This window comes from Solanum dulcamara, chromosome 6 (genome assembly GCF_947179165.1).
Source record: "Solanum dulcamara chromosome 6, daSolDulc1.2, whole genome shotgun sequence".
Taxonomy (NCBI): Eukaryota; Viridiplantae; Streptophyta; class Magnoliopsida; order Solanales; family Solanaceae; genus Solanum; species Solanum dulcamara.
The window spans coordinates 5,740,256-5,884,434 of NC_077242.1; the positions used below are offsets into that span (position 1 = coordinate 5,740,256).

Here is a 144,179-nt window from a genome sequence, read left to right on the forward strand (position 1 = left end):
GTGCTTTTAACTTAACAATAATGCTGCTTTAGTAGAAAAATGGCAACAAAACAAAGAGGATCAGCTCAAAGATAGATAATGACAAGGGAAAACCCTCCAAAAGAGTACTCAAAGGAATGGACAAATGTAATTTTATATTCAAGTTATATATATTGACACTATAAACATTGTTTAATATTATTAATAAATTTTTAATTTTGGATAGCAAGTTACTTATTATTTTTATCTGATTATCAATTAATATTGATCAAAATTTTTATCTATAGCTATTTAATAAATGACTTAATTGTTCATATAAATATTTTTATTCCTGTGATTTAATAATAACATATTCAATATGATTTTACAAATAAATTTTGAGAGTGGAGGAACACAAACCTAATCCTACCTACTTCGTTACTGATTGACTCCTCGACTCAAAAGAAGTAAAAACAAAATAGAATTAAAAATAAAATGACGACAACAAAATAACAAAATGAATAGTTATTGAGTTGAGAATCATGAAAACACGCTCATGCATGTTTAATCCCCAATAGAGGAGGTGATTTTTCACATCAATCAAAATTTGATGCTTGGTGGATCTAAGTTAACTTCCACACAGTTATTTAAAAAATGAAGATAATCATATGACATTTGAGTTGAAGGGTCTCAATGTAAAAGAGTTAAAAAATGAAGTAGGTAAGTGAGTGATTGGCTCTTTAGCAAAGTGATGAAGTGAGCTGGTTATTAGTCACCCATAAAGTGGCCCCTCACCCAACTGCCTTTGTCTGATGGCCTAACTTGACCATACACACAGAGTCTATATTGCATTTTCATGACTTTGGTAAACAAATTTAATTTCCACCAAACATTTTGTCAAAAATATCATCTTATTATATAGTAAGACACAAGAGGTTAAGACAGTATTCAAAAAGGTGCAGTACTAAAGAATAGTGAGTTTATAATGGAAGTTCCTTTGGGGCAAAAATTCTTTTTGAGCTAAGGAACAATTATAAACTTGCTTTTTATTTTTGATTAATAATCTGTTTGGTCAATTTTTTGAAAAGGCCAAAAATATTTATTCTTTCTACTATTTCTCCTTTTTGACAACAAGAAAAATTGTTTCGTTCGGGTTGGTTCAGAGTGCGATGGTCAAATTAACTACTAATATTTGATGTGAATTTGAATATAAAACTTTTTAAAAATAAAATTTACACAAAATCATAATAATAGATAGCAACTCAAACTATTTAGAAGAAATCTGAAAAATATTTATAACACAAATATTTTTTACATGTTGAAATAGTAATCGAGACAAACACATTGATTGGAGAGACATTATTTTAGTGTGTAAACGACAAATAATATGAGAAAAAAGAGGACCCCTTTAATTTACTCCATAAAGGACAAAAAAGATTTGAATTGAAGCAACTCTGAAGGTTCACTAGCACATTCCTTTCACATTAACACTTTTCCTACTTTTTTCCTTTTTATCTCAGTATATGGAAAATAATTTAAATTTTATACCCATTAAAAGAAAATTTTACATTATAAAGTTAAAAAAGAATTTATATTACTATTTGAATGTGAGATTTAAAATCTTAAAAATAAAATATGTTATTTATTATTCTGCTATAACAAGTAAAAAGTATCTCCTTATAACAATGTTATTTGTTCGGATATATTTTAACTATAATATTATTATAGAAAATATATACCATAATGTACGTTATATCTTACTGAGAATATGACCTTAGATATGAGTTTATCGAGCACACAAATTAAATCAGAAGGTTAGTAGGTAGTAGTGAATTGTATTGGTTATCGGTCCATACTAGTAATTGTAGCGGAGTTTCTTCTGTATTTATATCTTTTATCATCTATTTATAAGAGCAATTATTGCTCTTGTAATTTCTTGTGCTTCCAAAATATATTATTATTTGTTTTTTTTTGTACTTGTCCTATTGGTTTGTGATTTTGTCACTATATTTTATTTTTTGTATTTTTTAAAGATTATTTTAGATTATTTTTTGGGAAAATTACCTAACTATACACCTTATATTACTATATTTACTATTATTCCCTACCATTTATAAAAATCTCAAAAATCCCTCTTTTTTTAATTCTCTCTCCAACTCACTGATACATCCCATTCCTTCTCCCCAACTACCCTAAATTCACGCCTAATTTGAAGCCCCATATACAGTGGTTTCTTTTTGAATTTCAATTCATATTTTTCTGAAATTCAAATTTCTAAATAAGGTAATTCAATTTCTTCCTTCTCTAGAATCTCACTTCAATTCCATCTCCTTCGATTTTCCATTGATTTCAACTGTATGTTTTTGTTGATTTTAATCTTCTATTCACTGATACATATGGAATCATATCCATCATTTAGTGTTGGTCTCACATAATTAAATCAAAATAAAAAAATTCTTATTTTATCGGAGTCTGATTCTTCTGGTGAAGGGTATAAAGAGATTAGATCCAAGCATCTCAACGATCCATTAATTATGGATACTTTACATGCAAAATCGAAATCTCAAATTGCAAAATCGAAATTTATAGTTCAGCAATCACCTCAAAAAGCAGAGGAGAAAGTCGAAGGTGTTACAACACGACCTAATCTTCCAAAGGTATGAATTATTCAAATATATCAGACCTTAATGCAGCGAATAAATGCATCAGACTATATGTATCAGATATCTTTTAACCATATTTGATATAGTCTATATGTATCAAATTTCTTTTCTTGTATTTTTAAGTGTTGATAAACATTTCATATGTTGATACATAAGGTTCTAATAAGGTTTTTGCTATTATGTACATGACACATAAGGTCTTTAGTTTTTTACGATTTTTCTGATACATAAGGTTTAATGCTTGATACATAAATTTTTCTGATACATAAGGTTTAATGCTTGATACATAATTTTTTCTGATACATAAGGTTTAATGCTTGATACATAAATTTTTCTGATACATAAGGTTTAATGCTTGATACATAATTTTTTCTGATACATAAGGTTTAATGCTTAATACATAAATTTTTCTTATACATAAGGTTTAATGCTTGATACATAAATTTTTTTGATACATAAGATTTAATGCTTGATACATAAATTTTTCTGATACATAAGATTTAATGCTTGATACATAAATTTTTTTGATACATAAGGTTTAATACTTGATACATAAATTTTTAGATACATAAGGTCACTTTTGTATCATATATTTTAATGTATCAGATCAGATGTACAATGTATCAAGTTCAAGTTGTATTTAATCATTTTTTATGTCAATGCAGGGACTGAAGTATGGCCAAGGATGGTTATGTTAGCGAAAATGACGATCCAAAAAAACTTTAGAGAGATTTCATCTCTCCTAGTCAAGGAGAACCGATTGACGTCGAGTAGTTTTTTTTTTTGAATTTTGTAGTAGTAGAATGTACAATTTTATTTTTGCACCAATAGTAAACATTTTTTTTGGTTATTCAACAATTTAGCAGACTTTTATCAGATTTTCATGTATCAAACTCGAATTTAAGATAAAAATTTATTTATCAGATTCTCATGTATCAAACTTTACTGCTTCTGATACATCTACAACCTATATCAATACAAGATGTTATGTATCAACCACAATTCAATTGAAAACTAACACAACAATCTTCAATGTATCAGTCCTTAATCTGTCGAATATGTCGAATGGTTATGTATCAGTTATTCTCATGTATCAAACTCAAATATAAGATGAAAGTTTATGTATCAGATTTTCATGTATCAAGTTTTACTGCTTCTAATATAGTCTATATGTATCAGATTTCTTTTCTTGTATTTTTAAGTGTTGATAGACATTTCATATGTTGATACATAAGGTTCTAATAAGGTTTTTGCTATTATGTACATGACACATAAGGTCTTCAGCTTTTTACGATTTTTCTGATACATAAGGTTTAATGATTGATACATAGATTTTTCTAATACATAAGGTTTAATGCTTGATACATAAATTTTTCTGATACATAAGGTTTAATGCTTGATACATAATTTTTTCTGATACATAAGGTTTAATGCTTGATACATAAATTTTTCTGATACATAAGGTTTAACGTTTGATACATAAATTTTTCTGATACATAAGGTTTAACGCTTGATACATAAATTTTTCTGATACATAATGTTTAATGCTTGATACATAAATTTTTTTGATACATAAGATTTAATGCTTGATACATAAATTTTTCTGATACATAAGATTTAATGCTTGATACATAAATTTTTCTGATACATAAGCTTTAATGCTTGATACATAAATTTTTCTTATACATAAGGTCACTTTTGTATCATATATTCTAATGTATCAAACTCCTATGCTCTGTTTTTTGAATTTCAGGAAACGTGACCCAACACTCATTAAATGTGAAGCTGCAGCAGAGATAAACATTAAGCAGGAGCTTTTGTTCTCCATTCAGTTATATATCCAAGCATCAGAAGGGGAAATTAAATAGGATTCCTCTTCATTGTCTTCCATCGGCGAGACAGTCACCTCCGCCGCCATTCCGCCAATAATCCTATGCTCTGTTTTTTAATTTTTTCAAGTCCCTCATAACTGTTACGCTTTGTATGGGTTAATTCCCTTATTTAGCTAAGTAATTGATTGAAAGAAGGAAACTTAACTTGATTTAAGTTACCTTTCCATAAATAAATCAACAACATTAATTATTATGTACACAAAACGTGATGTATCAGAAACACCACTAATGTATCAGAAATTTGAGAAAAATCAGGGAAATCGGGTAATTTAAGAAAAAGTAGGGATAAGTTGTAATTGGACTTTTTCACTATGAGATTTAGGTAAAGTACCCTTATTTTTTACTTGAGTTGAGAGTCCAACGAAAACAAGCTCTCTAATTTATAAGATGTGATATAGAGTCCGTTTGGATATGTTTTGAGACCCCATTATTGAATATGTTTACCCAAATGATATAAAAGAAAACATGTCAATATTTGCAGCAGGAACAGACAGTTCCTGTTTCTAAGATTTTAAAATTTGTTACATACATATTTTTTACTATATGATTTGGTAGTCATTGCTGTCCCTCTTACCCCTTTTTTATATTAGTGTTGAGGAAACTAATGTTAGGGTTTAAATAGAGCTCTCCACTAATTTCCAAAACAACAACAATAGTACAGAGTGACTGTCTTATCAACTACTAAGTGTCTATCACTGTTCTTGTCTACCCTTTCTCTTTGAGGGACCCTTCAAAATCTTCTTGTTTATCTTCCAATTTGGACTTTGGGGCTTATCACAAAGCCCCTAATAATGTTTCAATTCAAGAAGATATTGTATGTCACTAACAAGAAACTTTGCCAATAACAAGAAGTTAGCTCTGCTTTAGTGATGGAAGTACCTATTGGAATTGAAAAAATAAGCAAACCCAGTCCAAGAATCTCTGTTTGGTCATCACCCACTACCCGTCCTCCTGGTTTTCTTCTGTAATTTGTTTTCTTGCTGCAAAAAAGATGGAATTTTTCAATTCTTTTAATGGGTTGAATGAGGTTTATGGGGGGTTTCAGGGTATAATAGGAAATGGGTTGTCATCATCTTCATCATTGATTTTGGATAATGAGAGTGGAGAGCTTGTGAAGGCAATGGTGAAACCAGGGGGAAAAGGGGTTAATCCAGAAAAAGCTTTGATTGCATTGAAGAATCATAGTGAAGCTGAAAGACGGCGGAGGGAGAGGATTAATGGTCATTTGGGTACTCTTAGGAACCTTATACCCGGCACTAATAAGGTAATCTTCACTTTATTTTGGTTGGTTTTGTTTCAAGAATCAAACTTTGTCAACTGTTTCTTGCTTTTGATAGCTGTTACCCATAGCCGTATTTTTTTTTCCATAACTACTTTGATTTGATTTGCTGCACTTGAGTCTTTCAAGAAAACAACTTTTTTACCTCCGCCAGGTGGAGTAGGATCTGTGTACACTCTATCCTCTTCAGAAGTGTAATTATACTAGTTATGTTGTTGTTGTAAACTTTGTCAACTGTTTTATAACTTCAAGATGTATAGTGAAACTTGTGAAGACATTGGCAAGCTCATAATTAGTTTGAGCAGAATTACAAGCAGCCCTAACGTTGTCCTTTTGGGGAAATTAATTCCATAACGAGTTCTGTTTTACCCACTCCAGCTCCCTGATTTTTCTTCCACGAAGTGTGGTTGGTAAACAAAGATTGGTTTTTCAGCGTGGTACAAAATGTATCGTCAAATATTTAATATGATTCCATAAGATCTAGTTACGTTCAAGTAACGGATTCTAGCTAACTGAAAAGATCTTCTAATCAATCTAGAGATCATATTTGGATAAGTAGAAGAGGAGTTATTTACTATGTTTTAGATATGAAGTGATTTCTTTGAATGATAGAATTATATTTTCTTAATTGGATTGAATGATTGGATTGTTAATATTGCTTTAGCAGCTTTGGCTTCAATAATTTACCCAATTAATAGTAGAAGTATTTTGAAACGGGCATGACACCTGGTTTGTGGGGGTGGGTGGGAGTGGGGGGCATGAAAATCTGATTTCATCAGGTAATAACTCTCGAGCTTCACTATAATATCTAAACATCCTAACCTCTCTGTAACTTGTCGCCATAGGGATATAGGGCTTCTCAATTCTTGGAAGAATGAATGCCACTTAATCTTTTGAATATCAATATTGCTTCTCAAAATCTGGTTTTAGAATTTGATTTTGCATGAAACACATGTCTAATGTATGCCAGACTACTATGAAGCAGCTATAGTTAGAAGAAGAGGACTAGTTTCATATGTTTGTTATAAGTGCACGAACTGTTAAGTAGGAAGGAGAATTCTTTCCTCTTGTCAGCTTAATCCAGTGTTAGATGCCTTTCTTTACATTTTAGAGGGGCAAAGGTAAGATACTTCACTTTTTGATGATGGTGAAGTTGATTTTGGTGACATCGCTATTTCATGTGTCCTTTGAAGTGTTTTGAGTTTAATTCTAGCTAAATTGTGCATTTCTATTACAGATGGACAAGGCCGCTTTACTTGCCAAAGTCATCGGCCACATAAAAGAATTGAGAGTGAATGCAGCTGAAGCTACCAAAGGTGTTCTAGTTCCAACAGACATTGATGAAGTAAAAGTTGAACAACAAGCAGCGGGATCTGATGGAGCCACTTATTCTGTCAAGGCGTCTTTGTGTTGTGACTATAAGCATGAGCTTATTTCTGATCTGCGACAAGCTCTGGATACTCTCCCCCTAAAAACTCTAAGGGCAGAGATTGCTACATTAGGGAGCAGAATGGTTAGCGTTTTCGTGATTACTGAGGGCAATGAACGGAATATTGAGGATACTGAAAGGTGCCAGCTTCTTGTAACTTCTGTTCGTCAGGCTTTGAGGTCAGTGCTTGATAAATTTTATGCATCCGAGGAGTTTTCTTCGAGAAGTACACTATCAAGCAAGAGGCGAAGAGTTTCACTCAATTCTTCGAGCTCATCTTCTTTAGGGGATTTCTGGTGAATAATGGGGTCTTATTTACTGCTTTTTATTTATCAACTATATAATGTATAACGTAGTGATCACAGGTTAATGGCATATGTCTTAGCATGCATATCCTCCGATAAAATGGATGTGCATGCTACTACATATGCGTGCCTTGTAAATGGAGAATGTGTTGCACTAAGTTGCAACCATTAAAAAAATAAGAAAATTATTCTGATGTAACCATTATTGCAGTTTCTTTCCTGATGTTGCTGGCCAGAAAATTTATATACATATGTTACAGATTCCTTTATAGACACCAGTTGTGCTGTGTATTGCTATGGGACATTTTCTATATTTTCATTTTAAAAGAAATAGATCATGATTGTTCCAGAATTGGAGTCAATCTAACAGTATATTAGCATCATACTATTTGGAAGGTAGTAATATCATTTGTCTTGCTAATACTAACCATGAATATGGAAACTTGCTCGAAGGTTTTGAATCCTAGTCGGAGGAATGCCTTCATGCAGAACAGCTATCATATTATCTACTGTGTCCGATTGATATTCCAACGCAAGTACTATAATGTATTAATGTTGGATGGCTGTTACTCCAACGTCAAAGGTAAGGTGCAGGGCCCATGTGACTTACATAAAACATGAGAATAATTAAACGTATTAGAGAGCATTAAAGTCACACTTACCTTTTTTCCAACTCTTCTAACAAAATGGATAATGTATCTAACATATAAACCAGGAAAATCTTTGAAGTATTCAACTGGTAATTTCTTTTGCGGAAATGGAGGATGCAACATTTCGTTGGCCAATTCTAACTAGAAAAATCGCAAATTTGGCATTCCCGTTTTCTTTTTTTGAATATGATTGTTTTTCTTTCTTATAATTGAAAACTTCAGTTTCAAAAATGGGGATTGAGGCATTAGAACTGTTGTCTTCTCCAAGCCAAATGCCAAAGTTCGATAAGCCAATATCACATTTTTATTTTCTCTTACTTTACCAATATGACTATATGAACAATGAAGAGTAAAAAAGAACTAGCTTTTAATTTAATATATCAACCTGCAGTACCAGCTATGTTACTACACTCATATTTTATGTAAGTCGCAAGGGTCCCTGCGCCTTGTAAGTCGCATGGACCAGGTCCTGTGCCTTGTCTTTGACGTTGTTGTAACAGCCGTTAAGGGACAAAGGGCAAGACGCAAGGACCCATGCACCTTTGCCCTTTTGGTTTCATCCTGAGTTCCTTTGCCCTTTTGGAATTTTTGCAAAAAAATGTTGCCCTTTTGGCTTCAGACTCGGACTGTGGCATGCCTTGTGGGTTCAGGGGACTCTTTCTTTTCTTATTTTTTTTTCCGATATAATCATCCAGTAGTTGAAGTCCACTAGCCTGTCTAATCTGGATTTGCGGCAGATTGGCCTACTAAGTGTGTGTGTATAAGGAATAGGAGCTACCGTGGCCTCACAAGGTTAGGGTGTTGAATAATGTAGATATGACACATTGTTGAAATGTAAAAATAGGCATGTATTAAAGATTTTGTTTATTTTTGTCCCACTAGCCTGCTCCATCGAGAAAAAGTGTGAAATAGTAGAAACAAACTTTGAGGCTTAAAAGGCTTGAAGTATATTGGTTGTGTCATGTGTGCCTTGCAAGTGATGTTTTTCCATCGAAGACTTTGATGAAGGATTAAAAGTTAGAGCAGATCCTGGTGCTCTACAACATTTAAAATCTTTATAACAATACGCCAAGCAATTACTAGGCCTCAGTCCGGCCTAAATAATTTGGAAGTCCGTTATATAAATCCTCAATGATCATGTCACTCTATTTAAACTCATCTTAGGCCCAAGTGGTACAACATTTTATAATTAGATTATTGGGTACTTTACCTAAATCTCATAGTGAAAAAGTCCAATTACAACTTATCCCTACTTTTTCTTAAATTACCCGATTTCCCTGATTTTTCTCAAATTTCTGATACATTAGTGGTGTTTCTGATACATCACGTTTTGTGTACATAATAATTAATGTTGTTGATTTATTTATGGAAAGGTAACTTAAATCAAGTTAAGTTTCCTTCTTTCAATCAATTACTTAGCTAAATAAGGGAATTAACCCATACAAAGCGTAACAGTTATGAGGGACTTGAAAAAATTAAAAAACAGAGCATAGGATTATTGGCGGAATGGCGGCGGAGGTGACTGTCTCGCCGATGGAAGACAATGAAGAGGAATCCTATTTAATTTCCCCTTCTGATGCTTGGATATATAACTGAATGGAGAACAAAAGCTCCTGCTTAATGTTTATCTCTGCTGCAGCTTCACATTTAATGAGTGTTGGGTCACGTTTCCTGAAATTCAAAAAACAGAGCATAGGAGTTTGATACATTAGAATATATGATACAAAAGTGACCTTATGTATAAGAAAAATTTATGTATCAAGCATTAAAGCTTATGTATCAGAAAAATTTATGTATCAAGCATTAAATCTTATGTATCAGAAAAATTTATGTATCAAGCATTAAATCTTATGTATCAAAAAAATTTATGTATCAAGCATTAAACATTATGTATCAGAAAAATTTATGTATCAAGCGTTAAACCTTATGTATCAGAAAAATTTATGTATCAAACGTTAAACCTTATGTATCAGAAAAATTTATGTATCAAGCATTAAACCTTATGTATCAGAAAAAATTATGTATCAAGCATTAAACCTTATGTATCAGAAAAATTTATGTATCAAGCATTAAACCTTATGTATTAGAAAAATCTATGTATCAATCATTAAACCTTATGTATCAGAAAAATCGTAAAAAGCTGAAGACCTTATGTGTCATGTACATAATAGCAAAAACCTTATTAGAACCTTATGTATCAACATATGAAATGTCTATCAACACTTAAAAATACAAGAAAAGAAATCTGATACATATAGACTATATTAGAAGCAGTAAAACTTGATACATGAAAATCTGATACATAAACTTTCATCTTATATTTGAGTTTGATACATGAGAATAACTGATACATAACCATTCGACATATTCGACAGATTAAGGACTGATACATTGAAGATTGTTGTGTTAGTTTTCAATTGAATTGTGGTTGATACATAACATCTTGTATTGATATAGGTTGTAGATGTATCAGAAGCAGTAAAGTTTGATACATGAGAATCTGATAAATAAATTTTTATCTTAAATTCGAGTTTGATACATGAAAATCTGATAAAAGTCTGCTAAATTGTTGAATAACCAAAAAAAATGTTTACTATTGGTGCAAAAATAAAATTGTACATTCTACTACTACAAAATTCAAAAAAAAAAACTACTCGACGTCAATCGGTTCTCCTTGACTAGGAGAGATGAAATCTCTCTAAAGTTTTTTTGGATCGTCATTTTCGCTAACATAACCATCCTTGGCCATACTTCAGTCCCTGCATTGACATAAAAAATGATTAAATACAACTTGAACTTGATACATTGTACATCTGATCTGATACATTAAAATATATGATACAAAAGTGACCTTATGTATCTAAAAATTTATGTATCAAGTATTAAACCTTATGTATCAAAAAAATTTATGTATCAAGCATTAAATCTTATGTATCAGAAAAATTTATGTATCAAGCATTAAATCTTATGTATCAAAAAAATTTATGTATCAAGCATTAAACCTTATGTATAAGAAAAATTTATGTATTAAGCATTAAACCTTATGTATCAGAAAAAATTATGTATCAAGCATTAAACCTTATGTATCAGAAAAATTTATGTATCAAGCATTAAACCTTATGTATCAGAAAAAATTATGTATCAAGCATTAAACCTTATGTATCAGAAAAATTTATGTATCAAGCATTAAACCTTATGTATCAGAAAAATCGTAAAAAACTAAAGACCTTATGTGTCATGTACATAATAGCAAAAACCTTATTAGAACCTTATGTATCAACATATGAAATGTTTATCAACACTTAAAAATACAAGAAAAGAAATTTGATACATATAGACTATATCAAATATGGTTAAAAGATATCTGATACATATAGTCTGATGCATTTATTCGCTGCATTAAGGTCTGATATATTTGAATAATTCATACCTTTGGAAGATTAGGTCGTGTTGTAACACCTTCGACTTTCTCCTCTGCTTTTTGAGGTGATTGCTGAACTATAAATTTCGATTTTGCAATTTGAGATTTCGATTTTGCATGTAAAGTATCCATAATTAATGGATCGTTGAGATGCTTGGATCTAATCTCTTTATACCCTTCACCAGAAGAATCAGACTCCGATAAAATAAGAATTTTTTTATTTTGATTTAATTATGTGAGACCAACACTAAATGATGGATATGATTCCATATGTATCAGTGAATAGAAGATTAAAATCAACAAAAACATACAGTTGAAATCAATGGAAAATCGAAGGAGATGGAATTGAAGTGAGATTCTAGAGAAGGAAGAAATTGAATTACCTTATTTAGAAATTTGAATTTCAGAAAAATATGAATTGAAATTCAAAAAGAAACCACTGTATATGGGGCTTCAAATTAGGCGTGAATTTAGGGTAGTTGGGGAGAAGGAATGGGATGTATCAGTGAGTTGGAGAGAGAATTAAAAAAAGAGGGATTTTTGAGATTTTTATAAATGGTAGGGAATAATAGTAAATATAGTAATATAAGGTGTATAGTTAGGTAATTTTCCCTAGATTATTCTGTGCATAGTTTCTTCAAATTATGTAATGTAACAAATTTTACACTATCACATTATAATTAAAGCGAAGAGTACATATCACTTTACAACAATTAAGTGATAAATTTTATATAACGGATATATGTCTAACATTTATTGATTTGACGTAAATATTAGATTTGGATTATCTTTCTCCTATCAATCCTATTTTACATTATCACATGCTAGCAAACTAGAGAATTTGTAGTTCTTAAGTTACATACATTTACAATGTAATGTAACAAATTTTACACTATCACTATACTTTAAACAGTAAGTAAGATACTACTCAGCCTCTGTTTTTGTGTTGCCAACTGACTTTATTTTACCAAACTACTCATAATTGACTTTTAAATAACCTCACAGTGCAACATTTTTCACATTGGTCAGGACATAAAGATAAAACCCTTCCTAATATTACTAGGTCATTTCATTATTCTTCATGTTAAGGTGTGAGGTAGAGTTGTATTTTACCCTAAAGTTGGCCTCTGGAAGCTTGTCAGGCCAATTAAATTCGATATTTGAACAAAAAAGCCGACTTGCTGAGCTGACTGATTAGTGATGGAAGCATTTCCCACGAATTGAGAACAAAAGGATCATTTAAGCTAAGAATATAAAATCCAACAACCTAAATGATAACCAGGGTAAATAGTGTCAAATTAAAGTTTGTAAAATTGAGGATTGACGAATGACAAACAAAAAAGAGGGTTGACAAGTAACAAGTTGAGTATAAAAAATACTTCTAAGTATGAGAAGATCATTCTCTGGGGGCCAATAAAGGCTATAGTTTAGTAAAATTGTTCCATGAATTATTGGACCAAGTACACTGCTTCTCAGAATGTCGTCACCTAATTATATGTGAAACGTCAACAGGTCAGACAACTTTAAGGTTTTTTATATTCGGTGAAAAACAGGCTGAAATTCTGCTTTTGAGGACTTTGTCAAGTCTTTCACTGCAATAAAATACCAAAAAAAAAAATGAATTGTTCTGTTCCTCTCAATATAAAATGGTAAATGCTGCAATGTGTTATGCTTACCTTGCAACTGCTGTATATATGACTTCATTTTCCCCCATATTTTAACTCAAATGATGATTTCTGTGCTCTCTTTTTTGCGGCTAATAAGCAAGTTGGAGTTGAAAAAGTAAAGGGATAGGGAAGGCTTCACTTGGAACAACAATTTTTGACTATTTTGCATGGGAAAACATCTAAAAATGTAGCAAGAATAATATGGAAAACTCTAAAGAAAATAAATTAATGTACTTAGATTTTCATAGATGAAATTAAAGGAATTTTGTTAGTCATTCTTTTCAACATTTGTTTCTGATAGATCTATACCAGAGAATCAGAAAACATAAAAACCTGTAACAAAAGATGAAACTCAACATAATAGCTATGTTAAACCACTTCTGTGATTCCTCCAAACCGTATCGCGCCAACAACTGTTCTCCATACATTAGGCACACTCCATCAACTTTCTGTATGCATTTCAGTTTCCCACTCTCTCCTCCATATTCATTAATCAAGAAACATTCAAACGGATACTTAAACAGACTCAGATAATGCACAAATAGCCAGAACATGGGGATTGACTCCTTCGATATAAAGTACCCTGAGAAAAGGAAAAATGCACCTATTAGGCAACCGATAAATGACATTCCAAGGAGGAAATTTGGCACTAGTGCAGAACAGGCTGCCACGAATGAATTCCCCATCGCGAAAATCATCCATGACACCAGAGTATAGTACGCGAATGAACTGAATTCATACTTCAATCCGACTAGCCAGTATACTGGTATAGCATAGAGAAGAGCCACTATGAAAAGGAAAGGAAGGAACACTATAGTGTTAGCTATATTGTAGGAGTAAATCCTGTAGGCTCCTCTAGATGTTTCCCTCATTAGGATTCTCCTTTCTTCTAAGAAAATTGGTAGAGCTTCCGTGTTGGATGACAACAAGAATGTGAGACTAAAAGCAAAGAATCCAACTTGAGATTGCAGCTCCAAATTCTTGGTGGTGTTGTTATAAGCATTGAAAAATATTGATCCTAAAATTAGCCCCACAAGTAATGCTTGGATTACCTTAGCCAAGAAAAGTTGTTTTGTCCTGAAAATGTTCCTGCAGAATCTCTGGCTTAGAATTAGTACTTCCTTCAGTGGAGAATTGGAGTATAGAACTTCCTTATTAGTGTTTTTATTAGGCACATTATCACTTTCTTGTTCTGTTTCACATTTTTCAATGTCACTTTGATCTCCAGAATGTAGGCATTCTGCAAGGCTATCTGTTATATCCATAGCGAATTCAAGAACATTGACATGATGAGGAATGAAATGGCCAGTGGACTTAAGTTTCTCTTCAAGAAGATGCAAAGATCCATTGTGAAGGACAAAGCCATTTGACAGCAACACAGCTCTATTGAAAAGTTCAAGAATTCGAAAACCAGGCTGATGGATGGTTAGTACAATTGTCTTACCTTGATTCTTAGCCATTGATTTTAACAGATTCATAACATGGAAAGCTGAAGCAGAATCAAGACCTGAAGTTGGTTCGTCGAGCAGAACAACAGAAGGATCATGGACTAATTCAACTCCAATCGCCACTCTACGCTTCTCACCACCTGAAATAGTCCTGCTTGATTCACTCCCAACTTTTAAACCAGCAACATGGTCCAAACCAAGCTCATTCAACAGCTTTGAAGCTCTGTCTTTGGCCTTATCGTCCCCTGCACGTAGCCTGAATTGTGCACTATACATCAGAGTCTCTTCAACAGTGAGTAGAGAGAATAAAGCCTCATCTTGTGTCACATAGCCTGATATTCTCCTGAAATTTGAAGGCTTCATAGGCTGATCATTAACAAGAACATGACCAGAAACACTTGATGGACCAACATTTCCTGCTAGAATGTCCAACAACGTCGTTTTTCCCGCACCACTTGGACCAACAACTGCTGTAATTTCCCCTGGTTTGGCTTCACAATTCACATTCCTTAGTATATAAGTACTAGTCTTGTTGTTGGTAACCAACTTTTTGCCTAACCATTTAAACTCATTATATTTTGGAGGTAATTTGTAGGAAAGATTTCTTGCTTCAATTTTATATCTATCAGAATTTGATGTCTTCACAGGTAAAATTTCCATTGGCAAAAAGATAGAAAAATAGCTTTGAAAGTTGAAAATGAATAAGAAAGTAGATGAGCTAACTCAAGAAAATGGGCTCTTTTTTATACTACTTGTTAGATAGTAAGCTAATGTGAAACTATTTGCATGCATGTACTAAGTATGACATAAAAGTGGCTATAATATACACATGAATTGTGTAGGGCATGGCAATGCAAGTCATGAAGTTGGCTAAGTAGGCTCATTTTGACAGTTTCAAAAAATATTTGCAACTGATCATGTCTGTTTTGGCATGAGAACTTTTCACTTTTTTTTCCGGATTTTTTGTCATTTTATCCGAAAATCAGCGTTTGACCATGAAAATTCGAAATACAATTTGAAGTTATATTTGGAATTTGGAAAACACCCAAAACCTTGTTTTACTTTTTTCACTTTCACCCTATTTTCTTTATTTATAAAAATGATCCCGTTTGAATTATATTTCATGTGTTTTTACGAAGAGTACATTCAGACAACCAAATATTATTTGCAAAAACTACGACTAAACTCAACTCCATCTTCAACTCCAACTTTAAAAATTCCAAATAAATTGAAAATATTTGTAATAGTATGTAGTAGCTCGTACATGTTATTTAATCTATGACATTATGTGACTATCTATTTTGAGATATTACTCTTTTAAAGCAGATTTGATTGTAAGTTGGGTGATTTCGTTAGTCTTTGGAATTTGGAGGATATAAACCATATTTAGTAAAAGTACATTCAAATTCTAAATATTCTTTGCAAAAATATGGCCAGACACAGCTCCAACTTTGAGAATTCCAAATAAATGAATAATATATATTTAGTTTTAATAGTCAAATGCCCACTTAGTAGCTTAATTGGTTGATTACTTCAACTTTTACATTATTGATAAAGGTTCGATTCTCACCTACTCGCCATTTATATATATATTTTTTTTAAAAAAGGAGTTTGGTAATTTTGTCTGGTTCACTATTATTATTTGGCAATTTTCAGGACTGACAAAATGAATAGTGTTGCATAAATGAATATCCCTTAAAATAGAGGAGTTGGTGTTACCAATGACATAAGATAAGGTAAGAATACCATTAATATCCTCATTTATTTTGGTTGGGGCCATATTTACCATTGTGCTAAAGTCAGCACATGAGAAAATTTCTACTTCCAGTTACAAAAATATTTTACTGAGCAAACATGTATCATGTACCAAGATTTTACATACATATATAATGTGACTTGTTCTCTTTTAGATTTGGTGTTTTATTGTGTACGTACTACTACATTTGTAACTGTTTGGTTGAGTTGTTGTAATGGGCTTTGCATGTGAATAGTTAGGAAAAAGATAGTCCTTTGGACACGAAATTTATTCTGGATTCACTCATCGCAGAATTCATTTTTGGAAACGACGTTTTCAATAAAAAAAATTATTTCCACGATAGTACATTGTTACTACTAAATGCTTTTAACATACGTGGTTTATACAATTGTACTTTTTTCCTCCTAACCATAGAGTATTGAAATACCTTCTATTAATCCAGAGTCGCATATTACCGGACCCATTTCTAAAGGTGAAGCTTCCAACAGGAGTTTTTTCATTGCTATGACAATTCATTGTTACTGCTATAATGCTTCTTAACATGCACGATTTATACAATTACACTCTTTTTTCCTTAACCATGCATAGAATATTGGAATCAGGGTTAGCAGCCTGCATGCGAATTCGGTCGAATTAAATAGATGTTGCTCAAACAATATATTTGTGTTAAGAAATTCATCAAACATGTACAAATATTAAATTTAGAACTCAATTATTATCACTTGAAATCGTCATTAAAAAATTCAGAACCTATAAAATGACATCTTAGTTTCGCCTCTGAATTTGGAATACCTCCCCCCACCCCCACCCCCACCCCCACCCCAAACCTACCTTTTGACTTCTGGAGTAACCAAATTGCATTACGATTACGATTTCAACTTGCATGCATTTGGCTGCTTAATTTGACTGTTAAACTTATTTTTAACAAGTTTAATCACACAATCACTATATAAAATTAGCGTTTTCAAACTCTTTTGACATAGGATGTTACGACTTAACCACCAACCCTCCTTTCCAACTAGTAATAAATTTAAAATTTTGAGTTTATGAATTATAATTTTTTTTAAAATAACTTATTAGAGTTTGAATAAATTAATTATATATATTAAATAAAGTTCTTAATACAAATACAAAATATTGATCAGAATTACCAATTTATGAAATCTATAATTAAAACTCTAGCTTCACCACGCTGTAAAGCCAACCCCCACCGCTAGTAACAAAAAAAAATCCACATTAAAAGTTGAATAGTTCAGCGTTTGCACAAATACTAGATAAGAATAAAACTTGTTTTTTTTTCCCTACATTAATAATAATAATAATTAAAGTACTAATTTTATTCTCCTAAGATTCACTGCTGCATTTTGGGAGTAGCTCTTCTTGATTATTCTTATGTATAATTATTATAAATATACATTAAGGTAATATTTATGGATTTTAATATCTTGGAAATTGATTTCTTTTCTTTTATGTATCATTTTCAATTTTCAGCTGCCAACGCTCCCGTTTGCTTAAAATATAGGAGAGAGAGAGATCTTAGTGTATTTGGTTAATTTTCTTGTTAGACTGAAGTAAAAAAAAAAATTGTGAATTTTTTTGAAATGTCATTATTAAGTTATAACAGGATTCTATAAGTTTCAGATTATAGTAGTAAAAATCTATCAAGTTATAACAAATTTTAAAATATTATGCAGTAATTAATATATTAATAAACGAATTAAAGAAAAAAGTAATAAATTAAAGAAAAAAGGAAATAAATGTGTTAATGGTAATTACCATTCAATCAGGACTCTAGTAACTAATCTAATGGTAATTAACATTCAATCAGGACTCTAATAACTGATTTTATAATTAAATTCTTTTATTTTCTCAATCAGTTCAATCTGGTAAGATATCTTCTAAATTGAATTTTTTTTTTTGGTCTCCAACGTCTTCTCTTTCTCCTCTGTGCAACAACTTTTCATCACTTTTTGAAAAAAAAATTGATTGATATTATCATGGAAAGTGGAAGATTCTTATCAATACTTATTCAACACAGTGGTAGATGGATTGTGAAGGTTTATTATACAATAATTTTGTTTCCGTTTTTTTTTAAAATTTTGTTTTTGTAAATTTTTTTTATTTGTTTTTGTTTAAGTTATTCTTTTGATTGTTCGTTATTTCTAATGATCAACTCATTTAAACGTGGCATGAATTTCGTGATAATTCAGTGTAATTCAGAATTAAAAATGAAGAACCTTTTCAAAATGGATAATGCGTCAAAGAATTTTATGTCTAGTTAAATTTTGTATGAAACATTGGATTTTGAGTATATTCGGCATTTTTACCATGATATGAAACTGGCATGATTTTAGAACTAACTTGGTATACTTTTATATTGACAACGATTTTTTTTGTGGCATGAAAATGGTATATAATTGGTATAAAGTATGTATTATATTCATATAAAACTATTAAAAAGTGTATCTATTTGGCATGAATATGATATATATTTGGTATGATTTTGGTATAGTCATAGAACATGTTAGTTTTTTCGATATATAATTTATAGTTATATGTGGCATTAAAATGGTATGAAAATTTGATATAATGTGTCAACATATAGATATTTGTCACAGTTTGTATGAATTTTGGTATGACTTTGTTATAAAATGTATACGCATTTGCATGAATCTGGTATAAAATGCGTATAAAAGTTATTTCTACTTTGGTATTATAATTCCATGACATTAAATTTATGATGGAACAGGAAAGTATGTTCATTTCCAAATTAAAGAAATTATATATTACGTGCAGCGCATGTCGTCAGAAGGGACACAACAGAAAGACATGTTCAAATTATCCTGATGAAAATTAGTCATAATTTGATTTTATTTTAATTTAGTTATTATTGTGACAAACACATATTTTGATGTTTATGGTCTTTTAACAAAATGAATTTTGATTTCAGAATATTTATTATGTATAATAGTTAATCCTTTGTGTATGCATTGTTTTTCATATGTAGACTCTAAAACGAAAACTGGTTAATGTTGGTAATCATTTGATATCCACATGGTATCTAATTAGTGTTCATGTGAAAAATTAAGTCTACCAATGTATGTAATTGGTATCCAACTGAAAATTCAACATATAATTAAGATTTCAACCGAGTAAGCCAAGCTAAAACTAGTTAATATTGTATCCAATAATATCTATCTGGAAAGCTTAAGTGTAACAATATATGCAATTGGTATCTAAATAGAATTTCAAAATATTTAATTTTTACTACTTTGTGTATGCGGTGTTTTTCAAAATTAAAATCCTAATTTATATAAAAAATAAAAAATTTAAAATCATGAATGAAAACATAACATTTGTATAGAAGATAAATAGGGAAGAAATAGGGAAAAATGTGCATGAAAAAGTTAAAGAAAAATAATGTGGGCGTATTAAGAGAGAAAATTGTGTGAGAATATCCAGGAGAGATTTAAAAGATAAAACAGATTTAAGAATAGAAATACTAAATTTTTTTAAAAAATGATATCAATTTTTCAAAACAATAAAAAAAATAGTAGAAAGAAGGATGAAAGAGAAACTAAAACAGGAGATTGATACTATTAATTAGGATATTAATTAAAAGATTGATAACAACTAAAATAGTGTCCAACTAAATGGAGTCAAAGATTTATTGTGAAATAGTTTGTGGGTTTGTGGTTGTCCATTATCACTTTCCCCTACCCACTAATGTTTCTTCTACTTTTTCCCTACACAATGATGTTGCCACTTAATGGCCATCATTGTGTTTCTATTATTATAGCTTTCTCCTTAACACATTTGGCTATAAATAGCCTTATGTGTTATGAAATTAATACACGAATTCTATCAACTCTCGCTTTCTCTTATTATATCTTTTTTTTTATTAATTTGTTAAGTTAGTTTATTTTATAAAACGTTATCAGCACGAAGTCTCCTATAAGTTTTCATCATGTCAAACTTATCAAAATTGGAGTTCGTGGCACTTGATATTCTAGAAAAAATTATTTGTCATGGGTACTTGTTGCTGAAATTCACCTTACCGCTAAGGGTCTTGGTGATGTTATAATCGAAGGAAATAAAACATCAAGTCAGGATAAAGCGAAGACTATGATTTTCCTTCGTCATCAACTGGATGAAAGCTTGATGGTTGAATACTTGATAGTGAAAGATCCACTTGAATTGTGAAAAAGGTTTAAAAGAAAGGTATCACCACCTTAGGGCAACAGTATTGCCAAGGGCTCATTATGAGTGGATGTACTTATGATTTCAAGATTTTAAAACTCTAATTGAGTATAATTCTGATGTATTTAGAATAACTTCCAATTGAAATTATGTGGGAAAACTATAAATGATGAGGACATGTTGGAAAAGACATTAACTACTTTTCATGCCTTTAATGTGATATTACAGAAGCAATACCATGAGAAAGGTTTTTCAAAAATATTTTGAATTGATCTCATGCCTTCTAGTGGCTGAGCAACATAATGCTCTTTTAATGAAAAATGATGAAGCCCGTCCCTTTGAAACTGCCCCGTTACCGGAAGCAAATTTGGTAGAAGCACATGGCCAGTTTGAAAGAAGACAAAATAAAAATCAAGGCCACAATAATGTGCGCGGACGTGACAATGGGAAAAGACGATATAATAATCATCGTGGTGGTGGTCAACATAAAAGGGAGAACAATATGAGTTCTCAAAGTGGTCCTTCAAGTAGTAACTGTCATCGTTGTGGCATGAAAGACCACTGGAAAAATGAATGTCGGATGCCTGAGTATTTTGTTAGGCTTTATCAAAATTCCTTCAAAAGAAAGACAAATAAAGGTGGTGTCTCTTCTTCTAATCTTCGAGTAGAGTCACACTTGACATTTAAAAATAATGTTAAGACAAGACCTTCGTAAGTATACAATGATAATATTGAAGTAAATTTGGCTTTGAAGGATGACGATTTTAATGACCTCAATGATATTACTCATTTGGAGGTTGAAGACTTCTTTGGGGATCATAATTGATGTATAATTTTATTATATGATTTACAATATGTTGTCGTTTTTATGTACTTTTGATTATCATATTTTTACTTTTATCTATTTAAAAAAAAAGAAAAAAAAAGAGGACTTATGTTTTCTAGTAATATTGCTACTGATTTTATCTCTTATAATGTATTTTTATCTTATGAAGATAAATAATTTTCTCTGTCTTCAATTGGATCCAAGATCAGTAATGGAGATATGTGCCTGTTGGATAGTGTTACAACGCACACTATATTAAGAGAAAAGAAATATTTCTCTCATTTGGTTATGAAAGGGGTCAATGTTAATACAATATCCGATAGTACAAAAATAATTGAGGGCTCTGAAAGAGCAGCCTTATCACTACCTCGGGAAACAATATTTGCTATTAATAATGCTTTGTATTATAGTAAGTCTCAAAGAGACTTATTAAGTTTCATGGTTATTCGCCAAAATGACTATTATATTGAGACTGTTAATAAAGGAAATGTTGAGTACCTTTATATTACTACAATAAAATTGGAAAAAAGATTTGTGCATGAAAAATTACCCGCACTTTCTTCTAGGTTATACCACACAAGTGTTGATGTGGTTGAATCACATGCCATGGTAAATAAAAAATTATTGACCATAATGATTTTATCATTTGGCATGATTGATTGGGTCATCCCGATTTTAATATAATGCACAGAATTATTGAGAATTCACATTGGAACACTTTGAAGAATCAAAAAATTCTTCAATCTAAAGAATTCTTTTATGTTGCTTGTTCTCAAGAAAAATTATTTATTAAACTATCAACAACTAAGGATGAGATTGAATCTCTTGCATTTTTGGAACATATACAGGGTGATATATGTGGGCCAATTCGCCCTTCATGCGGGCCATTTAAATATTTTATGATTTTGGTAGATGTATCTTAGATGGTCACATGCATGCTTATTACCAACTCGCAAAATGGCTTTTGTGAGATTGTTAGCTCAAATTATAAGGTTAAGGAAATAATTTTCAGATTATGCAATAAAGATAATTTATCGTGATAAAGCTGGTGAATTTACATCTCAGTCCTTTAATGATTATTGTATGTCGATTGGAATAAAATTTGAGCATTCGGTCGCTCATGTTCATACTTAAAATGGTCTAGCGAAATCATTGATTAAACTCCAGTTGATAGCTAGACCATTACTAATGAGGACAAAACTTCCTCTTTCAGTATGGGGTCATGCTATTTTGAATGCGGCAGCACTTGTGGGCATAAAGTCAAACAATTTTCATGAATTCTCCCCATTATAATTGGCTTTTGGGAAGGAGCCAAATATTTTCCATCTTAAAATTTTTGAGTGTGCGGTATATGTTCCAATTGCTCCACCACACCACACAAAGATGGGTCCCTAAAGAAGGTTGGGAATATATGTTGGGCATGAATCTCCTTCTATTATAAAATATTTGAAACCTATGACTTCAGATTTATTTACGGCAAGATTCACTAATTGTTATTTTAATGAATCAGTATATCCAACATTAGGGGGAAAACATAAGCAATTGAAAAATGAGATAGATTGAAATTCATTGTCACTATCTCATTTAGATCCTCAAACAAATCAATGTGAGTAAAAAGTTTAAAAATTAATTTATTTGCAAAATATTGCAAATCAACTGTCGGATGTATTTACTTACCTTCCACGAGTTACTAAATCGCATATCACAGCTGCTAATGCTCAAGTTCGAGTTGATGTCCCAGTAGGACAACTAGTTCAAGCAAATGAGTCTATGGCACGCTTAAAGCGTGGAAGATCAATTGGTTCTAATGATAAAAATCCTCTAAAAAGGAAAGGAATAAATGATCAAGATGATCCTAATTTGGAGGAAATTGCTCAAGAAGATCCCAGAGACATAACTAATGGTGATACCACCGAGAAGGTCCAAATACATGAAAATAATGATAATGAAGAAATTTCAATAAGTTATGTCTCGATAGGAAAAAGGTGAAATTGAAATGGTATTGTGGTCGATAATATTTTTGCTTATAATATTGTCATTGAAATAATGCAACAAGATGAGGATCTTGAACTTAAATCTGTCGACGAATATAGACAGAGAAATGATTGGTCAAAATAGAAGGATGCAATTCAAGCAAAGTTAACTTCACTAGAAAAACGTGAAGTTTTCGGATCAATAATCTGAACACCCAAAGGTGTCAAGCCAGTAGGGTACAAATGGGTTTTGATGCGTAAACAAAAATGAAAAAGGTGAAGTCGTAAGATATAAAGCACGACTTGTAGCCCAAGAATTTTTGTAATGGCATGGCATTGACTATATGAAAACATATTTCCCTGTGGTGGATGCAATTACCTTCAGGTATCTAATGAATTTGACAGTTCATGAAGCTTGAAATGCACCTAATGCAGCTTGAAATACAATATGGCTTATTGGACCACGATATTTTTATGAAAATTTCTGAAGGGTTCAAAGTGCTTGAAGCATATAAGGATTCTCGAGAAACTTGATCAATAAAGCTTCAGAATCCTTATATGAGTTGAAACAATCAGGGCGAATGTGGTACAATTGTCTTAGAGAATATTTGTTACAAGAATGATTCAGAAATGATTCAATTTGCCCTTGTGTCTTTATGGAAAGGTCTGGATCTGAATTTGTCATAATAGCAGTATATGTTGATGATTTGAATATTATTGGAACTTCTGAAGAACTTTCAAAGGTAGTAAAATGTCTAAAAAAAGAGTTTGAAATGAAAAACTTCGAAAAGATAAAATTTTATTTTAATCTGCAAATTGAACATTTTGCAAATAGAATATTTGTCCATCAGTCAACATATACTGAAAATATTTTAAAGAGGTTTTGTATGGATAAAACACATCCATTGAGTACCTCAATAGTTGTGAGATCTCTTAATATTAATAAAGATCCGTTTCAACCTCATGAAAATGATGAAGAACTTGTTGGTGCTGAAATACCATATCTTAATGCAATTGGAGCATTAATGTATCTTGCCAATAATTCTAGACCAGATGTAGTTTTCTCTATAAGCTTGCTAGCAAGATTTAGTTCTTCTCCAACACGAAGACACTGGATTAGAATTAAGCATATATTCAAATACCTTTGAGGGAATATTGATATGAGATTATTTTACTCAAATAAATTCATATCACAATTGATTGGTTACGCAGATTCAGGATATTTTTCTGATCTATATAGGACGATCGCAGACGGGCTATTTATTTATATGTGGTGGTACAACTATATCATGGCGTTCAACAAAGTAAACTATGGTTGTCACTTCGTCAAATCATGTAGAGATAGCCATTCATGAAGCAAGTCGAGACTACATTTGGTTAAGATCAATAACTCAACACATTCAAGAAACATGTGACCTTCTTTGAAAAGAGACGTTTCAACAATATTGTATGAAGACAATGATGCATGTATAGCTCAACTGAAGGGAGGATACATCAAAGGAGACAAAAAACATATTTTATTAAAATTCTTTTTTCTCATGATCTTCAAAAGAAGGGTGAAATAGATGTCCAACAATTTCGTTCAAGTGACAATTTAGCAAATATGTTACCAAGGCATTGCCGACTTCAACCTTTGAGAAAATGAGATACAAAATTGGAATGCTTCGTCTTCGAGATATTAAGTGATGTTCTTATCAAGGGGAGTAAAATACGCGCTGTACTCTTTTTCCTTAACCAATGTTTTATCCCACTGGATTTTCCTCATAAGGTTTTTAATAAGGCAGCTATAAAGACATAAGTTTTCCTAGTAATGTTTTAACGAGGCACAACATCTATGGGTGTTCAGGATAACTATGTATATTGTTTCTTGTAAAGGTTTTAACGAGGTACATTATATTAAGATATCTAAGGGGGAGTGTTGTGAAATAATTTGTGGGTTTGTGGCTGTCCATTATCACTTTTCCCTACCCACTAATGTTTTTTCTACTTTTTTCCTACACAATAATATTGTCACTTAATGGTCATTATTGTGTTTCTATTATTATAGCTTTCTCTTTAATACATTTGGCTATAAATAGCCTTATGTGTTATGGAATTAATACACAGATTCTATCAACTCTCTCTTTCTCTTATTGTCTCTCTTTCTTATTAAGTTGTTAAGTTGAAAAGTATATTATTATTTAATTACTTAATAAAATATAATCAATTAATTTATAAATTAAAACTGATAAGTTAATACTTGTAATTAAAACTTTGTAAGTAGTAATTAAATAAAAGTAGATATATAGATTGTAATATTAACACTTAAATAGATGAGTGGGGTGATTTTTCTATTTTTTAATGGTGGAATCACGAATTCTAATAAGAAAATTCAAAACAAAAATTCATCGACGTGGGACCCCAAGATATTGTACCGGACCATCTCAAATATTGTAAAGCACATAGGGGAGATTCACACTTAGAGTGAATGGTTAAAAAAGCACATAATATATTTTGAATTTTTGTGTTTTCTATCCAAACTATCAACTGTATTACGGTTTCTATCTGAACCATCACCAAACACTAACTATTTATCGAAACACACATAAGAAAAGAAAACAATTGATATATAATTGCGATGCATTTTTGTAAATAGTTGATGATAATTCAGATAAAAAATTCATCCATTTAATTTTTAAGTGTGTTTTGACCCTCACTATAAATACATATAACATATCTTTTTTACAAAAAAAGGCATAATACATAAATAAGACCCTTAACTTGACTTTAAATTATAACTTTGACCTTTAACTTTGACACTGCACAAGTAGACACTTTAACTATCCAACACTTAAAACCAAAAATCATTCAAATATTGCAGCCCAAACGCGTGATATGCAGACGTTTCAACGTGAATTAATGAGCTACTTAGTGGCTGCCAACTAATTAAAATAAATACACATGAATTTTAAAAATAATGAAAATAAATTATAATATAAAATAGGGTGAAAGTGAAAACAAATTTTTTTTTACTACTCCTTTTTCTTTCCAAGGAACCCATCTCTAAATTCCTAAAATTCATGCCCATTATCTTTGAATCAAAGGAAAAATTGTTCAAGATATGTGCTCAAATTTCATATATTTGAATCTACCCATTCTTCTTCCTCAATTTAGTTAAGGTGCTAAAAATTGTTAAGTAAAATGGTGCACTTAAAACTATTTGATAACATGTTTGAATGATTTTTACGAATTTTTTTGTCAAGCATGAGTTGCAATCCCATACCTAAAGAAAATGTAAGCAGTCCCTTAAGTGTTGGGTCGTTGTTTGAGAGTCTCCGGACTTGAATTGCATTCGTTTTTGACAAGCGTATACTTACCAACCTTGCTTACGACTTATGTTATTTACAGTTCAAGAAATCTCCATTATAGCTTTTTTTTATAAGGACAAAAAAATAATGAAATGCCACTCGCATTTAGCAATGAGCAACAAATAGTGCCAAAAAAAAGGAAAAAGCTGTTACAGAAATTAGAAAGAGAATAAAGTGGAAATTTAATTTAAAAACTGAAGATATTGTCACGACCCAGCCCCGTGGGCCGCGATTGGTGCCCTATTAGGACATCCAAACGAACTTACATACCAAATCATCATATTACAAAATAATTCCAATTTAATTTTTGTTTCAATTAGAATAGCAGGCTATCCTTAATTTCAGTAGCCGCGCTTGCAGAAAATAACATATCAAACCAAAAAGGGGCAACAGAGGGCGCGTCACCGGATACGTGCATATATACAAACATATGGGCCATTTTGGCCGTTATAACAAAAGGGACCGCATTAAGACACAAGTCATAAACGAACGAACATATACGACCCATGACCCACACCTATGTCTACAGGTCTCTACAGAACATAACGGAAGTATATGATGGGACAGGGCCCCGTCGTACCCAAAAAGTCAAATATACAAAAGCATGTACACAAGAAAGCCATATACCGAAATGCAGGCTCCGAGTTAAAGGAGCACTCTGTGGTAGCAGAAGGTGTATAGCCTACGCTGAGGGATCCTGAACGTCTGTACCTGTGGGCATAAATGCAGCCCCCCGAAGAAAGGGGGTCAGTACGAACTTTGTACTAAGTATGTAAAGCACAAACATAAAGAGTATAGATCGTAACTGAAAGGAAAGGTACCAGGAGCACATACCAAACCAGGACATCAAAATATGTACTGAAAAAAAATGTGCATAATGCAAATAAAAATTATGCACAAGGCTCGGGAACGTGGTAACCACCCTGACGCTGCTACCACAACACATCATACTCCGGAAGGTTTCAAATCTCCGTACAAACTCCGAACACATCATATCATCACAACATGTCATATCATCAGAATATATCATATGCCATATCACATCATAACACCGTAAATAGTACCTGGCCCTATGGCGAGGTCTCGGGACCTGTAACACATCGTACTGCCGAATACATTATAGGACACAGGATTGTAAAGCCGGTCCGAGTTTCGACGAACGAAGTCATAGTAGTATGCACGAGCGGAGTAGTGAGAAACTAATGCAACATATATATATCAAGCATTTCTAAAATTATATTTACAGTCTCAAAATGGGTATTAGAACATAAGGGGATGATGATGACATTATTCTTTAATAGGAAAAATCACAGGCAAAAGTTATCCCTATATTATACCAGAATAAACTAAGTAGGACAAACTAGACGAGTTTTAAAGGTAGTGGGCCCACCTCCGGCCAAGCCGAGGTGGCTTACGGGAATTTCAAATATTTAGCTTTACGAAGTCATCTATCAAGGTTGTAGGATGATCCGATCTCATAAGTAGAGGCTATAGATATTTGCATGTTTTTTTTCCAACATATAAGAGTTTTTGAATTCAATTTCACTGAATGGATTTATAGGAAATCCAAGCTCGGATTCTTATGAGCAGAATTTTTTCCGAGACTCAAATTACAACTTACTACACTTAGAATATGCCAAAAGAAGAAAAGAAAGAGCTTTACATACCTTATCCGCTTCTTACGCTCACTCCAACTCAACTCATGTTTTCTCCAAACTCTACAAATGGTCACAATTGCCAATTGTAAGTTATAAGCCTTTAAGAGTTTAATTTCTAGTCCTTACTAGTCTACAAAAATTTGGGCAGCACCTCCTCTATAAATTCAACATCCCCGAGAATCTAACTCGGCCGAAATATCAACAACAACAACCACAACAATACCGACAACGTCAACAATCATTACAAAAATACATTAATAGTCTTTCTTCTTCTTCTTCTTCTTCTTTCTTTTTGTTACATAAGGCCACAATTTCCACTCCAACTTCACACCTTCAAACTAATATCAACATTTCATATTCATTTACTAGCTCAAGACCATTTAAACATAATTCGAAAGAAATTAACATTATTCCATACAATATACCAAAAATTCCACCAAAACCATAATCCACCCAAAACTTCTACGAACACAACGAAACTACCAAATTGCATTGTCTTCTTCAAAATTCATTAAGAATAACAATAATTCCCATATTAAAATTCCACTTTCATGATTTCATAAAACTATACTAAAATCACATAATTTCCTATAACAACTTGTAACCAATTTCAAGGCCGTCTCAAATCGTTCAACTTTTAATTACACCATAACCGCCATAACGACACAACTAACAAGCTAAATAAAGTTAAATTCCTCTTCTCCCAACCATCACATCACATGGCCACACACACACACATGGTCACACACCCACATACATCACAATTACATGATTTCCACTTAATTTCACTAGCTACAACACATAGACTTCTTCCATAACATAAAAAGATAGAATTCTTACCTTTTCTTCAATTTTCGACTTGCCACAATCGTAGTTTTCTCGCTTACCCAATTATACCACGTTGAAGAGGAGCTTGAACTTAGCAAGAATTCGAAAAAAATGAGATTTTTGGACCAAAGTTGAAAAATTTAGATTTTTTTTTCCTAGTTTCGGTTCGACCTTTTTTTTTTGCTCTCACTCTCTCTTTTTGATGATTCCTTAAGTCTTGAAGCTTCTAATAGATTACATATAAATATCTATATAGATGATGGGCAATTAATTTCCATGGGCTTGGCTAGCCATCGATTGATTTGGGCCTCACTTTCTCTTATTATCATAATTATTCTTTTGGAGCCCAAAACTATAAGCCCCATTTAGTAGTTCACAAACTAGTTTCCATAATTTCCAATTTCACCCTCGGCCTTCCTCCGTATTTCCACATCAATTTTTTTTCCATGAACATCACACCGGTACTAATTAAAATAAATAAAATAATTCACAACCTCATTCCTTACAAGCCAAAAATACATTTTTTCTCTTTCCGAATGTGCAAAAGTGCGGGGTATAACATATATATATATAAAGGATTGATTAAGGAGATAATTGTTTTTTAACCACTTTTTTTTTTACTGTCGGGGCCCTCGAATTTTACCTCTGACGCTCGTTACTTGGGTGTATTTCACGCATTTTGCCAGGTAGGATTCAAGTTTTTTTTGTTTAAGTGTTGGATAGTTGAAGTGTCTACTTGTGCATTGTCAAAATTAAATGTCAAACTTATCATTTGAAGTCAAGTTAAGGGTTCAATTTATGCATTATGACAAAAAAAAAAGACCATAAAAGAGGTCGGGGCAAATTTAGGACAAACAAATAAGGAAAAATTATCAAACTAGTCAAAATTAACAACTTATTTATGAAAAATAGCTATAGTTTCAAAATATTATCAAAAAGAGTAATATGTTGTTATTATAGCAAACACTTTCGTTCTCTCCCTAACCTCTCCCCCCTCTCTATTGCCATCTTCTCTCTTTCTCGCACTCTCTCTCTTTGTCCCCTCTCTTTCTTGCCCTCTCCTTTCTCCTGCCCTCTCCTCTCTTGCCCTCTTTTCTTCTCCCCTGCTAATAAGAAGAAATACATTCAAGTTTATTATGTATCAATTGTATTCAATAAATATAGGTGAGAATTTTATATTTTATTTCAATTGTATTCGAAAAACTGTGTTTTATATTTTTTGTATCAATTGTCTTTGTATTCATACGAATACAATATGCATTCATCCTCTTTGCCAAATGTATTTATATCCAATCAAAGAGAGGATGGATACAATTGTATTTGTTGTACTTCGAATACAATTGATACAAAATAAATATAGAATACAATGCAAAATAAATTAAATACAATTCTATTTCTTCCCTCTCTCGATCTCACTTGTCTCTCTCCTACCTCTTTCGTTCTCACTCGCCTCTCTCCTCTTAATATGTATTTGTTCTTTTTCTCCCAAATCAGTGAAAAAATCCACTCTCTCTTCTCTCTTTCATATCTCGCTTGCCTCTCTCCTCTCTCTCCCTTAATATTTTGCTATTCTCCAAATTAAGTAAACTATTGTTATAGAGTCTTATTTAATACTAAAATATTATTGTTTCGATAAATTTCCCAATAAATAATGCGAGGGCTTTTTTATGAGCTTAATATATTAACTAAAGATATTCATAAACAAATCAAATATGGTAGGCACATTTTGAACCTTTTCCTTTAATTATATTATCTGAGTTTTGGTACTAAACTAATCCTAATCTGTTATAAAAATAAATTAAACTTAGCAAATTAATAAGAAGGAGATAGTAAGAAAAAGAAAAAAAAGAGAGAATTCTTGTCGTCACTGTTTGCATTTTACATTGCCTTATTTATAGGGAGAAAGGTAATAATTAGGGGGGAACAAAACTTAGTGGAATAAAAGAGGAGAAGGAAAAATGAGAAGAAAAGGAAGAAAAAGCAAAAGAGAAGGAGACGTCCACAAAGTGGAACATCCACTTTCTTAACACTCTTCCTTGGATATCCACGTGTAGTGTGCCTCATTAAATTTTTTACAAGAAACAATATACATATTTTTCTATGAACACCAATAGATGTTGTACCTCATTAAAACGTAACTAGGAAAAACCTAGTGGAAAAAATCCTAATGAAGGAAAAATAGTACACATAACTGATAATACGCGTTGAGTGCTGCCTCATTAAAAATCTAACAGAAAAAACCCAGTGGGACAAAACCTTGGTTAAGGGAAAAAGAATACAACGCGTATTTTACTCCCCTGATGAAAACTTCATTTGATATTTTAGAGACGAAGCATTCCAATCTTATATCTTAGCTTCTCAAAAGTTGATATTGGTAATGCTTTTGTGAATAAATCTGCAAGATTATCATTCGAATGAGCTTATTGTACATTAATATCATCAGTCTTTTGGACATCATGTGTGATGAATAATTTTGGTGAAATATCTTTCGTTCCGTCTCCTTTTATGAAGCCACCTTTCAATTGAGCAATGCACGCAGCATTTTCTTCGAATATAACTGTAGGTACTTTGACATCATTTTTTTCCAGGCCACATCTCTGTTTGATGAACTGTATCATCGATCTCAACCACACATATTATCTACTTGCTTCATGAATTACTATTATTTCAACATGATTTGAAGAAGTAACAACAATAGACTGCTTTGTAGATCGTCATGATATAGCAATTCCTTCGTGTGTAAATAGATAGCCTGTCTGAGATTGAGCTTTATGTGGGTCTGAGAAATAACCTGCATCTGCATAACTAATAAGGTCTGCACAACCTTTGTTAGTATAAAACAAACTCATATCAATGGTATCCTTTAGGTATCACAAAATATGTTAGATACCGTTCCAATGTCTCCATGTTGGGAATGAACTATACCTTGCCAGCAAGTTAACAAAAAATGTTATATCAGGTCTGGTTGCATTAGCAAGATACATAAGTGCACCAATAGCACTGAGATATGATACTTCAGGACCAAGAAGTTCTTCATCCTCTTCTGAAGGTCGAAATTGATCTTTTTCCACTTCAAGTGATTGAACAACCATTGGAGTACTTAATGGGTGTGCTTTGTCCATGTAAAATCATTTTAAGATTTTTTCGGAGTAGACAGATTGGTGGAAAAAAACCCCATCTGCTAAATGTTCAATTTGCAGACCCAAATAAAATTTTGTCTTTCCAAGGTCTTTCATCTCGAATTCTTTATTTAGCTATTCAATCACCTTTTGGACCTCTTCAGGGGTTCCAATTAAATTTATGTCATCAACATAAACGACGAGTATAATAAATTCTAATTCCGTTATCTTAATAAAAACACATAGACAAATGAAATCACTTATATAACCTTTATTTATCACGTACTCACTTAGGCGATTATACCACATACGACCTGATTGTTTCAGACCATATAATAATCTTTGCAATTTGATTGAGTACATCTCTCGAGACTTAGTACATGCTTCAGGCAATTTTAATTCTTTTGCGATTTTCATGTAAATTTCATTATCAAGTGATCCATAAAGGTAAGCTGTAACTACATCCATTAGATGTATTTCAAGATTTTTATATATAGCTAAACTGATGAGATATCGAAAAGTTATTCCATCCATAACAGATGAATATGTTTCTTCATAGTTGACCCGGTGTCTTTGAGAGAATTCTTATGCAACAAGGCGTGTCTTGTATCTTACAATTTTATTTCTCTCATTTCGTTTTTGCACAAAACCCATTTATAGCCAACTGGTTTTACACCTTCAGAAGCTATGATACTAGTAAATGATCCTTTTGGGACATCAATCCGGATAAGCACATTCACTGTGGGGATATGTGACTTAGTTATCCATTTTAAATTAGTTAATGCATCTGGCATTTGATTTGCTATGTTTTGTAAGTGGATGATCTTCTGGACCTCCTACTAACATGTGCGGATACGTGGATCAAAATAAGATAGTGATAAAACTTTCCACGTAATTTTTCTTTCGAGTTCCTTTTTCTCTCCCCCTAATTGCGGGAAAGCTGTTTTCATCAAAATGATAATTTGCAAATCGAGCAGTAAATAAGTTTCCTGTCAATGGTTCAAGATAGTGAATTATGGAGGGTGAGTCAAACCCAACATATATGCCCAACTTTCATTGATGACCCATCTTTGTACGTTGTGGTGGTGTTACATGCACGTACAAATGCTGCTGCATGTAAGATAGTATGACCCTAAACAGTAATCGACAATTTTGTTTTCTTTAGTAGAGGTCTTGCTATCAATTGTAGGCGCTTAATAAATGACTCTGCAAGGTTATTTTGAGTATGAACATGAGCAACATGATGTTCAATTTTTATCCCAATTAATAAGCAATAATCATCAAAAGCTTGGGATATAAATTCTCCAACATTTTCAAGGCGAATAGCCTTAATTGGATAATCTGGGAATTGCGCCCTTAATCTTATTATTTGTGCTAACAACTTCGCAAACACAAGGTTGCGAGATGATAAGAGGCACACATGAGACCATCTAAATGATTGCATCTATTAGGATCATAAAATATTTAAATAATCCACTAGGTGGATGAATTGGTCCACATATATCTCCATGTATATGCTCTAAAAATCTAGGAGATGGATGTCAACCTTCAGGGTTGATGGTCTGACAATTAATTTGCATTGATAACAAGTAGCACATGAAAATTCATCATTCGTAAGAATCTTCAGGTTCTTTAATGGATGTCTAGTCGAATTTTTAAGAATTCGTTTCATCATTATTGATCGAGGATGACCCATTCGATCATGCCATAGCACAAATGTATTTAGATCAGTAAATTTCTGATTTACGATCAAATGTGCTTTAATTGCACTAATTTTTTAAACATAATAATATAATACAATTACTTACAACAAATTAATAGCGAAAGAAGGATTATAGTAAAAACGAAGAAGTTGCGATGAAAAAAAAAACTAAAAGTAATCTATCAAGAGGTTTTACATTAAATGTAATATATATATGAATTGATATACTTACTTTAGATTTAATCACTTTAGAATTAGGATTCCTTTAACCAACTAAAAATATTAATTACGTGCAATAACTTTTTTTTATTGGAAAACCCCAAAACTACTATTTAAATTCATTTTATACGGATTTTATTTATTTAGCCTTAGAATCACTTTAGAATTATTTAGCCTTAGAAATCACTTTAAAATTAGGATTTTTAAATATTATAAAAATAACTAATTAATAATTAAAGAAAAATAATGAAAAAATAATTTTATCTAAAATAGAGTCTTTTTAATGAAGGAAAAAAATTTCAATCAACATTTTATGGATCTTCATGCTTTTTAATATAGTATAGATAGATAATATTTTTGACTTCATATATAATGTAATTTTTGGAAAGAAAATTTAGGTGACCCCTTTGGGTATCCCAGTTCCTCCCATCTGTCCAACTGTTAACGTGTTTCTTACAGTAAAATAATAAGGTTTCGTTAATGAGTAATCACACAGATAGCCAAAATTAACGCATTTTTAAGAATTAAATTTAAATTTATTAAAACCATATAATATTTAAATTGTCTACATGATGGGTGAATGAACCCACATATATCACCCTGTATACGTTGTAGAAATATTGGGGATCAATGCCCATTTTGATTATTGATGGTCTAGTAATCAATTTGCCTTGAGAACATGCAGCAAAAGAGAATTCTTTAAATTGAAGAATCTTTTGGCTCTTCAAAAAGTGTACATGTGAACTCTCAATTATTTTGCGCATCATATTAGAATCGGAATGGCCCAATCGGTCATGCCAAATAATAAAATTATTTGAGTTAGTAAACTTTTGGTTTACTATGGCATGTATTTCAACCATGCTAATACTTGTGAAGTATAAGCCGGATGAAAGAGCGGGTAACTTTTCAAGTATAAACTTTTTGCCCGACATCATTGTAGTAATGTAAAGATATTCATTATTTTCATCATTTGTAGTTTAAATATGATAATCATTTTGAAGAATGTCTTTGAAACTTAATAAGTTTCTTTGAGACTTACTACAATATAATGCTTCATTAATTGTTAAATTTGTTTCCCCGACAAGTACAATTTTAGCTTTTCCGGATCCTTCAATTAATTTTGTACTATCAGATATTGTATTAATATTAGCTTTTTTCATAATTAAATAAGAGAAATATTTCTTATCTCTTAAAATAGCGTGTGTTGTGGCACTAACAATAAGACACATATCATCATAATTGATTTTGAATCCAACTGATGACTGGAGAATTTCCATATTCTTCATAAATAAAAAGATATATTATAAGAACTTGAAAAACTAACAACATAAAAACTTTAAGAAATTGCATTGCCTTTCAAACATAATAAGAAAACAGTAATTATTTTTTAAAATATTTATCCCCAGTAGATGATCAATTCCTCAGTCAATATTCATAAAGTCTTCAGCTTCCAAATGAGTAATATTTGGTAAATCTTCGAAAGCATCATCTTTATATTCAAGATTCGCCTCAATATCTTCATATTTATTTGAAGGAGTTGCTTCATTATCATTATTTCAAAAATTCAAGTTCACCTCAACATTATTATCTCTTCTTTTGAGAGAGACTTGATAAAGTTTCACAAAATGATCGGGCGTACGACATTCACGTGCCCAATGACCTTTCATACCACATCAGTGATAAATATTAAATTTACCTCTGGAAGAATTATTTGGAGAAACTTTATTGTTCTCATGTTTATTTTCAACATGATGACGATAATTGTTTCGTCTTCTACCACGTCTTCGCCCACGTTCACGATCGCGGCCGTGATAATTATTTTATCTTGATTCAGACTGATTATGCGCTGCTACAACATTTCCTTTAGGGAATGGAGCAGATCTAGTGGGACGGGCTTTATGATTTTTCATCAGCAAAGTATTATTTTGCTCAACCATAAGTAGGCATGTTATTAATTCAGAATACTTCTTAAATGCTTTTTCACGATATTGTTGTTGTAACAACACATTTGAAGCGTGAAAAGTGGAAAGAGTTTTCTCAAGTAAGTCATCATCAGTGATAGAATCTCTACATAATTTTAACATGAAACTTATCTTGTGGATAACAGAATTATACTCTGTCACAGTTTTAAAATCTTAAAATTGAAGGTGAATCCAGTCATATCGGGCTTTTGATAACACCGTAAGTTTTAGGTGATGATACCGATTCTTCAAATTAGTCCATAGTTCAAGAGGGTCTTTCACAGTTAAATATTCAGTTTTTAATCTTTCATGAATATGATGAAGGAGAAAAATCATGGCTTTTGCTTTATCTTGGTTTGATGCATTATTATCTTGTTTAATAGTATCGCCAATACCTTTAGTGTCAAGGTGAATTTCAGCATCCAGGATCCATGATAAATAATTTTTTTTAGAAATGTCAAGTGCCACAAATTCAAGTTTTGATAAATTTGACATGATAAAACTGAGATAGAAATTAATTTTAGAAATAGAAAAGACAACTAAAATAAAATTTCTTCAGTAGATATACCTGATATAGAAGTTAATTTATCTGGAGAAAATTAGAGCTTTGTGCTGATAACATATTATAAAATAAATTAAATTTAGCAAAATGAGGCGGAGAGAATAATGAAGAAGAAAGGAGGAACAAAAGAGAAAATGTAGTATTTGTGCATGTATGTCATTCACCCATCATGTGGACCATTTAAATATTATATGATTTTAATAGATGCATCTACAAGATGGTCATATGTGTACTTATTATCAACTCATAATATGACATTTGCGAGATTACTTGCTCAAATTATCAAGTTAAGAGCACAGTTTCCAGATTATGCAATAAAGACAATTCGTCTTGATAATACTGGTGAGTTCACATCTCAGGCATTTAATGATTATTATTTGTCCACTGAAATAACAATTGAGCATCCGGTTGCTCATGTTCATACTCAAAATGGTCTAGCAGAATCATTGATTAAACGTCTCCAATTAATTGCTAGACCAATGCTTATGAGAACAAAACTTCTCATTTCATTATGGGGTCATGCTATTTTGCATGCAGCAAGTCTTGTGCGGATCAGACCCACAAGTTATCATAAAGTCTCCCCATTACAATTGACTTTTGGTCAGGAGCCGAACATTTTCCATCTTAGAATATTTGAATGTGCAGTATATGTTCCAGTTGCTCTACCACAACGCACAAAGATGAGACCCCAAAGAAGATTGGAGATATATGTTGGATATGAATCTCCTTCTATCATAAAATATTTGGAATCTATTATTGGAGACTTATTCACCGCAAGATTTTCTGATGGTCATTTTGATGAATCAGTATACCCAGCATTAGAGGGAGAAAATAAGAAGCTGAAAATGGAAATAGATTGAAATGCATTATCACTATCTCATTTAGATCCTTGTACAAATAAATATGAACTGGTAGTTCAAAAGATAATTCATTTGTAAAATATTGCAAATCAACTGCCAGATGCATTCACTAACCTATCAAGAGTTACGAAATCTCATATCCCAACTGCTAATGCTCTAATTCGAGTTGATGTCCCAGTAGGACAATTAAATAATGCAAATGAGTCTAAACCATATTTAAAATATGGTAGACCGATCGGTTTCAAAGATAAAAATTCTGGAAAAAGAAAAGGAGCAAATAACCAAGATGGTCATGATATGAAAGAACCTGCTCAAGAAGGGCAAGAAGATAACAATTGATAAAACCTTAGAAGAGGTTAAGACGCTTGTAAATAATAAAGAAATTTTAATAAATTATGTCTCATCAGGAAAAATATGGAACCGAAATAATGTAATTATCGACAATAGTTTTACTTATAATGTTGCTATGGAAATAGTGCAACAAAATGAGGATCTTGAACCAAAATCCGTCGATGAATGTAGACAGAGAAATGATTGGCCAAAATAGAAAGATGCAATTCAAGTTGAATTAGCTTCGCTTGAAAAACGCAAAGTTTTCGGTCCGATAGTCCGAACACCTAAAGGTATAAAACCAGTGGGGTACAAATGGGTCTTTGTGCGAAAAAAAAATAAAAAAAATAAAGTCGTAAGATACAAAGCACGACTTGTGGCACAAGAATTTTCGCAAAGACCCGACATTGATTATATGAAAATATATACTCCTGTGGTGGATGCAATCACTTTCAGGTATCTTATAAATCTGGCACTTCATGAAAAACTTGGCATACGTCTGATGGATGTCGTTACAGCCTATTTATGTGGTTCTCTGGATAACAATATCTTTATGAAAATTCCTGAAGGATTTAAAATGCCTGAAAAATTTAAAGATTCCTGGGAAACTTATTCAATAAAACTTCAAAATTTTTTATATGGGCTGAAACAATCATGACGAATGTGGTACAATCGTCTTAGCGAATATTTTCTAAAAGAAGGATATAAAAATGATCCAATTTGCCCTTGTGTCTTTATGAAAAGGTTTGGATCTAAATTTGTCATAATAGCAGTATATGTTGATGATTTGAATATTATTAGAACTCTAGAAGAACTTTCAAAGGCATTAAAATATCTGAAAAGGGAGTTCGAAATGAAAGACCTCGGAAAGATAAAAAAAATTCTTGGTCTACAAATTGAACATTTTGCAAATGAGATATTTATCCATCAATCAACATATATAGAAAATATTTTAAGGAGATTTTACATGGATAAAACACATCCACTGAGTGCCCCAATGATTGTGAGATCTCTTGATATTAATAAAGATCCATTTCGAGCTCATGAAAATAATGATGAGCTTATTGGGGCTGAAATACTATATCTTAGTGCAATTGGTGCATTAATGTATCTTGCCAACAATTCTAGACCATATATAGCTTTCGCAGTAAACTTGTTAGCAAGATTTAGTTCTTCCCCAACGCGAAGACACTGGAATGGAATTAAGCATATATTCAGATACCTCCGAGGGACCATTGATATGGGATTGTTTTACTCGAATGAATCCTCGTCACAATTGAATGGTTACGCAGATGCGGGATATTTGTCTGATCTCCATAAAGGTCGATCGCAGACAGACTATTTATTTACATGTGGCGGTACAACTATATCATGACGTTCAACAAATCAAACTATGGTTGCCACTTCTTCAAATCATACAGAGATAATAGCAATTCATGAAGCAAATCGAGAATGTGTTTGGTTAAGATCAATAACTCAACACATTCAAGAAACATGTGGCCTTTCTTTGAAAAGAGACATTCCAACAATATTGTATGAAGACAATGGTGCCTGTATAACTCAATTGAAGGAAAGATACATCAAAGGAGACAGAACAAAACATATTTCACCAAAATTCTTCCTTACCCATGATCTTCAAAAGAAAGGTGAAATAGATGTTTAACAAGTTCGTTCAAGTGATAATTTAGCAGACATATTCACAAAGGCATTACCAACATCAACTTTTGAGAAACTAAGATATAAGATTGGAATGCGTTGTCTCCAAAATATCAAATGAAGTTTTCATCAGGGGAGTACAATATGCGTTGCACTCTTTTTCCCTTAACCAAGGTTTTGTCCCACTGGATTTTCCTGATAAGTTTTTTAATGAGGCAGTACTCAAGGCGTATTACCAGATGTGTGTACTCTTTTTCCTTCATTAGGTTTTTTCCCACTAGGTTTTTTGTAATAAGGTTTTAACGAGGCACAACATCTATGTATATTAGTTCTTGTAAAGTTTTTAATGAGGTATATTTCACATGGACATCTAAGGGGAAGTGTTAAAGAGCAAATGGATTAGTGGATGTCCATTTCATGGATCCACTCAAGCAAATTGGCAAGTTGATTAACTTGTCTACTTTCCCTATATAAATGGTCATTCTTGATATATGAAAAAAAAGAACGCACAGACAGAAAATATATACACGCACAAATACTACATTTTCTCTTCTGATCCTCCTTTCTTCTTCATTATTCTCCCCGCCTCATTTTGCTAAATTTAATTTATTTTATAACAAAATTATGGATCTTTTTATTGTAGAGGAAAAACTATTCTACCCACCTTATCACATTACCAGCAACTGCAAAGTTGCGTTTAAAAATAAATTTGATGCGATTATATTTAGCATATTGTATAAGTAAATAATACTTCCTCGATCTCTAAATAAATATCGCTTGAACAAAAAAATTATCTTAAAATGTTTATCACTATAGAAAGACAAAAAAAAAAGAAATTATTTTTAATTATACCCTTGTATTAAAGAGTCATTTCTTTTAATAGAAATAACTTTGTAAACAATACCTTTTTTTTTTTTAATAAACATAAAATAAATTAAACTACACTTATTTTGGAACAGGAGTAATGCTACTGCTTAATAAAATGAATAAAAGAAAAAGAAAACAAAATGGGGTAATTAATCAAAAAATCCCAAACAGGCCCTTAAATTTCATCAAAATTTTGATACTGTGAGTTTCCTCCTTTACTCTGATCTTGAACTTTCAATTGAATTAAGGTTAGGTGGAGAATCAACTGTGTAAACAGAGATTTAGATCAATGGAGAAAGAAAAGAAATTAACAGAAGCGACCCCAGAAATCGAAGAACCCATTGAAGTTCCTTTATTTCAAGTCCCTGAATGTTATGTTTACTTGGTAATTTTCACTTCTCTCACCCTTTTTTCTTGTAATTTTTCACTCTTTCTTGCAAATGTCCTCATGGGGTTTTGGAAATTTAGGTTCTTTTGTCGTTTTGATTCCAATTTAGTGATACCCATTTGAATTGGACTTTGATCAATCATGGGTATTACAGTGGAGGGTATATTTATACCTCACTCACAGCTAGTCTTGGTTTGAGGGGTAGTTGATTGATTGATTGAATCTTTCATTATCTGACATGGTTCTTGTGAAATATAGGATTTTTTTTGCAATTTTCATAGCTTTCAAGGTGTCATTTGTATTATTACTTCTGGCTCAGTGTTATTAATTGTTTTTAGATTAGGATAAACTGGGGTTGTAATGTGGCTTCTCTTTTGATTGAAAAGTTGTGTGATTTTGTATTCAAAATTGGATGTATGATATTTTGGACAACTTATTGGATTACCGGAAAAAGAACGAAATTTTCAGACTGTTTGGCAGGCCTTATATTAGCCGGGGGTCTATCCGAAACAATTTCTCTGTCTTATGAGGTCGGGGTAAGGTTTGCGACCGTACATGTGGGATTACACTAGGTATGTTGTTGTTGTTGTATATTGATGCCTACCACAGTGAACTTGTAGTGGTGGCATTGATTTTCATCCCGTCTTGTTGTTGAAGTGTGTGACCATCTCATTTAAAAGTTAGCTGTTAGAGAGAACACACTTTTATTATTTAATTATATTCTTAACAATGTTCAATGATGATTGCATACCTTTTTCTTGTGTGGCAAAAAATGGTGTCTTGTGATATTATTAGCTCTAGCAACTTCATGAAGCCGTGATTTTTTTAGTTTCTAGCCCTGGAATTATAGTTTATATGACTTTTACCTGGGGGTCAATGTGTCTCTAACCTTTTTGCTTGTTACTATCTTTTAAAGTGTCTCTTATGGGTCTTAATGAGTCTCAAAATTTGCACCTAATAACTGAAGTTCTTTATTTGCATTGCAAAATATTCCCTTGATCTGTCTGATAACCCTCTTCTATCATTTTATCCTTTTCTATTGATTTTATAGTTTTCAACTTTCATTGTACCTATGAGAATGGAGTCTGTATGCATTTTTGTCCTTTTTGACCTGTGACATTTTATGCCAAATCTTGAGCTTACTGCATCTATGGGAATTTCAGGGCCCCTGGAGGATCCGTTTCCTTCATCCATTATTTTTCTGTTGGTTGATGGGAAATGCTCACATTAGTTGCAGTTGTGACATTGATAGGATAGAAATGATGTACCACTCAAACTTGTAGTTTTTGCATTTTCTTGGTGCCATCAATGATATTACTTATTTCATAAAAAGATGAAGTACCACTCAAAGTCTCAAACTAACATTTGTATGTTTGCTCATATGCAGATCCCTCCAAGGAAAAGTGCAGCTTCATACAGGTTCAACCAATTCATTTCATCTAAAAAATTTGTCTCCTGCACTTAACTTTTCATTCATCAGTGAGAAAACTTTGTTAGTTCATTATCTTTTTTAATGTTGGTCCATTTTTCTGATAGTTCCATCTAATTATTTGAGTTTATATTTTGCTGTGATTTGTTCCTCCAATATTTAGGAGATTCTTGTGAATAAATTAGGCAAAAGCCATTCAAAGACAAATAAAAGGTGCATCGATGAACTTATCAAAAACAAATAAATAGACAAATAACTGAATAATAGAAGGAAAAGTCAATGAGACACAATCAGAATTTACTAAAAAGATGTGTCAGTTATATCACGATAAATGACATATAGTAAATTTCTGTGTAGCTTTTCCGTAGTTTTATGTAATAACTTGTGATGTAGCTCTTTCCTGTTTCTTTATAACATTTCAGTTTGTATGACACCTTAAGTATTCAGCCTATATTCGGTTGAAGAAAAGATATCTCAATATACATGTGAAACTTGCTTGTCTGATGGTTAAACAAATGGAACAAACATTGGACAGGGTTAAGCCTGTGTAAGTGATGTTTGCCCTGTTGTTTTGAAGTCTTCCAGGCACAAGGTATGATAACCATTAGGTAGTCACATACTTCATAATGTCAACAATATTATATTTAAGGAGATTATGATATTTTTTGTTTGTTAACCTTTAGTAATTTCCCGCAAAATTTCCTGTTTTTCTGTTTGGTAGGAATATGATTTTATTGATCTGAAAGAACCAAAAAGGAGCTATATACTGTGAGTTTGATGTTATTGCATTCTTCAAGAGCTCCTGATCAAATTCCTACTTTGGTTTTGTTGGCAATTGGCATTGCTCCTTTATGTTTAGCTGCATGTGCATAACATATAGATCTTGATTGAGAGACACAATGGTAGTGCTTGATGCTGGAAGCTTATCTATTTGATAGTTGAGGCCAATTATTTTCATTAACTTTTAGTTCTTCACTTTGTGGTAGGGCTGATGAATGGAATGTTAATAAATGGGCATGGGAGGGTACATTAAAGGTTTTAAGCAAGGGCGAAGAGTGCATCATCAAACTGGAAGACAAGGAAACAGGTTAGTTAACTTGAGGATTAGCTTAACTTTCCGAACGAACAATCAATGAGAATTTTTGATCTCTTATTATTCTCTGTTCAATGCTATAAATTCCTGTCCCTTTGAGTACATTGAATGAAAAAAATGGCTATAACAGAGTTTCTCTTATTCTTATTAATAGCTACTCTAGGAAGAATTCACTTATGAGGTGCTAACGATTTAATAATCTTTATAGCCCCATAACATTTCAGTTTATTCTCCTACTAATTTTTTTGGTAATCAAGCATTTTATTACCAAAGAGAAGTTTACAGCTCAAAAAAGAAAAGGCAAAAAAAGCAATTGTTCAACTATTAATTTCTATTGCTGAAGATGAGATAATTAAGATTTTCATATGTTGACTTGCGATCTCCTTTATCACTTGTTCATTCAATGCAGGTGAATTGTATGCGCGTGCATTTCTCAGAGATGGAGAACCACATCCAGTGGAGCCTGTAATTGATAGTAGCAGGTTTTTATAGTTTGTAATCAAAATGATTCTCCTCCTTTTGATGCTGTTTTTCTGCTTTATAAGTACTCTAACGGCATCGTAGACATCTCTACCAGATTTTAGCAGTTTATTACAGTGTGTTGACTTACAAATTCAAACTAATATTAGCTTCTCTAGTACTAACTGTTTATATTCTTCTCTTGCAGATACTTTGTTCTTCGGATTGAAGAGAACATTGGTATCTACTTTACCACCATTTACTTCAGTTTTATGTTTAGTTTGAAATCTAATTTGTTCTAGTAGAACAGGAAATCCATCATATAATTCTACCTTTGGTCGATATAGAAATAATGTATTGTAAAAGATCTAACAAAGTTTCAGATTGTTTTAGTGTAGGCTTCTAGTTAGTATTTATTATTAGCTTAATAGACTAAAGATACAAGATCTTTATGAGTCCCAAAACAGTTTCTCTTTTGTGTCACCTTATATATGCTTATCAGGTTATGCCTGTTTCGTTCGAGGTTAGACATATCTCAAGTGTAAACCTAGGAGCAGTTTGAGGTTAATACTAAGAAGTTGCTTGTTCTGATTTTCTAACCATAGCATCTATTACATACTATAACTTGTCTCATAGTCCATTATAGAACCTCAAACTTCTTTTGTTTTTTCTTTGTTAGACTTCCATGTAGTTCTGGCTGATATTTTTCCTCTTTCATCTGCTTTTGTACCTTCTAATGTATTAAGATTCTATCCTGTCTAAACTTGGAACTGCTTCAATGCTCGCTTCATTACTGCAGTAACACTATTAAGTCAATCACTAAACCTTACATGTTAGGATATGTTTATGTATAGCCATTTGGAATTGCATCCCTGGGTTTTCAACCATGCTGTCAAACTGTTAGCCATGATGCTTGCAACTCTACTATTAGTTTTCCTTGAGACCAGCTAACTGAAAATCAACATTCTTCTTGAACTTTTAGATTCTAACGGTGTACTTCATTTGTGTAACTTTGTACAGGTGGACGCCTCAGACATGCTTTTGTTGGCATTGGATTTCGAGAAAGACCTGAAGCCTATGACTTCCAAGCTGCTCTTCACGACCATCAGAAGTATCTTGCTTTCTTGCCTCACTATACATGTTCAATTTTGCCTTTATCTTTCCAATCTCTTATCTTCTTTTATAGCTGTATGCTTGTCTTTTTTTGTCGCTCGGGCAGTGACCTAGCAGAAATTTCACTTTGAAGGTAGTCAAAATATAAAGTAAAACACAAGAAGAAGCCAAAGAGATTCAACATATAGTATATACATAAAAAATATCTATTTTACCTATCTACAGCGTAATTTTCCAGCAAAGGAGTGTCAATTAGATGGGCCGGGGTTGATTTCCCGTAGGTCGAAATGTTAGGATTGGCAGGAAGGGGTGTTAAATTCATTTGAGATGCTCCTTTATGTTTTATGTTCAATTGTTTGCCTTTATTGATCTGATTCAAAATATGCTTAACAGATACCTGAATAAGAAGAAAACTGCAGAAGAGATGGAGAAGCAATACCAGAAATCCTCATCAGTTGACTACAGTTTGAAAGAGGGGGAAACCCTGAAACTTCAGATAAAGAATGTTGGTCTCCATGAATCCTGTCTTAATCTATTGACCTGTAGTAATGTTTCTCTGTCATCCAGTAACCGTGTTTTTTTTCTTTTTCGGGCAACAGAAAACTGGTGGCACCACAAGGTCCAAGTTCTTTGAGCAGGGTCTAAATAATCTATCATTGGAGGAAAAGGCCAATCGAAAGGATTCAGCAATATTACTCAAGCCACCACCACCTCCTCCAGCGCCACTTTCACCTGTTGATAGTGCTGCAAGGTCTCCCCCAGTATCGCCGTCTAAATTGAGTCTGGAGCAATCTGCTGAAACTAAGGACTCAGAGACAGCGAAAGAGGAGCCAAATAAATCAGAATCAGTTAAAGAGCAAGGTCCACAAGATGTTGCAGATGATGATTTTGGGGATTTTCAAGCAGCTGGGTGATGTTTTGTTGGAAACTCAGTACAATTGGAAAGCTGAAGTTCAAAGTTCACACTAGATACTGTTGTTGAATGTCTTTGGTACATATGCTGTGTATTATAGTTTTTACTCCATATCTTTATTGTCTTACCTTTACACCTACTTGCCTAAAGAGTTTCATTTACTTCAAAGCAATTTTATCTGGTGGGATATATAAGTTTGATTGTTAGCCTATGAACTCTTTTTTTTTTTTATAATTAAAGTGGTGTCTGAAACTTGACCTGATTAATTCAAATTTACATCGTAAAACGCTAGTGCAGGAGTTTTAATGCTTCTTATTAAAGCAAACTTCATTTCCGAGGCTTGAATTAAAAAGCTAAAAATTTAGGTATTCAAAAACTATGCTAAAACTACTTATAAATTGTAACTTTTTTTATATCAATATAATAAAAAAATACGCCTTAAAATGTTAGTCGAAATTTATATCATTTGACTTTCAAAAACAAAATCGTCACAACTAAAAAAGAAACTGTGGGAGTACTAGGTTTCACCAACAATCCTATCTAACGGTGCTGTTTATTTAAATTCATTTTATCAAGACATTTTTTTCCTTATTAAATGTTATTTGAATAAAAGAACTGTTACAAAAATATTTTATTTTGGGGTCCAGTTGACTTTGGAGCAAGTGGATCTTCTAATTTACTCCGTTGATTTCCAAGTGCTCTTTTTAGACTAATTTATTGCACACCAATATCAAATATTTATTTTTTCAGGAAAGGAATAATTACTTTAAGAAAGAAAATACGTTTGATATCATTTTCAAGGAAAAGAAAATTATTTTTCTCCTCTCAATTTCATGATTGCTTCAATGCTTGTATTCTTATCCTTAGAATACTTATCACCCTTCTTAGCTCATGATGATAAGGGTGATATGGCCACAAATAGAAAAGGCACAAACTTTGTTTATAGTTTTTCTATTTGAAAATACTTCTGCTTCGATAATTTAATTTTCTTGAGTCAAACATCTATTAAAAATAAATTTTTATGAATAAGATTTATGTATATCATACTCTTTCTAAATTGAGTATGGAAGAAAACATAAAAATTAAATTGGATTAACTCAACTTTTCTGTTTCAATTAAATAAAGATAGATAAAGGAGTTTTTTTCCTCCTTCCACTATTTCTATTTAATAATAAAATAATAATAATGTCTCAAAATGTTTGACAGTATTAACAAATTCTATGCATTTCTTCTTTCAACTTTTAAACTATTTGAATTTTGATTATGATGTGATAATCTTCTGTCAGATTTACTTAAATATTTCTTTTCTAGAACATTTCTTTAATTTAATATAATGTAATTAGAAATTTGGGTTTGAGATTTTGGTGTAAGAAAAAATCATTGATAAGGAGTGTTTTTTTTTGAATTGGAGCTCTACGTGATGCGAATTCAAATTAGTTGAGGTATCGAATGCCGAATGAAAATAAGAAAAAGTTTGTATCGAACATGGATGGAAACAAAATTTTTAATATAATGTAAGATATATATAGTACTATCCCCATCCCATATTAGATGTACATCTTACTAAAAATGTTTATCCATATTACTTGATCACCTACTAAATCAAGATAGAATTAATTAATTTTTTTTTATTTTACCCCTACAATTAATATGACTTTTTGTGTTTTAAATAATTTCCAATACTAGCTATTTTTATATTATATATATATATATATATTATATTGATATAAATAATAAGCAAAATGATAAAGTCTTCCAATGTATTTATGATTTCTTAAATAATATTAAAAATGTCCATCTAATATGGGACGGATGTAGTATTAATATTTAACTCAATTTTCTTGCAGACGTGTCAAGAATCTATATTGAGGAAAACTAGGTGAACTCCGTCTATACTCTTCTATACGTTTCAGAAATTTTCCTATACAAGAAACTATCTTACCCACTCCATTTCTCTGTATCCCACTTGTATTTTCTACTTTTTCTTCAGAATCCCTCTTATAAAGCTTGATTCTTTTGTATTTTGCTGAAATATTTTTGGTGGGCTTGCCTTTTCTACTTCTTGCTGCTTAGTAAGTTCCTCTACTTGGCTCTAAAAATCATTTTCTTTGTTTAACACAACCCCTTTTGTCTTTCTAGGAGTATTTTTTTTTTTACTTTTTGTGGATAAAGACTCCACCTTTTTTGTATCTCTGTTGTATAGATAGTAAAGTTTTCACCTTTGTTGTGCTGTGCTTCTTGATCAAGGTAATAATTATCTTTTCTTGTGTTTCTGTGAATATTTTCTGGGAAAGAAATAGTTTTTTTTTTTGCCTTTGCTGTGATTTTTTGCTTATGATATGAAATTGTGGGGTTTAGGTAAAGTAGCTTGCTTTTTTTTCTTTTGTATGATTGTTTTCTTAGGTTGGGAATGCTTTTCTTGGAAACTTGGTATGAGCCTAGTTTAGCTAATAAGGAAGCTCTTAAACCCTCTTGACTTTGGATGACCAAAATGGCTTTGGAATCTAGAGAACTACAGATATTCTATTGCCAACAAGGTTCATCTAATTACTTGAAAAACGTATTCGGTTGATTTTGCCTATACTAGTCTGTTTGAGCAGTTTTGAGTTTTATATGCTGAAGGCATTGAAAAGGCACTTTGATAAGGAACCCGTTGGATGCAATTGGCTGCACCATTATACCATACTAAAAGCTCCTGCCATTCCCTGCTCTTTTTCTATAAGGAGTCTGGTCTCTGGTCCTCTGTGGCCTCTGGGATTGTGAAACAATGGACATAAGTTTTTGAATGTCGAAACGTGGGAATGCTTAACATGTGATCTGATCAAATCGCTATTAGATGGTTAGTCCTTTCAGATAAATTCATACACACCTTAGATGTCTCGATTGGCGTAACTGGTAAAGTTATTGCTGTGTGACTAGGAGATCATGGGTTGGAGCTGTGGTAATAGCCTCTTGTAGAAATGCTGGGTAACCTGTGGTACAAAAGACCCTTGTGGTCCGGTCCTCTCCGGACCCCGCGCATAGCGGGAGCTTGGTGCATTGGGGTGTACTTTTTTTCTTTTTTGACCTTAGATATCTCAATGTGCGCTGATTTGTTAAGTTGTCAATCATCCTACTCTAGATACTGCTCTCAACATGTCTCTATTATCAGATAAATAAAAAGAATAAAATTAATGAAGGGGCTTATGCTATTTAAATGATATAATATAGTTTAATTTTTATTAATATAATTTCTACTTGTTGGGCGATTATGTATGTTATTTTGCTAATATTGAATAGGTGACCTTATGAGTGCATGGAAAATTTGAACTTTGTGGTGGAGACTGGAAACTGATATCCAGTTGTATTCTTGTTTATAGCTGGGATTTGATTTTGTGCTGCCAGTGATTTAGGGGGTGGTGGCTCGTTGATATTTTTAATTTCGAGTGTCTAAACAATCAATTGTGGGAGTTAATTTCTGGTTTTATTAGTCTTCTTACCTAATTCTAATGTTGCATGCTTGATATGTTGAGAAAGATTAGTGGAGAGAAAGGGCGTGATTTTCGTTGGAAGAAAGAGCTAATAGAAATCTGTGTCTTTAAGAGAAAAAAATTGTAGGCCTTGTCATGCATTTTATGTGAAGTCAATAGCAAGTTAGGTTGATACTAAAATGAATATATCTCTATCGGAAAGCTTTTTTGTGTGCCTTAAATCTTATTTTCTCCTAATATCAAGGAGGCTTGACATATTAAAAAGGAGTACTAGATTTCACCATGACCTTTCCTCTTAAAAGTTCAGCTCTCTCTTGAGTGTATAAATTAAGGTGAGATTAGAGGGGTTGTGAGGACACTCCAGCATAAGTTTTGCAAATGCTTTGATACAAATTCATGAAGCACTAGCAGGGTTTTCGGAAACCAATTTCATCTCCACTTTGAACAGCTAGCTTAGTCTCTCAGGCAGCACACAGGATATACAAGACGCAAACCCTCCCGTTAGTCCCTAGTTTCTGATTGGGATATTTGAGTTAGATCAAATTATATCTTATTCTACTATTTAATCTAATACTTGGGCTATCTAAATTTAGCCCAATCCACTTTACTCATAATGTTTGTTTGGTGGAAATTGGTATGTATAGAATCGATTTATTGGGATTTATATTTTAGATAATTTGAAGGACAATATCTAATTCATGTGGAAACATTTAAAACTACAACACTTCATTGTCCACCATCTCCAGATGGAATCTGGCTGACATGACATTTGGTATCTTGTCTCGTTAAGAAAGAGGGCCTTTGAGTCAGCTTTAATTAGTCATGAATTATTAACAAATTCATTGTTTTTGAAACAGATTGAAGTTGGTCTGACTTAGCTCGAGAGTTTTATAATTCTGTGCAACTCATAAAAAAATCCATCATAACAGTGCAACGGCTGTCTGAAATTTCTGCAGCTGGAAAGCTATAACACCTTGCGGAACTAAATTGATAGAATCCCTGTAAAGTTAAGTACCTATTCCCAATGGACTTGAAAGCTATATCATGGGTTGGAAATATATACCAAAAATTCGAAACTATGTGTTTGGAGATGGAAGAGGCTATGTACCAGGTGAACGTCATTATTTCAAATATAGTTCTCTATTCCCTATATAATTATTGCATATATTTGATATTACTTGTTTTCTGGTATCCTTGAGTTAATTTGCTTATAGCTGAAATTCTTCCCACTACTCAATTAATCCTCCCAGCCATGTGACTATTCTGCATCCAGTGTGAGTTCGGCCCCAGATCTCTAGGTATGGTACCAAGTAGATTGCATCCTGCATGTTTCTAGGCTCTTCCTTGGCTCTTCTTTTTCTCCGGGATACCCAATGTGTAATCAGTGACTTGGATACTCAATGAATTGGCTGGTCGGCGCCTTTTTGCTGCAACAGATAGATGTGGAGTTTGATTGGAGGAAGAGCGAAAAAGACTATTTGATACCTTCGTTGCTCTTACCTTCCTCTATGTTGTTACACTTTCTGTAACAGTTTGGACATATTACATGTTGGACCTTCTTCAAGGGTGATGGGAACAAAATACTGATGTCTTGATGGACCATACCATCAAAAACCATTCTTACTAATACTCACTGATGCATAATAGCTTTGTACGTTAGCTCTACCTCGACTGGGAACAACGTGCTTTTCCAGTGTAGGAGTACTGCTATTACAATTTTATCGTTCATTAAATGGATGCTCTCTTTTCCTAAATGAAAAGTTGTATTTGTGTTCACCCAGAGTAAGTAAATTATGATTGCAAGGAAGGATGATGGGAATCCTTATCATGGTATTGAAACAAATGACTGCATATCACATACATCATTAACTATTATATGTCAATTTTGATCAATAACATCTCTGGATATGTTCAAAGGTTCTGACATTGTACTGCCTATTATTCACCCTGCTAATTTCGACCAAATGGGTTATAATCAGTATAACTGAGACTGTGACCATTTACAGGACACTGTTAAATATGTTGAAAATCAGGTGAACACTGTTGGTACAAATGTCAAGAGATTCTGTTCTGAGGTGATGCAAGATGTTCACCCTCAATGTAATATTGATCCTGTGAAAGTCGCAGCTGCTGACTTGTCTCTGAACCCATATGCTCACTATGAAATTGACAAAAAGTTGAAAGCAAATCATAAAGGAAGTGCCACAGATTTTAGTAACAAATTAAATGATGACACTCAAGTGATCAAGGGTACAAAATACAAATGCTGATTATTCATCATCTACTATTTAATCTCTTTGTCAGACAGATCTACTAATATTATTTTTTCCTTAAATCTCAGGGAAAAGCAAAAGTGGAGGAGTCTATAAACGTCAAAATGTCGGACTCAAAGAAATTGTTAGAGATAGCCATCTAGCTAGGAAGCCTGATGCTATCTGTCTTGCATCAGGGGATGCACTAAAATTATCTTCAAGTGCTGAGTTTAGGAATGGTTTTGAATTGGCATCTGACCATGTGACCCCGACTTCAGCCCTGGCCTCAGTTAAAGGATCTGACTCTGGAGAAGCAGCAAGTAAAGTTCGCAATCTCATTATACAAACTAATGTGCCTGCAGCTGATACTTCAATTACTTCTGAGGCTTCTGTCATGACGTCAGTTGAATCTGTTGGGAAGAAGCAAACAGGTTCCGGCTCTATCTTAGTTGGTGGCTTTTTCACCAGACTCTTGTGGTATACTGTCTGCAGTTCTCTTCTCTTAGTTGCTCTCTGTGATAACTTCTATATTGGCAACAGATACATGTACAAGGGAGTTATCTTGTAATACAAGATCCGAAAATAGCAGTAATGTTCGGAATAATTTAGCTAATGAGGAGATCAATGAGTCTCATGAAGGTACTGACAGATTCTAGTTACTCTATTAATTTAAACTGAAGAAAGATCTCTATTCTCTCTCTGTTGGCATTTTGCTGTGTAACACTGATTCAAGACTGACTGCTGTGCGTTACTTCTAGGAAAACTATATACCTAGTGGTAAATCGTCAGATGTTATAGTTAATGACCCAAAATCATGTTATTATAGTGGAAAATGTACAGTGGATCGCGACGATGAGTCATGGTGGACCTTATGTTGTGTTATATTGGATGAAGTGTCTAATTGAACTAAATTGGCACAACTGTAAGAGTTAAATCAGCTATCAAAAGTTGGTTCATCTCAGTAAGGCCTCACACTGATTATACCTCTGCAGTGCATAGTCATGGGAACCTGCAGGAGGTCAGATGCTCATGCGTGTGCTGGAGAGCTGGGAGTCAGTATGTCTATAATTCATTTATGTTTTATCAGCCAATATAGGTTATACAGTTGCACTTTCACCTCTTTTTTTTCCCTTTGGAATTTAGAGAAAACTACAGTCTTTGCATCGCTCTTTCTCCATCCCAGCAAATAAATGTACTCCACGTCCACGTGTCTCGCTCTGTCAAGGAAAAATTAGAAGATCTTGAGGTTGTCTTCCTTCTCCTATCCTTCACTTAAGATAAAATGAATTGAAGGGATGTTTGTGAAACTTACCATGTGTCTGCCTTTTTAGATTATTTCATTGTCTCTGGGATTATCATTTTCTTAATTCTATCTCTATGACACCGTTGTTATCTTTTACAGAAAAATCAGATAATTTGTCTTCTGCTATGTCGAAGTATGACAGCATTGAGTCAGAATTAGAAATTGTTGAGAAATTTGATGAATCCCAGTTGGAGGAAACATGTGTCCTGGTTGAAGATGACAGGATTCATATTCCACATGGTCCTGTCAAACAGAAGTCCTATAAGGTTGGTCCTCTGTCTTTCTCTCTCATATATTTCTTTCTTGTATTTATTGCTTTAATTCACTTTTTAGGAGGAGCAGAGGCGGGGCTCTGGTTATTTTCTTAAATGCATCTTTTAGATCTTTGTTGACTGATTCTGTCAATATTTTTCTCAGAAGAAGCTTCGGGAAGCTTTCTCCACGAAAAAGAGGTTGACAAGGAAAGAGTATGAACAACTTGGAGCACTATATGGAGATCAACAATTCAACCTCGAGGCTGAGGACAAGGTGATGCCTGTTCTTGCCATGAATTCAAACACAAAAATGTTGTCTGCTAATGATCATCCTGAATCTGAGTGGGAGATTTTATAGTTCTGATGATGCTGTAAATAGTATTGTTGCTTTTCCAATCAATCCATGGCGTCCTAGAGAGTTATATTAATATGCATTATCCGCTTATAAAATTGCATAAAGTATCAGCAATCCGTTCCTCTAGTAGTGCTAGCCAGTAAATAATACGTAGTGGTACCTTGAAGAAACCAACCCATATATGAGGTATGGCCATCTTGTAGCCAATCTTGGCAATCTCATGAATTAACATATATATGAAAACTTTTTACATTGTTTAAGCCTATCTTGAATTAACTTATTTTACATCATTAATTGGTTTTTGGTATGCCCACGTACTGTAGTTCTTCTACTATCTGACTCGATTTGTTTTGCATTTTATATTTAATGTTTGTGCATACATCAGTAGAAATAACTGCTTAATTGCTGGAGGGTGTTGTTGCACCCTGTAAAGTGCAACTTTTACAATAGCTCATGTGGTATTCACTTGAGCACTCCAAATATTACCTAGCTAAAGCAGTTGTTGCAAGAAATGATTTCCATGAATTTGGTTAATCCGGAAATCACTGTTGGAAATCATGCAGATTTGGCCAAGTAATTGCAGTGCACATGCATAACTAATGGATACAAAGAATAAACATTTTCATAATACTACTTCCATTTCAATTTGGTTTTGACTTGGGAATTAAAGAAAGTAAAGAAGACTTTTGAATCTTGTAGTGTTAAACTAAAGACGTGTAGAATATACCAAAATATCCATCAATCTTGTGGTCTTAAACATGCCACATGAGAAATTGAAATTAAAGAGTTGCCAAAAGGAAATTGGCATTCATTTTGAAACGGTCTAAAAAAGAAAGTAAAACAAATTAAAATGGAGAGAGTATTATTAATATCATTAGAAGTTGTTTTCAGAAAAAATATGACCTATGTAAAATATTATGGAATTTATTGGAACAACATAAACTCTATAAAATTGTTATACCAGAGGGCAGAGATAATGCTGAAATGATAGAAACATAAATGACCCAGACTTTGCTTTCTGAGGTCAATGAGAAAAGAAAGGAAACAATCAGCATACACAATTAAACACTCATATGAGTGTTCAAAAGTTCCCTCAGTACATGATATCTCGCTTAGGCCAGAGATAGGAATCCAATAGAAATATGAAATTACATTTGACCCATGTTTTTGCAGATTGAAACCGGGGTAACCCAAATTCATCCATACTTGAAATAGGCGGGTTGAAAATGGGTATATTATGGGCGTTTTAAGAAAATATGGGTTGGAATTGCCACCACTACCCACACTAATACAACAACTAATATAGCCTACTGATGGTAAATCTCTGAATTCAAGAAACCAAATGTGATAGACTAGGGGAATCAATAGGGTGATCCAAAAGCAGAGATGCATATAGCAACCTATTCCATGTATCAGGCAGTCCAGGCAGGCACCAATGGCTGCAATCTGCAAAACTCTCCGGTGGCTTTAGTTTCCTCTTTATCAGTTCTTCTCCTTTCTTTTTGGCATAGGCTGATGGATGTGCATCTAAGCGGTGCTCTGAGAGCTTGGTAATGTTTAAGTATCTTACAGGGACTCTCATTTTTGACAATGTTCTACCAACAATCTCCATCAGGGACCCAGAAAAATGTTTTACATGTGATGCATCTGTGATCGGTTGTGTTTTGTTGTAACATCCGTTTTGACCTTTGTGTTCCGGGGAAATGCTCCTGAAGAAAACTGTTGTTTTTGTCAAGTTAACATTCTCATCTATCCAATTTGCCCAGGTTCTCATTGCCACCTCAAATGCTGATTCTAGCTTCAGCTCATCAACTAATCGTCCCTTGTACTCAAATAAATCCCATCTGCATGCAAAGTCTGTTTATTTTAACATGTTTGTAGCAGGTAACCTGTCCTGAAAACTCACTTTTTACAGATAGTTGCCTGTATTGATTTGATAGTGTGAAAATTCTTTATCAACGTAGAGATGTTAAAACTTGTAAACTTTCAAGAAAATTCATTGGAAACTTACGCCTTGAACTTCCCACGTTGCACCCACCAATGTCCTGTGTTGAATACCATAATATCAGCTCCTTGCCAGTCCAGAGACGATAAATCAAGTGTCTCCAGCCTCAAAATTTTAAGAGAATTTTTTGAGTTGAACTGGACAAGGAACGGGTTCCAGTAGAACTCTACAGAAACATTGTAGTCCTAGAAAGCCAGAAAATTGACTTTATAGTATGAACATTGAAACAAAGAGAGACTTAAAGTCACATGTATTATAACATCAGACATGTCTGGAAGTGTGCCAAACATAAAATACATGGTATTCAAGGTGCAGCAGACGTGTGCATGTGACCGTGCATTATTGCACTAGTTCCGGTTTACCATGCATTATTGCATCAGGGGCGCTGGTGCCTGTGAGGGTGATTGCATTGGAAAAAATAAGTCCCTAAGTTGAATTACCTTAGCTTTGAAGACTTTATAGTAGCCACTGCTAATATCAAGATGGGTTGTTGAAGGAGGAATTGTAGAATAAAGAAGACACGTGAGAGATTCCCATTGGTTCCTATTTAATGAATCTCCAACTATGATGACCCTCTTGCCTCTAAGCCTCTTCAACATATCTCTGCCATTGAAGCTGAAATTTGCTCATAACAAAAGATAGAGTTTCACTTTCTATATATTGATCATGCAAAAATCCTTCACACTGTCAGTTAAATCCAAAATAAAGAAAAGGGTGAAACAAGAAAATGAATGAACAAATTTCCTACCTTGGGATCAAACAATCATGAGCTTCCCAAGACCAATTTTCGTAGTCAAAATCAGGCCTTCCATTCTTCTGGCAGCTCACTTGTTCACTCAGGAACGGACATTGTGGTGCTTTGTAATATGGACTTCCCTTTGATCCATAAACCCATCTTCCCTCGAATATGTTGCACTTCTTCTTGCTGTTTTTCTGTATTATATCACCTTCATCTTCTCTGCTTCTTGCTGGTTTCGAGATTTCTAAATTTCCAGTAGGGGAAAAGCTATCGTCTAAAGACAAGGCAACATTGAACATGGCATGTTGCAGAGCCCTGAAATGCACTGCCTCATTGTTGTGCTTAAGGTATAGCAAGAAAATGAAGCTCCCAAATGTGCATAACATCCATTTCTTGACGACTTTTGAGCTGGTTTCCATATTGATTATTGGTTTCTTGTGAGGAACAGTAATTAATATAAATTAGAAGACATAGAACAAGTGGTTTGCAGGTAAATTGTAGTTGTTCAAAGGTGATAATTTGTGAAGTTACTTAATATATCTGTATTTTTTGACTAGGAAAATGGGTGAGAAGCTAGTCAACTAACCTTCTGCTTTCTTCTACAACTACTTGTCCTGAAAATGACCTGAAACAATTTTGGAACATTTTTCCCTTTTTGCTAGTAGAATTCAAGTGCACTAACTATTTTAGAAAACATTGCTATTTTGGAGCGTCACTTACGAGGAAATGACTTCCCTAATGGAAGTAGGGAAAACAAGTTGCACAAGTGACGTTCCAAAATAGTTTATTGTGACAAAAAAATAGTTTATGACTTTATAGTGTAGTAATTTAGTGACTTTTCTGTTATAGGGTAATGGCTATAGTTTAGTTACTTCAATCTGATAAAAAGAATTAGTTTTCTGACTTTACTGTTTTGTGGATTAAGTTAAATGTTAATACGTGAAACTAAATGTCATTTTCCCATTGTGTCCGATGTTCCAAAATCTATGTTATTTGAATTTCGATTGCAAATTGAGAGCTTCGTATCTTTTGAATATTAGTATAGCAAGATTCACAGTAAACCTCTGCTAACCACAGGGTGATTTTGATTCTGTTAAAAGATGGGATAATGTAGCTTTAGTTTTTCTAGACTTTATATGGTTTAGCATACACATTAGTTACAGGTTTCCTAATAAACCTAGTTAACTTGTTAGGTGTTGATTCCAATTCTACCATTGATAGTATAAGTAGGACTTTGATTCCCAATGAATAGAGTTTTAGGTATGGTGCCATTTTTCAAATATGGACCAAAATTTTGAAATGAAAGGAGTAAATTGCCATTTAATATTACTGATGTAGTTTCCTATGATCAATTTAAAATGGACATGTATGTTCTTCTTGGAAGCAAACTAGTCGTTTACCAATCAAACAAATACATATAAAAGTTATATAGAAGGCCAAAATTTTCAAAGTTCCATCAGCAATGCCTTGTTAAACATCATGGTCATCTACTGATTCTTCTATTTTATATAATTCAATCATATGATGCAAGCTACTTGCTGACATTTTTGCCACTCAGCTGGCTAGCTGTCATATTCTCCAATTAGGTCAACTACACAAATTGATCATCTATGAAAAAAATTCTCAGGCTTTTATCATATTGACACACAAAAACACATTTATAGTTCGTGGATACTAACTTTGTTTTCTAGGGTATTGGAGTTTGACTTGGGCAATTTTCTCTTAGTGGTGGTCGCTCTACAAACTCCCCCTGTTGTTAACAGGTACAATTATTGTTCCTATTACCTATTTAATCGTACAATTCTGCTATGAAAGAAAAGGTTGATTAGGGAGCTGAGAGAATTCCCTTCAATCTCCAAGTCCAAAAGAATGATTGATCTCGTCTCACGTGAGATATGAAGAAGAACACGAGTCAATAATAAAGTCATGGCTGATTATTTTTCGAGAGATCTCTTGATCAACATATTCTCAAGATTGGGTGCCAAACAACTTTGTCAGCTCAAATGCCTCTCAAAAGAATGGCTTCATACAATTTCCATTCCCTATTTCAAGAAACAACGTCGCGATCAATCGAAGAAAAGGCCATCTCTGTCTCTTATCAGCTCTTCAAGAAATCATTCGTTCAGGTCCCAACTCATTCATCTTTCTTCAATAGACTCTTCTAATTTTGTTCATGAATATGAAGTTATTGCAGAAATTGGGGAGGGCAATTTTGTGTGCAGCTCTGGGCTAGACTTGTTATGTTTTTACCAAACTGGCTATGAAGGGGAAATATGGATTTGCAATCCCATTACCAAAAAGACACTAGCTTTACCCGTTCTTTCCGATTTTGCTGGTAAAGCTTGTTTAGGCTATGTCTCTTCAACAAATGAGTACAAAATTGTAGTATCATTAGAGGGAAGAGTGGATGATTCTGATGATTGGAACCTCGAAGCCGATTATGAAGAACTTTTGTCTTTCAATATCTTAACCCTTAAGCTAGAAGAAACAAGTGTTGTAGGATCATGGAGAGACTTGTTGAGTTGCACACAATATTCTGGAACAGGTCATCAACCAGTCCACATCAATGGGTTCATTTATTGGCTAGCCTTTGCAAAAGATAATACCTATAGCAGAGATCAAATGACAATTCTTGAAATGAACTTGGAAAATGAGGAAGTAAATACCCTCTGTTGTCCAAATGGCTGTAACTTTGAGTTGTCACATTTGGCTGAGATAAATGGGCATCTATGTTTTGTTCACAATAAAACAGATGGTGGTGATATGTTAAATGTTTGGATGTTGAAGGACCGTGAGAGTGAAGGTTGGTGTCTAGAGTATAGCGTTGAGGTTCATGAGAGTGCTTATAACTTCACTATTCTTGGTTATTTACCAAGAAATAATGAGAGTACCGGAGATATCTTGATTCAGTCCTACAAAGGTGATCTCTTTTGTTATGAAACTGATACCCAAAAGTTCAAAGAATTGGAGAGTTTAAATAAGGTAGAGTTTGAATGGTGTGGTCTTTATTATGAGAGTTTCTTCTCTATAGGCATGCCTGGAAATTAGAATCCGAGAAAAAGTTTGTTTGTTTGTTACACCCTGTTAATCCTGTTAGAATGCGTTTTCGAGCTGGTTTCCAGTTGTTTATTGGTTTCTTCTGTGGTAATATTAATGAGAAGACATGGAACAAGTTGTTTGCAGGTGAATTGAAGTTATTTTAAGATGATCACTTTGTGAAGTTGTTGAATTAGAAGAAGGTGACAAGTTAGTCAACTACCCTTGTTCTCTCTTGTAACTACTTGTCCATATTTCCTTTTTGCTAGTAGAATCCTGCAGGTGCATTTATTAAAATGTTATGCTAATCATCAAATTCAATGTGAAAAATCTCAGTGACTATAAATAGATAAAGAGCTATAGATGGATAGTGGAACATGCAGGTGCTGAAGAAAATTCAAGAAACATGGAAATTGAATGACAGAGAGACAACATCATTTTAAGAAAACATTGCCAATTATATGTTTGAGTTTACTGGAAAGGGTTTCATTTTCTTGTGATTTGTGTTATGTTGTCAATTTCTTCTTTCCCTATAACAAGTCCACTGGCCTAGTTCTTCTCTCTCTTTTTCTTTTCATATGACAAGGGAATCCGCAGTCGCTATCCTTTGGGCGTGCATAGGTTGGTGTCTAGAGTGTTGAGGTTCATGAAAGTGCTTATAACTTCATTCTTGGTTATTTACCAAGAAATTATGAGAGTATTGGAGATATCTTGATTTGGTCCGTAAAAGGTAATCTCCGTCTGATGTCTGAAGTTTAGGTATTTTTGTCTGAAGTTAATGCACATACGACTGAAGTGCAGCCATTTTCTCCAAAAGTTCATGCCCAAATACCTGGATTTTAACCATAAATAACTTCAGACAATACATGTCTGAAGAGACATTTTCTAAACTTCATGCACAAATTAATGTACAATTCTTTAAAAAAAGAAGAAATGCATATTAAATAGCGGTATTCAAATAGAATATCTTGTGAGATTTCTACATCTACTTAGCTACTATAAAGTTGGGTTGGGTGGTCCATCCAAGTTAGACTGCATAATCAAACTGATGGCTCAATCCCACTTATCCATGTAAGTTGTCATCTTTCTTATAACTTGAAATTTGAATGTAAAAGTATCAATCTTGCAACTTCCTTTTGTGTTGTTTTTTCAACTTATGCAAGAGTTTTTATTTTTATTTTTATATATATCTACTACTAAATTGTGACTATGTTTTAAATAGCACCATAAAGATGGCTTCTGGTCAAGGTCCTACAATGTCCACCTGTTCACTTTTCCCACAATATCAACTTGTCCAACAATGAGTATCACACCTAACACAAATAAATTCATCCTTACCAAAAATAAAAGTTGAGTAATTTAAAAAGGGGAAAAGATTTTAAGCAAAAATCGCGGTAAAACCCTAAATCATCATGTTTCTACAATTATCTTCTTAGCCGTTGAAAGATTGAGTGAGAACAATATGGGACATTAGAGCCTAAATTACACCCAATGGCTTTGAAAATGATTGATTTTGAATTTTTTACCCTCATTTGTCTCATGAACAAACCTTCAAAGTTAAAAGTCAAAATTTATTAAATTTGAAGTTCTGTGCACAGAACAAGCGAAGTCAAAACGTCAAGACCACCCATATCTAAGATCATTCTTTTAAATCACCCACCTAGAAATCGCAAACAAGAATATTGTAGAGAAAATATGAGATTTCTAACTTTTGTGTACCACTAGGGGTGGGTGTTAGTATTTGATTTGGAATTTTCAAATTTCAAGTTTGGTAATTCGGTAATTGATAGTTAAAAGTAGATATCAAATATCGAATTTTTAAATTTCGATTTGGTAATTAGTAAACAAATTTTGATTTGGTACAATATTCAGTAATCCCATGTTGATGTTGTTACCGACTGTATTACAAAGTTAATAATATTGCTCCAATTGCTTCTATATTTCTATGTGAAAGCACGATATAATAGAAGATCAACAAGTAAGAAGACATTAAGAAAAGCAAAATGACACAACTAAAAGACATGTGTATTTAAGTTGTTTATGTTTAGTCTTTAACTTTCTCTTTGAACTTCTTGAGATTTTTTATTAAAGGAGAAAAAAGTTTCAAAACTAAAAAAGAGTGACACAAGTCTTAATTATTGAGTAGAGGTGACAATTTTAAGATTAGTGTTAATGACATTAATTTTAAAACCTTCAAGTTTTATCATTTACACAAAGGCCCTCCCACCCCACCCCTCCTCCTCTGCCACCAATATTATTTCTACCCCTCGTACCTCCACCGCCGTCGCTCTCACCACCATCATCTCCTCTACTACTACCCCCAACTCCTCCTCCTCCTACATCACCACCACCACCACATTATTCTCCCTCCTACTCTATCACCATCACTTCCTCCTCTACCACCACCTCTTCCTCCTTCTCCTCCTCTTTTATCATTGCCACAACAACCATCACCACCAACACTACTAACCTTTTCCTCTACCACAACCACTAACGTATTCACTAACTCCTCCTATGTATACCTTATTTTCTATAAAAAATAAATAAACAATTGTCGAAGTTGCTGCAGCAACTATGCAGAAGTTGCTACAACAATTCAAATAATTGTTAAAATTCCTGCAGAAAATCAAGCAACTGTTCTAGTTGCTGTAGCAACTATGATAATTGCTGCAACAACTATTTGTAGCAATTATCGTAATTGCTGCAACAATTATCATAGTTGTTGCAACAACTATCGCAATTGCTGCAACAACTATTATAATTGCTTGATGTTCTGCATAATTTTTTTCAATGACTAATTTTATTTTTTTTGAAATTTTCAAAATCAAAACAAAACAATACATAAAAATAAAATAAAAAGGATAAATAGAAAAAATGTGATAACAAGAATGAACGGCGATAGCGGCGACGGTGGTAACAACAATGGAGACGACAAAAAAGAAGAAGATGGAGGAAAGGAGAAATAATGAAAGAAAGTAGAAGATTGATGGGGAGAGAGCGAATCTGAAAAGAAGGGGAGAGAAAGAAAGAAAAAGGAAGTAAGATTGATATATAATAAAAAAGTAAGGAAATTTTAAAATTTGAAAATGAAATAAGAGGAAAAATATTTTAAAATTTCTAAATTCTAATATGCACCCAAAATCTGTAATTATTCTAATCAGGTCCATATTCTATTTAGCGACATTTGACTAAATCAATATCACCTTTTTTTAATTCAATTTTTTTGTGTCACCTACTGCGAAATTTTCTTGAACTTCTACTAGTGAGTAATAAATCTGTTGATATATGACCTTCATTACGTAAATAATTCAGTATCGATACTACAGTCTCATACCAATATGAGATTCTTTGCGTAAACTCAAGGCTTGTACCTAATCCCATTATGAATTTGAGCAGCCCCAAAACATTTAAGTACAAAGTTAGGTAAATGCAACAAATTTACTTAATGGTCCAATGTCCTCATTGTATCTTAAAATTGACATCTACTTAAACATACAAAAGCATAGTTCCAACATATATACTGCAAAAATGGCAATTGTGTCCCTCTAATTTGTATTGAGGCCTTTTTAAGTAGGCCAGCCCTTTAAAGTTTCATACATGGCCCACGCAGCCCAATTTTCAATTGCGTGCCTTTTCTTCTGAGATTTCACATTTAAAAAGCTATTCCATCCATCTCAATTTATGAAACAGAATAAAAATTTTGAGAGTCCGTTAAATTTTTCTTTGACTGAATTTCTTTATATGGTTTAATATATTTTTAAGTTGTTAATTATTATGATTTATAGTTCTTTTTATATTATTTTTAAATATATAAATTTTATTTCAGAAAACTTAAAACTTTTATGTATGAATTTACAATCAAAAATTAGAAATCTACATCTCGAAATTCTAACTATACCATATAAATTGAACTACACTTGTTGTTTGAGCGACGGTCACCAATACTATTTTATTATAAATGGCTTAGTGGTAGAAACATATCCTACCACGGTAAAATTGAGGGTTTGATAGTACAAATGATACATTTATAATTGTGTAATTTAAAATTGAATTTTCGGACTTAAAAAAACAGGCTTTGAGAGGTTAGGTTTTCATATCGATCTTGTACAATACATAACCTCCGGTTTGAAGTCTATTTTTGGTCTGTAAATTTTAGAGGTTGGATTTGAAACTTTTTTTAGTTAGTGTTTTTCTGCCCAATTTTTGCTTATGATCCTTGCACGGTTGCACCTTACGAATGAACAACTAGCCATATTCCTCAAAGGCAACATGACATTTTTAAATTTGTGAAGGGACACAATTTCAAAAAATATTATAGTTTTTTTTTTGGAAATGTAGAAGAAAAGTCATATAACATCATCATCATTCATGTCCTAATCCAAACAACTTGTTTACTTTTTGAAAGTAATTGGTCTACTCAATTGTCTAATGCATCAAAAAAATATGATGCTTTGTTTGGTGGGTAATGTTAGAGTATTCATGTGAACCTTCTTTTTGGTGGCTGCCACTTTTTCTTTGGTTCTTTTTTTCCCATTTAAAATAATATGTTGGGTAGAAAGATTCATTTATGGAGTCTTATTATATGGGAAACAAAATGGAGTCTTATTATATGGGAAACAAAATGTCTTAAGTTATTATATTTAGACATTTCGATTTGTTCCAATTGATCATTTAAATACATGATAAAGTGTGTATCAAATATTATCAAAAATTTTCAATTCAAATTTTGAAACTTTTTTTGTTTGTGATCTTAAATGTTCATTACATAGATAAGTTAACTAGTTAAAATATGATATCTAATTATATACATCATCCTCAATTGGAACATATTTGCGGTTTTATAGCTTATTGAGACTAATTCGTATAATTTAAGAAAGGTGACATATTTGAAATCGTTTAATTTATTTATGTAATGAGCATTTGAGAACACGCACACACAAAAAAGAACTAAAAAATGTTCAATGAGATCACTTTATCATATATGTGTTCAAGTGTGTTCAATTAAAACAAAGGATAGTTCGAACATCTAAATGAAATTTAGCGACAGATTTGAAAGGCTATGATAGATTAAGCCATAGAATTGTTTCTCTGAACACAAAATTATGAGAGGTTGTTAAAGATATGATGATGCTAGATTGATTGAAAGATAGACATAAATCCATAAAAAGATATCAAAATCAATTTGTTATGAAAGAGTGAAATTAAAGCATATATCATATTGAAATCATGAGGGCAGGTCATAATCCATCACTAATATACTATTCAAAATCCATCTTTTCCTCGCCCAACATTTGTTTTTTTTTTCCGGTATTTACTATCTACATTGGAGCCTGAATATATTCAGACTCACACCGCATAAGACCCCATCCGAGAGGAAAACTCTTTCCATTAAGGATTTTTACATACTCATGACTCAAATTCAAAATCTTTGATTAAAAGAGGAGCAACCTCATTCAATGACTGGTATCCTTTGTTGGTGGCATCATTTGTTAGAAAAGGATAGAGAGAGCTTTTTCTCTGCTTTAACCTTTTCTGTAAACTGGAGGGCCAGCATTCGTTACAAAAGTGTACAAGTAACGCACAAGGATGATGGCAAAAATAGTACTACTAACATTATATGACAATTCCTTGAACTCGAGGAATGTGTGATCTAATGTCAAAATTTATAAATTGAACAGAGTTATTCGATGTTTATGTGAGTAAATAACTAAATATATACTCGATTAGATAATTGAAATGTGTTTGAATATAAATATAGATACAGCTCATTGAGCAGCCTAACTTGACAACTTGTTCATGTCTAATAATGGAGTACAAACCATAAGAAGAGGATATTAAATCTTTCTTTAATGGCCACTTTGCCAATTGGGATGATTATTTTGTTTTAAAGCACTATGAATACAATTATTAATGTTGAACCTAATAATTAATTCCAAATATCTCATAAACACAAATTAGGGTATGACCCTAGATAGGAGGGTGTGGAGGACCCACATTAGGGTAGAAGGCTAGTACATAGTCTCGTTAATCCTCCTTATTAGTAGGCGCATTAGCGCATTATAATTTCTTGTGCTCTGCTTTCTGTTATTATCTATTATTTTCTGTACTTTGATTACTCTATTTTATCCCTGTCGTTCTCGTTATTTGCTTTCTCATATATGCCTTATCTAACCTCTTTTATGCTTTTATGCTTTTATTGAGCCGAAAGTCTTTTGAAAACAGCCGTCCTATCTTAGTAGAAATCAGGTCTACGTACATTTTACCCTCCCTAGACCCCACGTTTTGGGATTTCACTGGGTTGTTGTTGTATCTCATAAACACAAAACTTTCTTCTGCTTTGTAAACATAATATAAGAACACACATTGATCAAGCAATTAGTAGTAATATCATAAATTATATGAAGTACAATGTAGACTGAGAGCTTCAAACAAATAAACCTAACGACACAAAATGTTTTGGTAGGACACAAAAAAATTCTTTTGTCATTAATAAGAGGTTTTAGGTTCGAACTTTTGATATGAAAACAATCTTAGTATGGAATGCTTCATTTTTAATATATCCCAAAGTGTTGTCTTAGTATACAATGTCTCTTTTGTTTTCTATATATGAGGATTTAGTTACATTAGAAAGTATATTTATTAAACTATTTCATTTTGTTTTTATAATTTTTTGTTGGCAGAATTATAAATTTCTTTAAACGTACATGATCTAAATGACACAAAATTGAAATAATTATTTCCTTAAACCTAATGTCTATTATTTTACGATGAGCTACTCTTGTATAAGTAGCAATATATTATAATGTCGCATGAAATTTATCGTTTTACCAATCACAATAATTTATTCTTGAGTCACAAAAAATGTTTTTTTTTTGTTGAATAGCTACTTAAACACATTATCACATTTTGACCTTATTGATTGAGAGTTATATTTGTGGCTACTATTATTTTACCAATATATCTATCTTTAATAACTAATACTCGTAGATCATCGAATCAATATCAATAAACCTAATAGCTAGGACCAGAGCTACGTGAAGGTAAAAATTCAATTATATTTCCTCAGTCGAAAAATTGTACAAAAAATCAACTTTTTGGTTATTTATGAACTGTTAAATCTCCTTTACATAAAAGGAATATTCTAGTGTGATGGCAAAGGGTTCAAAATTTGTTATTTTTTAATTAAAAAATGTATAAATTAATGTGTGAACCGTTACAGAAATTAATGTTTTCCACGGCCCACTCAATCATGAAAAAGTAAATTATACATGTGAAAGGTTTTATAATTACCTACCAAAACTTAATTATAGAGCATCCATGCGAATAAGTGCTTTCCTTTTTCTAATTAATGCTAATCTTTCCCACCTTTTTCAAAGTTTATGTATGGTGCACTAATAGTACATAGATTATTTATATCACTAGGTTAATCAAAATTACAATAACATGTAATTCTTAAATATTCATAATATATTTGGTTGATTTTTTTCTGCATTATTTGGGTAAACATACCAAATGAATTTATTTTGCCGCTTTTATTAATACTAGGAGATTTTTCGTTGGATATATTAATAATCCATTTATTATATATTACTCCCAATCGTATCTCTTTGAAAGAAAAATTGACAATTTATCTTTGAAGAGTTATCGTCTCAATATTTTTTTTTATTTTTTATGGTAGGCCTAGCTCCTGATAAGAAATATAATGACATAATATTCCTTATTCTTTTCCGAGACTCTGTTACTAAGAAGAATATTCACTTTTAAAAATATTATACATTCATAGGTGGAAATAGGAGAAGGGGTTAGATTTAATCCGGTAGCAAAAGTAATAATACAATTTATAATGCTACAACAACATTATACACATACTAGACACAAAAGAGCCTGTGCAAGCACATACCCAATATATGTTACTGTCTTTAGTTCATATTAAATAAATTTTTGAGGCAATGTATATTAATTATTAAAAAAAAATTTAAGATATAAATTAAACATTAGTTTCACTTTTGTCCTTTTAGTTATTGTCAAACTATTTTTGAAAATATAAATAATTCAAAGTAAAATCATAAATATAAGCAATTAACTCTCTTGAACTTATCACCTAAAAAATATAAATGAAGGTAAAAAAGGGAGGAAAAAAACTCAAACATTCATCTTGAATTTTGTACAATTTACTTACTTTGAACTATAGCCTCCAAAATTCATTTAATATGGAATAGAGGGAATACTCCATTTACTTAATCTATATGACACAAATGAAATTAGGAGAGGCAACTAAATTTTTTATATAATTTTTTGATATTTTAAATTTTTAATTATTGTGATTCATATCTTTTACGTAATTCTCAAATAATATATGTTATTCTCTCTATCCAAATTTATGTAGCATAGGTGAAATTTCAAAAGTCAACTAAATTTTAATATATTTTTCAAACTCTAAGCTGCTCACATTCACTTTCATATATATAATATATATATATATATATATGTTATTCATTTTATCTTAATTTATTTGGCACATATAAAATTTTAAGAATCAATTAAATTTTTTAATATTTTTAAAATGTTTAAAATTGTTAATACTATGATTCAAATCTAATTTTTTTTTTCTATAAATAAATTCTCACCAAAATCTTCTGCTTTTGTTCACGTCATCTCCATTCAAACATTTTTAAGCGTGTTAAAAAGGCCATAATGCTTGTTATATTTACTATTTTGCATGGAACAATTTAAGTAATAAAATAAAAAGAAAATAGGGACAAAACAGAGAGTCAAAAAGGTAGGACACACTCATGTTAAGTTTTACAAAAATAAGAAAAAGGTAGAAAAAGATTAAAATGCCCGCAAATATAATTTAAAAGACATTAAGAATACATGTCGATACCAAGAGTTTACCCACTCTTCTAATAAGTAGAAATGAAAAGAAAAGAAATATTGTATATGAATCTTTTATCTGTTATTTTTAATATAAGTAATAAAGTTAGTGACCACTTAAATTTACTCTTCACTAATTTTATAGTATTCAATCCAAGTTCAAATACAAAATAAAAAATAATTTAAATTTCGAAAAAAAAAACAAGCACTTTTTTTGAAAAAGAAAAGTAAAACAATAAAAGAAGGGGATGAGACTCGTTATTTGAACCAACTTATTTTATTTTGATCAAATTTTGTATCTATGTAATATCAATATCTTTTTTATTAATTCGACTAGATAAAATAAGGTGTAATATTTTCTTTAAGGTGCATACAACTTACATTTATTCAAGAAGTATATCAAATCCATACACTGATACAAGATCTCATAATTATATGCTGACTTTGACTACATATATGGTACTATTTCGTTTTAATTTACTTCGAATATCTCATATTAATTGTGCATCTTATTATAAATAATTATTTAAAATTATTTGTTTATTTGCCAAATTAAGATATAATCAATTAATAAAAACCCCATTTTGCCTTTATAATCAATATTTTTTTGAATTAATAGACATGTTTATATAGTTCCAGAAAATTTCTTTTCCAATGACTTCATTAATTGCCTAAATTCTTGCTCCTACCCATTTGAATCTTTTACACTATAAGAGGATTCTCAAGGAAACTTCATACACAAGAATATATCTAAGAATAAAATGGAACGAAAATTTAAATTTAATTATCAAATATTTAAAGATCTAAATAAGTTGAACTAGCTGTTAAAAAAGTTAAAGATTCAGAAAGTTGAAGAAAAGTTGAAGATTGATAGTTCATCAAAGATCAAATGAAGAAAATTAAAGAAACAATTTCTAGTGTTTATTCATATGCCCTATGTTACTCCATTAATGTGAATAAATATTTGTATAAATGATTCTAATATTTCTTTAACTTTGAGGCATAGTTGGTATTGATGGAAAAAAGGTAACTTAGTAAAGTGATTTCTTAAGAACTTTGTAAAATGAAAACTGGACAATTAATATAAAACAGAGAAAGTATTTGTCTGATTTTAGTTTTGCATGGAAATTTTTAAAAATAAAGAATATTTTCAAAATTTATAATTTGAAACTAAAAATAAATAAAATATATTAAAATATTCTTTAATTGTATGATTTTAAATAAGACATGCGCAATGTTATACTCCTTCTATTTCATTCTACTTAGCCTCTATACCTCAAAAATTAAGATATTTCATTTTACTTGATTGTTTTAGTAAATCAAGAAAATTTTATAATATTTTTGTATACTATTCTTAGTATTAAATAATTACATTAAAAAAGTAATTAAATTTAGAGTTTAAAAATATCATCAATAGATTAATTTAATAAAAAACATGTCTAATTAAAACTTCACTAAGAAATTATCAAGTCCGCCTCTTTTTTAGTTACTTTTGATTAAATCTTATTAAATTAGCTTATTTTATAAGAATTTTCTATATGATTTATAAACTGAGGATCAAATAATACGAAACGGAGGACAGTACATTTTGGCTTTCACCATGTGCTTGCTGCTTCCTCCACTCTCTGCTTTCCCCTTCTCTCCCAACCCCACCCACCCCACTCCCTCTCTTTATATATGCACTGTACTAACACTTTCATTTGAATTTGAAGACCCAAATGGAAAACATGGGGTTTCTATTTCTCTCACTATTATTGCTTTTTTCAGTAGAAACAAAAGCAAAAACAGAGCATTTTTTTCTTAACAACACAAGCACTGGAGGCAGCAGCAGCAATTCCATAGATGGAATTAAAAGTAGTTGTAATATTTACCGTGGAAAATGGGTTTATGATTCTTCATATCCACTTTATGATTCTTCAAATTGTCCTTTCATTGACAATGAATTCAACTGCCAAAAGTACAAAAGGCCTGATAATTTGTACCTCAAATACAGATGGCAACCTTTTTCTTGCAACCTGCCAAGGTTAGTAGAAATATATATTTGACTCATTCTGTTATTGTTTGTAATTTTTTTTGTCTTTTGTTGAAAAATGTTGATTATTTGCAGGTTTAATGGGTTGGTTTTCTTGGAGAAATATAGGGGGAAGAATATAATGTTTGTGGGTGATTCATTGAGTTTGAATATGTGGGAGTCATTAGCTTGTATGATTCATTCATGGGTGCCAAAGGCTAAAACTGCTGTCATAAGGAAAGAAGGACTTGCTGAAATTATATTTCTGGTAAGTCTATTTTATTTTTTACTCATCTCATGTTGATTTTTTGAAAATGTTTTTTTTTGAGCCGAGAATCTATGACAAATGCCTATAAGTGTAAGGTCCATGTAAATCGACTCTTTATAGACCTTATTTGTGAAATTAGATTGAACATGTTCTTGTTGTTTTGCTCATGCTAGTATCTTTTCTCAGTCTAATAGCAGGGACGGAGCTAGAGCGATGCAAGGGGGCAATTTTGAAAAATTATATAAATAGGAAAATAATATCTTTTTTTTTTTAAAAAAAATTCCTATCTTCATCACTGTCTTGCAGTAATTCACCTATAGTTCAATTATTTAAATATAATTTTAAAAATAGATAAAATTATTTTACTATGACAAAAATAGTTTTTATAGTTAAAATTAAGTAATAATATGTTAAATTAAAACCTCATTCAAATCTTGTTCTTCTGGTTCAACTGCTCTTTTTTTAAATAAATAAATAAATAAATATTTGCGAAAATGTTGGAGTGTCTTTATTTAAGACATGCTTGTCTTGTCCTTGTCTTTATTTAGGCCTCAGAGAAGGTAAAGTTTTGAAAAAAAAGGAAAAAGAACAGGGTAATTTTTACTACATGCATGTATTCAAGTTATAATATGACGTTGGGTGTGTTTGATACGGAGGAAAACACTGTAAATATTTTTTATAATTTTTTCATATTTGATTGATCAAATTGTTATGAAAAATGTTATTTTAAAGAAAGTTTAGTGTTACTTGTACCACACGGGATGCTTATTCATAATTACAGGAGTAATAATAATGCATGCTTTAATTACAATATATGGAAATATCAAATATGCTCTTTCCATCTGTATTTCATTTTATTAAATTAAATCACCAAGTGGCTAGATATAATTAGGAACTTTTGTTTTTTATAAATTGGTGTTTTAAACATTTGAATTTAAATTGTTAAGAATTCTCGTGATTTTTTTTATTTTTCAACTTTTTAAGAGGTGACAATAATCATAATAATTGTGGAAAAATAAATAAAGCCTGCAGCGTGTTTCAATTTTCAAGTTTCACTTTTATTTGTTGTTTTGCATAATAAGGACAACAATGTGCCGGCCGCTCCATATTTTTATTGCCTTCTCTTTCTTTTTCTTTTTTTCCCTCACAAAGGCGAGAAGTTTAATTTAAAGAAAAAAAATGAATAAATATAGGATGTGTTTGATACTTTTTTATTTTTTTTAAAAAAAATACTTATTTTTTAGTGTTCGGTGATAAAATACTAAAGGGTCGGGAGTGGGGCCTTAGGAATGGTGGAGGTGGGATTCAAGGAATAGGGGTTGGGATCGTTAAATGGGTACAAATATAGAATGTCATTTATAAAATTTATTTTTCTTATTTCTATTAAATAGTCTTTTTTTTTATTTTTAGAAAATATTTTTTTCCGTACCAAAACATTCCATAATCTAGCAAATCAGGGAAACATTTATGAGAATTGAATTTTTTTGTCGGAATTTAAATTCTACTTTTTTTTTTTCGTTTGTCCACTTTTCTTTGAATCTTCAATCATCAAACATTTCTAAAGCTGGATTTGACAAATATTGGAAAAAGAACACACGGCAATCATGACTAAATTTGAACACAATTTTGGTGTTTTGGAAATTAAAAGCATATAGATTTGTCATCAATTTTGCCGGAGATCACGTCGTAATTAAGGGTGGTTTAGTAGAAGGAAAATGTTTTTCTTACTCTCTAGACAAATAAGTAGAAAATGTTATCTAGAAATAATGCATATATTCTAGACAAATATTATTAAAGTTTAGTGTGAAATGTTTTAGAGAATATTTTTCAAGAATTTTGACAAAAAAAAAAGGAAAAATTTTAACAATGTTTTCCTTCATACCAAACACACTTTTTTATCGACGGACACAAAATAATACTCCTTTCTTTTCAATTTATTTATAAAGTTTTGATTTGACACAGAATTTTAAAAAGTAAATAATTTTTTTAAAATCTTGTGGTCTTAAATTAAAAATATATAAAATCTATCAAAACATCTTTTAATGTTGTGATCTTAACTAAGTCAGATAGAAAGTTATAATTAAAGAATTGTAAAAAATAATAACGTTATTTTTTTAAAAAAACTAAAAAATAAAGTAATTCACAAATTGAAATGGAGGGAATAGTAACGTTTGTAATATCTAGCTTGCTTAACTAGTAATACACTAATTCTGCAAAAAAAAAGCATTTACACTAGTTACAAAGAAAAAAATTTATTACAAAAAAACAACATTTATACTAACTTACATACTATAGGTTGAAAATTTACTAATAATATGTAGGAATTTTACACTGCTAATATAGTATATTTGGAGTAAATGAATTAATGTTATGCAAATGAGGCCACACCTAGTTGTTATGTTAGTAAGTTTGGTAGCCCATTAATTACCAACGTCATACTCTTTTCTTCTCTAATGTCTAAAGTTTATACATGGCCAACAACATACTTGGACCACTTCTTTACTACTTATGCTAAGTGTTTAATTGCTTTGATTTTTCAGAAGAAATAACTTTTCTTTTCTTTGTAAAAAACATCACACTTTCTCCATAATGAAAAAGATATTTACATGTGCAGTGTAGTACTGTTATTGTGTTTAAGCCACAAGTAGGTTCAAAATAGTCCCTCAGCAGTTTTGATCTTTTAAATTTTCATCAGTGAGTACTTTGGCTCATCGAGGGCATGTCGCAGTTGTAGTTCATCGAGGATACGGCTTTAAATAAGAATATGTGGAAAATACATAGTAGGATATAAGGATAGAAGATAAGAGCGTGTTCATACTAAGTAGGTAAGAGTTTATTGACTTCTTGTCCATTCTTGTTCATAGTATTACTCTTTTTTTAAAATTTTTTGTTATTATATGTTTTGTGTAGTTTGATTAATATAGTATTATTTTGTTGTATTGTTGTTCTGCACTTGTGCTACTATAAGTTGTTTTATTATTGATTGTTGTTTCTTTTCTTATTTTTGTTATTTTTTTTTCTAGACTGTTTTTATTTTGAGCCAAGGGTCTTATCTGAAACAATCATTCTATCTCTGAGGCAGTGTCGGAGCCAGAACTTTTATTAAGGGGATTTAATAAAATTTGAAAAAGTAGACATATGAACTAGTTGAAGGGGGTTCAACATCAATTGTATATATACATAAAAAAATATTTTAACCATATATAAATAATATAATTTTCCGCCAAAGGGAGTTCATTTTCAAATGAACCCTCTGACTGTAAGATGGCTCCGCCCCTGCTCCGAGGTAAAGTTTAGGTCTACGTATATTCCATCCTTTCCAAATTTATTTTATGGAACTACACTAAATATATTTTTGTAGTTATTATTATAAGTGATCACTTTTGCTCTTCGTCAAATATTTATCAAACTCTTTTTTTGGGCATGTGTAATACAGGAGTATGGAGTTAGATTGCTATTGTACCGTACTCCTTACTTGGTGGACATGGTGAGAGAAAATGTTGGAACTGTTCTAAAGCTGGATTCTATAAGAAGTGGCAATGCTTGGAGAGGAATGGACGTCTTGATTTTCAACAGCTGGCACTGGTGGACCCACACCAAAAGTTCTCAGCCGTAAGATCCTTATCTTATTCACGATTTTCAACCGCTCGCATTGTTATTTTAATTTAAAATAAATTAATTCAAACAGACTCTAACACTAAATCAAAAAGTCTTTGAGATATATAATCGAGTTACTAGAAGGTAAATCTGATAAGTGGATCGAGTGGATCTATAGACATATTACCCCATTAAATGGACCCATTTACCAGCACGACCCGCCCCTTCCAAGCTTGGGTTTGGCTCGACCCTTTTTTGAAAGAGGATTTGGGCCGGTTCCACAAGCCTAATTCATCAATTGGCTTCGGCCCAAAATCGATTGATAACATGTCAGTCAACTTGGTTCATTTAATTTTTTTTCGAGAAAGGAAAATAATGGATCAATGGTTAAGAGCATGTATAGTATTTTTGTTTTCTTATTAATTTGGTGTAGGCGAGTGATCTCAAAATAAAAATTTGACTTGAGATTTTAGAAGGTGCAAAATAAAATATAATTTTTTTATAATTGCAGGTGGGATTATATGCAAGAAGGGAACAAAGTATTCAAAGATATGAACCGTTTGGTAGCTTATTACAAAGGGATGTACACGTGGGCAAGATGGGTTGACCGAAATGTTGACCCATCTAAAACCAAAGTCTTCTTTCAAGGAATTTCCCCAACTCATTATGAGTAAGCAATTACTTCTTCGAATAATTCTAATTTATGATTTACTCTAAACTTTTTTCTACTACCCAAAATAGCAATAAAATAGCAATAATTACATTTAGGGGGTGTCAAAGGTAGATATTGAGTTGGATTTGAACGGATCAAAACTAAATTACTAAATGAACGAGTCATTAACCACTCAAATATTAGTTGGATGGAAATGAATTTGGGTCAAAATTGCTAAATAATGGGGTATAGAACACCCCATTCGTTTCTTATCAAGTTTTGATTTTTAAAATTTATTTTCTTATAATAATTAGTTTAAACCTATTATTATTATTTTGGCTTTATTATGGTAATATATCAAACAATTTTTTTTCTTTCTAAAGAGTCGATTTGGACTACATATTCAGTACTCCAGAATTGTACAAATTTTAGATTTTTTGAATTTGGCAGGTCAAATGTTCGATCAAACTTAAACGAGTTGGGATAGATTATTTTACTACTACTTGTTACTACATAAGGTTCCTTTTTTAACATGCATTTATTATTGTAAAAATTATCAGGGGAAAGGATTGGGATGATCCAACAAAATCATGCAAGAATGAAAAACAACCATTCTTTGGCATGAAATATCCAGCAGGAACAACTCCAGCAACCATTGTGGTTAACAAAGTACTAAGCAGAATTAAAAAACCAGTTCATTTATTGGACCTTACAACACTTTCTCAATATAGAAAAGATGCACATCCAACTTATTATAGTGATCACAATACTTTAGATTGTAGCCATTGGTGTCTCCCTGGATTGCCTGATACTTGGAACCTTCTTCTCTACACATCACTCATCGGCTGAAAACACATCCAAAGAATAAAACCAAATTTTATGTTCTTTATAACAGCATCTCGCTATAGCAGTCAAAATGTATCTGAACAAACGACGCTGTTATAGAAAGGTTTGATTGTGTCAAATGATTTTTCATACTGTAAGGTGATTTGTGTTTAGGAATTTGTTTGACTTTAAATTGTCATTTGATAGTCAACAAAATAAGAATGGTTTAGTGAGTGTTGAAGTGTACCATAGAAAAAAATATAATTTTTAGGCATGAGAGGATGCCTTAATTAGTTGAATTGATGAGGCATATTGCCTTAGAATTTGTACTTAATTTCTGTTGATTCAATTGATGTTGTAAGATTATTTTTTATTATGATAATTTAAAAGCAAAAATTATGAATTTGTTTTATTTATGGCTTAGTAGTTAAATGATTGATGTTTCCAATTTTTTTGTTAGTATAAAGATCAATGTAATGTTTAACTTGCTAATATTTATAAGAATTTCTCAAACGACAAGGTACTAAAGGTCCACTTGGCCAACTGCAATTCTCCTTAAGAAGTTGCCAAACCAGCACCTCAAAGTAAAACAAAGAAAACCAAGAAACCACAGGCCGCAAAAAAGGCTTGGCAGGTTGTAGTTTAACAAAGGGAAACCTCCACTTGAAGGAGAGAGATCTCGACTGCAGCACGGCAGTGGTGTAGATGGTATGCCAAATGGCATAGCAAGAATAGTATCAGTATAAACAACACGTGTTGGTAGGCATCATTAGTCGATCTAAAATCTACCACACAATATAAAGTAAATATTTAGCAGAAAGCATGCAATTAAAATTTGCACCACCCAAATCTTTATACACATATTCTTACCGTCTTGATTACCTTAACCGTAAGTAGTACACTTGATTTCAATCTCCTACCTTATTCCGCTGCCAATTCTACCACTTTTTTCTCAAGCTCTCACACCAACATCCTAGATCTTGATCACTTTGTAAGCCATTTGCAAGACTACAGATATCAAAACGATTTTAGAATTTTTCAATATTAAGTCTGTGTCTGACCCGCTACAGCGGCTTCACCATAGCGGGATTCACCCCGCCATAGTAGTATGCACAGAGTTAGAACCTCTGAATTTCTCCCTCAAAATCCCCATTATCACACGTAATCATAAGACCCCCACATAATCAGCCTCTAAGTCACCAAACCCAAACTTAACAATACGCCTACTACCTTCCACTTGATCATACACTTCATACCTGATTATGTGAAATATGAATAGACAACCTCAACATAGTAAAACAGAAGATACAAAATCACTTCAATAATATAGCATCACTCCGACTCTCATTTCTTAACTTGGATCAGTTTACACAATGAACATGATTAATTACAATTACCACAATCAATTTTGTTCTCACATGAAACCCTAAACACATACCTGATCTTGTCATGGAATCCATAACTCAATCTGTTAGTGTACCGGCACGGCATCCATTTTCATAGTTAGTATACTGGTGTGGTACCTGATCTAAATGTACCGGGGTGATTTTCGATCCAACATAAAATGACATATCATAATCACAATCACAATTACAGTGCATAACAACCACACTTGTACAATCAAGTAACACATTTATTGATTACAGTTTGATCAACGTAGAGTCAAGTAACACATTTATTGATTACAGTTTGATCAACGTAGAGTCATTTACATTTACCCTTTATTTTCTGAATATGCATTAAATAATTATTTCACATGGAATAATCATCATAATAACACACACATATATACACACCTATATATATCAGTAGCTCAATACTGGACCCCCTTACGAGTACACATTCATTCCCAAAAATTACCTCTCAAATCCCATGAATTAAATACACTCTTGTTCATTCTGTTCCTTTTGATTATCACCAGTATCAGGGTCTTACTATAACCCAACAACTTTCCTTACACATAAACCTTACAAGAATAATCAACCATCTCAACAAAAAATATCAATTAAACAATCAAGAACTAGACAACGATCAGTAGTCACAGAATAATCATAACCCACATAATACATTTTTGCCCTAAACAATAATAACAACTCATTTAGCTATTCAGACTCTGTACTCGAAGGCTTAGACATAAAATCTAACGTCAATCTACAATATATATTATGCACTGAGAACATATCTATAACTACTCGATTAAGAAATCAGCCTACCTAGGTGTCAAGCTACTGCAACAAGTAAGTTGTGTTGCTGATGATCTTTCTTCTTCTTCACATTTTCGAAGGTCAAATCATCTAATAATAGCAAGTACAAGAGTAATTATTACTTTAAAATTCAAAATCATTGGTTCTGCCCTTCAATCTACTCAAAAACTTTATATTTGGAATGGTTAGATCAATCTCTAGTCTCAAGGACATAATTTATCAACATAACTCAAATTCAAGAGCTATCCAACCTATTAATCCCCTTTATAGTAGAAAATTCCACCTAGGTCAACTTTCTACTCCCACCATAATCAATCTACTGTTATTATAAGGATTAAAGAATCAAACGAGTGCTGGATTGATGGAATGACTTACCTTGAAGGAAGAAATCGATAGAAAACTAAAGAAATCGCCCTCCCTTGCCTCAGCCTTACCTTGGACGAGTTTTGGAAGTAAATTAATTTTTTACGTCTGAAAATAACATTTAACTGCGCATAGCCCGCTGTAACGGCCCCGCTATGACGACCTCAGCTTTTCAGCACAGACAATTCTCAATAAAATTGTCATAATTTTTTACTTTAAATTACAAATGATGCAAACTTGATGTCGTTGAAAAGAACTCAACCAAACTCACCGGATCAAACTTGGATTGATTGATCATATTTTTATAGACTAATTTTAACTATATCTTTTCAGCTTTCATCGTGTTAAAATATTCGAACATATAATTTCTACAAGCAGAATTAGTTTTTACTTTTGGAGTTGCAAGAAATATACACCCATTATTTTATCAAATAAGATCAAGTTAGACAGATTGGCAATGTTAAAAAATTTAATGCAAGTAACATCTTTTTATTTAACGGAATATGACATACTCCTTTTGGATTTAATTAAATTTTGGATTTCCAACTCACTTCCACAATATACATTTGCTATAAATATTGTATTGGGAAAGCTTTTCCTTTACGTACAAATTAATTATTCCCAAGTTAAAAAAGAAGTTGTAACTTACACCTTGTTTGGATGGAAGTTACCGTTGTATTATATTGTATTGTTAGTTTAAATACAATATTTGTTTTGATTGTTACTTAAATTTTATTTTATCGTATCGTTTAAATCCATAGTTAAATCCATAGCATTTGTGTAACAACCGATTCGGTAAAATCGCATCATTATCTTAATATTTTCTTATCATTTTATCTTTATTTATTATTTAATAATTGTATTTTAGACTTTACCCTACATTTCTATAGTAGCTTTATCACATCCCCTACTTTTCTCGTAGGTTTATCATTCAAACTATTGACGTGTGACATTATGTAATGTCACAAAACGATACAATCTATTCACACATTATATTCATTAAAACATTAAACAACCATCCAAACAGAGTATTAGACAACTGATTTACTTAATATGTCTAGATTTCGTACATACCTCTGATCGTCTCTCTATATATAGGAAAAATCAAACAAAATGTTGATCAAGTCAACATTTTTTATCCAAAATAACTTAATTATTGTATGAATTATTTAAAATGGCCATTAGGCTCATTTTGTTTCAACTCAAAATGGCCTTCTTCTCTTCCTCATATTTTTTTTTTACTTCTTTTGTATTTTACTTTTTAAAATTTATTTTGTATTTCTAATAACAGTTTTCACATTGGCATATGTGATAAATTTTGAACTATATGCGAAGGTTAAATATATTTTTAAAATTAGATAAATTATACATAATATTTATGTGCTTTTATTAAAAAAAAATTAGCTCGCTTAGGAAGATGATTGGTACAACGTATACATATATTGTATAAATAGTATATATGGATGTGTATATATATATATATATATGATACATAATTATACATCATATATACATGATTATACAATATCGATATATTGCGTATATATATATATATATATATATATATATATATGTGTGTGTGTCCATTTTATTGAATCTTTTTTTGTTGCATATACAGTTAAAACCCCTCTCTCAATACTAGCTAGATAGCATTGGCCCGCGCCGACACATGCCTGGTCCAATGCTGAATCTGTTCCAAGGAACAGAGAGATGAAAGGTCATAATTGTATTTCAATGCATAAAAACAAAGTGATAATTAAAACAAACAGAGAGAGATCAGGGGTCATAACTTAGTTTGTTTACTTATTTGAACAACTCAAACTAAAATCAAAAAAATAATGAAACCTTTTAATTATGATAATTGGAAAAAAAATTATATATTAATTATATAGAGTCAAATATCATTTCCTATTTTTTAAATAATTTTTTTTATCACTTTCTCTATGGTGAAATAAGAATTGTAACGACCTAGTCCGTCGTTACCTAAAAATATCTACGGTAAAGTTATACAAATCTCATTCATCATAAGGTTAGGATCAATATCTTGGTATATGAGTGCATTAGTAGTGAATTAAGGTCGTGCTATGCTCCTATCTAAAAGTTGAGTTGAAAGTATCTTTCCGATTTAGTTTTGGACTTGAGTTCAAACTAAGTTCTACTTCAAAAGACTATATCTATCTGCTTATAATAAATTAGGTGGCCCACGACCTATCAAATTAAAGGTCTATGCGTCTTCTTTCCAACGCCACCAAATTTGCCTCATTTGAAATTCGAAGTAAAAAATTATGCCCATTTTACTAAGCACTGTCTGTGCTAAAGCCACTGTGGCGGGAATTAGGCCGCTGTGGCGGGATGTTCCCCCTGTGGGGGATAGACGAAAATTAAAGTCGGTAAAAAAATCCCAGAATGGATTATTTCATTCCCACTCCGTTCTTAAAAGACCAAAAGCGATCTATGTCGATTTTCTACTGGTTTCCACTCCAATTTGTGCTAAAGATAAGTAATTTACTCCCTAAACTTGTAATTCAATTCCCGGAACTCGCAATTGTTGGTGGGTGATTATTGAGGGAGGATTTTGGCTTGAAACTAATGGTACAAAAATCCTAGTTTGGGTGGAAAAATCATGAGTTTGGCTTAGGATTTGGGATATACACATAATCTTGAAATATTTAGGTCATTTGTGATTGATTTTGTATTATTCTATTATTTTAGACCAAGAACAAGCTAAGTTTCACTAAAGGAGTCAATTTTCGCAATTAAACTTCTGCAATAGTTGCTCGGCGCCCAAGTAGGCTAGGTTTTCTCAATTGAGTAGTTATAAATGTGTTCCGATTGCATAATATATCGGGAATTGACGGGAGATTTCATGTTTAGTCCTTCGGGCATGGTGTCTTAATAGATGAATATGTTGTTATTGCGGTTTATGGTAGGAATGTACTATGTGGGTTATGATTATGCTGTGACTAGTGATAATAGTCTAGTTCTTGATTGTTAACCTTAATACTTCTTGTTAATATGGTTGATAGTCCTTGTAAAGTTAATGTGTAAGAAAATTATTGGTTAGAGTGAGATCCTGAGACTTGTGATAATCAAGGGGGTGGGGGAGGGAGGGGTCCAGTATGGGGCTTTTGATCCATATAAATATAGGATATATGAAATAGTTTAGTAATGCGCGTTCATGCAATAAGATGAAATAAAATTAATGAAATGACTATTTATGAACAATTACATGCAATGAGCCTGATTACTTGATTGTGCAAGTATGTGAACTATTCATTGTGGACTGTGATTATGTATTGTGATTGTGATATTAGATCGGATGTCACGTTCCGACACATATATTGGATTAGGTGTCGCTTTTTGACACATATATTAGATTGGGTGTCACTTTTTGATACATACTAAATATTGGATTGGGTGTCACGCCGACACACTAATAGTTTGGGTATGGATTCCATGAGAGAACCATTATGTGGCTATCATCTGTAAATTAATCTTGACTATATGTTTGATGATAGAGAAACTGACTTAATGATAATTGAGCATGCCCATTTTATGTAATAATTAATATGAAAGAATCGAAGGTCCAAGTGTTACCATGTTAACAGTTGTAATTGAGATTTACACGGTAAAACTGTATATTGCTCTTAAAATGATAAATTGGTAATGTGCTTCTATATATATGCATGTTCATATAATGTTATGGTTGCTAGATGCATCCGTATAATAGGTGTGAGGCCGTGGTAAACGAAGCGAAGAGCAGTTGATGTGTGGTTTAATAAGATTAGTGACTTAGAGTCAGATATTGATGGTGTCCTGTTGGTATATGTGAAAAAAAGGGATTGGGGGAGAAGTCATAGTTACTGTCCGGCCAGGCCACTCTGGCGGGAGGAATCCCGTTATGGCAAGGCCGCCAGAGCGGGATAGGTCCCGCCACAGTGGGCCAGTACGCTTATGAGATAAGTCTTAGTTCACTTAAATGTTTACTTCTTCCAAGTGAGATATTAATTATTCTAGGGCTAGTTATTGGTGTGAAAGCTAAATGTAATAGACTTGTTAGACAGAGTTGGTAGTGGCCCTAGTTTGAAAACTTCTCTATGTGATAGAAGGGTTAGGCCTTGATTTGTATTAGAGGTTGCAATGGACCAACTAGAAGGGATGAGAGTTAGGCTTGAATGAATTTAACGAGGTTATCGAGAATAGTAAGAGCTGCGCATAAAGGTTTGATGGTGTATTTCTTAAGAGCATGTTTTCTTCTCGTTGATTTCTTATATTATGCGGTGGGTATCGGATTGGCCGATGACGCCTACTAGTACGTGTTATTTGTACTGATACTATTTTTTCTATGCTACTTGGCATTGTATGGTTGTAGGATCAGTGATATTTCTTAGGTGAAAACGAAGATGATTCTCCAACAGCTTCTACTCTTCCTTCCTTTATGGTGGGAGCTGTGTCATTACATTATTTATACTTTGTATCTTTAGAAGCTCTTGTACCTGTTTAGACTAGTATCCTTGAGGGTGTTAGATTGTTCTTTGTAATAAACCATCAGAGTTTTAAGTTGATATAAAGTGATTTCATAACTCTTTTGGCCTATTAATGATAATTGTTAAACTTTCGCATGATATTTTATAAGGATTCTCCTATCTAGATGTTAGAATAAGTGCCCGCACGGCCCAGTGGGTTGGATCGTGACAAGAATACATTAAATCTTCTTTTCATATTATCAACTTTTAATTTTAACATATCAAATTACAATAAAATTTTAATTCTTTTTCACTCAAGATCTTGTTTGGATTAGCTTATAAGATGTTTTCAGCTTTTTTTTGAGTGTTTGACAGGCCAACATAAAGTCATTTTGTGCTTAAAATAAGCCCCCAAAAATAATTGAATTTTTTTGACTTAACTTATCTAAAACAACTTATAAGCCAAAAATTTTTTTTGGGTTACCCCAACTTTTTTTTAGCTTATAATAAGCAATTTTCAGCTTATAAGCAGCTTAAAAAAAACTTATCCAAACAAGCTCTTAGAATCACTTGAAAAATTCAATTGTAATTTTTCCAGCAAAAATCTTCTTATACTAGAAAGTATATGTATTACAATTAATACTTAGAAAAGTTCATTAATTACTTATAAAGTCATAATATCATAAATGAAGTAAATTTTCTAATTTTTTAAAGTGTTTAATTAAATGATACTAGAACTTTGTTTGATATTTTAGAACTTTAAATTAAACTATTTGAAACTTATTATCTATCTATAAGATTTTTGAAAACTAAAACCAATGTATTGTATTGTAACAAATGGCTATTTGTTTAATAATTTGTAAGAATCTTTCTCATTATATAATAAGATATAAAAATTCTTTATATTAAAAAAGTATAAGCTATACACACAAATGATACTAGTTATATTAAAAATAAAGTTTTTGGGGCGTAAGAGTCGAAGCCCTTACCTTATCAAATAGTTTATGAAACTATTTTTATACAATTTCAAATGATAAATGTGGAAAAACTTTCACTTTACGGGATATACTTTTAAGTTTATGAGGTTTTTGCTCATCACAAGTCGAGCAAATACCCAATTTCTGTCTCAAGAGTGTCAATATGGAATTCGAGACGAACAATTTTATATTATGGATTTGAGTTTCAGTCATTTTTAGAGGCTTGTTAACAAAGGAGATTCAGTATTGCCTTTGGAGAGGATTTATATGTGTAACGCTATGCCAGAAAGTTGTTGTTATATTCTCACACACACATAAATCCTCTCCAAAAGCATTATTGAATCTCTTTTATTGACAAGTCTCTATCCAAGTCTACGCGCACTACTTATTGAATTGATTATCAAAAAGTAAACCCTTAGCCCTATTACCTAGGAAACCCCTACCCTAAGTAAGACGGTTCTCAAAAATGGCTAAAACTAAAGGCCCTTTACCTACTTACTTTTATATTCTAAATAGAATCATTCAGTAAGAGTCATTTTTGGGAGTTGTCCAATGAAGGACATTCAATATTGTGTTTGGAGAGGATTTATACTAGTGAAAGGATATGACTGAAAATTTCTGTGATATACTCTCACACACATAAATCCTTTCCAAAGTCAGAAAAATAGGAAAAAGTGCTTGATATACTCTTTAATAATTTATGATTTAGAGTTGATATATTATTACTATAAACGTGGTTCACATCTATACCCTTATCGTTATAAAAGCGGCTCACATATACTCTTACCGTTAACTTCCATATACCCTTTTCATAAGAACTGAATTTTTTGGCTATATTGTAATTTATTTTTTGTATCTGTAAAAAAAAGAGAATTTATATTAAATTTTACAAGAAAATTAGTGAAAAATAATTTTGACCATCAAAATAATAAATCCAAAAAATAATATTTTTGTTAAAAAATGAAAATCTAAATTTATTTTTTTCACTCTCATATCTAGGTCATTTGTGTAAAACATTAGGAGTATATGTAAACCGCTTTTGTCAGCTCTAAATCGCAAAGTTAAGAGTATATTATGCCTTTTTCCCAAGTAAATATAGTGAATTCTGATGATCAACATTTAGAGGTGACAAAATTGTTGGAATCATTGTTTGATCATTTGATTAGAGTCTAATTTCATGATGAGAGTTACCTTAAGCAAGCTAGATCCTGGGAAACCGAGAATTTTATTCCTCTGTGTATGAAGGAACATATCGGATGCACTCAAATGGTGGATGACTTGAAAAAAAGATGGTGTTTTCCTTTGTTTAGATAGGGTACTTGTTCTTTTCCTCTCTTTTTTGGGTCAAAAATAAAATAAACAAAGAAAATGATTTAATGGTCTTACCCTTGAATCCTTCATGTGACATACTTTGCTTAGAAATTTTCTCCTAGAAATAACAAGGGTTAGAGGAAAAATAAAATAGATAGAAAACACTAACAGAATGATTATCAAACTAGTAGGTAATATGTCACTTGCAATAAGAAATTGTTCTTTATAAATGTGTAGTGAATTTGCATGATATAAACAATTTTATTTTAAAGATAATAGCTTATGGATGATATCTTTCTTGTTGTCCACTTCATATAGGAAGATCTTGGAACAATAAATAAAATTAAACTGTCCTAGTTTGATTTGACACGGAGTGTAAGAAAATAAAAAAGATTTTTTCATCTTGTGGTCCTAAACTAAAGTTATGTCAAATGTACCAAAATATCCTTTAATCTTGTGGCTTTAAACGTGTCACGTAGAAAGTTGAAATTAAAGTTTTACCAAAAAAGAAAAAGGGTCATTCTTTTTGGAACAGATTAAAAAGGAAACTTGGTCATTCTTTTTTAAATAGATGGAGTATATAATAAAAAATAATAATAATAATAATAATAAGAATTGTTTTGCTCCAAAAATCACACGCCCAATTCAACTAATTGTTTGGGCGTTAGTTTTGATCAGCCCATTTTTGGGCTAGAATTACATCTCCTTTAATTTGAGTCTGAATCTTCAGCTCCTTTCTTGAGCTTATTTTGGGCTTAATGTGGCTTCAATCAAGAACCCTTCGTTTGTTGGCCACAAAAGTTAAACACCTAGATACTTATTTCTTGTAATCTGTCGGTTATCAATATTGTCACAACTTCCATGATTGTATATATTCAGTGAAATCTCGCTAAGTGGGTCTGGAGAATAACAGTATACGCAAATCTTACTATTAACTCGTGAAGACCCTCGCTCTGTCATTCAAGTGTATCAAACCCGAGTAAAAGAAGAAGAATATAATGAAGAAAGCATAGTAGTGATAATCGAAACATAATAAACAACATATGACAAGAACTACAAGGGTATGACTAGTACTACCACAAGTACTAACAAGCCTAAACCTTCACAAAACAAAACAACACTCTACCCCTACTAACCTTCTATCCTACTACGCGAGACGCGGCATCCACTCTTTCCGATCTAGAGTCATGTCCACGATAATATGAAGTTACATCATATTCTCTCTAATTACCTCTCTCCAATATTTTCTCAGCCTATCTCTACCCCTCTGTATACCCCCTATAACTAGATTCTCGCACCTCTTCACTCAGACGCCAGCATAACTCCTCATCATATGCTCAAACCATTTGAGTCTTGCTTAATTCCCTCATCACCAAGAAGTTCTCATCCATTGTACTTTAAAAATGCTTGCCACTGGATTGTTTGCCAAGTGTTGAGAGCTTTATGATCCGTCTTATACCTGAATTCCAAAGCACACTAATGAAAAAAACTGCCAAAAATCAACCTAAAAAGGATCGAAAAACCCTACCTCACAGGTTGATGTTTAGCACCAAAAATGAGAAAATGCAAATTGGCCTCTTGAGGTTTGTTTCTTTAGAAAATTTTTTATTATAAAATATTGACTTAGCCTAGGTCGATTTTTCAAAATAAGAATAAAAAATTTGCAAGCAACAAAATTTAAAGAGATGCATATACAATTAATTTGGGACCATAAAATTCAAAAATCTCCTTTTAATTCTTAATTTCATATTCAGTAAACTAAGACATTGAGACGGGGGAGTACCGCAAATATAAATCTAACAAGGTGATCTCCAAGATTATGAGTAATAGAGTAGCTGGAATTCTTCCTAGGCTTATCTCTGAAAATGTAAAGACTTGTCCCCGTCATTAGGAATAGGCCAATGGAGAAGGATTTCAAGCCAAAAAACTTCGGATAGTAATTTCGGAAAAATTTAGTCTAGGCCAAACTTGAACGAATTCTGAGTTAGGTGAAGTCTAGGGTGATCATGTGAATGATGGGAGATCAAATCTCTATTTTGATTGGATAAGATGATATCCAGGACGATATAGAGTATTTACGGCTTAGCAGACTCGCATTCGGGCGAGTTAAACACCCAAAATCGAAGTTGGTGTGAAGGGTATATTTTAATGTCTTGGAAAGAGGGTATGTTGTAAAAGGAGAGGCTTGGAGACTCTTTATGAGCTCTGTGTCTCCGCCTATACCGCCATTGTGGGATTACCGCCGCCAGAGAGAGATTTTCCCGCTAGAGCGGGACAGTCGCGGGACTTAAGTCGTGAAAAACCCCAGAACAGTTTTTTCTGCAAAAATAGTTCCTAAGTCTTCAAGAGGCAACCTAGGAAGATTTCCATTGATTCCTCATGGATTTCCACGCTTAAGGTAAGGATTTTACTCCCTAAATTCATGCTTCGATTCCTAGAACCTAGAAAGTATGGTTGGTAATCATTGGGGGGGGGGGGGTTGAACTAAAAATTAATGGTGGGAAATAGCCCTAGGGTAAAGTTAGGATCATGGGTTGGCTTAGGGTATGAATTGTATTATATTTCATGATAGTTAGGCTATTGTGTTGATCCTTTATATGTATTTACTGTTTTCTAAACCAAGAACGAGAAGAACAAACCCGGAAAGGAAAGATTCTTGCATTGTAAGATTGTTAAAGCTTAAAATTGAGGTAGGTGATGGTCTAGCTTCCTGTATGTGTTTTATATTCTTGTTAAATTAATTCATGATATGCATATGTGTAGGGAAACATGCAAGATTATGTGTGAAATGATCACTTGCTGGCCTGTTTTTGTGATGAACCTGTTCTTGGTGGTATAATGCTGTAAATACTGAATGTATTTGTGATTGTGTATGCTTGGATTGGGTGTCACGTTCCAACACATAACTGGATCGAGTGTCATGTTCCGACATGATATATTTGGATTGGGTGTCACGTTCCGATACGTATTTGAATTGAGTGTCACGATCCGACACAAAGTTACTTGTTTGTAGGTCCCTTGAGAGGAACCTTATGTGAAGTTATATCATGTGGAAGATATTGAGTTGTGATATTGCCGAATATGGTTGAACTTGAGATTAGTTGACTTATTTTGTATATATATATATGTTTATTATGTTGAATTTACTTGTCTATGATCCGCTTACTGGCTAACCGCGTGATCCTACTGATACTCCTCTTGCTTTGCCATTATGTTGAGTACAGGGCATATTCAGCCGGTTGCGAGAGACTTCGGTTAGAAGATTAAAAGCTTGATAAAAGTCCAAGGGTGAGCTATTCTGTCATACTGTCGTGAACTTTCTCATTAGTCTCAATCCTTCTTTCGGGACTCAAATGTTCAGACTTTGTTTAGTATTTTTACTTTTTTTTGGAAGTATTCCCCTTTTCTTAATTGACATTTGTTAGATTTTTTGTACGGACGACTTTCAGTTCTTAGGATATTTCCGCATTTTTAGTTGTTGTTTAGATTATTTTCTGAATTTATGGGGACTCATTATTAATCCTTGATTTATTTCTGTTTCCACTAATCTTTAACTGTTATATCTCACAAGTGTGATAGCTTGGGCCGTAAGAATGGTTCTCACACCGGAGAATTAGTGTGGGTGCCAGTCACGACGGGTCGGGGTGGTAACAAAAAATCACTCAGGTTTTATTAGAGGTAGACTTATTAATGAAAAATGTTCTCCTAGTTCAGGAGATTATCCATGTTATTAGAACTAAGAATGATGGTGGCAATGTTGTTATTAAACTTGACATATCAAAAGCCTATGATAGGGTTAATTGGAAATTTCTTAAAACAGTCCTCGGAAGGTATGGTTTCTCTAATTTTTGGGTGGATTTAGTTTGGAGGTCCATCTCTATCTCCAACGTATGGTATTCTGATCTAATCAATGGCTCCAGGAAAGGATCTTTTCAATCTTCCAGCGGCCTAAAGTAGGAGATCCCCTCTCTCCGGCTCTCTTCAATTTGAGGGCTGAGATCTTATCCAGAATGGTCAACAACCTTCTCCACAATCAATTATATACTGGTTTTTCTATGTCAAGGTTTGGTCCTTAAAATTTCTCATCTTGCTTTTGCGGATGATGTGATCATATTCACATCCGGTAATCAAAACTCCCTCAATTTGGTTAAGAAAACTCTGACTAACTATGTTGCTAGTTCTGGACAACTCATTAATGATGAGAAGAGTTTCTTCCTTGTTAAACCTAATACATTTTCAGAAGATCTTGCTAGAATCAGAGACACTACTGGTTACAAACACAAGGCATTTCCCTTTGTCTATTTAAGGTGTCCTATCTATTTGGGAAAGAAACTTATTGCTACTTTCAATGACTATGTGACAAAGATGGTAAGGAAGATCTCAGGTTGGCAAGGAAAACTTCTTTCAATAGGTGGGAAAGATTTACTTATTAAACATGTCCTCCAATCCCAACCTATCTATCTACTTGCAGCTATGAAGCCTCCAAATGATATCTTGTTACAAATAGAAAGATACACGACAAGATTCTATTGGGGTACTACTGATGAGAAAAAAATCTACACTGGAGTTCTTGGGCAAAAATGTGCTACCCCACCAATGAAGGTGAAATTGGCTTTAGACGATTGAAGGATATTAGTGAGGCTCTTGCTATGAAAAGATGGTGGAATTTTAGAACCGCCAATTCTCTTTGAGATAGCTTTATTAAGTTTAAATATTGTCGATTAGCTCATCCAGTAGACAGAAAATGAAGAGCAGGACTTTGCTGGCAAAGTATGTTAGATGTCAAAGACAAAGCAGAGGAGCAAATGTTATGGAAAGTTAACTCAGGAACTTCTAATCTATGGTGGGACAATTGGACGGGTCTAGGGGCCATTGCCCAAATTATTAACTATGATTACATTAATAGAATTCAAATGGTGAAATATCTGATTGTGGATGGTGTTTGGAACAAAGACCACATGCATTTTCCTGAATTTCTCTCTGAAATCATTCTTAATATCTCAATTGGAAGACCAGCCAGGGATGATAAGTGTGTTTGGATGCGTTGCTCTAGTGACAAGTTCACCACTTCTTCAGCTTGGATGATTAACCGACAAACTCATCTTAAAGACCCTTTCTTTCAAAATAGTTGGCACAAATTAGTTCCTTTTAAAATCTCCTTTTTAGTTTGGAAAATGTTAAAAAGAAAACTTCCTTTTGATGATATTATTAAAAGATTTGGTATTGTTTTTGCTTCCAGGTGTTGTTGTGTAGTCGGCAAAACAGAAACTATTCAACACACATTCATCGATGGAGACTTGGCCAAGAATATTTGGAACTTCGATTGCCATTTCATGGGAACCTGGCACAATCAGGACAATTTTTTTGAAATAGTGGACAGCCAAGGCAAGAAATGGACTTCATAAAGAGATTATTAAAGCAACTCCTATGATTATATGTTGTGAAATCTGGAAAGCTTGGTGCTCAAACAGGTATGGCAACACTAAAGTGTCTAAAACTAGATTAATTTATAATGTTGTTTATAATCTTAAGTGGAAAATATCAAAGATCAATTACAACCCACATTGAAAATGGCACTGGAATGGACTTAGCAGGTAGATCATGAAGATTACGCACAAGGTCGAGTACATCATAGTGAAGTGGATCAAACCCCCATTAGATTGGATAAAGGTCAATACGGATGGCAGTCACAGTAGCAAGGAGTCGATAGGAGCTGGTGGAATTATTAGAGATCATAATGGAGCATTTATCTATGCATTTTCTAAAAATCTGGGCAAGGAGAGCAGCAATCTAACAGAAGCATTTGCGGCCAAATTAGGGGTACAATGGTGTATTTCTCAAGGTTTTCAAAACATAATCCTTGAATGTGATTCCTTGGTTATTGTCAATATGCTCAAGGGCAATATGAACATCGCATGGAAACTCCAAGACTCCATAGATGATATAAAACAGATGCTCTCTCAGACAAATCATATGATCCAACATTGCTATAGAGAAGCTAATCAAGCTGCGGATGCGCTAACCAAATGGAGCATCGAGGAACAAGATGGGCAATTTTTTGAGTTCAAAGATCTTCCCAAAGGTGCGAAAGGGCCATAAAATTTACATTTGTACAAAGACGTTCTTCCTGTAGTTATACATTTGTACATTTCAACTCCGATTTGATATATTTCGATGTTCTTAAAATGATTTTTTGGTGCAAAAAATAAATAAAATGAAAACAAAAAAAAATATCGTTCGATATTAGATAAAAAAAGGTATATTAGCCCACGACCAATGTATAACTAATGTGTAATAACATCAAACATCAAATTTAAACATTTAGCCAAGTATCAACAAACTAACGCAAATGTATAAACATTATCTTAGATTATGGAAAGGACCAACCTTGGTAGCATACATAGGAAGCTGGGGGTGCGCAAAAATCAAATCGATCAATAAATTAAATCAAAAAAAATATTATTGAGTTAGTACTATTGAGTTATTGGATTAATGAGTTTTTAATGATTTTATAAAAAAAAAAATTATTGAGTTAGTGGTTTGATATTGATTTTTAATATTGGATTATTGGGTAAATCGATAACCCATTAACACAATAGTAATTTACTATTTCACCCCTAAATAAATATTAAATATTAATATCAATATCTTATTGGTTACTACTTTTGCTTTTTAGCCTTCAATTCACATTATCGTCCTAGTTCTTTTATTTGTATTGAACTTGTAGAATTCTTTTCATGTTAGTCATTATTGTTTCTATTTTATGAGCATTTCCGTAAAGTTATATTATTGTCTTGTCACGCCAAATTGTTGGAGAAGTCACAAGGTCACCCAAGACCTCACCTGATTCAGAATTCGTCCAAGTCTGGCTTAGGCTATATTTTTCCGAAGTTACTACTCGAAGTTTTCTGACCCAAAATCCTTCCGCATTGGCCTATTCATAACGACAGGGACAGGTCATTACAATTTTCTGTTATTACTTTATACATATTGGTTTCTATTTCAAATCGACCGATGATACCTACTCAGTACATGTTGTCCTATACCAAACTCTATTTGTATTTTTCCTTGTTTTTCTTTTATGGAGTGCAACGAGTGTACCATCAATTTCGACTCGCCCTTAGCTCTAGCCAGTCTCCAGTATATCAGATTCCAGGGTGAGCTATCCTTCTAACTCGTGTTGGATTCTTTCGATCATGGCATAATGTCCTTAGCTTTCAGACATAAACTATTTTATTTATCTATTCTGATTTGATACTCTCAGACTTAGCATTTTAAGATTAGATACCCTTGATGTGATTTTGAATCGTAATAAATAATAACTAGAGAAATATAATTGTAATTTTTTGAGCAAAACCTTCTTATAACCACTAGAAAAATACTACTATATATGTATTATAATTAGTATTTTAAAATTTTCATTACTTACTTATAAAGTCATAACATTAAGAATGAAGTAAATCTTCTATTCAAATTTAAATTTTAGTTAAATAGTAGTAGAACTTTGTTTGATATTTTAGAACTTTGAAATGAACTATTTAAAATTTATTATATATCAAAAAGATTTTAAAAAACAGGAACCAATGTATTTTATTACAACAAATGAATATCATTTTATTAATTTGAAAGAATTTTTCTCATTATATAATAAGATGTAATGACTTTATATTAAAAATTGTAAATTATATACATAAATGAATGACTAGTTGAATATATATATATATATCCTAAAAATCGATTAAACACTGAACACTTAATGTACGAATTAGAATTATATAATATAGAAATATGCTCGGAGCAAGTTATGATTCAAAGATATGATCACAGGAATTGGCCATTCACTCGACTCATAATTAATTAAAAAACTTATTAACTTGAAAATATGTCCGTTAAATAGAATTTTTTTTCGTTTGTCACTCAACATGAAATCAAAATTGTTTCATAAATTATTTAATAATTGATCAAATAATTTATGGAACTATTTTAATACTATATCGAACAACAAACAAGAAAGTTTTTCAGGATATATTTTCAAGCTAATGAATCTTTTTACTGATCATGAATTGAGTGAATGTCCAATTTCTATTATCATATTTTTAATAATTTATTTTCAATTAATATATAGCTAATTTATTCAATCTCTCTTGAGATATTATTGATTTTAGATAAGATAATATTAATTTTAGTTTTGAAATGTTTTTTGACTGAAGCAACAATTATAAGAACAATTTAACATTATTCCATAAGCAATATATATGTTTGAAAGGAAATCAAGTCTTTTTTATTTGATTAAGCATTTTCATTAGATCATTATAATTTACTTATATTATTTTTCTTTACAATTTTAATTTGAAAAAATAAATCTAAATCATAATATCAGAATAACTATTATGTGTTAAAGAAAGTTGATTACAATAATATTTTTAATTTTTTTTTATTATTTAGTGGTCCCAATTTTTTATCACTAAATAGAAAACGAGTAATATTTTCATACACTTCAATTTTGAAGTTTTAAAAAAATAGCTTAATCTAGTAGAACTTTAACTTTGAATCCATCTAGGATAACCTTTGGACTAAGCTATTACGCTACATTAATAAAGATATACACGACGGCAAAGCAACACGTTAGCATATTAGCTGCTGAGTCGTGCAGTTCAACAAATCAGCTATCTTCTCACACGTTGCTCACCCATAGCCTATACTGAACCACTTGTCAATTATTAAGAAAAAATAGTTATCCCAATCTTGAACCGTTTTTCAATATAAATTCTTAATTATAAAAGACTCATTTCTTGTTACTAAACTCTTCATCACAATACTTCATAAACCAACAGAAAATATTAATTTTGTTGTCAACAATGGCTTCACAGCAAGCAAGAAGAGAGGATGTTACTGATGAAAGCAAACTCCAAGTTGAGAAAGATAGAGTACCGAAAATGGCTAGCCATTTTGGGTCTCTAGCTGATAAAGTTCATGAGGATGCTGCAACTTCTCCTGATGATGTTCATGTCAAGACCACTGTCACTAGTACTGTTACTGATAATCAAGGTGATCAGGGAGAGAAACAACAATCATCTGATCCAGGGAGAAAGCAACAAGTATTTCAAGAAAAACCAGGAGGTGTCAAATTTGAAGTTCATGGCCAAGAACAGAATGTCTCCTCAGACACAAACAGAGGAACCCAAATGCAAAAACAGAGCAAAGGTGATGATACTGAAGAGACAAAAGGTTCATCTTTGGAGGAAATTTCTCAATACAGAGCAATAGCACAGCAGAATTCAATGGACTCTATAAGAGCTGCCGAAGAGCGCTATGAAAAAGCCAAGGAATTGGGTGCTTCTACATTGCATAATGTTAAAGAATCTGCAACTCATGGACTTGGTGCAACAGGTACTTATACAACAGAAAAAGGTACACAAGCTAAAGACACTATTACTCATGGCCTTCAAAAGGGAACTCAATATGTTGCTGAAAAAGCTGGAGCTGCTAAAGACACCGCACTCGAAAAAGGCCAACAAGCTTATGCTGCAACTAAGGATACCCTTTCGGGTGCCGTACAAACTGCAGCCCAATCAGCACAACAAGCTAAAGATTACACAATGCAAAAAACAGGGGAAGCTAAAGATTACACTATGCAGAAAACAGGGGATACTAAAGATTACACAATGCAAAAAACAGGGGAGGCTAATGATTATTTAGCCCAAAAGACAGAGGAGGCTAAAGATTATGTTGCACCAAAAACAGGGGAAGTTCAAGAAGAGAGTAAAGGTGCAGCAACTTATGTGGGAGAGAAGGCAGCTCAAGTTAAAGATGTTACATTAGAAACAGGGAAAGGTGCAGTAGGATATGCAGGGAAAGTAGCTGAAACTGTTAAAGACAAAGCAGTAGTAGCTGGATGGGGAGCTGCACATTTCACTGCTGAAAAAGCTGCAGATGCTACTAAAGCTATAGCTTGTGTTACTTCTACTGTTGCAGGGTATGCGGGAGGGACGACCGTCGCCGTGAAGGATGTGGTGGTTGATGCTGGAAAAAAAACAGTGGGATTTGCGGAGGATAAGTTGGCTGCTGCAAAGGACTATGTAGTTTCAGCTGAGGAAAGTGCGGTAGAGTATGCAGCTAGGAAAAAAGCAGAAGCAGAGAGAGAATTAAAAGCTAAGAAATTACAAGACGACACCAAGGTAAGCAAATGGTACTTGGTTTTTTCCTCGAGTAATTAACTAGTGTCTGATCAATGGTTCATTTTCATTATGTTTTTTTGCATTATGATAATAATCCCACTCCTGTCACCCAATGATTTTAGACTAAGTTTCTTTTCGAATAGATACCTGAATTGCTAAGCACAGCTTTACGAGCTGATCTATTTTTCGAGCACAGCTTTACGAGCTGATCTATTTTTCGAGCACAGCTTTACGAGCTGATCTATTTTTCGAGCACAGCTTTACGAGCTGATCTATTTTTCGAGCACAGCTTTACGAGCTGATCTATTTTTCGAGCACAGCTTTACGAGCTGATCTATTTTTCGAGCACAGCTTTACGAGCTGATCTATTTTTCGAGCACAGCTTTACGAGCTGATCTATTTTTCGAGCACAGCTTTACGAGCTGATCTATTTTTCGAGCACAGCTTTACGAGCTGATCTATTTTTCGAGCACAGCTTTACGAGCTGATCTATTTTTCGAGCACAGCTCGTAGCGATCTATTTTTCGAGCACAGCTCGTAGCGATCTATTTTTCGAGCACAGCTCGTAGCGATCTATTTTTCGAGCACAGCTCGTAGCGATCTATTTTTCGAGCACAGCTCGTAGCGATCTATTTTTCGGAGCACAGCTCGTAGCGATCTATTTTTCGGAGCACACGATTAGTAATTGTTACACTTACTTCTTTGAAGTACATACTTGAATATCAAGTATATCTCGTAACAATTTATCTCCCTCCCGTGGCATAAGATAGGTAATTGTAAGTTTCATTGGAAGTAGATATCTGAATACCAAGTATAGCTCGTTACAGTCTATCGTTTGGTGCATACAATAGGTAGCTAGTAAGTGTACTTATTTAAGGCTTCCATCTTGAAATGTGTTACAGGGAGAAAACAGAGGATCAAAGGTGGATGAAAAAGAGAGCAGATTCAAGCCAAAGGAGAAAACCGAAGAAACCTCCTTCGAAGGAAAAGAAGAATCAGGAGTCGGAAAAGAAAGCAAGCAGCAGCAGCAGCCAGTGGAAGGTGCAGCAGTGGTATTGCAAGCCATTGGCGAAACTATAGTTGAGATTGGGAAAACAACTACTGAACTTGTTGCTGGTCGTGGGGATGAACCAGTTGTGGCAATTGAGAAAGAGTCTACCACAATGAAGAAAACTTGAGATGGACGGACATATTCTGAGCGTTATTACGTTTTGGTTTTGGTTTTAAGTTGGCAATGTTGGGTTTTTGAGTTGGTTTTATTTCTTTGGACTGTCCAATAATTAGCGTAAATCGCGTAGACTTGTGTTCTATGTATGTTCTTTCACATGTTGATAATATAGTCTTTTGGAACTTACTTTTGTGTGGTGAAAGTTAGCCTTATTATATTGAATACATCCCTAAAATTCGGTGCAAATTGCTAGTTTTTTTTCCCGAATTATTAACCGCTTTAAAAATAACTTTTTAGTTGATTAATTGAATTTAAAATAGATAGATCAACACGAAATTAAATAATTAATTATTTTCAATACTAATGTCTTATAAGGGGAAAAAATAAGGCAACTCTGTGATATGTCGTTTCTCCTTATACAAAGTCTAGGAGTAGATTCGATAGAGTAAATCCTTTTCTAATTTGAGTACCGATGGTATTCTATGAAACTAAGGTCAAAATGCTAACACTTCTATGTTGCGTTTTGGTATATCAAAAATAAGTTGGAATTAGTTGATAATCTACTGGAGCCATGTAGATAATGATATTTATGTATATGGATAGTACGCTAGACAATGGTATTTAAAAGATTCTCTTATCAAATGATTAATTATACTTAATTAGTCTTCTTGTTTTTTTTTTTTTTACCTTCTTGTTTTTCTGTGTTGGCAGTTAGAAATTTAAATCTATACAATCAATACAAATTTCTTTAGTTTAGAAATTGTATCTCTTTTTATAGCGAGACCTTTATTTATAACATAAAAAAGAGTGTTTCAGTACAATAAGCATTGATCAATTCTAAGATCTCTGATAAAGTGAATTGTTATGCATTATTTTTCAAGCATAAAATTAGGGATATTTGTAGTCCGGGGAAATCTAAAAAAAGAGCATGAAAAATTGGCTATATTGTTTATGTATTTTAATTGATTTTGAAGTGTTAATTCTCGTGGACTATATCTTATATGTGCGGTTTAGATTTAAATTTTTGTGATTGAGTGATTTGTAAAGAAATAAAAAAAAAATGAAAATTTCAAGTACTAATTAAAATAATTTATGCTTCAAATGTTGATAGATTTCTGAAGATTTTTACTGGATATTATTAAACAAGTGAAGAACTCTAATTTATCTGGGTGCTAGATATATTGAGGAAGATCACCATTATACATTGAAAATATTTGTCCAACACATTAGTTAAATGAAACGTACAAGACAAGAATCATATTGTATTTAAAAAAATAATAATCAGGATGTTACTACTTAGAAAAAATGTAAATATGATTTATGCAATGAATAGAGTTATTTTTTGTTCCACTACTTGTCTATTTAAGTCAACAATAATCCTTGAAAGATTTTTATCAAATGGTCATTTATATTAATTTGCCTGTCGTTCTTTTATGCCTTGCCGTTTTTCTGTGTTGGCTGTTGAAACTATATATTTATATCATCAATACAAATTTCTGCAATCCGAAAATTATGAATTTCTCTTCATAGCAAGGCCTAAATGAAAAGAGAATGCATCAGTTAAATAAGCATCAATAAATTCTAAGATCTCTGACAAGATGAAGGTTATATACTATCCTTCTAGGTAGGGGTGTTCATGGTTCGGTTTGGGTCGGTTATTGATTAAAATCATAACCAAACCAATTTAATCGGTTATTAAATGTCTAAAACCATAACCAAACCAAGTAAAATAATAACCACGGGTTTGGTTATTGTCGGTTTGGTTCAGTTTGATTCGGTTATTCGGTTTATGACTAGCCGAGATAATTCAAATATTCTCTCTCTACATTCTTCAAATTCATATGAAGCTCTTTTTTCCTCACGACCCACAGAGGTTCAAAACAGAAAATGAAACAACTTAAACATTCGGGAAAAAAAAGAAAACAACTTAAAATCAATTTAAAATTTGAAAAACTCCTTACAAACCTTCTCAAAATTTGACAATCTTATACTTGGGGTTGAGGAGTTGTGGTTGCTCTTGAGCCTTCACTGTCAGTCTATGACTGTGAGTCTGTGACTTTGTGAGAAACCAACGTGAGAGGAACAAAAATGTAAAAGGAAAACAGATACTAGGGTTTTAAAGTTTTAACTTTTACTTTATGTTGCTGCCTGATGCTCAATTGCTTAGTGCTTATTAGAAATTTAGGATTTAGAATTTAGGATTTAAAATTGGGCTTGAGAGTTGGGCTAATGGGCTTGGATTGTTGGACTTGGACTTAGTGTTTATTAAAATTTATAATTGGGCTTGAGAGTTGGGTTTGGATTGTTGGGCCTCAAAAATAAGTATATTAATATTAAATTAATAATTAAAACGTATAAAATATCTTTAATTATTTATGAAAAACTAATATTATACATATAAATAATTATAAATTTTAAGTATATAATTATCGGTTTGGTTCGGTTATTTATTCGGTTATTTTTTTCTATAACCATAACCAAACCAAATCTTATCGGTTATTCAAATTTAAAACCAAACCAAACCAAACCAAACTGAATGTCGGTTTTTTTATTCGGTTTGGTTAAATTTTCGTTTGGTTTTGGTTTTAACTGTGAACAGCCCTACTTCTAGGCATAAAATTAAAGGTGTTATTCTGAGGGGGCAATCTGGAAAAAAAAAACAAGAAGGTTTGAAATGTGACTTTTAATTAATATCTTATTTATGTATTTTGATTAATTTTGAAGTGTATATATCTTTTTCGTATCTATCTTTTTCTTTGATATGACGTTTAAAAGTTATACTTTTTTGATTGAATGATTTGTAAAGAAACACAAAAGTAAAATAAAAAAATCGAACATCTCGAGGACTAATTAAAACTATTCATGACTCCAAATGTTGATAGATTTATGAAGGTCATTATTAGTTATTAAATTAGTGTAGAAGTTTAATTTAACATAATGCAAGGCATAATGAAGAAGATCACCATTAAATTTTAAAAATACTCAACATATTGATATAAAAGAAACACACAGAACAAGCGTGTGTGGCGCATGACCAATGCACGATACATGCACACTATATTGCACGAATAGATATATCCTCAAAAAAATTATATTGCATTTTAAAAAAAAAATATAGGATCTTGAATGAAAAATGTAAATAATAATTTGTGCATTGAACGTGAATTTTTCTTGTTCAACTAGTCATCTATTTAAGTTAGCAAGAATCTTTGAAAAATTCTTATCAAAATGGTCATTTATATCAATTTGCCTTCCGTTCCTTTTTGCCTAGCACTTTTTCTTTGTAGATAGTTGAAAATTTATATTTAGATCATCTATATAAATGTCTGCAATTCAGAAATTATGAAAAAAATAAATTATAGCAAGGTTAACTGAAAAGAGAGCGCACCAGTTCAGTAAGCATTGATAAATTCTAAGATCTCAAACAAGGTGAATGTTTTATACTATTCTTTTAGGCATAAAATTAGAGGTATTTGCACTCTGGGGCAATCTGGAAAAAAAAAGAACGAAAATTTAAAAATTGACTTTTGATTAATAACTTGTTTAAAAATACTTGATCAACATATCGATATAAAGGGAACGCACAGGACAAGCTTGCGCGGCACATGGCCAATGCACGATATATACATGCACACTATCTTACACGAATAGACACATTCTCAAAAAACTATCTTACATTTTGAGAAATTTTTAGGATCTTGAATTATTAAGAAAAAATGTAAATAATGATTTGTGCATTGAACATGGTCTAGGAAAAATCAAAAAATTATAGTCTAGAAAAATTCAAAAATTATAAAATAAAGTCTAAAAATTCGTTGATTATCTAATGCCAATACTGATGGTTCAGTGACGGTCCGTCACAAGTGTAGCAGTCCGTCACTTGGACCATCGTCTTAACCCGTGGTTGGCCGTTGTCGGGCAATTCTCGTTTGGCAACTGCTGTCTCAAGGTGACGATGGATTCGATGGTCGTCACCCAAATAATGGCCTGTTTGGCATCCCCTCAAAATTTGCTCTCAGCATACATTTAGGCTTCATTTATTTTCATTTAATGAGGGTTTGAATTTGAATGATTCAGATCTAAATCCATTAAGTGCATTTATTTTATTTTTAAAAAATATATCTCTTAATAGGTTTAAATATATCTAACCGAATCAGATTTGTGAAAGAAAGAAAGAAGGTTAATAAGGTTAATTAACCTTATTAATAAGGCCAAAACCAGAAAGGAACCAAGCAAGAGCAATACACAATCTATCCTGGCCAGTAAACGGGATTATGGACCTAAATTTTGTAAATTGTGTTTGCAACTTTGCAATTTTACTTTATGAAAGTGTTGAATTATGAGTTTTGTATTTGATTAAAAATAAGTAGCCACATACTTATCAGATACGTGAATCTTGTTTTTGTTGGGGGAGAAAGCACTATAACTAAAGTTTGATATGATAATAAATAATGAAAATAAATTGGACACGAGAATTTTACGCCCCTCAAACAGATAGAGGGGGAAAATCACAGGATAGAAGAATCTTACTATGATAATATGGGAGTACACTGCTCTCAAATACAAGGAGAAAACAACAATTAACACTTTTCTCTTGTAAAAGGAACAACTCACTAAAGAGGACACTCAAGGCTACTATATTTATATTGGTTTATAACTCTCTTTGTGTTCTTACTCTTTTAGATTGTATTTTGTGGAATAATCTAAATGAGGGAAAGAGACCCTATATTTATAGGAAACTAGAAATGCGTAAAATCTACTTATTGCACCTTCCTTTTTGACTACGCGTTCAAAATGCGATTTGTTCCCTTTTTGACTACGCGTTCAAAATGCGATTTGTTTCTTTTTTTACTACGCTTTCAAAATGCGTTTTGTTCCCTTTTTTACTACGCGTTCAAAATGCGTTTTGTAGTATTTGACTATCTTGTAGTCCCCTACTTTTGATATTTGCATTCTAGCGAAATTGAAAGAAAAAAAGGGTCAAAAAAGGATGCATCTTTTTGAAGAATGAAAGTCTTCAACAATTGGTGTGCCTCCCTTGGATTGAAAAGTAACAAAAGAAAAATGCGTAAAGTCAAAAGTAGGCAAGCAAAAAAGAAAAGCGCGTAGAAAAAAATTACAACGCGTAAAAGTTTTGTGCGTTTTTGGTTCTTATAAATAGAGGGGGCATTCTGTCCTAATTTAAATCATTCTGAAAAAGTGATAGTAAAAATACAAAGAGAGATATACACCAAGATAAATATTGTAGTCTTGAGTGTCTGTCCTCTTTAGTAGTTGTTCCTTTTACAAGAGAGAAGTGTTAATTGTTGTTTTCTCCTTGTATTTGAGAGCAGTGTACGCCATATTTGAATAGTGAGATCCTTCTACCCCGTGGTTTTTCCCTTCTATCTATTAGAAGGGTTTTCGTGTAAAATTCTCGTGTTTAATTTATTTTCATATTAATTATCATATCAAACTTTAGTTGTGGTGCTTTCTCCCCCAACAGTGGTATCAGAGTTCTCGGTTATTCTGTCTGTTTTATGTGAAGGTACTATTCGTGAATAATACTATTCATGTGAATAGTAAATTTTAGTAACGGTACAGTTTGTCACGATTATTTGTAAAAATATTAAGAAACGATCTAGAATGGTGTAAAGCAAATAATAATGTCGAGTACAATAAAGTTTGACGTTGAAAAATTCAATGGGACTAATTTCTTATTGTGAAAAATGAAAATAAAAGCAATATTGAGAAAAGACAATTGCTTAGCTGCAATTGAAGGCAGACCCGCAGACTTAGCTGATGACAGCAAGTGGAATGACATAGACAGCAACGCAATTGTTGATCTACACTTGGCACTAGCTGATCAAGTGTTGTCTAGTGTGGTGGAAAAGCGAACGACGAAGAAAATATGGGATACTCTTACGGGGTTGTATGAGGCCAAGTCTTTGCATAATAAAAACTTCTTAAAAAGAAGATTGTATACTCTTCAAATGGCAGAATCCATGTCGGTTACTGAACACATTAATATTTTGAATACTCTGTTTTCGCAACTTACAATAATGGGTTAAAAAATAGAGGGGACTGAACGTACGCAGCTTCTACTTCAAAGTCTGTCTGACTGGTATGATCAACTCATTATCAACCTGACGAATAATACAGACAGTCTAGTTTTTGATGAAATTGCAGTCGCTGTCTTGGAAGAAGAAAATCGACACAAAAATAAGAAAAACAGACAAGCAAATTCGCAACAAGATGAAGCTTTGATGATGGTGAGAGGAAGACCAACAGAATGTGGCCCCAGTGGGAGTCACAATCATGGCAGATCTCAATCAAGAAGTAAGAAGAATATCAAGTGCTACAACTATGACAAGAAAGGGCACTTCAAGAAAGATTGTCGGTTCAAGAAGAAGAGTGAAAACCCTGAGCTATCAAATGCTCAAGGGAATGTTGCATGTACCTCGGATGATGGCGATATTTTATGTAGTGAGGCAATATCAAATAATGAAGGCAGAAAACGTTTCGCTGATGTCTGGATCATGGACACAGGAGCAACATGACACATGACTTTCCAGGAGAGAATGGTTCCATTAATATAATCCTATCTCAGGAAGGTCTGTGTTAATGAAAAACGATCATGCTTTGGATATTATTGGTATTGGGTCCATCAAAATAAAAATGTATGATGGCACGGTACATACCATCCAGGAGGTACGACGTGTAAAAGACTTGAAGAAAAATCTATTGTCTTTAGGACAATTAGATGATAATGAATGTTCATATAAGACTCATAGTGGAGTCATGAAAATATCCAAAGGAGCGCTTGTAGTGATGAAAGCGGAAAAAGTTGCTGCAAATCTATATTTACTTAAAGGTGAAACACACCAAGAAGGAGAAACATCAACCGCGTCTGCAAGTTCATTTGAAGAATCAATGATGATATGGCATCGTAAACTTGATCATATATCAGAATGAGGTTTGAAGATTCTTGCTGAGCAAAAGCTTCTTTCAGGGCTCAAAAAGGTTTCACTACCCTTTTGTGAGCATTATGTTACCAGTAAGCAAAATAGACTGAAGTTTAGCAGTTCCTCTGCTAAAAGCAAGAAAATACTATATTTGGTCCACTCTGATGTCTGACAAGCACTGGTGGAGTCCCTAGGAGGAGCGAAATATTTTATGTCATTTATTGACAATTTCTTTCATTTTGTGTCAATGAAAGAAAAAAAGGGTCAAAAAAGGTTGCACATTTTTGAAGAATGAAAGTCTTCAACAATTGGTGTGCCTCCCTTGGATTGAAAAGTAACAAAAGAAAAACACGTAAAGTCAAAAGTAGGCAGGTAGAAAAGAAAAGCGCGTAGAAAAAAATTACAACGCGTAGAAGTTTTGTGCGTTTTTGGTTCTTATAAATAGAGGGGGCATTCTGTCCTAATTTAAATCATTCTGAAAAAGTGATAGTAAAAATACAAAGAGAGATATACACCAAGATAAATATTGTAGTCTTGAGTGTCTGTCCTCTTTAGTAGTTGTTCCTTTTACAAGAGAGAAGTGTTAATTGTTGTTTTCTCCTTGTATTTGAGAGCAGTGTACACCATATTTGAATAGTGAGATCCTTCTACCCCGTGGTTTTTCCCTTCTATCTATTAGAAGGGTTTTCGCGTAAAATTCTCGTGTCTAATTTATTTTCATATTAATTATCATATCAAACTTTAATTGTGGTGTTTCCTCCCAAACAGAAATGACTACTTTTTACTATCAACAAACGCACAAAGCAGGAAAACATGGCGCACAATTAATGCACGGTATCTACATGTAACCTTGCACGACATGATTTATTCTTGAAAAATCATATTAGATTTTGAATTACTAATAATGATTTATGCATTAAATAGAGTTGTTTGTTGTTTTACTATCCATTTATATAAGTCAATAATAATATTTAAGATTCTCAACAAATGATCATTTGTATCAATTTTTCTAGATTGACTATTGAAAATTTATATCATCAAATAAAGAAAAAAAGAAACTAAATGAATGTGAAACTCGTCTTAAAGCTTGAAGCTTCAAAAGGTTCAATTACTCTGATTTCGATGAATAAAAGGTGAAAAATTAATTGAGCTTATGTTTATCACCGATAATCTTGCCTCTTTATTTGTTGTTATAGTTGGACTCTTGAATCCGTGGTTCATTTTGATTTTATCATAAACTGACAAAAAGGTAAAATATCCATGAAATATTCAGTTGAGGTTGGAAAAAAAAATGTCAAAATCATCAAAATGAAGTAAGTGATCTCTACTGACTCTTCGTTTTCATCGATAATTCCAAAACTGTTTAAGAATAAAAAATTTCTCCTCTATTATTATGAACTTGAACTTAGATCTCAAGATGTAGATTTGACCTTATATCTAGCTTTCGATGGGTTGATTCTCAAAGGAGATTAATACCACCACCTAAAAACTAAATTATGGACCAAATTAAATCTCTTACTTAAGATCTAATATATCTTGTACATTTGATACATGTAAAAAAAGGAGAGTCTTCATGGCAATAACAACTTACCAGATTTGCTTAATCAAGTCTTGATTTAACATCAAAAGAACACCCCAGAGCTCTCACCAGGTGCATGATGTTATAAGAAATTTCTTCAGACTTTGATATTTGCATTCTAGCATGATGACTACTACTTACTATCAACTTCCTTTCATGTAATTAAAAATTTGCATTAAATGAAATAAAATTATAGATGAATTGCTAGTTAATCTGTGGATCTTCTTCTTATATGAAAAGTGTCAACTTTATCTAGGTTAATGATTCTTTTGACTTCACTTGATAGTTTCTGAAATTGATTATATTAAAAGTCACATGCAAAAAATAAAAAGTAACCCCACATTAGCTCCAAGCAACCTCCCACCTCTCCTCTCACTCCTAGAAATAAGCTATTTTCCGACTACAATTGCAGACTAAAAATAGGTAGTCGAAAATCTAAATAGTTTATCAATTACTGTAATCGGTAATCTATTATTCTATATTATTGAAAAATTTTAAAATTTTATCCGATTGTGATTATGACTACTGAAGTTGTAAAGTTTTATGAAATAAAGTGAATAAAATAATTGACCAGTTTCCGATTGCAATAGTGGGAAATTTATTAAAAAATATTATTAAAATAGCGACTATCATAGTCAGTCATATTACAATTTTTTTTTAATTAAAAATTAATTTAATTTCCCGATTACTATTGTCAGGGGAAAGTAATATTATTTCTAATAATTAATTTACTCTAACCCTTTTTAGTTTTCCCACAATTTTTCGCGTGCTACCTCGTCTCTCTCATCGCTTCTCTCACCTTCGCCATCTAGGGTTTCAATTCTGTTGAGGTAACTATTTCTCCCTCCTTTAATCGTAATACTGCACTATTGTCACAATATTAGTGATGGAATTGACGGGCCAGTGTTCCATATGCTAGGATGTCGATTAATGATTTGTTTCTTATTCAAAATTTTAAAGAAGATGACTTGGAACATTATAAATATTTCTAGCTTACACCATACATACATGACCGCCAAACTTGAAAAATTAAACTTTCTTGGTAATTTCTAGTAAGGGAATGAGCAAATGGAAGACTGGTTTGTTAACCATAAGGAGGAGATATGAAGCTATCTGCTTAGTATGCAGTGTTCTTTTTACATTATCAAACTACCTTTAGTTAGTTGTGTTTTGGGGTGTGACTAGAACCTTTTTCTTCTTTTTTTATAGCTTCTTTTTCTACAGGTTAAGTCAACCATTTTTGGAGACTTTGGTCCTGAAACTGATGAGAAATTGCCTAGCATACTGCAGAGTCAAGAAGTCAAGTCTTTGGCTAATGTGAAAGTTCCCTTTTTTTCTAAGCCTTGCCTTTCTTTCCTCAATAAGTCCGATTATGTTTGGTTCCACCTATTATTTCTTTTTGACAAATTTTGCCAGTAAGATAGAGACTATTAATTGAGAAAGTGTTTAGAAGTTATGGAACTTGATCTTATAACATACAAGTTCAATAATATAAATCTTAAATTTCAATAACATAAATCTTAAATTACCGCTATTTAGCTAATCTCTATTAACTTATCCTAGGGGGATTTTCTACCATGGGTGTGTGCTACTGAATAAAATTTCAATCGACTGAAAATTTGAATAGGGTACTTTTTTCTGGTCTAAATGTCGCACCATACTCTACTGTAAAACATTCGCAAGATTTGATTATCAATTTATTTATTTGTTTTAGCGTTGATTATCAAGATTTGATTATCAAGATTTGAATTTCTTTTACTCATGCCCACAACTTGTATCCTCTAAGTATTCTTAGAAGTCCACAGTTTTTGTATGGTGCACCGGAGTCCCATATTCTATCCTCTACTGTGAGTGTAGTGTTGAAATCTTCTAGTACTATCCAAGCCCCATCCATTGATACGTTTGGATATTTCTTAATACTTTCTGAATCTCCTTTCTCTCGTATATAGTATTGAAGTCGTAGATAAATGTCGTGAAATATTTGAATTGTGATTCCTTGTCTTCTACATAGCAATGTACTACATGTGGTCCAGAATGCATGATCTGAACTCTTACCAAAACTTGCTTCCAGCATATCTGAAGTTTGCCAGTAGGCTTTTTTGAGTGACCTGCAAAGCCTTATTTCTTTATAAATAAGTTTTTATCTGAAGCTACATTATAAACTTCCTGATTTGCAAGTAATTAATATATTTAGCACCAAAAGTCACTTACTACTCAAATTACAACGTCACTTATTACCATAGATTTTTTGGGTACATCACACCGTTTCTAGACTCTGTGTGTCCAATATTCGTGGAGAAAGAATCGTAATAAATGTAAAGAAGAGGCATCTTCCTGGCTTAGAAATAGATCAAAAATCCGGACAATTATGCCATTCGGAAGAAGTCTTCTGCAGAAAAAAAAGTCTGTTACGAGTAAGTGTGAGATGGTTCGTGTACCGAATTGCCCTTTATAGACAACTATTAATCTCTTGTCTCTTTAACACCACTAGCACCAAATGGGTGCAAAATCTAAAAATAGACTGGGTAATATTTAAAAATAGTGAACATAATTTGCCCTATTAACTAAAGATGGGGATTTAGTATTATACCTACATCACATGGTGCTTCATTATCCCACAAAAGTATTGGTTTTATAGGTTAAGAAGATGTTCCAGGAAAAGTAGGTGTAATTGAAATTGTCATCTATTTGCAATTGGTTGTTACTTATCTGAAGGACAAGTAAATCGTGTAAACTAATAACCAAATGATGCTTTAGTAAATTGTATTACAAAAAAAATTCTAGCAGTAAAATATAGTCATTTGACACACAGAAATTGTGCAAAACTTGATGAACATTGCTCAACTTTGTTTTGCCTCCCTGTCTTTATTTATTCCACAATTGTGTTTCTATTTGGAATTTGTCGTATTAACTAAAATTAATGTGTTTCTTTTTTTAAAACAAGAAATGTGTTTCTTTCCTATTCGAATGTCAATGAAACACTTGAATATCATTTCTTGGACTTCTTTAAATCATATCTTTAACGTAGTTGGCTAAATTGTGGTTCTAATTATTTATAAAACTTGTGTATTTGACAAGTTTCCATTCTAACTTAACTTAAAATCTAGGTTCTCTTTTATGTGTTCTTTATTGAGTTGATTAGTAAGAGTTGTTTCTAGTTTGTTTAGCTAAATTCTCAACTTTTTTTATTTGTGTAGATGACATTTGCACATCGTAAATGAATGTATGATAGAACTCATCCTAATCGTGTGGGATTGAGGGTGGAATTTATAGACGAAGTTAAAGAATTTATTGCAAAGGTGAAAACTAGAAATAGTTTTCTTATAGAAGGTACAATAAGGTGTCCTTGTGCGAAATGCAAGTGTGTCAAGTTATTGAAATCGGATAAAATTGAATTTCATATTTTGAAGAAGGGGTTTATGAAAAATTATTATGTGTGGATAGTTCATGGAGAGAATGATTCCAATGTAGCTAATGTTGATTTTCAGAATACGTTTGATGGTGAGGATAGTCCCATGGATTCTATCTTACATAAATTAAGTTTAATGCAGGTTTGCGCCATCATATGTCGTCTCCCATATGATTTCAGAATTTATTCAACCATTCTTCAATGATGCTTGGGGTAGATGGAAAGACTTTTCGTACAATATCAAGGAACAAATATGAAATCAATTTAGGGTAGAAATAAAAATTATTTTTATCTTAGTTATCAAATATAGAATTTTTAATCTAATGATATTATTTATTATGCAGTCGAAATGTGTATGGCAGCCATGTTATGAGAACAAAATAAATTCCATTTTTGAGAAGAAAGCTCGTGTACGAGTTGCTGATATGTTGTTTGAAGTTCGAAAAAATAATGAGAAGCCCGGATGGTTACGAGAAGAAATATGGCTTAAATTTGTGGAGAAATGAAACACTCCTGAATTTAAAAAGAAGTGTGAGCGAGTAAAGACAGCTCGGGCCTTCGTAAAGGGAGGCTCTTTACACACCAAAGGTTCTAAGAGTTTCACATCCCACCGACAAAAAATGGTAATTTCCTTACTTTTAACTAAATGCTATTGAACCTTACATAACTCTTATTTATTATTTTGCAGACAAAGTTAAAAGGTGAAGAGGTGTCTGATGTTGAGGTATTTAGGGAGACGCATAAGAAAAGAAATAAGGATGGTATAAGGGGGAAATGGGTAGAGTCACGTGCAGAGGAGACCTTTGTAAGTTATAACACTTAAATATTATTTCATTTAACAGAAGCTTAGGATCAGGAAAGGGATAGAAAACTTTTTTAAACACCAGATTTAATACAACTATGACATCAAACATGGAAGTGTTGCCATTTTTGTCAGCCTACTAGACAAAAATGAATGCTTATGAGGATTTTGTTTGCTTCCTTGGAGAAAAAAGGCAACTATCATATACGAAATTGCAACTTAGACATTATTGTCATCAATTTCTAACAAAAGGAAATTTTAAAAAAAATCTATAGTTTAGGCTTTTCTTCTTTATTTACATGAATCTTTGCTGCTTACAAACAATTATTCCTTAACAAGAAAGAAAAGCCAAAGAGGGAAAGTAGCAATTTTCTTAATATTGACAGAACAAATCACTGTAGTAGATCTAGACAATATAACCCAGCAGCAGCCATTGATGTCTCTCTTGTTTTTTTATACTTTTTCTTTATTGCTAATGATAGGCTAACCCAACACTTTATTGACATCTCTCCCTTTCTTATTTTACATTCTTGGCACTAAATTTTCCCTACTGGATTTCATAATACATGCTACTTGTTGATATTAACTTCTGCAAGTTCAATCACTTTCTGAGTATTGAAGCTAATTATAGACATTCGATTCTGCTAAGTGCAATCTTCTGTTGTAACTTCTTTTTGTTCTTGATTTCTGCGTACTTAAGCTACTTTGAGACCTTTCATATGTTAATATTTTTATTTTAGTACTTATAATTTGACTTGTATAATTCTGTGATATTGAACCTCAGTTCAGATTTTAGTTATATCAAATTGCCCTTGAAACTACATCGTAATGAAGTATGCATATCACATAGTTCATAAGTTATAATTTGATCAAAGCTTCAAAGGGGTTCTAAGATCGTTGTTCAGAGCATCAGCTACACTCATACTAACTAATTCCAAGCATCCATATTAAAGTCTCTTAAAACAGATGCAATAACATTACACCAAATAGCTAATTCGGTATGACCTTCACATAAAACACTAACAAACTACCAAATTTGCCCACCTGTCACTCTCATTTTACATCTCCTACTTTCTTTTGATTTCTGAGTACTTAAGCTAATTATGTTTTTTTTATATACATTTAGTCGATGTCGTTTATTTATACATTTATTTCAGGTTGGATTTCAAAGAGGCTTGGACAAATGGCGTCAAACACAACCTACTTCCCAGGCTGATTCCACAACCCAACTATCATCTGATGATATTACTTCAATATGGACAAATGTGGTAGGAGGTGTGTCGAAAGGTGGAGTTTACGGGCTTGGAATACAACCTTCCTTGTGTCTTCCATCACCTTTGTTGTCTGGTGCTTCTACTACTCAATCTACAGAAGAAATGGAAGCAATGAAAAGACAGATTTCAGAGTTGACAGAACAACTTCAAACATTTAAAGCTAACTTTGCTAAAGTGCAGAAGTTCAAGGAGAAACATATGGATGAATATGATGATGGTGAAGAAGAGACTGATTTTGATGAAGAGTAGATTTTTTCTGACTGTTTAGATATTTTCTATGATATTTAGACTTGTTTTAAACTATTTACTTCCGTTTTGAATAACAACTAAATACTTATTAGACTTGATTTTGATGATGCTTGAACTTTTAGACTCAGTTATATTGAATGAAATTTGAATGTTTAGGAATGTATTTGATGTTTGGTTTTATTGTTGATTTTTTATGGATGGATGGTAGTATAATTTAGCATGTGGTGCACCATATAAACAATATTTTTCTGTATTAAAAATGTAATTTTTTCGACTACAATAATATGCAATAACATCTAATTTTTTAAAAGAAATTTAAAATGCCGACTAAAGTAATCGGAAGAGAATAATAAATTAATAATTTATACCAACTATAGTAGTCGAAATACATATTAATTAACTATTTAATTATTTAATTATTCCGATGACTGTAGTCAACATTGTTTAAATTAATAAATTATTATTTTTAATAGTTTCCATTTAGGTAGTTTAATGGTCAGGTCTAGTTTAATATTTTCCGACTACAGTAATCGAAAAATTCCGATTACGATAGTCGACAAATATTTTCCGACCTTCAATATACCGACTACTCAAAAATAATCAAAAAGTTATCGGAAAACTCATTCTCCGACTACATAAAAGTAGTCGGAAAACAACGAAATTCTAGTAAATGTCTATGATATTAATCATTGCTAGAAAATCTGTCTCTAACAATGCAATACACTTTAGTGACGGAGTAATTTATAAAGAAACACACATCAAAAAAAAATTGAACATCTTAAGAACTAATTAAAATAATTATGCCTCAAAATATTGACTATTAAATTAGTGCATAACTCTAATTTAATATTTAATTGGGTGTTAGACATATTGATGAGAAAGAGCATCATTAAATTTTTAAAAATACTCAAACATCACATTGATATAAAGGGAACGCACAGAACAGGCCCAACGCACGATCAATGCACGATACATACATGCTACCCTGCACGATAAAATGTATATCCTCACAAAATCATATTGCATTTTGAGAAAATTTCAATTATTAAGAAAAATGTAAATAATGTTTTATGCATTAAATAAAATTGTCTTATATTCTATTATCCGTTTATTTAAGTCAATAATAATTTTTGAAAAATTCTCATCAAATGATCAATAAGCATCGATCAACTCTAAGATCTATGACAAGATAAATGTTATATATTATCCTATACGCTTAAAATTAGGATTATTTATGCTCCAGGGGACAATTAAAAAAAAGCATGAAGATTTGAAGCTCTAATTTCGAGTTATAACTTGTTTATGTTTTTAATTTAATTTGAAGTGTTAATTTCTTTCTCATATCTATTTTATTTTACGAATATATTATGTGGCCTTTACCTTATATGTGCTGTTTAGATCTATACTTTTGTGATTGAGTGATTTGTTAAAAAGAAAAAAAAACAGAAAATAAAAAAAAATAAAACATTGAACATCTCGACGACTAATTAATTTCATATAAAGTAATAAATAATTTTTTTGATGTGTAGAATGAGCCTTGCCGCTTTGTAGGACTCGCTCTTGAATTAATGGGGGTGCTTTAAAGTTACACACAGGATGAAGAAAAAGTTGAGCTCTTTCTTTATATAATTCGGACAGTTATTTCTTTTTGAGCTAGTTTTTATAAGGATATATAAAAGTAAATGGAGAAAATATATAGGTGTATGTTAAAAAAATTAATATTTCTAAGCAACACTTATTAAATGACATTTATTTTAAAATAGAGGAAATAATTAATTAGCACTCTCTCTAGTTTACTTTCTTTATCCTTGCTTGATGAGCATAAAGTTTTAAAAACATGTTTGAATTGATTTTTTTTAGGAACTTTTAAACCAAATAGCGTATAAGTATTTTTTTGTAGCATTTGATAAAATAAAAATAGCATAAAATATATATACATCTTTTAATCTTAAATTAAAACTATATACATCTTTTTGGTCTTTAAGTAGATTATGTGAGATATTGAAATTAAAGACTGTCAAAAAAAATTAAAAAGATTTTTTTAAATACACTAAAAAAAAGTTTTAAAAAAATTGAAACGGTGGAGTATTACTAGTCTTATCTTTCACTCTTGAGTTTGATGAACAGTACTTAAGGCTTTTTTCCCTATTGTTATTTGTAGAGAGACAAATCTACTACTCAACACGATAATAACGCAAAGTGGATATCGAAGAGAAATAAAAAAAAAAGCACTAAAACGTAATCACAATTAACAATTGGTCATTTTGTTTGTCCAGTTACTAAAGGACAAAACATGTAAAATAAAAAGGAAGTAGTTGAAAATGGACAATATGCCTTTTGTGCTCTGACGATATATACCTTTAGCACGGGTTTTAGGTAGGATTTTCGAATAAATTAGTTTAATCTATCCTTGACTAGGGCAACGTATTAATGATTTGCTAAATTTCATTTGTTGTCACTGTCACAGGATCTTTGTATATCCATCCTTGATTTTATCCATAAATTATATTCGATCTAGTTACAATGTGGTAATATTTATGCTATAACAGCCTTACATACGTTGTACACATAAAAGTTTCGTATGGTTAAATTGGTAATGAAATTACTACTTATAATTTTGATCTAAACTGTTGTTTCGGACGTTTCGATTCTGATCTGCTAGCTAACTGTCACTTGTATATGAATTTAATTTGTATGTGCTGATAGTATAATGATTTTTTTACTTTATCAAGTCATCTTAATTACCTATCGTAGAAGTATTTTCAAGATTATGAGTCCATTTTTAAGAAGGGAATTAAGAAGAAGAGAATTAATATGGCTCCAACATGTCAGAAACGTCAAAGGCTCATTTCACAAAGGACAATAATTCTCATTAAAAATCATCTCTCTTCTGATAAGTTACAAGATGGATGCATCATGCGTTTTTTGTCAATGTTGCAGTATGAGATCTTGCAAATATGCATTAATTCTCATCATTGTCTTTCCTAAACAAAAGGAAATAAGACGAAAAAAGGAAAACTGGACACTTCAAAAAAAGGAATTAGAAAAAAGAAAATTGTAAAAGCAATTAATCGACTCCAACTTATGCTTGGATCCTTCAAAAATATCGTAGAGGATCCAACAAAAATTATGAGTACATTTTTGAAAGATTTGACACAGATATAACAGATACATTTTTAGAGGATCCGAGCATCATATGTTGACACGCTAGTTAGTCGGAGGCAAAGAGTGATGTTGAGGGTCAGGTCCAGCAGGTGTAACTCTATCGGAACCGCCTTTTAGAGATCGCCTCGTATACTCCTCGATCTCCGTTAGGCTAAATCCTGCCTTACTAAGAACAAAATTGCTATCATATTTGTTCTGAACATCTTGAATATTAGCACCAAGTATACGACCCTCAATAGAAATGAAGTGACATAAAAGGAAAATAATCATGAAAAGAACTACTAACATTCTTGATTTTGCAGAAATTGATGATGAATTAGCCATATGAAGATTAATTAATAAGCAAAGAACAACGAAGGGCTTTTGTGCTAATTGAGTTGCTAGAGAGTTGTTGTTGCATGGAGATTATGATGGATATTTCTATTTATAAGGAAGAAAAAGGGCTATTATATGATGATGATGATAATAATGGAGAGAACATGCATGATCAAATTTTGTAGTTAATTAAGTGGACTAAAAAGACAAAACTCCAGCATGGATTCTCCATCATCCTAAAAGATTTTAACCTTTATTGGAATTTTTAATTGATATCTTTATAAGGGTGTTTCTATATTATACATGGGAGAATTCCACTCCTGATCCACCAGAATGAGAAAAAAACAAACATAACCTAGGATAAATGGAAGCTTTGTCAATTCAGTAGAACCTATGATATGATATTATTGTGTGATTAATTAGTACCTACTAGCTATCTCTCAAGGTAAAGAGGTTTCTGAAAGACACTCGGCTCAAGCAAATCAAAGCAGTAATTAAAGGAAAAACATGACAGATAATAGCAAGGCAGTACTGCAGAGCATATATGCAAGGAATTGTAATAACAATAAGGTGTGGTCACCTAAACACAGTCAACCACAGATAAAAGCAGATACCAAAAGCCAAAGACTATATGAATATGTTAATCCTACGACAGATACAAAGCTCTATATTTCCACCCATCTACATACATGAATAGGCTAGTAATAAGATAACTCTCAACTACCTATAAAGGCAGTATCTAGTAACCTTCTATCCTTATCCACGATCTCCATACACTTCTATACAAGGTCATGTTCTCGATAAGCTGAAGATGCGTCATATCCTGTCTAATCACCTCTTCCATATACTTTTTTAGCCTACCTCTGCTTCTCTCGATCCCACTATATCCAACCTCTCACACCTCATTAATGGGGAATCCGCACCTCTCTTATTCACATGTCCAAATCATTTCAGTCTCCCTTCCCTCATCTTGTCCATCACGGAAGTCACTCCCAATTCATCCTGAATATCCTCATCCCTAATCTTATCGCTCCTAATATGCCCACGTATGCATCTCAACATCCTTATTTACTAAGTCAAATAGGGTTGAAAAAGCACCATAAGAAATGGAAACAACGTCATACCGTTGGTTTCATTTTATGTGTTTTAGTTTAACTGTGTACAAAATTGAACAAAATTAGGAGAACTTATGAATCTATTGATTTAAAACTAGTGATGTTTATAATATGCCAAACTCTCATTGTGGTCTTAAACATGTCATTTGAGATTTTAGAATTAAATAGGAGAAACAGAGAAAGAGAGTAGTAATATTCACTTAGCCTAGTAATAATTAGGCCCAATATTTATTTTACTAACATTGTATCGGGACTAATCCTTATTCTTGACTTTACTCGAAACTTAGGCCCCCGGCCTATCAGAATACGTACCACATTGGTTGAAGGTACAAATTATTATCTTATTTGTGGTCTAAAACATGTTGCATTTGTATGACGATACAATTTTTGAAACTTATTGTTTTAAATGTAACATAATATTTGTGTGGTTATAAAATATCTTATTAAGGACAAAACAAAAAGTATAGAATTAATTGCATTCAAATTTAAAAATTTGTCATTTTTTTTAAAACGGACAAAAGAATATCACATAAATCGAAACAGACCGATGGCTTAGTTTTTGCTTCAACATGGGCCATCTACAATATTGGCCACCATAACATGACTCAGTTTCTTCCTCTTTTGCTCTAAACTTAAACAACCCAAAATCCAAATGTTAGCCGTAAAGGGAATATAATATTAGGTCTGATATTGTGAATTCTAAATTCTAATTTTGCTTAGTTTAAAGTTATATGTATTACTTGTATTATAGTTAAAAGGACCAACTTTATTGTTATAATGACTTATAAAGCTATATCAACTTGTTGGCCTACAAAAAAGACCTAGTACTATAGCTAACTCCTACGAAATCTGAGATATTTCTTCTGAAAACATAATAATATCTAATAAATTCCAACACTGACCATGATACTTTATTTATCCTCATCTCATAGTAATCATAATCATCAGTATTCAATTCCAGTGTGGATAAGATTAAGTCGCGTAATGTTAAAATATGTAATTATTTCATCTAAAAGAACTTTTATACATATGTAACTTTAAGTTCTTCTATAACCCAATGAATGTAATCAGCTATATATCACGCGTGGTAATTAATCAAGTATAGTGGTGATAAAATTAACTCAAAAAAACATAATCTGTTCAATTCACTCATTTATTTACTTAAGCCATTTTGATCCGACTATTTAATTCAACTACCATAAAAATTGAGCTTATTTGTGCTAAGTATCTTGCCCAAATTGACCATAAAAGATCTTCTCAAAATATTTTTAAGACCCTTTTTTTAATTGATATATTATATACATTAATCTTAATAAAGAAATTCTTTATTTTGTTTGATAATTAAATAAATTATAAGAAAATTATTTTTTTAAAAAAAAGAGATAAGTGTCAAAAAACACACCTAAACTATTCCCTTTTTTTTAGTTTCATATCTAAGCTATTGGAATGTGAGTTTCATACCTAAATCATAATTATTAGTTTGAGAAACACATCTCTCTCTTTTATTTCACTCTCATCATGGTGTGTGTACTACACGGTCTCTTTCATTTAAAAAAATTTATCACATCACACTCTACGTGGACAACACATTTCACCTTGACAAAAATTGAATAAATTATTAGAAGTTAAAATTAAAGATTAAAGTATTACTATCTCTCCCCCCCCAAAAAAAAAATTATAAAATAAAATTAAAAATATTTTTCTTATCTCACTCCATCACTTTCTGTCACCATAACCCCCCTCCCCCCCCCCCCCCACAATTTTTTAGTTTTATCTTTAATTTTTAAATTTCTTTTATAAAAAAAAAAAATTTACTCCATCACACCCCCCCCCCCTCCCTTCAAATAATAGTTTAGATATTATTTTAAATTTTTTTAAAAAAAATTCTACCCCGCCCCACCTAACCCTCCGCTTCCGAAAAAATTTCTCACATTGTGTTAGATATATACATATGATTTTACAAAATTATTTTTTACTTGCCGCAAGACTTTTCTTAAACTACAATTTTTATTTTTGTTAAAGTTGGTACGCAAGAGAAAAAAGATATTTCCCTAAAAATATATGTACATATCTAACTCAAAACGAGAAAAATATAAAAAAACAAATAATTAAATTACGAGATGAGGGTTTGATGGGGTAGGTATAATTTTATTTTTTTGAAAATATAAAAATAAAAATATTTTTTAGGAAGGAATGTGGGGATGGGTGAAGTATGAATTTTTTAAAAAATATTTTATAAAAGAAATTTTAAAAAATAAAAGGACGGGGATTGACGGGGGAGGGGGGAGGGGGAAATTTTATTTTTAAAAAAAAATATTTCTTTTTTTAAAAAAAATTCTTTTTTGGGGGATAAAAGATACTTTAGTCTTTATCTTTTAGTTATTATTAATAGTTTATTTAATTTTTGTCAAGGTGGAATATTCTATCGATGTAGAATGCCATGTAGCAAGATTTTTCGGAAAAATAAAGAGAGTATATTACAGACACCATTAATGTGTGTTTTTCAAACAAATAAGTGATAGTTTATGTATGTAATCCACACTTTCAATGGAACTCAATAGAAATTAGACGAATTTGACTATCGATCACTATTTATCCTGTCTAAATCTAAGTAACATTTTTGGATTGATTAGTGATTTACTAATTCAACTCATTTTGCTCCATTCAACTTCAGTCCAACTCATTTATTCGATATGATTGAAGATAAGAGAAGTTGAAGATATAAAACAGATTGAACAACATGGTATAATCATTGTGTAACAGACATCGCTTGGTATCCTACTAGGATAACCTATAAATAAATCTCCTATTGGTTGGACGGCGCCTGGGTATTGGCATTTGGCAGTTGGCTCAGCCAACGTTCACCTGACAAGCAGTTGCAAATGGACAATTTTACTGTCTGTTGGTTCTAAAGTTCATATTAATTTTTTATAGATTTTAGTTGTCCTATACTGTTACATTATCCTTAAATTTACACACAATTGAAAATTTTGATCTCCTTGGGGATGTTTTTTTCCCATTAAATATAAACATAATGGGCACCACCATTGCTTGTAGTTTGTACACATGGTCCTGAAGAAAATGCTAATTAATTATATTGTTGATATATTATATACACATATATGATAAGACAGACATTTTATCATGCGTTGGCGGCGCCATTAGTTTTATTTAGCTAGGTTCAAGCATCATTGAATTAGCCTATATAATTTACTTTTAGTGAACTTATATTATTAGATCATAATAAGCTTTATTTGTGCAACATAAAATTATCTACCTTTTAATGAAATAGGCGTGGCGCCACGTCCTTGATCCTTCTTTTAGAGTTTGAGATAGTGAGTTTCACATGACATGTTGGCATCATTCAGTCACTGATGATCCGATTCAATAGATATTTTCAACGTTAATAAATCAAATTATATATGTAGATTCAAAATTGTAACTTAAATGGTTGCAAAGTACGTAAGGAATATGTAGAAGGGTAGGAATAAGTTGAAAAAGTATTGAAAAAAAATGATTAGACATGACATGGTGCAGCTTCATATTACCGAGTATATAACTTTAGATATGAAGAAAGGGAAGTCGCTATTACGGTAGAAGGCTAGAAGGAATAGACTGTTGTCTTGTCGTGCGGAGGTTTAATGCCTGTCATAGAACTAGTTGTGCCCTTATACTTATTTCATATGTTGTTTATTTCATTTCAATTATCACATTATTTTATTGTTGTTACTGTTTTTTCCATTGTTTTCTTTTTCTAATACCTGAGTTTGATACACTTGAACTGAGGATCATTCGAAAACAACTTCTCTACCTCCACAAGATAGTGGTAAAGTATGCATAGACTTTACCCTCCTCAAACTCATTTTGTCGGATTTTGCTAGTTATGTTGTTATTGTAAATGGTTGCAAAGTACTCATGTTGAACAATTATTTTCTTATATCAATGGACATATTTGTTTGGCGTTTACTTTCATTTGATGCTAATGTTGATAAAGCTCTTAGTCATGGGATAATATTAGCTAGATATCGTTAAAAAAAAAAAAATTTAATGATAAGAAAAAAAATAGTAGGAACATGAGAGCGCCGACTTTCACATGTCAATTTCATGTGGAGTTTGTTCTAAGTTAGTTGTTCCAATCTCTTCATATATTCACCATTCATTTCATTTTCATGTATTTTGGTCGTTTCTTTGAAAAATAAACTAATATTGTTTTTTTCTTTTTTAATTTGGAGGATAATACATGAATTAAGAGCAGGAACATTAAAAGTTGTGCTGGAGTAATAAGTACTTTTATTCTTAATAAAAAGTTTTAGGTTTGGATCTTATAGGTATTGAGCCACATTCAGTAGAAAGTGCTTAACATCTAAAGTGAAAGCTTCGTGACGCGAATCTGAATTAGTTGGGTTTCAAAATGAATACCTCACATCTAATGAAAAAAAAATTTAAAAATAATTTCCCACCCTGTGTTTGATATTCGTATTAGAGCCCGACTACATTCGGCTTCACGCTACATAAGGCCCTATTCGTGGGGAAGCACTTTCTATCAAGAATTTCTTCATACTCTCGATTTAAACTCAAGACTTCTGTGCACCACATCATTTGGTGATAAAATATATATATATATATATATATATATATATATATATATATATATATATATATATATGAATTAAGATTAGGACTTAGGAGTATATTATGAATAAGATTATTTAAAGATAAAAAATTCCTTAAAACAGTCAATTCATCCTATTATTACTCGTCACATAATCATTCCTACTTGACTATTCCCACACAATTAAACAATCTCTATACTATAGTTCACTGCATACATACTAATATATTACTGTCACTTTTAAAATTTGTGATCTAAAATAAAATTAGACATTTGTATGGCGGCTAAATTAAGTAGTAACCACAAACAAGGACTTAGATTAGGGTTTGAAGCAATTGATTAACTTTAATTTGCTGGTGCTGAGCTGGGGGTGACTTTGATAACATCATCAAAGGTGTCATAGACCATAAACTGCCTTCTGACTTTATATTATATGTTAAATCCCTCTGTCTCAAAAATATACTTTGTCATATTTCATTTTTTGAGAGTTAAATTACATAAATTTTGAATAACATTTTAATATGTATATATTCAGCATATTGATATGACAAAAATTATAACTTATGATATTTCTATATGATTTTTAAATATTTAAATTGACTTTCAAAAAATAAAACGTGATAAAAAATTTAGAATGGAAGAGTAATTAATTCAATAGTTCTATTCATGCGTCGAGTCGCATCACACAAAGTTGCCTCTTTAATTTGCTCCCTCTTATTCTTTTAAGAGTAGTGCCTTGAAGAGTCAAAGTTTGAAACTAAAATATTGATTGTAGTGTCCTTTTTGTCCCCATCAAATTCAAAGAATGTAAGTTATATATTAAAAACGGAAAGATTCAAATATAATTGAGCAGATTTACCTTCTGTTAATATTTTTGCTCACACATATCCTTATCATCAAATATTTAGTCCAAATATGCTCATATGTTAATTGATTACCTCATTTAACCTAATTATAAGATTAATTACTCATTATTAGCACTAGACGTTGACACGAAACATAATCTAAAAGATCAAAACTTACCTGACCTCATATGAGGGCATATTTGATCTTACATGCATACTTTGAGGACATATATATTTAATGTCCCACAAAAATTCATAAAGGAGGAGATGCACAAAGACCAATATATATATATATAGAGAAAAAGATCATAATTTAAATAGAAAAAGGTCAAAAATGTCTTAAAACTATTTGAAATAAATAAAAATATTTTATATTTATTGTCCTTTTTGTTAATAGTTTGATCTAAAAATGCCCATATTGTTACAAAATGGGTAAAAAATATTATTTTCCGAATAAATGTATTTTTTTAAAAAAAAATATTGTTCCTTATAAAAATATTACTTTTAAGAAACTTTATTCTTGTGTTCTTTTTTTTTAAACCGCTTTAAGTAATAAAAATGTAGGAAATTATTTTTTCTTCTTAATCTCATTTTATTAATTAAAATAGAATAATTTCATGTACTCTAAGTTTTAATGGGTCATATTTATAAGATCATAATAAATTCATCATTAATTTTTATTCAAATAATGATAAAAATAATTATAATAAAATAAGAAATATTTTTTTTATTTTTTTCTAATTGAAGTAGAATAAATATTTGCTAATAAAAGAAATATTATTAGGAAAAAAATGTGTTCAAAAAGAAAATAAATAATATATTTATTTGAAAAAGGATATTTTTGACCCATTAAATAATAATAAGGGCATTTTTGGACCAAAATATTGACGGCAAGGACATTTTTGGACAAAACTATAAGCGAAAGGTATTTTGTTCATTTCACATAATTTAAAGGCATTTTTTACTCTTTTTCATAATTTAAATCTAAAAGTTGAGAGCAAAATTAAAGGATTTAGCTTGTATGGGGGAATCATATATAAAGTTGTAATGACTTGTCCCCGTCGTTAGGAATAGGCCAATGGAGAAGAATTTCGGGATAGAAAACTTCGGTAGTAACTTCAGAAAAACTTAGCCTACGCCAGACTTGGACGAATTTTAAGTCAGGTGAAGTCTAGGATGATCATATGAATAATAGGAGGTCAAACCTCTAATTTGATTGGATAGGCTAATAGCCAAGACGATAAGGAACATTTACGACTTTGCGAAATTGTATTCGGGCGAGTAAAACTCCCGAAATCGAAATTGGTGTGAAGGGTATATTTTAATAGTCTTTAGAAGGGTGTGTGTTGAGAAATGGGGGTTTGGAGCACAAACTTTGAGCTCATTGTTTATGCATATCCCGCTAGAGCGGGATTATTCATGCTGGAGCGCCAGAGTGAGATGGGTCCCCGCCAAAGCGAGACAGTCCCGACTTGAGTCGTGACATAGTCCAAAAATAGTCTATTTCTGGAAAATCAGTTTCTTGGACTTTGAGAGGCGACCTAGGGCGAATTCTATCAATTTTTTACGGATTTTCACGCTTAAGGTAAGGAGTTTACTCCTTGCATTCATATTTTGATTCCTAAAATCTAGAAAGTATGGTGGGTAATCATTAGGAGAAGGTTTAAACTGAAAACCTATAGTAGAAAATAGCCCTAGGGTGAGATTATGATCATGGATTTGGTCTAAGGTGTGAATTGTATTATATTTCATGATAGTTAGGCCATTGTGTTGATCATTTATATGTATTTATTATTTTTTAGTCCAAGAACGAGAAAAACGAATTCGGAAAGAGAAGGTTCTTGCATTATAAGGTTGTTGAAGCGTGAATTTGAGGTAGGTAATGGTCTAGTTTTCCGTATGACACTTGTCCAATTGCTTCATGATATGCATGTGTGTATATGAATAAGAAAACATGCTAGATTATGTGTGAAATGATCACTAGCTTACCTGTTTTTATGATGAACCTGCTCTTGGTGATATAAATGTTGTAAATACTAAATGTATTTTTGATTTAGTGTCTTTGGATCGGGTGTCACCTGTCGAAACATATTGAGATCGGAGGTCACGTTCTAACACATAATTGGATTGATATCATGTTCCGACACATATTTGGATCGGGTGTCACGTTCTGACACAAAGTTGATTATTTTTATGTCCCTTGAGAGCACCCTTGTGTGAAGTTATAGCATGTGGATGACATTGAGTTATGATATTGATGAATATGGTTGAACTTGAGATTTGTTGGCTTATTATGTAGATGCATATGTTTATTATTTTGAATTTACTTGTCTATGAACTGCTTACTAGCTAACCGCGTGATTCTACCAGTACACCATTATTTTTGTGTACTGATACTACTCTTGCTCTGCCTTTTTTTGAGTACAGGGCATCTATAGCCGGCTGTAAAGAGACCTCGTCTAGAGGAGTGATTGTGTTTTCGAGTTCAAGGATGAGTTATTCCTTCAGGCTGTTGTGGACTCTATCGTTATTTCTAGTCCTTTTTTTTCAGGACTTAGATGTTCAGACAATGATTTATTTGTTACTGATTTCTATTTGGAGTTGTTCTCCTGTTTTAGACTTGTTAGTTTTAGAGTTTTGGTACGATGACTTTCAATTTCTAGGGTGTGTTTACTTCTGCACATTTTGTGTTTATAACTAGTTGGTTTCTGAGTTTATGGGGACTCAATATTTATCTTTGATTTAAACCTGCTTTCGCATCTTTAAGTTGTGTATACCTGCGATAATTGTTGTTGGGCTATTTAGAATCGTTCTCCCACTGGAAAGTTAGAGTGGATGTCAGTCACGGCGGGTCGGAATCATGACAAAAGTAAAAGTATATCTAAATTAAATATTCAACTATAAGGATATTTAAAGTAATAACGATGATAAATTGCTCAATTTCCTATAATTCAGCTTTAATACATATTGCAGAGAATAATTTATAAAACACGTATAATACAAATTTTATTGATGAATAATACATTTAGCACACACTTTAATACATTTATAATACATTGTGTCAATTTCTTACAAAGCAAGCATAATATATTTTAAAAACACTTATAATATATTTATATCACATGTATAATTCACTTTTAATATACAGTATAGATTTATTATAATATTACTATGTACTACTATAAATGATAATAAATAAAAAAATATCGCTAAAATTAATAATTATTTATTAAAAAATAATTTTATTCTTTTATTATATTGTGTGCGTAAATTGTAATGGGCCAATGCGTTGATCCAAAAAGTCAAATACAATAATATATATATTCAAAGCTTATCTAGTTGGTGGAACTGACCAAACACTGTAACATCTGTATGGTCTCTTGCAATTTTTAAAAATATAATTTTCTTTTCTAACTTCAATTTTCTGCAATGTAATAACTAATAAGTATCATTAATCATCATCTCGTATTCCATTTTTTTTGTGAGATTCTCCGCTTTATAAAGTTCAAATATTAATCAAAGTGTTACTTATTTTTGTCAAAATCAAACGTCGAATAAATATCCAACCTTACCATATTAAAGATTGAATTATTTTTCAACTTTTGATTATTTTTTTTCATTTTAAGTTATTTTGAATGATCTATAAGTTATGAATTTGAGCTGTAGAATTACATCAGATCATGCCAACCTACATCATTATCCTTTGGGGCAACTATTTTTCAGACCTGAACATAGAATGTTTCGGGTATTTTTAATGTCTTTTACTTTCTTAATCTCATATTAGTTGTCGTGTTTTGTTTCTGTAATCAATTAATAGAGCAAAATTAAATTAGATTGATTTAATATTTTAAAATTATAATTTAGATATTCAAAAGTTATACTAACACAGTACTATAAATTATAATTTTTTTATATTTTAAAATATTGATTAAAGTTAATATAAATTATTTAAAACGATAAATAATATGAAACGGAAGGAATATAATTAATAATTATTTTTTTTCAAAATGCTAAAGTTTCCGAATATTTCATGAAACAAAAAGCCAAATATAATGAGGCCCACATGAATATCCCAATGTCAGAGAGTGCGATTTCTACGTGGGAAATTGAAGGATAAGAGAAGATACTAAAGTGTGTTTTGTCTGTTAACGCTAATGTTAGTTAGTTAATTAATATATTAATTAATTAATTAATTATAAAGCTATTAATTAAATGCAGGTGTCATTGTTTTCTGTTGGCTAATCAGAGGAATAATATGACATGTCAGAAATGATAACGTTGTCTTGATAATTAGTAATTTAACACCGACCAACATATGACATTATAACAAAGCACAAGGGATGACTAGATTGTGTTCTTTGTTTATGAATATTAAAATAATGACCTCTCATTAGTACGAAGGGGCAACCAGAGCAGCGAAATTAAGATTTTCGTTAACCAAGTTTGAAAAATAAAATTATATTTTAAGAATTCAAAATCTATATTTTCTTCGTCATAATTTATAAGACATAATTCAAATTTCAAGAGTCAGACTTTAGTTATATAATTTATATTAGTATATATAACTTAAATCTTATCTAGTATTTTTTCTTTGGAGTCACATTATTTAAACAGAAAAAGATCAAAAATACCTTGAAATTATGTGAAATGAATAAAAATGTCTTTATTTATAGTTTGGTCCAAAAATATTTTTATTGTCAATATTTTGCTCTAAAAATATCTTTATTGTTACTTAATGTGTTAAAAAGTGTAACGACCCTTAATGATCGTTTTGAATACTAGGGCTTTTTATTTCATAAAAGACTCACCCCATAAATTTTTAATGAGTATTTGGACTATTCGATAACCATAGTTATTTAGTTGAGGGGTAAATTTAAATCATTAATTTAATTGAGGAACTAAGTTGATAACTTATTTAATACCTTATACCATTTATTAAAATAAGTGGGAAGGGTTATTGGTGCAGTTTTGCACGAACCGCAAAAGAGTAGGCGACGATCCCAGGTACGACTATGTTAAAGCTTCAAGCTCCTGCAATGTACATAGGGAATTGTATGATGTTGCTACATTAATATTAGTGTTATTAAATATATATATATATATATATATATATATATATATATATATATATATATGTATATATATATACTAAAGAAAGTGAAGTAAGCCAACAAATTGTTGCTGGGTTGAATTTTTTTTTTTTGAAAATAGTAGGCAGACAAATAGTAATCCAATCCTTAGTAATGATGATAATATTGAATAAGAAATTATGATGGCCAATGAAGGGTTAATTATTGTGGCTAATTTGTGGTGCAATTTTGGATGATATAGGCAGCGTGCAGATTGATTTTATTATGGTAGGGTATTGACGGCCTAATTTAGTTTGGATTGGAAAAGTTTCTCATGATTATGGTATTGTGATTCAAGTTTTGATATATTGAGGTAGATAATTAAACATTAGGTTATTAGATTATATAAATATCATTAGATTTAAGTTATTTAGGGGAATTGAAACTTAACCCTAGACGTAAAATTTAAAAATTTGATTATAAATTTGAATGAATTATTGGGTCTAAGTTAAACATATATATAATACTGGTATCTATGGGTTCGTTTGCTTACGAATATGGTATACTTGATAGATTGAAAAACGTGAGGCATCGAAGAAAAGGAAAATCACCGGTGAATTAACTTGCTTGAATTCGGTTCTTCGATTGAGGTAGGTTATGGTTTTTTTATTCTACATCATAGATAGACTCTTAATATTGATTGGTATTCATTGAGTAGTGTGTGAAGTTTACTACGCATTTAATTATTGTGGTTTGGATGATTGATATGTTGTTATGATTGGTCTGAAATCCCAAGGCCATGAAATCCATAATCTTGAACTTGCCCTATCAAAAATGGTGCCTTGAATAAAGAAGGCTTAATGAAGTATTGTTAATGAAGTGGAATGTAATCATGAAGAATGATAAATTAATTATATTTAGATCGGGTGTCACGTTCTGACACGGTATATTTAGATCGGGTGTCACGTTTCAACATGGTATATTTTGGATCGGATGTCACATTTCGGCACGGTAATATTAAAGAAAAATAAATTAAAATGATTTAATACTACCCAATCTCCAAAAACTCATTTTTTTTCAAAGGAGTGTGATGTGGAGGCTTGAGTCCTCATGTGTGATCTTGATATTGTTGACTGGTTATGTAATTGTTTATTGGTTGTCACCTGTTAAGTGTTATGGTTGATTTCCCACAATTATTTTATGTATATTGATTTCTATTTTGAGTCGACCGATGATACCTACTCAGTACGTGTTGTCTTGTACTGACCCCTACTTGTATCTTTCTTTGTTTTATTTTGTGGAGTGCAGCGAGTCTTCCATCGGCTTTGACTCGACCTCAGCTCTAGTCCATCTTAAGTTCATCGGATTTAAGGGTGAGCTATCCTTCTAGCTCGTGATGAATTCTCTTAGTCATGACATGATGTCCTTAGTGTTTGGACACAAACTATGTCACTTATTTTATTTTAGTGTTTGACATTCTCGACTTAGTATTTTAGAATTTTATGTCCTTGATGTGATGACTTTCAGATTTTGGGGAACGTTATGTAGTAAACTCTTGTGGATTGTTAATTCTTACTTTATAAGTTTGAGCTTCCGCATTGTTGTTATACTTTATAAGTTGGGGTTCACATTGTTGGTTCTCCACCTAGGAGGTTAAGGGTGGGTGCCACTCATGACCCATTTTGGATTGTGACAAAAAGATATTTTCCAAATAATATATTATTTATTTTCTTTTTGAACACATTCTTTTCCTAATAGTAGCTTTTTGTTAGCAACTGTTTATCCTACTTCAATTTGAAAAAAAATATATTTATTATTTATAATAATTATTTTTTATTCTTATCTAAATAAAATTGATGCTGGATTTACTATAATCTTATATATATGACATATATCATCCGTTAAAAGGGTACATGAAGTTATTCTATTTTAATTGATAAAATGAGAATAAAAAAATTATTCAATACATTTTTATTAGTCAAAGTGCTTTTTTAAAAAAGAAAACAAGAATAAGTAATATTTTAATTAGGAACAAGATGTGTTTAATATATATATATATACATGTTTGACTCATTTAGTAAAAATAGAGATATTTTTGGATTAAACTATCAATGATAAGGATATTTTTAAACTAAACTATAAGAAAAAAAACACTTTGTTCATTTTACAAAGAATATTTTTAATATTTTTTTTCTGAATTAAATAATCTCTCATGACGTGTGATGTTCGCAAATTAGGAAAGTGAAATTCTTGAACCTATACTGAAAAATAAATAAATTGCACCTATATAACTAAAAATAAATAAGGGATGATTGCTTAAATTCCATAATAAAAAGGCTCAATTACAATTTATTCTGACTTTTTTGGTAATTATTCGAATTTCTTTTTTTTCCAGATTTCTGATACATACGAATGACATTGATACATCGCGATTTGATACATAAGTCTTTTTAATGATACATTGCTAGTTGATACAAATCAAACATTGTAATATCAATAAAACTTATGAATCAGTTTATAACACCTAATATATCATGAACGCAACAAAAATAGTAGTAAAACTTATGTTTTACTGAAACATTGTGTGTTTGATTTGTATCAATTAGCTATGTATCATGAAAAGGACTTATTTATCAAATCGCGATGTATCAGTGTCATTCGTATGTATCAGAAAAGGAATTTTTGAAATTTTTACAAATGATAGAAAATAATTAAAAATATAGAAATATAAAATGTGTAATATGATAATTTTTCCAATAAATAATACTCACAAGTTGGGCCTATGTATTGATTTGTTCATCTAGCAAGTAGTACCAATTTCAAACTCTTTTAATCCATCTCCTCTTAAAGTGGATGTAAATTTGGCTTTTAATAAAGATAGAATAGCTTGAGTTTCGCCGGTTTTTTTGTGATTTTCCCATTGAATTTAATGAAAAATGTTCAGTGATTATTTGTATATATGTTTTAATTGAATCAGTGCAAAAAGAAAAAAAATAGTAGTTATTCCTAGTATTTCAATAAGAATTTGTTTCCCACCATGTATCTTTTCTGTAAACTGGTTTTATAAGAATTAATTGGGAAAATCATGTTTTATAACACTATTTTCTCATTGATTCGCATTGAAAAAAATATATGTTTCTAGCAGTGTATCCATTCGGGCTTTTATCTTCCGTGGTAGTGGAAGGTTTAGCATTGGCTCTTACTTCGTATATTAATATCATTAATTAACAAAAAGTACAAAGCAGGCGACATAAACCTAAATCTCCAATGCTAATGGTGGTTATACTAGTCAACTATCTTGCTAAAGATAGTTTAACTAGTCAACAAAATAATTAGTGGTCAAGATTAATAGGAAAATTAATACCATAATAGGAGGACTTTTCCTATTTACAATTGGTTCTATTAAAGTAAATGATGGAGACTTCCCCTTAAAATCACAAAAGAAAAAATATACTACTAATTAAGGACATAAAAAATGTACATATGAATCATTCGTCTATTGCCATGGTAAGACTTAGGAGTACTGTGAAAGTTCTTAATCAGAACTATAACTTATTTTTGTACATGGGAATAGTCACAATGAAGAAATAAAGAATGTAAGATGTCAAAAAAAAACTTCCCCATATTGATAGAACGTTCCACTACTGACACTTGAAAAAACAACTTGCAAGGTCTCGTTGCTTTGATGAATCACTTGAGCTCTAATACCTGTAGAAATTCATCTTCATCAAGGAGGCAGTGTGGGAAGTCAATAGAGTTGAATTAGTCACTCATACTTTTGATTTTGTTGGAGTATCAATTGTAGATCATGCATTGATGGATTATATGATTATTAATGTGGTCAACCACAATACAATTTGCTTCCGTGTGGTTTTGATTGTTATTATTATTATTATTGTCACAATATATACTATTTAACCTTTTTCTGGTATAACAAATCTTTATTGATGACAAATAAAGAGATTATCAGAAAGATAAACCAAATTGACCATTTCTTTAAGCCTGACTCGTACTCTCCCACTGGATAAAACACTTCCAGAAGATCGAACGATATCACGTTATGTCGATGTTATGGCCTACTTTATACAATTATTCTATTTGCTGATAATACGAGCTTGCACAGCTGACTTGAAGTGGAGTTATTGTTTGGGGAGGAAGCACCACAATTAAAGTTTGATATGATGAAAATAATGAAAATAAATTGGACACAAGAATTTTACGTGGAAACCCCTCTAAATGATAGAAGGGAAAAACCACGGGGTAGAAGGATCTCACTATAAAATATGGAGTATACAGCTCTCAAATACAAGGAGAAAACAACAATAAACACTTCTCTCTTCTAAAAGGAACAACTACTAAGGAGGACACTCAAGACTAAAATATTTATCTTGGTGTATAACTCTCTTTGTATTCTTACTCTCTCTTTCTGGGATGGGATAAATGAGGGCAAGAGGTCTTCTATTTATATGAAACTAGAAACGCGTAAAATCCGCGTATTGAACCTCCATTTTTGACTACGCGTTCAAAATGCATTTTGTTCCTTTTTTGACTACGCGTTCGAAACGTGTTATGTTGACTACGCGTTCAAAACTCGTTTTGACTATCTTGCATTCTCCCACTTGAAGATTTAATTGAGAATCAATTAACTCTTCACACCATCCTTTCTACCCAATTACTGCAATGTTACGTTTCTGCTAGGCCAATAGAAGATCGACACCATATGAACTTGTTACTGTTGATCGGCTTCGTAAACATATCTGCCAGGTTGTCATTAGTGTGAATTTTCTGAATATCCACACTGCCTTCTTCCACCTTCTCACGAATAAAGTGATACTGAACTCGTATGTGCTTTGTCCTTGAATGAAATGTCGGATTCTTTGCAAGATGCAAAGCGCTCTGACTGTCACAAAATAGAGCAATCTTCTCTTGTTTGTGCCCGAGCTCCTCCAGTAACATCTGCATCCATATTGCTTCTTTGCTAGCTTGTGTAGCTGCTACATATTCTGCTTCCGTCGTAGATGTTGCCACGATAGATTGCAGTTTTGAAACCCAGCTTACAGCTTCTCCAGCAAGAGTAAACACATAACCTGTGTTGGACTTGCTTTTATCAAGATCACCTGCATAATCTGAATCAACATAACCTTTAACAGTAAAGTCTGATCCTCCATAACACATTGTAACAGCTGAGGTACCCTTGATGTATCTCAGAATCCTCTTAACAGTATTCCAATGCTCTCTTCCAGGATTAGCCATGTACTGACTAACCACTCCCACTGCTTGTGCAATGTCAGGTTTTGTACATACCATGGCGAACATTAAACTTCCCACTGCTGATGCATACGGTACTCGAGACATCTCCATCCTCTCTGCTTCATTGCTAGGACACATACTTGAGGATAACTTGAAATTAATAGGAAGTGGGGTAGAAATTGACTTACAGTCTTGCATCTTGAAGCGTCTCAAGAATTTCTTCAAGTAGTTCTTTTGAGAAAGCCAAATCTTCCTATTATTTCTGTCTCGGTGAATTTGCATCCCTAGAATCTTGTTTGCTAGTCCCAAGTCCTTCATTTCAAACTCCCTAGTCAACTGTGCCTTTAAATTTGTCAGACGATCTTTGTTGGGGCCTGCTACCAACATGTCGTCAACATACAACAGCAAAATAACAAAATCTTCATCACCAAATCTCTTGTAATAAACACAAGGATCTGAACTATGTCTGTTGTATCCAAGGCTTATAATGAAGGAATCAAATCTCTTATACCAACATCTCGGCGCCTGTTTGAGACCGTATAGAGATTTGTTCAACCTGCAAACCAAGTTCTCTTTTCCTTGTTCTTCAAAACCTTCTGGTTGGAGCATATAAATTTCTTCTTCAAGTTCTCCATGAAGAAATGCAGTTTTGACATCTAACTGCTCCAAGTACAAGTCAAATGTAGCACACATCGCCAGGACCACTCGAATTGTTGTGAGTCGAACCACCGGAGAAAATATCTCATTGAAGTCTATACCTTCTTTCTGAGCGAATCCTTTCACCACCAATCTTGCACGATACTTGTCCACTTGATCATTACCATTGCGTTTGATCTTGTAGACCCTTTTGTTTCCAATGGCCTTCCTTCCTTGTGGTAATTGAACAAGATCCCATATTTTATTTTTATTTTTATGGAGAGCTTCAATTTCTTCTTGCATTGCTGCCACCCACATAGATGATTCTTGGCCTTTCATAGCCTTTTGAAAGGTTGAAGGCTCTCCATCTTCTGTTAATAGATAGTATGCAATATTACTCTCCATAGAATAATCTGAGTGCCAAGCTGGTTCTCTTCTCTCCCTAGTTGACCGTCGAACTTCTGGAGTTTCGATCTCAGCTTGCTCTTGTTCTTCGTGCTCTGGTGCTGCTTTAGAAGAAACTGGAACTTCTTCTATTTCTTCAACTTCAACTGTAGTAGTCTCTAATTTTTCTTTTGAAGTGCTACCTTCTTTTACTTGTATCTTGTTTTCAACAAATACAACATCCCTACTGATTACCACCTTGCGGGTTGTGGGATCCCACAAGCGATACCCCTTGACTCCATCAGCATACCCTAAGAAAATGCATTCCCTGGATTTTGGATCCAACTTTGATTTTTCTTGGGTGTTGTACATAACATAAGCAGGACTTCCGAATATATGTAAGCGAGAATAATCAGTTGGTTTTCCTGTCCACATCTCCATTGGCGTTTTCAGATCAATTGCGGTTGATGGTGACCGATTGATCACATAACAGGCGGTTTTGACTGCTTCTGCCCAGAATGGTTTTTCCAACCCTGCAGTTGCCAACATAGCTCTTGTCCGTTCCAATAAAGTTTTGTTCATCCGCTCTGCTACTCCATTTTGTTGTGGAGTATATGCCACCGTGAACTGCCGTTTAATACCTTCTTGTTTACAGAAGTTATTAAATTCATCACCAGTGTATTCTCTTCCATTATTTGTTCTCAAACACTTGATCTTTTTCTCAGATTCAAGTTCCACCCGCGCTTTGAATTCTTTGAAAACTGAAAAAACATTTGCCTTCCTCTTGATTGGATACACCCAACTTCTCCTAGAGTAATTGTCGATAAATTACACGAAATATTTTGCTCCTCCTAGAGACTCCACCGGTGCTTGCCAGACATCAGAGTGAACCAGATTTAGTATTTCCTTGCTTTTAGCAGAGGAACTGCTAAACTTCAGTCTATTTTGCTTACTGGTAACACAATGCTCACAAAAGGGTAGTGAAACCTTTTTGAGCCCTGAAAAAAGTTTTTGCTCAGCAAGAATCTTCAAACCTCGTTCCGACATATGGCCAAGTTTACGATGCCACATCATCGTTGATTCTTCAAATGAACTTGCTGACGCGGTTGATGCTTCTCCTTCTTGATATGTTTCACCTTTAAGCACATATAGATTTTCAGCAAGTTTTTCTGCTTTCATCACTACAAGCGCTCCTTTGGATATTCTCATGACTTCACCATGAGTCTTATACGAACATCTATTATCATCTAGTTGTCCTAATGACAATAGATTCTTCTTCAAGTCTTTTACATGTCGTACCTCCTGGATGGTGCGAACCGTGCCATCATACATCTTTATTTTGATGGACCCAATACCAATAACATCCAAAGCATGATCGTTTCCCATGAACACAGACCCTCCTGAGATAGGATTATATTGATGGAACCATTCTCTCCTGGAAGTCATGTGCCATGTTGCTCCTGTGTCCATAATCCAAACATCAGCGAAACGTTTTTTACCTTCATTATTTGATATTGCCTCACTACATAAAATATCGCCATCATCCGAGGTACATGTAACATTCCCTTGAGCATTTGATGGCTCAGGGTGTTCACTCTTCTTCTTGAACCGACAATCTTTCTTGAAGTGCCCTTTCTTGCCACAGTTGTAGCACTTGATATTCTTCTTACTTCTTGATTGAGATCTGCCGTGATTGTGACTCCCACTAGGGCCACGTTCCGTTGGTCTTCCTCTCACCATCATCAAGGCTTCAGCTTGCTGCGAACTTGCTTGTCTGTCTTTCTTATTTTTGCGCCTATTTTCTTCTTCCAAGACAGCAGCTGCAATTTCATCGAAAACTAGACTGTCTGTATTGTTCGTCAGGTTGATGATGAGTTAATCATACGAGTCAGGCAGACTTTGAAGTAGAAGCTCCGCACGTTCAGTCCCCTCTATTTTGCAACCCATTATTGTAAGTTGCGAAAACAGAGTATTCAAAGTATTGATATGTTCAGTAACTGACATGAACTCTGTCATTCGAAGAGTATACAATCTTCTTTTTAAGAAGATTTTATTATGCAAAGACTTGGTCTCATACAACCCTGTAAGGGTATCCCATATTTCCTTCACCGTCCGCTTTTCCGCCACACTAGACAACACTTGATCAGCTAGTGCCAAATGTAGATCAGCAACTGCGTTGCTGTCTATGTCGTTCAACTTGCTGTCATCAACAAAGTCTGTGGGCCTGCCTTCAATTGCAGCTAAACAATTATCTTTTCTCAATATCGCTTTTATTTTCATTTTCCACAATGAGAAATTAGTTCCATTGAATTTTTCAACGTCAAACTTTGTTGTACTCGACATTGTTATTTGCTTCACACCTTTCTAGATCATTTCTGAATATTTTTGCGAACAATCGTGACAAACTGTACCGTCACCATAATTTACTATTCACGTGAATAGTACTATTCACCAAATTTTACTATTCACGAAAAGTTACTATTCACAGATAGTACCTTTGCATAAAATAGACAGAATAATCGAGGGCTCTGATACCACTGTTGGGGGGAGGAAGCACCACAACTAAAGTTTGATATGATGAAAATAATGAAAATAAATTAGACACAAGAATTTTACGTGGAAACCCCTCTAAATGATAGAAGGGAAAAACCACGGGGTAGAAGGATCTCACTATAAAATATGGAGTATACAGCTCTCAAATACAAGGAGAAAACAACAATAAACACTTCTCTCTTCTAAAAGGAACAACTACTAAGGAGGACACTCAAGACTAAAATATTTATCTTGGTGTATAACTCTCTTTGTATTCTTACTCTCTCTTTCTGGGATGGGATAAATGAGGGCAAGAGGTCTTCTATTTATATGAAACTAGAAACGCGTAAAATCCGCGTATTGAACCTCCATTTTTGACTACGCGTTCAAAATGCATTTTGTTCCTTTTTTGACTACGCGTTCGAAACGTGTTATGTTGACTACGCGTTCAAAACTCGTTTTGACTATCTTGCAGTTATGGCCTAAGGATTTACATAAGCCAGGACTCCATTGTTCACTTATTGTAGACTTCTTTAGATCTAACCTGTTTCCTCTGTTTTCGTTTTTGATTACTTTAAACCAATTTGTACTTGATGATTTCTTAGTCATTCATGCATCAAAAAACAATCTCTTCCATTTACATGAGCTCGGACAAGTCAATCTCTGTAAGCTATTCAACCTTCGGTAAGAAAAAATAAAGCAGATTTGTTAAGGTAAGTACACAAAAAGATCTTCCAATATTCTACTTACGAGCATCTATTTGACGTTGAATTTAGTTTTCTGTCGAAGAAACTAGAACTGCATCAGTAATAATCAAGGAACTAACTCATACCTTGATAATCAATCGACCTTGTAATTTGTGAGGCCACACCATTTTAACAAAGAACCAGTTTCCTGTTTGTTCATATGCTGTTTGGAGAAAACAATAGATAAGCTCCATCAAGCAACATGATCATTACTAGCAGTACTCTGCATCACCCTCCTTCATGAATATTCCATTGTCTTGAGAATATTTTATGAAGCAAGAGCGAGAGTGTCGTCTATGCTTCTCTTTTTCTTGCAGCCTTCCAAAAAAATGCGCCATATTAGAGCATTTGGAGGGAAAGACATTCCAGTGATTAACTGCTCGGCTTCTGTCAAATAGCCATACCTAGCCAGCAAGTCCACTGCAACAAGATAGTGATCCATCTCTGGTTCTACCCCATATTTCCCTTTCATCTGCCCAAACAATTCCATCCCCTCTTTCACTAATCCAACGTGTCTACATGCGGAAAGCACAGCTATGAAAGAAACCTTATCGGGTTTAATCCCTGTCATATCCATCTCCTTAAATTTCTCCAATGCCTCGTATGCATAACCGTGCATTCCAAGGGCTGAAACAATGGTTGTCCATGTGATCACATTTTTAGTCGTCATTTCATTGAAGATCTTGATTGAACTTGCAAGACTCCCGCATTTGCCATACATGTCAATCATGATATTGCAGACAAATGTGTCACAACGCTTAAAATCAGTCTTTACAATGAGGCCATGAAGTGAGCTACCTAGACCAAGGTTACAAAGCTTGGTGCACACACTAAACAGGCTAACATATGTGTATCTATCAGGGGAGACTCTAGCCCTCCGCATGTGTCCAAGAAGTTCAAAAACTTCTTCGTAATCACCATTTCGAGAACAGGCTGCTATCAAAATATTCCAAGATGCAGTATCCGGATTTTCAAGGTCAGAAAACAACTCTTGGGTCTTATCAAATTGTCCATTTCTGTTATAAATATTTGCAATCATATTGGATGCAACAACAGGAAGTGGCATTTCATTGGTAGTGACAAACTTTAGAGCATCATCAACTGAACTAGATTTTGCATATGAAGTAATGAGACTGCTAGAGACATAATCATTATGAATGTAAGCCATTTTTATAGACAAGGAATGGAGCTGAAGTACCTCCGGTAGTCCTGATGATTTCACAGCAATAGAAAAAGAAAACTCAGTTGGATGACAACCCGAATGAATCATTTGTTGAAGCAGCGAAAGAGCATAAGAAGAACCTTTACTCGAGTAACCCAGCATCAATGTATTCCAAGAAACCACATTCTTCTCGGATATTTCATCAAAGCAAAACTGAGCACCATCCAATCTATCACATTTAACATAAAAGTCAAGTAAAGCACTACCGACATATACATCAGATTCGAACTTTCTCTGGATTACTTTCGCATGGATGGACTCCCCAAGCAATCGAAACTGCTGGCTAGTGCAGCAGTTTAGAGCACTCACATAAGTCGTATCATTAGGCATTACACCACTTACACACATTTTCCTGAAAACAACCAATGCCGTATCCACTCTTTCACTCTTCGCCATTGCACCAACCATTGTATTCCACGACACAACATCCTTAACAAGAACATCCTCAAACATTTTCTCCACCGTCTGTATGTCAGAGCATTTTGCATACATGTTGATCAATGAATTACTCACTGAAACAGAAAAATTCAGTCCATTTTTCACTATCAACCCATGTACTTGTTCCCCTAATATTAAATCAAGTTCCCCAACAAAACAGACCAATATGCCCACGAAAGTGCTCTCAGAAGGAGCCATTCCACTCCTTATCAACTTCCTTAACACCACCATTGACTCTTCAACACATTCATACTGTCCAAACAAGGATATCATACAATTCAAAGTCACCAAATTCTTTCTAGGCATTTCGCCGAAAACCTGCATAGCTTCATCTAAGCATCCTTTCCTGCCAAGTAAACCCAATAATGCAGTCCCTGTGACAGCATCAATGTAAAAAAGGCCCAATTTTTCAGCCAAAGCTTGCAACTGAAATCCTTGAATGATATCCAAAGACTCACATCCCAAAAGTCCACCAAAAGTAAACTGAGTCGGCACATATCCATAACTCCTCATCTCAGAAAACAACTTCCAACCCTCAAATAAACTCCCATTGCGACTATAAGCACTTATCATTGTATTGTATGACGCAACATTTCTGTTGGACATATTATCCAACACTTGGCGTGCGATGCGGAAATCACTGAACGTGGAATACTTTGACATAATACAATTATTCGCCAAAAAGGGTTGAGTTGGGTCTGGCCCCATTGTGATTGTGAGTGCGTGAAGAGCCTTAGTTGCGTCGAGAGATTGAACCCCATTTGGTTCTTGAAGTAACTGAATGAGCCTTTGGTGTTGGATATTATTATCTCCATGAAAAGGGCGGCGAGTTGAGGTTGACAAGTGAAATTTCAGAGCATAATTAGATAAATATTTTGGGATGTTAGAGTGACTTGAAATTCTTGACACTGAAGTAGTGTTCCTCATGCAGAGCATCAGCCAAAGAGAAACTCTTTACTGGGAAGTATAAAGCCTTCTGTGCATTAAGGAGAAGAGGAGGAGCTACAATTTTATTTTTATGGGTTCTATTAAAACAGAGGCCGTCTGTGTACTAAACATTCCACGCATGAATTAGGAAAAGAACCCGATAACAAAAATCTATTATACACAGCCTTACAGGCTATGTTTATGGGTTCTATATTTGAGAAAAAGCTAGTGATTTTAACACATAGACAAGATCACGGTCATGTTGAAGTTATTGAGTTTTGGGAGAAATTTTTTCACTGGTTATTTCTTTTTATTCCATATTCACAATATCACCTCATTTTATACCCTAAACTTAAGGCTTTCTGTCCCAATTGAATTAAAATGACCCAGTATATTATTAGGATATGTTTGACTTGGCTTATCTAACCCAACTTATAAGCTGTTTTCAGAAACAACTTATAAGCTGGTTTAGATAAGCCGAGCCAAACAGACACTTAGTCTGATACTAAAGCCAGAAATCTTTAAGCTAGTTGGATGTCCTGTTTCTTGCTCGAACTATTTAAGCTAATAAAGCAACTAAAAACTTCAAACATTTTTTCGAGGACCATATATATGTATCAAGTGGAAATTGATCCCTAATTCTATCGGAAATATGGATAGGATAATATCATACCATGGGCTTAATATATTACTCCTAACTACTACTTAAGAAGAATACAAGAGAAAATGCAAGCATTAGCACCATTGCAGATCCATCTAATTATACAAATAATACTGATTTGAAGTTCTTATTTTCCCTACGATAACATCAACTCATTCATGATACAAGAATTTAGTCACTAGATAACTCATGGATTAATGATGTTTGGGATCAGGTCCTCCAGGACTACGTCGCATTGGCTTGTATCTTCTTTGTAATTTGTTTTTATCTCCGTCATAATAATGTAGTTCCAGGGCTTTTTTCCTCTCGAGATAGACGAAAAAAGGTTCAGTTAAACTTCTTTTCTGCTCCATAGGCAGAGCAATAATTGAGCATGCACCATAATCAGCACAACAATCAGAAAAACATAAAATTTCCTCTGATACATTGTCCTAATTGATGTAAAATTTCTCGTTTTCAACATAGATATATATAGATGCCAAAGACAAATTTGTCTTTCTTATATTTATTTGGCCACTTGTTAAGAGTTTGTTATTTGGAAAAGCTTTTAGATTGAAATAGAACTTTTGTTGGCTTAACATTCCTTTGTGAGGCATCGAAGAGTCAACTTATATTTGTCCTTTAACATAAGCTATTACTTAATTTTTCAAGTGGTCTATGACAATCAAATTCGACTTTTTTGGGTCAGTGAATACAGCCTCCATTCAAGATTCTGTACATTGGAACGTCTGGATTCTTCAAGTACAGAGGTGCACAATAAATAAAATTGTTGGGCTAATTCAGTTTAAAGATAATTTTAATATGGTGTGATATTATATGTTTTGGGTCAGACCTCTACGATCGATGTTTCTCAAAAAAGGCTCATATATAGTCTCATACCATTAACAGCATATATGTAGTTTATCAATCTTTTCAACTATACATCCAAAAATCTCTTTCTCACACTAAGTTCCACGTGGCCCATCACCAAAATCCACGGGTCTATCCCGAGATTCATTGTGTCCCACCTACCTAACCAAGCATTTATGCCCACGCTGAAACTCAGAGCTAGCTAATTTCTTCTTGTGTGTGTGCATCTCCAAGCTACTTTTGGCCTAGTAAAGGTAGTACATTGAGTCTCGACTTCACCATTTTTATACTTGTCTTATCGAATTATTGGCTCTTAAATCATTTATTGAACTAATTCAGCCAAAAAAAAAAAACTCTTATTATAATATGATATTATCTGATTTGAATTGAGCCTATAGAATTTTCAACTACCGTTATAAAACTTTGTTAGAACACCCAAGTAAAACAATGTTCTGTCTTTATTTTTTGTTTCATTCTTCTAATTAAATAAATTATTTTAGTGCGCGGAAACTAAATACTCCTTGGATAACCTCCACTAAAGGCAATATATTTTTACAAGTCATATATGTCAAAACAAGATTCACGTATCTGATAAGTATGTGGCTACTTATTTTTAATCAAATACAAAACTCATAATTCAACACTTTCATTAAGTCAAATTGCAAAGTTGCAAACACAATTTACAAAATTTAGGTCCATAATCCCGTTTACTGGCCAGGATAGATTGTGTATTGCTCTTGCTTGGTTTCTTTCTGGTTTTGGCCTTATTAATAAGGTTAATGGAATGTCACGAATCACTACTCACTAGCACTACCTTCTATTTTTTAATAAAAAAATATGTATACAAAGCATCTCGCGTTAGTAGAGTTTAGAAAGTGTTGCACCCTAATAAATGTGATCTAGATTATTTATTTTAATACCTAATACAAATATTAACAACTAATTTTACGGCTCGAACTCATAACTTATTAGCCACACAAATATAATTTTATTATTGCTCCATAACTCCCCTTTAATTATATTGGCAAATTTAAACAATTGGTTACGGTGACTATTAATTTACTACTACTAAGATCTCATACATATATCATGATTAATACTTACTCGTATTGACGAGTGTTTTTTAAAAAAGGAAATTGGAAATTAGGAAAAAAAATTACAAGGTGGATAATCAAATTATGTTAACAAAGTGAAAGTTCAATTGCCAACAATTGATAAGCTAATTAGATTCCCCTATTAATAGGTGTTAAAATAAACTTAATGTTATTCATTACTCTCTCTGTCTTATATTAGATTATCATCTTACTAAAAATGTTTGTCGCATACTACTTGATCACTTACTAAATCGAAATAGAATTAATTAATTTTTTCCTTTTTTACCCATACAATTAATATAGCCTTTTGAATGTAAACGATTCTCAATATTAGTTATTTCTATACTCTATGTATATTACATTGATATAAATAAAAAGCAAAATAATAAAATCTTCCAATGTATTAATAATTTCTTAATCATTATGTAAAATTAGAAGTATCCATCTAGTATGGGACGGGTAATATTTACTTTACTTTTTTAGGTTGCATTACTCACTACTGAAGTGCATTAATAGTGAATTATGCTAAACTTTAAAATAATGTATCGAGTATTTTCTTCATAAATGGGCCTTCTAAGGTAAAATTTAAATTTAGTCAAATCTTAATATGAACAAACTAAACCACAATTGAAAAAAACAAAAAAAAATGGAAATTTATTTTCTTGCTACAATTCGTTTAATTCAGAACATTAATTGACTGAGAGCACATAGTTTCTCTGGCCCCCCAAAAAAAAATCTCTTCTGGTTTTTCTATTTTCTAGCTAACAATTGTATTTAATATATTTATCTGAAAAAATTGAACTATCTGAAATCTCTTCTGAGCATCTTTGAAGAAAGATGCTTCTGCAATGAATCAATATTCTCATCAGCTTCTTTTCGCTTTCGACGAACAATCCCTTGAGAAGAATCAGAATCAGAAGTCTGAAATCTCGTAAATGCAGCTGAAGAAGAAGTAGAGTTGAAGAGGTTGGTGATATCTTTCAAAGGCCTCCTAATGAATTTTCTCTTCAAATTTCTTGTGCAACATTTCAATTTTGAAGAATTTGGGGGCAATTTTTGTACAGAGAAAGGTGGGATATTCTCCTTGTTACATTCAAATATAGTAATAATAGCCAAAACCTCCATTTTTCAGATGTAAAAAAAAAGAGTATTTCAAGATGTAATTTATAGATATGGGATTTTGAAATCGGACTAAAATTTTGGAGGGAAAGATTTGAAATTTGTTTTTGTTTTTTTATTCTGTAAAATTTCAGGTGGATGTTTAATTTTTTAAACCAAAGGGAGGGAAGAGTTTTTTTTTGAAATTTGTGGCTGTTTTGGGGAGAGAATCTAAAGCTTTTATAGTTTTGCATTATTTAAGCATCATTATTAATAATATCATTATAGAGTGTATTACAAATTTTGTGATTATCATAAAATATGTAATTTTTTCTAGCTCTTATTTCTTCATTATTGATAATTAGTAGAAATTCGTTACTTCATTAAATTTGACAAGTTAACATCTAGCCTTCCTTGTTTGTACCTACCTCTATTGAGGATTTTTATTTTAATAAAAAAATGTTAAACGCTAAATTTAGTGGTATAAATTTGAAGAAAAAAGAAAAAGATCTTTTTGTTTTTTGGCACCTAATTTTGTCAAATCAAAATTCTAGTTTCACCATCCCTCCTTGCACTTACTTAAATTGTTTACCATATAGCAAATGAGAGGTTTAGGATTGAATGTGCACTATTTTATCAATCATTATGGATTATTTTAATTCTCTCTAGCTCTTATTATAATACAAAAAGAAATTAATAATTAATACAAAATGTATGTGTATGGAGGGAAGCTTGTACAATTTTCTCTGATAACAAACTACCGTTAATTAAGTTTAGAATTGAATGAACACTATTTTATCAATCATTATGAATTATTAATGCACATGTGAAAAGCAGTAGGATCATTTTGACCTTAAATTCAGAATAGTGGTCTATTTTAGACTTTTAACCAATATAAGATACAACAACTATATACCCATTGAAATTTCATTAGCGGAATTTTGGGAGGATAGAATGAACGCAGATCTTATCATTATCTCATGAATATAGATTAGAGGTTGTTTCCGAAAAATTCCTGGCTCAAAAGTATCAATCCTATCAAAGCGGTTAAAACGAAAAGCAATGAAAATTTTACAAGAAAAGAATAATACCAACCAATATAAGATAAACAATTATTATATCAATAGAAATTGATAAATTAATATAATGTGATGACCTCATTTTGAGAACGAATTCTTTAGAAAATAAAAGACTTTTTCTGTAAATTTTAATTGAAAATTTTGAATTATTCGATAACTACAGTTTTTGATTGACAGTATTTATTAAATAAAATTATTTAGCTGGTAGGTAATAGACCAAGTCCATAATTTATTTAAGTGTAATTTATATAAATCTCGTAGTGTTAAGAGTTAATTACATTATTTTCTTACTCTTTTTCAAATTACAAAAATTCCCTAAAAATTTAATTTATGGATTTCGATCACATCACTTGACTTTCGAATAAGGAGACATCTGGATACATAGGAGAGGGATGTATCCGAGAAGAGAGGGATGTATCAAAGAGGGGACAGGGATGTATTAGAGTGGGGATGGGACATCTGATACATATGGAGGGATGTGTATCAGCGAGGGGAGGATTGTACCCGAGCGGAGAATAGGGATGTATCAGTGAGAGGAGAGTGATGTATTTGTGAGGAAATTTTTAAAAAATTTTAAAATAAAAAATAATTTGATAGATTATGATAAAATAAAATGTATATTTAGATCATTTTCCATTTTCTTTATTATCCGTACCCAATTCATGTAGATGGAAAAAAATTTAATAGTTTTACTTTTACCATTTCTAAACATGTGATATGCAGCAAATAGACATTTCATACATATTTTCTTGTTAAAATGGTAGTTCATATCATTTCACCTTAATTAATGTATATGCTGATAACTAGCTTTTGTCGATTATTTACTGTCCATTTTATGTTGCATAATAATGCACGTAAGTATTCTGAATACGTGAAAGCTCGTTGTTCTCAGGTTGGTTCGATTAAGTGTCTGTATAAACTTATAAAAAATAACTTATAAGTCAAAAGTTAAAGTCATAAATAAGAGGTAGAGCATTTGGATTGGCTTATAAGCTGTTTTCAGCTTTTTTTGAGTGTTTGGCTGGCCAACTTAAAGTCATTTTGCGCTTAAAATAAACCCCAATAAATAGTTGAGTTTATTTGGATGAACTTATTTTAAGCAGTTTATAAGTTGAAAACAGCTTATAAGTCAAAAATAAAATAAGTTGGTCTGCACCTACTTTTTTTTTTTTTTAACTTATAAGCAGTTTTCAACTTATAAGCTTCTTAAAAATAAGTCAATCCAAACAAGCTAATACTCTACTTTTGGCTTTTGACTTATTTTAAAACACCTCTAAAATTTAAAAAGTGCTTAAAAATCAAAAACACCTAATTAAAAATAAGTTAATCCAAACACCGCTAAGAGAAGGCCTGCTATAAGACTTTTGTGGCAAGAAAAATAATAATAAATAAGGGTGCAATTGTCTAAAAAATCATGAACACAATCCTATACACGATGTTTCAAAGCATTATTTTCTATTAAAATTCTTAATCGTGATGATGATGTAGGGCTATTAAAATAATTAAAAGTCTCCAAACTCGGATAGTAAGTTAGATGCTTACGGAAATTTAACATCATTGAAGATTGCTTTTGAAGTTTTGGCTGGTGTAGTTTCTTACTCTTTCA

At 32.2% G+C, this 144,179-nt stretch overlaps 9 protein-coding genes across 14 annotated transcripts; 6 read left to right on the top strand and 3 right to left on the bottom strand.

The window, feature by feature from the left end:
- Positions 1-5,145: 5,145 nt before the first annotated feature.
- On the top strand, positions 5,146-7,816 carry LOC129893274 (transcription factor bHLH30-like). Its single transcript, XM_055968783.1, has 2 exons — positions 5,146-5,777; positions 7,030-7,816. Exons 1-2 carry the CDS (start codon positions 5,505-5,507, stop codon positions 7,519-7,521), a joined length of 765 nt encoding a protein of 254 aa, XP_055824758.1. The 5' UTR covers positions 5,146-5,504; the 3' UTR covers positions 7,522-7,816.
- A 5,664-nt stretch (positions 7,817-13,480) lies between these two features.
- Positions 13,481-15,372, bottom strand: LOC129892422 (ABC transporter G family member 10-like). The gene has a single exon (XM_055967990.1). The coding sequence runs from the start codon at positions 15,370-15,372 to the stop codon at positions 13,546-13,548; it is 1,827 nt and encodes a 608-aa protein (XP_055823965.1). The 3' UTR covers positions 13,481-13,545.
- A 25,338-nt stretch (positions 15,373-40,710) lies between these two features.
- Positions 40,711-46,186, top strand: LOC129892355 (uncharacterized). Its single transcript, XM_055967931.1, has 8 exons — positions 40,711-40,961; positions 42,352-42,383; positions 43,380-43,480; positions 43,896-43,968; positions 44,154-44,185; positions 44,966-45,056; positions 45,452-45,563; positions 45,658-46,186. The coding sequence occupies exons 1-8, from the start codon at positions 40,866-40,868 to the stop codon at positions 45,970-45,972; spliced, it is 852 nt and encodes a 283-aa protein (XP_055823906.1). The 5' UTR covers positions 40,711-40,865; the 3' UTR covers positions 45,973-46,186.
- Positions 46,187-47,891: 1,705 nt separating this feature from the next.
- LOC129891277 (uncharacterized) lies at positions 47,892-53,870 on the top strand. 6 transcript variants are annotated; one of them, XM_055966576.1, is made up of 7 exons: positions 47,895-48,043; positions 50,299-50,552; positions 51,448-51,691; positions 51,783-52,124; positions 52,234-52,332; positions 53,096-53,262; positions 53,414-53,870. In XM_055966576.1, the coding sequence occupies exons 2-7, from the start codon at positions 50,466-50,468 to the stop codon at positions 53,606-53,608; spliced, it is 1,134 nt and encodes a 377-aa protein (XP_055822551.1). In that variant the 5' UTR covers positions 47,895-48,043; positions 50,299-50,465; the 3' UTR covers positions 53,609-53,870. The 6 variants fall into 6 exon arrangements, with proteins under 6 accessions (XP_055822556.1, XP_055822551.1, XP_055822554.1 ...); XM_055966579.1 differs by having other exon boundaries at positions 50,398-50,552; XM_055966578.1 differs by lacking the exon at positions 47,895-48,043 and adding an exon at positions 48,144-48,218.
- Positions 53,871-54,574: 704 nt separating this feature from the next.
- On the bottom strand, positions 54,575-56,768 carry LOC129891876 (protein trichome birefringence-like 28). Its single transcript, XM_055967347.1, has 4 exons — positions 56,359-56,768; positions 56,051-56,225; positions 55,617-55,795; positions 54,575-55,449 (listed from the first exon to the last, which is right to left on the bottom strand). Exons 1-4 carry the CDS (start codon positions 56,766-56,768, stop codon positions 54,936-54,938), a joined length of 1,278 nt encoding a protein of 425 aa, XP_055823322.1. The 3' UTR covers positions 54,575-54,935.
- On the top strand, positions 55,453-60,452 carry LOC129891279 (putative F-box protein At4g38870). The gene is made up of 2 exons (XM_055966582.1): positions 55,453-58,112; positions 58,210-60,452. Exon 2 carries the CDS (start codon positions 58,276-58,278, stop codon positions 59,395-59,397), a length of 1,122 nt encoding a protein of 373 aa, XP_055822557.1. The 5' UTR covers positions 55,453-58,112; positions 58,210-58,275; the 3' UTR covers positions 59,398-60,452.
- A 9,404-nt stretch (positions 60,453-69,856) lies between these two features.
- Positions 69,857-76,015, top strand: LOC129893096 (protein trichome birefringence-like 39). The gene is made up of 5 exons (XM_055968590.1): positions 69,857-70,282; positions 70,367-70,538; positions 73,975-74,150; positions 74,647-74,805; positions 75,348-76,015. The coding sequence occupies exons 1-5, from the start codon at positions 69,978-69,980 to the stop codon at positions 75,634-75,636; spliced, it is 1,101 nt and encodes a 366-aa protein (XP_055824565.1). The 5' UTR covers positions 69,857-69,977; the 3' UTR covers positions 75,637-76,015.
- Positions 76,016-93,760: 17,745 nt separating this feature from the next.
- On the top strand, positions 93,761-96,511 carry LOC129892280 (seed biotin-containing protein SBP65). Its single transcript, XM_055967844.1, has 2 exons — positions 93,761-95,111; positions 96,014-96,511. The coding sequence occupies exons 1-2, from the start codon at positions 93,792-93,794 to the stop codon at positions 96,287-96,289; spliced, it is 1,596 nt and encodes a 531-aa protein (XP_055823819.1). The 5' UTR covers positions 93,761-93,791; the 3' UTR covers positions 96,290-96,511.
- Positions 96,512-129,317: 32,806 nt separating this feature from the next.
- Positions 129,318-137,651, bottom strand: LOC129893473 (pentatricopeptide repeat-containing protein At3g58590). The gene is made up of 2 exons (XM_055969010.1): positions 135,292-137,651; positions 129,318-129,365 (listed from the first exon to the last, which is right to left on the bottom strand). Exon 1 carries the CDS (start codon positions 137,571-137,573, stop codon positions 135,474-135,476), a length of 2,100 nt encoding a protein of 699 aa, XP_055824985.1. The 5' UTR covers positions 137,574-137,651; the 3' UTR covers positions 129,318-129,365; positions 135,292-135,473.
- Positions 137,652-144,179: the final 6,528 nt, after the last annotated feature.

Coding starts and splice junctions, on each gene's coding strand:
- LOC129892355 (XM_055967931.1), top strand. CDS start 40,866: ATGGAGAAAGAAAAGAAATTAACAGAAGCGACCCCAGAAATCGAAGAA. Junction 40,962..42,351: donor CTGAATGTTATGTTTACTTG/GTAATTTTCACT, acceptor GCTCATATGCAG/ATCCCTCCAAGGAAAAGTGC. Junction 45,057..45,451: donor GCTCTTCACGACCATCAGAA/GTATCTTGCTTT, acceptor TATGCTTAACAG/ATACCTGAATAAGAAGAAAA.
- LOC129891876 (XM_055967347.1), bottom strand. CDS start 56,768: ATGGAAACCAGCTCAAAAGTCGTCAAGAAATGGATGTTATGCACATTT. Junction 55,796..56,050: donor ATAAAGTCTTCAAAGCTAAG/GTAATTCAACTT, acceptor CTGGCTTTCTAG/GACTACAATGTTTCTGTAGA. Junction 55,450..55,616: donor CAACGTGGGAAGTTCAAGGC/GTAAGTTTCCAA, acceptor CTTTGCATGCAG/ATGGGATTTATTTGAGTACA.
- LOC129891279 (XM_055966582.1), top strand. CDS start 58,276: ATGGCTGATTATTTTTCGAGAGATCTCTTGATCAACATATTCTCAAGA.
- LOC129893274 (XM_055968783.1), top strand. CDS start 5,505: ATGGAATTTTTCAATTCTTTTAATGGGTTGAATGAGGTTTATGGGGGG. Junction 5,778..7,029: donor TTATACCCGGCACTAATAAG/GTAATCTTCACT, acceptor TTTCTATTACAG/ATGGACAAGGCCGCTTTACT.
- LOC129892280 (XM_055967844.1), top strand. CDS start 93,792: ATGGCTTCACAGCAAGCAAGAAGAGAGGATGTTACTGATGAAAGCAAA. Junction 95,112..96,013: donor AATTACAAGACGACACCAAG/GTAAGCAAATGG, acceptor AATGTGTTACAG/GGAGAAAACAGAGGATCAAA.
- LOC129891277 (XM_055966576.1), top strand. CDS start 50,466: ATGGACTTGAAAGCTATATCATGGGTTGGAAATATATACCAAAAATTC. Junction 51,692..51,782: donor TGACACTCAAGTGATCAAGG/GTACAAAATACA, acceptor CTTAAATCTCAG/GGAAAAGCAAAAGTGGAGGA. Junction 52,125..52,233: donor TGTTGGGAAGAAGCAAACAG/GTTCCGGCTCTA, acceptor TATTGGCAACAG/ATACATGTACAAGGGAGTTA.
- LOC129893096 (XM_055968590.1), top strand. CDS start 69,978: ATGGAAAACATGGGGTTTCTATTTCTCTCACTATTATTGCTTTTTTCA. Junction 70,283..70,366: donor TTTTCTTGCAACCTGCCAAG/GTTAGTAGAAAT, acceptor GATTATTTGCAG/GTTTAATGGGTTGGTTTTCT. Junction 74,151..74,646: donor CACACCAAAAGTTCTCAGCC/GTAAGATCCTTA, acceptor TTATAATTGCAG/GTGGGATTATATGCAAGAAG.
- LOC129892422 (XM_055967990.1), bottom strand. CDS start 15,372: ATGGAAATTTTACCTGTGAAGACATCAAATTCTGATAGATATAAAATT.
- LOC129893473 (XM_055969010.1), bottom strand. CDS start 137,573: ATGGGGCCAGACCCAACTCAACCCTTTTTGGCGAATAATTGTATTATG.